Below are 144,179 nucleotides of genomic sequence, written 5' to 3'. Positions count from 1 at the left end.
ATTTCTCATAATATCTTCTTAAGGGTGTGAAAGTAATGAGAGAATTTTTATTTTTGAGCGAACTATCCCTTTAAAAGAGCTTAAAAGGCTTTTCTTTTTGTCACAATATCATGTTCTTCCTTTTAGTTTGGCCTAACAATTTATCCATCTAAATATTTGTGAAGTTTCCCAGCTTGCTGATAAAAAGAGCTGTTTGTTTTGATGATGCTCTGTCCGTCAGTAACCGTATCATCTCCACCGGCAGTGTTTACTGTCCATTATGTCTGAGCAAACACAGCCGCCGCTGATCTTGTGTGCTCTCCACACAACCTGTCTCCTCCGAGTCTGGATCATAAAAGTGCATTCAAAGCTTTGAAATGCCTCCGCTCTCCCGAGCCCCAGACACTTGCTGCATAACTCAGCTGTGTGGAAGCATTTCAGCCCCCCTCTGCCCCGGCCCTGCTCCCCACATTCAGGCGTCTCTCTTGACTTCTCCAGCCCTTTGTTTCCTCAGGGGATGGATGCAGCGGGCGGGGAGGGTGCGAGCTGTTCGATCAATAGCCGCTCCATCTGTCGGGCCTGTGGCTGGGGCTCAGGGCGGAGGCTGGAATTCGGCACCGTCTGTGGGGTGTATGCAGGGGGCTTGTCACCGGATTCTGCTTGAATGGGGGCTCAAGGGCGGTGTCCCCCCACCAGCCTCCGCTTTTGTGCCGTCTCCTTCCTTGGCACAGTGATAGCTGGCTGGCGTGTGTGTGTGTGTGTGTGAGAGAGATGAGAGGCGTCTATTGTGTCATTTCACAGGCTCCCAGGAGACAGGGTCACCTTGTCCCCCGCACAAACGGTGCCCTCTCTGGATATTTGGGCTGTGTTTTATATACGAGGGCCAGACACCCAGGCTCTGAGCACATCTATCTCTCATCTCAGCCCTTTTCAGATTCCCCCTATTGAGAGAGAAAGTCTGGAACAGGGCTTTCAAAGGGGATATCTGAGATAGTTGCACAGTTGACATCATTCTTCCTGCGAGACACTGGAGAAGCTCTGGATCTGTCTGTGCAGCTGAAATCTCCATAAACTGTCCTTTTAGGACACTCAAGTCTGTATTTGTGTTTGGATTGGAAAAAAACTGTGCTGGCCATTCAAGGCACAGTGGGTCTGTTAACAAATCAGAATTGGTTTCCCTGTTTAGTTTTCTTAATGTCTTTTATTTTGTATGATTTAAAATGCACATAATGCTATTAGAGTCTTTTATAAAAAATATAACTGTCTCCTTTTTTTAAACTGTTAGGTTATATCAGGCCATAAATAATATTATTTACACAATCAAGTCAAACCACATTGGATAAAAGTACAGTGCTTTTATTCCTGCTTTCTATTTAATTTAATTCAGCAAAAAAAAAAAAAAAAAAAATTTGTAATAACATTAATGCTTTTATTCAAAAAGGGTGCATTAAATGAAAACTGACAGTAAAGTCATTTAATGTTACAAAAAAATATATTTTTTTTAATGAATGCATCAGGGAAACAGTTTCCACAAATGTATTAAGCAGCACAACTGTTTTTAACATTGATAACAATGAGAAATGTTTCCAAATCAGCATATTAGAAGTATTTCTGATGGATCATGTGACGCTGAAGGCTGGAGTAATGATGCTAAAAATGCAGCTTTAATAAATAATAAATAAATAAAATAATAAATAAATAAACAAAAATAAAATAATATATTACAATTTAAAATAGCATTTGAATATATTTTAAAACATTTATTTTATTTATTATTAATAAAAATAATAAATAAAATAAATGAATGTTTTAAAATATATTCAAGTGCTATTTTAAATTGTAATATATTTTACAATATTAAAGTTTTTACTGTATTTTTGATTAAATAAATGCAGCCTTAGTATGAGAGAATTCTTTCAAAAACATTTGAATAAAAAATAAAATCTTAAATACCCCACAGTTTGTATGTAAGTTGGTGCTGGTATTCCCAAAGAGGTTTTTAAGACGTGTGTATATCTGTGCGATTATGTGTGCCAAAACTTTGGCTGTTATGACAGCTGCTTTGCCTTGATCAGTGTACTATGACGAGGACTGTGACCCCAGGGAGACTCCTCTCTGCTGTTTGGCTTCATATGAAGGATGTACAGCGGCCCCAACCTCTCTGGCTCCAGCTCTCTCATGGCCACTGATGCAGTTTTTTCTGTGCTAAAAGATCCATGAAAACAAAGTGCTCAGATCTAAGCCTGTTTTTTTCCATAAAGTTACTATCAAATTGACAGAAAATTCTAAATACTATGCCAAGCATTTGTCAGCAGGCTTATCTTTTGCTCTCCTATCTGCTTGGTCCTTTCTTTGATCCCGAATAGCTCACAGTTTAGGCTGACCGTTCTCCAAGGCTGTTAGCTGCTGCAGCAGCATCTTGTCACGTAAATCTCAATTAACTTCGGTTCAGCTGTCAGAGACCACACCGCTCCTAAACGAGCCCTTTATTGCCTCATATCTAATTGTGTGGCTCATTAAAGCCGCTAATCAAAGAGACTCGCATATCCAGCAGCAAGGTTATGCGGTGCTAAACTCAGAGACGCTGAAATCTTTCAAACGAATCGCATGACAGCAACTCTGCAGCGCTCCAAACTTTTTTGTCCTTGAACCTTGCTTTGCCTTTATTACCAACAAGGTTCACAATCTATATGGGAGAATCTCACAAAAAATATACCCAGATCACATTTCACCCTCCACTTTAGTCTTTCCTAAAAAGGCTTTTATGGGTTGAGTATTCATTTAAGCAGAAAAACATTTTAGCTGTGGTCAAAAGATAAAAGTATATATAATGTTATTGTAATATAGCACTACTAATACTACTACTTACAACAATCATTATTATAATGCAATAATAGTAATATTAATTTAGTGAGTTTATGTATGTATATGTAACTATTTAGTATTATTATTACAATAATAATCATCATTGTTTATGACTTTTGTGAATTGTTTTGCTGTTATTTATTAAATGCAAAATCTTTTGAAGTCTTTCAGCTAAGATGATTTTACTTCTACTATACAAACAAAGCACATATTTTCTCAATGAAAAATGATTGTTTTTAATAATAATATGATTGCTATTATTAATAATATGACTGTTTTTGTTGTTGATTGTTGTTTTTATGCTAGCAACATGAAAAATTTAAATGTATACAGTGGGGCAAAAAAGTATTTGATACACTGCCGATTTTCAAGTTTTCCCACTTATGAAGAATGGAGAGATCTCTAATTTTCATCGTAGGTACATCTCAACTGTGAGAGACAGAATATTAAAAAAAAAAATCCAGAAAGTCACATTGTATGATTTTTGAATAATTAATTTAATGGAAACTAATAATAATAGTAATATTTAATGATAATATATTATAAGTTGGTGGTATGGTATAAAATGGATTGGCTTTTAAGACTTTGAGTAGATTTTTTTTGTTTTTGTATATATTTTTACATCCATTTCATAACACTGAAGGACATTGCTCCATCAGATTAATTAAAATTTTATTAATTTTAATTAAATGTGTCTGGATTATGCCATTATTCTTATTGTTGATTCTCATTACGTTCTTATACTTGCACTATATTATAGTGAGAATCTCTGTGATTAGTGTTTTTGATTGTGTGTTGAATTTAAGGCAGGGTTTTACAGATGCACTAGGTTTAACCTGCAAAGTCCTCAGTATTAGGTAACTGCAGTTCTGCTTTGCCAGCACAGGCCAACCCTGCTTTCTTGCTGGTGCTCCCAGAAGAGCCCTGGGTACCTTTTGAGCCTCTGTGTGATTGGTGTAGAGAGGGTTGTGCTGGTCACAAAGGGCTTCGTTTGCCCTTAATGGAAGCACTCACTGGCTATCTCCTCAAGCCAGCCCAGAGCTAATTTGAGACAAGGCGGATGGGTGTTTACAGTCTCTATGTGCTCTTCCCACCTCGCATGCTTTTATCACACTGTTTTAGTAGCCGAGGTTTGGCAGGGAGGGAGAGAGCAAGCGGAAAGGGACATCTGCCTTGTGTGTCTCCTGGGTTCTTCTCCTTTACTCTCAATTAAGAAGATTTAAACAGACAGTGTTTGTCTTTGTCCACACTAAAGAGGGAGCCTCAGCAGGTGTGTGTGTGTCTGTGTGTCCAAATAGACACGGCTCAAAGCCTCTCTCCATCAGGCGAGGTTGGTTTGAGAGGATGGCGGCGTTCAGTGCGGGGGAGAAAACTGCAGTGACAGCACAATGAATAAATTGAAAAAGGCTTGTGTAGTAAATTGTCTATCGCTGGTGACAAACGATCTGATAGGAGCGTGCGGAGGCTGCAGACGCCGCCGTCCCAGCAGAGCTGTGAATAACTGGCCTATCTGCTCGCTGCTTAGCACACCGGCCTCGCGCACACACTTAATAATTTATACGCTGTGAAATATTTCCCCCCCGCGCAGATACGCCCGAGTGTTGGCAGGCGGTGGGGACGAGCTCTGGGAATGTCCCTTCTGTCTAATTTGGGGGACGGTGACATCCAGAGGTTTCTCTCTCTCTTTTGTTCCCTCTCTTTTTTTTGTTAGTAAATGCCCTTGATAAACACCTGCCCATGTAAGTTTCACTCAGGCCTATATTTAGGAGTTAGAATGACAGGAAGAGAAATGTACTGAATTTTGAAGAAATTCAATTGTCTGTCTGTCGATCTATCGCTCTATTATTCTATCTACCGCTCTGTCTCTTTTCTGTCTCTCTGTTCTATCTATTGCTCTGTTAATAGCTCTGTCTGTCTATCTATCTTTTACTAATATTACTATCTATTGTCTGCTCTACGGTCGTTCAACTTCTCACCTATAAACTTTGAGACTTTTTTTTCCAAAATTTGGAACTTCAAAACTTTAAATTAATTGAAATTCTACTCTCATTCAAATAGCAGTTCTGCATCCTATTTGCTACCTCAATCAAATTTTCTTCAAACCGAATAATTAAATTAGAATTTAAAAGGCATTCTCAATTCAATTCTGAATGTAGCCCCAACTAAGTCGTTTAAGTTGTTTATTTCTACAAGGTTCATTTGCCTGAGTGGAACTTTTTTCTCAACTTTGTCACATTGGCCACATTCGCTTTCTCTCAAGTTGCCGCAAAACACCAACTCTCACTAAAAACGAATGACTTTCGGTGGCTTTGTCACTGCAAATCGTTGTCAGTGTGAAATGAAAAGCCCCTTTTATGCTGTTATGGACATGATGAAACATCATGCTCGCAGGCTTTTAGAATTTCTTAGGCTAAATTTCTCACTTGTCATCTAAATCTCAGTTCAGACTGAAGGCTGTCAGAAATCTAGTCCATCCTCTATGGAGGTGTCCTCTCGCTGTGAGGGGTCCCTTGAGCCCTGGAAACCAATTAAAATCTCTTCCTGTTGGGTCAGGCCGATTTAATGCGGCTGAACTTTTTGTTTGCTAGTGTGCATGGACTTCTGAAGGTCTTCAAGTTGCTTCTGTGTGTCTTGGCCTGTTTTATTTTCTTAATAAACTGGTGGTTTTTGAGGTCCCGTTTGGGCCTTGCAACCAATTATGCAAACTATAAAAAATTTAAGAGGGACAGTCTTTTATAATTTAATCCTAAAGTAATAGATTCTGTTAAATATGCATGAGCTTGGCTTTATAGATGAAACTGGAATTAATGTCTATCAGAGACCCGACCAGGAAGGCATAGAAGAAGGGAAAGAAAAGGAGACAGGGGGATATCTTATCATTATTCTAATAGGGTATGATTGCCGTGGACAGAGAGGCAGACTGTCTACGGCTAGACGGGACGGCCAGTTTAATCGTTGCAAGTATTGAGCACATTTACCCAGGCAGGGCAAGCTGAGATGCTGAAAACCGATCCAGCCGTGCACTGCTTCGATTGTCTCTGCTTTGTTTTTTTAGGAGGAAGGTTGTGTGGTTGAATAGGAGGGAGATATGTTTTGAGCTCTGGTTTGTTTTTGGCAGGCTGTGTGACAGCTTAATGAGGAAGTTAAGGAGCGTGCATCGGAAGGTCAGGGACTGCCGATCAGAGAGGGAGTCGTATATCTCCACACAAAGTCTCCTCACCCGTATCCTGTACACTCAATCTGTCAGTCTCTCGTCAGCTCCGCTTACCCCACCGTTGGGACACACACTGTGCTTGCCATACAAACAGATCCTTTCTTTTGGTCTATTTATGGTAAATTCAAAGGAGCAATGCATCTCAAGGTCTTCACAAACGTTCTAGGCACATGTGAATCGCCCTTTTGCCCTGTTATTTCCTATGTAAACTGTAAACCGAGACGCTCTGTTGTGGCCTTCCACGGTACAGTGGATGTAGCTAATTGCTCGTTGAGATCTGGGCAGAAGAGAAGGTCAGTTGCCGGTCCTTAACTTCCAGCCTGACACCGCCATTAATCCCACAGCGAGTCAGGCTCTGCTCTGCACTGCTTGCAGGGCAAATGTTTCATCTCAAGGAAGTCTGCGAGGAGAAATAAAGGAGCTTATGAAATATTAGATTATTGTCCGGCTAAAGTTTTGCCTTGGAGGTGGAAGTGCTTTTTCTCGTCCCTGATGTATTTGGTAGCTTGTGGCATTAAGACAAAATGAGTGGATGGTGAGTGCGAAGATCTCTGTTATAGCTGAACTACAAGATTAACCAAAATACCTGTTTTAAGTATGAACGCAAATATTTATCAAATTCTTCCAACATTTAGGTCTTTCATCCATGTCAGGTGTGGTGTAATCTTTGCCCAACCAGACAGCTATATATTTTCATAAAGACCCATTTATACTGGGAAATATTTTTAATTTAATTAAATTTTTTATTGTACTTTTTCAGAACCCATTTTTTTTTATCACTATATTTTTCATTTATTCTGTTCAATCTTTTTTTTTTTTTTTTTTTATATAATTTTTTTAGTAAAAATTTTTGGAATGCCTTTTTATTTTTTCAAAATCTTAACCCATTTTAAATGGTTTTATTTTCATTAATGCTATACTGAAATATTACATTTTATTTTAATACATAGCTTATTAATGCACGTTTTTTTCTGAACCCATATTTTAATTGTATTTTTTAAATTAGTTTTTAAAATAATTTTCTACACTGTTTCTGTGTACTCACTAAGCAAGCATCCAATTGTGACTCATTATGAAAAGTGCTGATCTAGGTTATTTTCTCTATATTGATTTTTAAAGCGCTCTTCTATTGTATGTTAATAATTGTCTCATTTGTGTTTTAAGAGAAACTTCTGAGACAAAGGAATAGTTCACACAAAAATGAAAATCAAATACCCGTTTAAAGAATACAAAAGGAGACATTTTGAAGAATTTGTGGTCCAAAAAATGACATAAAAGTGCTCAAATCTCATTTGCAGTTCTGCATATTTAGACATGGTCTGTCTCAATACGCATGACTTTTGTTATCATTCACATCAAACTTGCAGCAACAGTCTTAATGCTCTTAAGTCTGAAATATGCGCATGCGCAAATGAGATTTGTGAGCTCCGCTGGAGGGCATGATTTTCATTTTTGGATGAACTATTTCTTTGAACAAAACAACTGAGAACTTGAAGTCTCCTGAGCTCTAAAAGAGCAACCTCTGAGTGCTATTATTTCCCCTCTGGGTATATGCGTGTTTGAAGCGTGAATCCGGCGAGCAGAGAAGCTCAAATGTGACACCCGGGATTAAAGGAGGGCAGTAGGGCCTACAGGCATGATTTTGGGATATCTAACCCCTTAAATACACCGTGCCATATCTCGAAACCACATTTAACCGCCAACCCAATCCCTTCCCTCATTTTCAGCAGAAATGCATATTAATAGTTCAGCGAGATGAAGAGTTTGTGGATTCACTCGGCAGTTAAAAACGGAGGTTGAGCTTTAGTCCCACGCTGGTCTATTTTATTTAATTTTTTAAGTCAATGGCCACATCCTCTTCACAGTGTAATTTAATCGGAGACTCTGTGGCTGTGGGCAGCATCTGCGCTCGGAGCAAAGATAGAGCTGCTGCTGCCTTTTTATTTTTTAACTAATCCTCATATTTCTCCGCTCACCGAGCTACAGATCACTCCGCTGGGTGAAGACAATTACCAGCCTGCTTTTTCATGCTAATGCAATCTCTAACTAGATCTCTTCCTAAAAATGTGGGGGAGAGAAAGCGAGAGATAGGAAGAAGGAAAGGGTTTTTTTTTAGATTAACATTTAATTATGAACAGTTCCCCGTCAGCGAAGCGGAGGGGTCAGGAGAGGAGGGCAGCACACAGAGGGAAAGGGCAGGCAGTAATTTAAGATGCTGAACTCTGCTTAGGGACGTGTGTGTGCGCGTGCATGCGTGTGTGTGTGTGTGTGTGTGTGTGTGCCATGCGGGGAGAGAGGGAAGGTCAGAGGGCACGTCTCATCATAAGCAGGGTTTTGCATGACTGCACCTATTCTGGAGTGCCTGCGTGAGAGATTTCAGGCCTGGTGTTTGTTTTGTGCTAGGATTTTATGATATCATCCTCAGGATAAACAGTGTTCTTGAATAAGCAGAGTTCCTCCGCCTCATCGGATCAGAAACTCTGTCTCGGATGAATCTCCCAAGCCTCACTTGACCTCATGATCGTCAAGCTGTCAGCGGCGATTTAGAACGCTTTTCAAGACTAGCAAAGGAGAATTCACGTTAGTTTGAGAGTCACATGGCTGAGTGTGTAAGGTAGAGTCGGTGTGTGTGTGTGTTTGGAAGCGACCTGCTTTGTATGTCATTTTGCAAAGCAGCTTTGTCTCAGCAGCACAGAATGGGATACCTTTCCTTGAAGGCTCCTATATGTATATCTGAGACTTATCAAAACATTGCCATTTCACACACATTTCCTTTCTTAGTGGCCACCTTCACGCGCACCGGAATTACACACATACCTCACCTTCAGTACCTCATGTCTCTCTGAAGGGGAATGATAACGCGGGTCTTTATCAGGACGGCTGTGCGATATGGAAGGTGCCGGATATTTCCTGCCACTGGGGAAGGACAGGGCCATTATTCGCTCTCTCTCACGTTCTCTCTGATTATTGGACAGGAAAATGATCATCTCAGAGGAAACGATGTCTGATAAAGCATAGATATTTGAGTGTGCACATCCCTGCACCTAGAAGGCTCAGTGAGAGTAAATGAAAAAGTGGTTGGGTCATAACTACATTGTGTCTTAGCAAAATAAATAATTTTTCTTATTAATTATCTCGATGGGAGATATACAGTGGTGGCCAAAATTATTAAAACAGATCTGAAAATATTGACCTTTTTTTGCCACCAAAACATGATTACATTTCAAAATGTTCATGAAACATGCAGATGGTTGTTCTGAGCTCAACAATATACCAAATAATTCATATTTGACACGTCATATTTGCAGCAGCACTTCTCTCTGGCATAGTGTCAATATATTTCCTTCAACACTAAAGTTATCTCATGCATTCTGCAACTCTAAACAAAGGCTTTCCTTTGAATATACAATAGATCTGTTCAGTTTATTTTCCATGTTGCCCCAAAATTGCTCGATGGGGTTGAGGTCTGGACTTTGAGGGGTCCAGCATCATTTTCAAAGTTCCAGCAGATTCCTTCCGTCGCAGGTAGTTCCGGCAATAGTTTGTTTTATTGTTTTATATCAACAAAAACAACGAATTTCTAGTACAATTGTATACTTTTTTTGTGCTTGCAAAATGTATTTTTCCCAGCAATTGATTGTTCTTCACTCAGTTGTAATGTAATTGGAATTGAGGTCAGCATGCCTGCAAGTGCATTCTGGGATGATGTCGAGTGTCCTCAGAGTACACTGATATGGTACATAGCTTTTTAGCTTCAGTTATTTTCTATGGATTTGAATTATTGATAGTGCGTTAGGTTTTTATTCATCATAACTAAACGTCAGTGCGTTTGATTTACGTATGTCTTTTCTCACTCCCTCGTCCGACAACGGCTCATCTTTCAGACTTCAGCCCCTCAGGCTGTGATCAAACAGCACAAACAATGAACAAAATACGGCAAGAGAAGACACTTGAATATTCACACTAACAAATGAATGCCTTCGGGGGGTGGGGGTGCTGTGCATATAATAGGCCATTGTTTTTATTTTGTGTTAATCCTAAACGGGGTCCTTGTGTTATGTGAATGAGTTCAGATGTGTGATGGCCAGCACTGTGCTTTTTTTAGTTTAGCTGCTCTTTTCTGTGGATTGTTACTGTTTAACGGACAATCAATTTCTCTTATGTGTCTTTATTTAGATGTGTGACCTCTCTACACTTGGGCTGTGCGATCTGTCTTTTGGTTGTATTTAAATGCTTTGTAAGAAGAAAATAAGGCCTGCACATTGCTGAAGCTTGCATATATATTTATTGATTTTTATTTATTTTATTTTTGGTTAATATCAGATTTAACTGTACATTATAATCTTGTGATGCCAAACTTCACTTGTAGCATTTAAAATGGTTGATTTAAAAAACATAATAATTTAGTTTTTATTCAGACAAAGAAGCAAAGATTTTTACTATCAGTCTTTTATCAGTTATGTGGCTATTATGAAAATAATTATTAATTTATTGGCTTCAGACAGGATTTTAATATTAGTGCATTCCTACTTGTACTGTGCACATTTATTTAAATCAAATTTGTTTGTAGTTTGATGCCAAACTAGGGCTGGGCGATATGGCTGAAAACTGTATCACGATATCAGTGTTTCATATCGGTCGATATCGATAATTATTGATATTTTTTTTAAGGTGGTAAATCAAGTTCGTGGTATTACCAGTCTTGGCGGGGACGATGGTCTTGCATAATTTGCAGACGACATTTGGTCTGACTACGGTCAGACTTATAATATCCAAAAACTGCCATACTGGGAGCTGACTTTCTCTTTTATTTACAATTTCCTCGCTCGCTGCGGCACTCATTTTCTGCTTATGAAGAGGAATCCAGCAGACCAGCCAATAGGGTCTGGCTGCAGACGTGCACTCTCAGCCGCGCGTGCGCACTTTTTTTTTTTTTTTTTGCGCGTGCGCACTGAGACACGAGACAACGATATGGCGCAACCAAACATGATACTGTTACATGATTGGCTGTTAGCCTGTCACTCCCTACGTTGCTAGGTTACCAGAGAGCGAGTGCCTTTGTTAATGCAACCAAACTTGCTTCGCAGCCTTTGTTTTCTTCCGACGAAGAATAAAAAATATCGAACGTTTTATCGAACACATTTTTTATTGATATCGTTCACGTGTCTATCGCGATACATATCGTTATCGTTTTATCGCCCAGCCCTATGCCAAACAAAACTTCAACCAAAAAAAGTAAAAAAAAGTCTGACATTGTTTCCTAAGTAACGTTTTTTGCCATATTGCATATTGTGAAAATGTCCAAATGCCATTTTGATAGTTATAAAATATCCCTGGGTGTATTCTGTGAATGCATCAGCACTAACTGCTCTTTCACTGCTTTAGACAGGAAGTTCTTCCACGCGATCTCACACGCACAGCTTATTCATTCAGCATTTGGTCTCAGCGGTCAATTAGCTGGTGCTTCAGCCATCGTCGTGACAGCGTTAATGTGGGCTACTGTAGCGTGATTGGAGATAACAGGCGTGCGGTTTGGCGTGGTGTGACAGAGATAGACTTCATCGTATTATCATCCGACTCCTGCTCACAGGCCGCGCTTTGGCTCGGAGAATCTACCGCTGCAATATGTTTATGTTCATTCTTCGTGCTGCAAAATAAACCATCTTCCATCTGCTTATGCTTGCAACAATGGCTGACCCGTGTCTGACCCGGGAATAGAGGCGGCCCTTTAGCAGATGTGGATATTGTGTGCGAATATATTGTTAGCTATTGAAACTGTATGTATAGTGGAAACGCGTGCGTATATTGTTTGTTTGTTGTCAGCAGGACTGTTTGCGCTCCATGGGCTTTACGTCCTCTCCTGCATTCATGTGTCGTTAGGAAGCGCCGGGTCTCTGGTGTGTGTGTGTCTTGTTAACAATCGTTGGATTTATGTCCCAGAGTGTGTGTCTGTCCTCTCTGAAGGATTGTTTGCTTGTCTGTGTGTTTTGCATCCTCGTTTGTCCTTGTCCTGTTGCATTATTTGTGTGTGTGTTATTCAGATTTTGTTTCTACTCAGCATGTTCGTGCGTGCATGAGTGTGTGTGGTTTTTATATAATAGTGTTGAGTGTCTAAGATTGTGTGTGTGCGCTGTGTAGTGAAGTTAAGGGGTCGGGGACTCTGTCTGTCCCTCTAATGGGCTCTTTCATTGCTTTCCATTCAGCGTTGCGGTGTGTGTGAGGGATTATGGGGAACTGTAGTGGCTGCTTGTTAAAGCCGAAGAAAAGGGTCTGGGTGTGTCGATTGGATTAACTTGTTTGGGCTTATTAAGAGGGGAGACGCACAGGCCTGTTAAAAGCACTGCATGGGGCTCTCGGGCTCTCTCACACACACTCACACGGAGCTGGCAGGTCACCATTCAATTAGGAAGAGAAGTCCCCCTCCTCTCCGTCCCCTTGTCTTTCGCAGATAAATGCAAACCATTTTTCCTTTCTCCCTCCTTTGCATCACTGTACTTACATTCCCTATAGGCCGAGTCTGTCATAATGGAGGATTTTATAGACAGGAAATCAAGTTTTAGCCATCATGCTTTTTGTCTTCGGTTCTTTTATCCTCACTAACACCTCTTTTCGTTCTCACCTTCCCCTCACTTTCCAGCCTATCGATCTGTTCGGCTCTCCCACAGAAGTGCACTTCAGAGAATTCAGGGGGCTCAGGCCAGCGCGAGGTTAATTCGCTCGCCAGAGATCTCGGCATGCATCAGACAAACTAAGTGCGTGTCTACCTGAAACCGTATATTGTTTCAGGTTCAAAAGCACTTTCATTACAGAAGCTGATTTATGCGCAGGGTACTTTGACTTAAGCTGCACGTCTCAGTCGGAGATTTCAGAGTGTCTTTGTCCTAAAAATTTGTATTGTAGTTTGTCAGTTCACACTGAAAGAAAAACTGCTGCATGGAGCCACCCATTCTCAGTCAGTCAGAACACTGCAGACTTGCAGTTGTGTAAAACAAGATGTCAGCCCAACATGAAAAACTGCCAGCGAGTGCAATGTGAATCTAGCAATGCCCACTATATCGGTACCATTTCAGTTATCAGTTACCATTATCATTCAGTTACCATTCAGTCATTTCAGTTATATTTTATAGGATATTTTTGCTCATTCACCTAATTTTTATATTACCTTTGGCTCCATCCAATGTACAGTTAAAGGTTAAGGTCTTAAAATTAATATCCATTTTACATACTATACAAGCCTAAATGAACTTTTAGTCGTTTTTAGGGTTTTAATTTAAAGTTTAGACACAGTGCTGAATTTTATTATAATATTCTGATAGGATATTTTAATTGCGTATGCTCATTTATCCAATTTTTTCATTTAGATTACCTTTACACTCACTTAAAAGTTAAGCTCAATGATTTAAACCTCATGTTTACAGATTTGTACAATAAAAATAATTTAACACTGTTAAAAGTAATGGTAACAGCTTTTATGTATGACGCATTATAAAAGTAGTTTTAATGCATTAATTATGCCTTGTAATGCACCTTATAATGCATTGTACAATCTCATAAATAATTGTAACCACAGTTGATACATTATAACACTTTGAATTTAAAATGCATAGTGTAACAATGAATTGAAGTTATAATTGTTTACGATAAGATATAATGTATTACAGCGCACAATAATCAATAATAATGCATTATACCCTTTAATTATTAATGCATCTGTATTTCATTCCTTATAATGCTTGGAATAATTTATGTATGTATGTAAAGGTGTTTGTGTTTGAGCTCACCAAGAAATTTCAAATAATTGTTGTTTGGCAATAAAAAATAATAAATAGTAGTCCTTTTATAATGCATTATACCTAAAGGCTTTAAGTAAAGTGTTACCAAAGTGATCTTAAAGATGATTAAAGTTTAGACTGAGTAGTGTTGAATTTGAATACAGGCCTTTTATGGGTTATTGCCCTAACGTGATCAATTAGAACTGAAATATATGTGTATTTCTACATGTGATTTTAGTGCTAAATAAAATCTTTTTAACAGCATTTGAAACAAATTTCACTGTGTTAATTGTAATGTTGTTCATAGAGATGTATTTAGTTTTTAAATCATGTTGCACTGAACCCGTCTGCTCTGTGTTAGTAGGTCTGAATTCTCTGAACACACATTTGGCAACCTACGCCCTTACCCTAACCAAGGGACTTAACTCCAGGATGTTCAGGAGGGATGTCTATGAAGTCGGTGTGGCTATAAGGCTTAACATGAAAATCATATGCTAAATAACATCAAACTAAATCCATGCTGTCATGGTTTTAGCCATGCAAGCACGCAAGTTTCTTGTAGTGGTGCAAGAGTTCAGTCGCACTGTTTGCATGAGGTCCATTCCCTATGAATGGCTTATAAAGCCAATTCAAGATTCAAGAATTTGCAAATATGTACAGTAATGTGGCTCATATCTCAGGAAGCACACACTAGTGCAATTGCGGAAATCTTCCTGCGTTTGCTGTTCATCGTGCTGAGCTTGTGCTGCTTTTGACTGAAGGCAGACAGCGATGAGGATTACATGTATAGTGGTGGAGATTTTATTGGTTTTTCAGTTGATTTATTCAAATGCATTGATAAGCACATGTTAGTTGATGTGGCTGCACAATTTCAAAGTGCATGCCTGTTTGCTATAAATAAATATTTACAGACAGACAGACCTGAGCCGCTTGTCAATCTCGCTCTCATTCTCTGCTTGCATTCACATGCAGATTTTTGGAAACAGAGTCTTAGGAAGGGCTAATCCATTTCCCCGCTGTGACAGAAAGCCATTGAGGAGAGCGAGACAGAGATGTTTACCGATGAGCTGCGATCTTTAAATAACACAGATTTCACATGTCAATAAAACGGAGCGATTCAGCAGACGTTTGGATTGCGTGTTTTCGGTTGTTGTTCGCAGTTTCAGGATTTGTTCCCTCTGAAAGTCTGACCGGATGGGTGGTAAAGGGTTGTCAGACGTTCTTGCTGAGCTTCAAGATGTTTCTGCTTCAGTTTAATCACGTCGCTACCTGAAGATTTACACAGATGCCCTCTGGCATGATTTGATTTAGCCGAGTAGTACATGTTCCTAGATCTTTTGTTGGTGCTGGATAACATGGCTGTAAAATATAGCCCTAGTTGAACCCAGAACCCTAACCAATCAGGGTAAGAATGCTGTTCAAGCCCTTAACCCCAGCTATAAGCCTAATCCTAAAACCTGATTGGTTGATACGAATGCTGTTCCAGAACAACAAGGATATTGATCCAGGAACATGTCCTACGCACTTAGGCAAACCATGTTAAGCATTTCACCAAGGTTATTATGGTTTGTTCTTAAATTTCTATTTCATTTCCATTGTATCGGTCTTTATTTTACTTCGTTTTCTCTCAGTCACTGATGGTTTTAGTGTAGTTTTTTCTTTAATAATTTTCTAGATTCAGTTTGTTTGGTTTTTATTTTGGTTTTAGAATTTTAGGGCTGCCTAAGTTAATGCACTAAATGGGTTTCAATTAAAATCTTTGCTATCTAACCTCCATAAAGTTTTCACGTTTTGTAATATAGCATGTTTTTGAAAAACTAAACCGAAAATTGTCACCTTTTTTTAGTTATTTTTGGAGTACTGAAACCATTTTTTTTATTTAGTTTCAGTTTCGCCATTGTTTTTTTTTTCTTTAGGTAATAATAGGCTTGTTTTCATTTAGTTTTTTGTGTATTTGTGATTATTTTATTTTGGTTTAGTTTCATTTCCTGGGCAACAGTAAGTGGCGTCATGTAGGAGAAAACACAACCTTAGCCGTAATATTCCATATATCATAAACAGAGGTGAAAATTAACCTTGATGTCTATATTAAGTTTAGGAAATCATTGTAAATGCTTAATGATTGACAATCAGATGTGCTGTAAAACAAAGTACGATATGTTTGCACATTTGATCTTATTCAATCTGGGCTTGTACCCAAAAGGTTGCAAGTTCGAAGCCTCCATTGTGCCCTTGAACAAGGCACTTCCCCTAAAGTTACTCCAGCAGGATTGTTCCTTTAACTTCCCATTAGACTGTCTTTGCTAGTCTGAGAGTCTGCTGGTGGGCGGCAGTGCTGCCTAAAACATAGTCAGATGGTCCTATAACGCATTCTCCAACAGAACTGCTGTTTCCTGCGTCGACTGTCTGGCAGCGCGCCCCGTTTTCTCCTCTTCCTCTGGAGCGAAAGAGCTGAAGATGGAGGGAGGCAGAGCAGGAATGCAGCCAGAGATTTATGGCCCAGGGGGAGATTGATTACACCCGTCACTGGCCCTGATGTGCGCCTGGCATTTGCCCCCCACCCGACTCATCAGCATGTTACACATACACCCACACACAATATGGACATTTACACTCCAAGCAGAAACTCCTGGAAAACACCATGACTGTCGCCATCTGAACTGCAGACAGGACTCTCTTTCTCTCTTTTGACATCCGCATCATCTCAGAAGTGTTTCAGCAGGTCAGCGCAGGGTTTTGTTCTTTCTGTGTGTGTTGTGAGCAGTGATGGGTGCTTTATTCCTCTTGTGACCGAGAGAAGTGATAGGCTGTTGATGGATGGGTGCTGTGGGATGGCCAGGAAGGACGGGGCTGCTGTATTCCCATGTGATGCAGCAGGTGTGTGTTTGTAATTCAGCCCACAGAGCCGAGAGGCAGCTGGAGCAGCATTAAACCTCCACCTCACATACTTCTCTGTGTGTGTGTCCTCCTTCTGTGCTTCACAGGTGTGAGTTGAAGAACTGAATAAAAAAATACATCTACACATTGGAGCCGTGGCCTAGTGGTTAGAGCTTGTCCTCTGACACATGCGAGTTTGAATCTGGCATTTCCTGATCCTTTTCGTATTTTAGTTTAGTTTTATTTTAGTTTACACTATTAATATATTTCTACACATACTTGTTTTATTAATACTTTGAATATTTAAAATATATATGTTTTTTTATTATTATAAAGTTATTGATAGTTCTAATATTTAAACTTTTATTTTTTATTTTATTTATGCTTTTAAACAGCTGTAATTTTATTAATACTTTTATTTACACTTTTTTTATTATTTACACGTTTTTACACTATTTTTTATTTGTAATTTAAAAATATGATTTATAATAATTTTATTAATTTATCTTTCAATTTTTATGCTGTTAAAATATAAATGTATAATTTTATTGATACTTTATTTATTTATTTATTTATTTATTAAGCAAACAAAGCAATACAGACAAAGAAACTTTTAAATACACTCTAAAAAAGGTTGGTTAAATGCAACCCAGCACTGGGTAAAATATGGACGAACTCAGTGATTGGTTTGTTTTGACCCAGTGGTCAAAGGTTTAACCCAACTGTTGGTTGAAAACATCCCAGCATGTGTTCTGTCCGATATTTACCCAGCACTGGCTTGTATTTAACCCAGCATTTTTTAGTGTACCTTTATCGTTTAAACTTTATTTTGTTATTTTTTTTTAAATAAATATTTATAGTTTTATTGATACTTTTATTTACACTTATTTTATTTATCATTTAAAAAACTAAACTAAAATAAAAAAATACAATTTATTAATGCTTTTAATATTTACATAGTTTAAGATTTTATTTTGGTTTTTATTTTTATTTCTACTTAAATTATTAATTACACACTGCTCCGGGTGTGTGTTCACGGTGTGTGTGTGTTCACTGCTGTGTGTGTGCACTTTGGATGGGTTAAATGCAGAGCACGAATTCCGAGTATGGGTCACCATACTTGGCCACATGTCATGTCACTTTCACTTTTTTCACTTATAATAAAACATTAAACATTTTATAAACATTCAGTTCCCAAATGACTTTTTATAATAATATTTTTCCATCTAAATCGGGATAATTCCTGCACGTCTTGCTTATTCTGACTACATCACTAAAAAAATTGCATTTTTCTTCATTTTGCAGGTCGGCCTCGGCAAACCAGTGTCTGTAGAATCATACCTGCGTCTGCGCAGTCATGCTGGCCTGTCTGCAGAGGAGGCAGAACCCTGCACCCCAGCACGCCACAGCCATCTGCAGCAGCAGCAAGAGTCTTGAGCCAACGCAACACATCAACCGCAAATGTGAGCAGAGTTGAGATTTCTTGTTTATTTCTGGTTTTAGATTAATTTAATCATAAATGACAAATACAAACGGTCGACAGCAAACTGGTTTGTCTTGCTGATTGCTGGCACAGCATATTAGATTTACTTCCTTCTGATGGGACCGAACACTCAGACTGAATAATTAAATCTGACTGTGTAGCTTTTTTATGTCAGCGTGATGAAGCACATTCATGACCCTTGAAATGTTCACATCACATTAATTTCATGTCCCAAGAAGCTTCACTCCACTCACAGTGGCATTGTTTAGACAAATAGTTAACATCTTGCTTTTCGCAGCCTTGATTGGAGTGCTGCTGGCTTTTGTCCTTATGCTTGAGTCTGTTCTCCTCTCCTATACTCCACTCTACTGTAGTGTACTCTGCTGCTGGGCTTTTTGATGCCAAGGATCCAGAAACACAATCGTCCCCTTGAATAATTGAAGAATTGACTTTTATATTCTCATTGTACTAAAGTAAATTGTTCAGATATTATCTGTAAAATATAACATTTTTAAATGCCGATTATTGTTTGTTTTTTACTCTCAAACTGTTGCTTTTACCCTTAATAGAATAAAATATTAACAATTATTTGACCTTTTTTTTAGAAAACTGAAATTGAATAGTAGTCTTGTCAAATTTGTTGAATGTAAATAAATGAATACCAATATCTTAACTGCACTTGTTAACTTTGACAGCGTTAATAACATATTTTACAAACAATAATAAATCAATAAAATATGAATTATCAAATGACCTTCCAGGGGAAGTCGTGGCCTAATGGTTAGAGAGTTGGACTCGTAATCCAAAGGTTGCGGGTTCGAGTCTCGGGCTGGCAGGGATTGTAGGTGGGGGGAGTGAATGTCCAGCGCTCTCTCCACCCTCAATACCACGACTGAGGTGCCCTTGAGCAAGACACCGAACCCCCAACTGCTCCCCGGGCGCCGCAGCATAAATGGCTGCCCACTGCTCCGGGTGTGTGTTCACGGTGTGTGTGTGTTCACTGCTGTGTGTGTGTGCATGTTGGATGGGTTAAATGCAGAGCACGAATTCTGAGTATGGGTCACCATACTTGGAAGTATGTCACTTCACATTCTATTTACTACCCACTTATATCTAGAAAAGCCCTTCTCTACTGTACTTTAACCTGCTCTGCCTATGTGCAACTCTGTGTGGAATAGCTATGGAAAGTCTTGTTGGCCATATATGGATCATTTGTAGTGTGTTTGTCTTCATTGTTCAATAATATTGAATCAGCAAGAATTAAAAACTTTACTGCTGAGGTTCCCTGCCACGGCTTCAAGGCTTCTTGCTCAAGGTTAGCTAAACATTTGCAGTGGTGTGTGTCCTTACTGACCTACCTGTATGCAAATAAACACATGCTGAAACAAATCTGCTCATTTTCCATAAGTCGGTTTCACACATATGCACGAGTAACCAGTGTAGAACAGGTCCTCTGGTCGCCACTTTGTATGTTTGTGTACATTTTCATGTGTACGTCCATGTTTGTTAAGGGTTTGTAGGAATTTTACAGACTGACAAATCTTGTTCTGGCAGGCTCTGAGATTAAAGAAAGTAAAGCACAGCCTACTGTCTGTTATTTGTTTTGTTGTTTTTTTTTTCCGACTGAAGATCCCAGGGCTCTGCTTTAAGCTTCAGATTAGACTTAAACTGAGGGAGCTCTTCCTGTAATGAGAAGGAGAGAAGAAAGGAAAGAAGAATAGAGAGGGGGGGGGGGGGTGTCTTTCTTTTAGAACATTCCATATGCTTTCGGTTCTGTTTTGTTGGCGTGGCAGTATTCCACACGCACAAGCTGATTATGGTGAGGACAGGTAGATGAGCTGAGGAACTTCTAACCACTATCCCTTAGGTTCAGCTCTAAGCTCAGAAGAGCTTAAAGGTAATAGGATGGCATTGTCCTCTTCTGCTCTCTGATCAGTGTGGCATTGTTCTGGTTTCTCCTTCTTGACAAAGAGGAAAAGGTTAAAGGGACAGCTTTTTTGGGAAAGGACATCCATGGGCACCTGCTGCCGTTGTCGGAGGTGTTTCTGTTGTGAGGTTTTAAGAATGCATGCGTGTATGTTTTGTAAAAGAGTGAACTTTGAGAACAGGAAGTGAAAGAACTTGACTGGCGCAATAGAAATGAGTGAGTGAGTGAATTTCTGCATACACGGACAGGTGGATGGACGGATTGAGAAGCAAAAGGTTGGATGAATGAATGTATGATTGAATAAGTGGATGGATGGATGGATGGATGATTGAATAAATGGAGCAGAATGGATGGATGGAAGGATGAAGAATGGATGGTGGATGAATAGATAAATAAGTGGATGGATGTATGGATGGATGGATGAGCATAATGATGAATGGACGAATGAATGCATGAAGGAGCTTAATTAATTAATTAATGAGAAGATGGATGGATGATTGAATTAATGAGAAGATGGATGGATGATTGAATTAATTAATTAATGAGAAGATGGATGGATGATTGAATTAATTAATTAATGAGAAGATGGATGGATGATTTAATTAATGAGAAGATGGATGGATGATTGAATAAGTGGATGGATGGATAAGCAGATGATGGGTTAATTTGATAAATGAGTGTATGGATGGATGGATGGATGGATAGATGAATTGAGTGGATAGATGGATGAAGAAGCATATTGATGAATGAATGCATGGAGCAGAATGAATGAATGAATTGCTGGGTGGATGAATGGATGGATGGAAGGAAGAATGGATGAAGAAGCGGCTGGTGGATGAATAGATTAATAAGCGGATGGATGGATGGATAAGCATATTGATGGATGGACAGATGAATGCGTGAAGCAGAAGAATGAATGAACGAATTAATGAGAAGATGGATGAATGATTGAATAAGTGGATAGATTAATTGAGTGGATAGATGGATGAAGAAGCATATTGATGGGTGGATGGATGAATGAATGAATGGATGGATGGATGGATGGATGATTGCAAGATTGAATGATTGGATGGATGGATAGATAAGGAGCAGACAATGGATGAATTGATAAATTAGTGGATGAATGAATGAATAAATGGATGAATAGATAGATGGATAAAAAAATGGATAATGCATACATGAAATGAGCAGATGGATGGATGGATGGATAAGCAGTCGGATGAAGGAGCGGATACATATGTGGAATGGATGAATGAATAGATGAAGGGCCAGAATGATGGATGGATTAAAAAAATGAATGAGCAGAGGGATGGATGTATGGCTGCAGCGATTCGTCGACGTAATCGATTACATCGATTATTAAAATACGTCGATTAGCATGGAGTGCGTTGAGTCGCCGCACCTTTAGCCATGCCCAATGCACGAGCCTGCAGGTTTCCCTACTTAAGACTGCTTTTCTGCCATGTTTAACACAAAACAAGACTTTAGAGCAGAAGGTAAAGGCTAGTATGGCAATATCACTTCATAGAGTTGCGTTCATTGAGCATTATTATTATTATACGACAGTCAGAACCTCATATAGCCGAACTGACGCCTTTACATTGTCAGGATTCACAACCGCATTTTAGACGCGCGCGCCAAACGCGCACTCTGCACTCGCTAACAAAGCATTTAAAGTCGTTGTTAGTTGTTTAACTGTGTGTTGGATTGGACGAGCCTCGACTGGGCTCCTTTATTAAAAATGGTCTGTCAACTGTGATAAAACTTCCCAGTGTTATGACGATTCTGTCGCTCTAGTGTCCTGAATGTGGTTGTGACTTCAGCTGTTCATCCATACAGATATGTATTCAAGCAGATGTTTTAATCTGCTGAATAAATAAAACATTTCAAGTCTCTCACCTGTAGGCAACTGCTCTCAGTCCCTAACAGCAGCAACTGTGAATGGAGCCATAATGTGCATTTCTATTGATTGTATCACTGCCCTGTTAATCTTGCTTTCTTGCTTTCTTTCTTTTTTCTTTTCTATAAATGTTTTATTAATATTATTTAATGCTATTATTATTTTTTTTATTTATTGTAATTTTCTTTTTCATTTAAATTTTTATTAATTATTTGTTATTTCTTTCTTTTTCTCTCTTTTGTTATTATTTTTCTTTGTTTTTTTTGTTTTTTTTGTTATTTATTTTGTAAAGTATTAATTGAGAAAACGTTTGAATAAAATATTAAGATTAATAGCAGATTAATCTTAATATTTTATAATAATAATAAAAAATAATAACAGTAGCAAGTTACTGTTATTATTTATTGATAGTTTAATTAAATAATTCATCAACTGATAAGAAAATAATAAATAGATTAATTGAAAAATATAATCGATAGATTAATCGACAATAAAAATAATCATTAGCTGCAGCTCTAGATGGATGGATGAAAAAGCGAAGGAATGGATGAATGAGTTGATGATTGAATAAAGCTGCAAATGAATGGATGAAGGAGTGGTTGGATGAATGGACAATCCAAGTGGAGGTATAAATGTGGTATGGATAAAGAAGTTTCAAAGATCAATGATTCTGCATGGAAAAGTAAAAAAAAAAAAGAAGAGAAGAGATGGAGACCGCTATGCTTGATTTAAATTGATTCCCTCCCTCCAATTTCAGCAGGATTTAGCCGCTTCCTTTCTAGACTTCTTATTGAGAAGCAGTCAGTAGGGGTCTGAGGCTGAAATCAATAGCAAAAGAACAGTTTCTTTCTCTTTCTGTCTCTCACACTCACTCACTCACTCACTCACTCTTCCTGGCGTCTGTTTGCTTTTGATTGAGAGATCGCCGCAGTAGAGCACAAGCTCATAGCAATAAGTAAAAGACCTTTGTGTGTGTCATTGATTAGAGTATCTGTGTCTGCGCTGAGGTTTCAGTATGTATGGACCGCACCGTCTGGTCTCGAGCTGCAGACAGGTGTCAGGCTTTGGACGGAGAGAGAGGCCAGTGTGTCTGGAGATGATGGAGGTGGACGGGTTCCTGCTTTTCTGTCCTCCTCAGATCCTGCATGAATAGAGAGAGAGGATTTGGGAGGGTATTCAAATAACTATAAAGTAAAAGCCCCCTTCTGCATGCAAATGCAGAGCGCCTGCACAGTTCATTGATGCGACTCCCATTAAAAATGCCTCGTACCCTCAATAAAAAAGGGACTTAACTGGCACCAGCATCAGCTGCGAGTGCTCAGATCGGTCCGCCAGACAATCAATTTCCCCAGAGTGCATGGAGCTTAGCGGGTGAGAGAGAGAGGCGGGAGATAGGAAAGGAGGTTGTTTTCATTATCACACCTCTTTCCCTGTCTGAGCAGAAAGAGAGCTCAAAAAACGAGAGAGAAAGTCAGGGTCGAGTTGCAAAGTGGTGGTAGCGAGAAACCGAGAGAGAGAGAGAAAGAGCGAGCGACTTGCTTTTTAAGAAGCCATTGACCGCCTGCCCTTAAAAATATCGTATTAGATTAGCTTCAGTGAGGAAACCTTTTGAGTTTTCCCCCTTCTAGCCAAGAAATGAAAAAGAAACGCCAGGCATTAGTTAAATTATAAATCACAGCCGCTCGCTTTCAGCATGCCTAAATTCTCAGAGTATGTGGCGGCACTCTCGAGCGTCAGGGCTTGTCGTTCCTAATTAAATCTCCCTGTTCGGGTGACATTTGTAGCTGTCGTCCAGCCCCTGCCAGTAGCTTAGATGGCAACATGAAAGTCTGAGCGGAGGGCAGATCCCCCTTCATCACTGAGCACCCTGGGGACAGGAGCACAGGGGCCGGACACATCACAGCCACTCCGACGCTGACCTCTGCAATGCATTCTGGGTGCTTTTCTGCCTGTCTCGCTTTCGTAGCTTGTTCTTTCCTTCACACTTTCTTTTGCTCTTTCACTCTCTTTTTTGCGTTCTTTTTTAATATTCCCTGCTCCTTCATTAGTTCCTGCTTTCTTTCTTTTTCTCTTCTTCTTTATTTCGCTTTTCACTTTTTTGTTTTTTCTTTTTTCACACTTTCAATTTATTTTGTATATTTCCTGCTGTTTAATTACTTTGCTCTTTTGTTCTTTCTTTCTTTCTTTCTTTCTTTCTTTCTTTCTTTCTTTCTTTCTTTCTTTCTTTCTTTCTTTCTTTCACTTTGTTCACTTTATCTCCCTTCCACTCTTTTTTTCCCTTATTCTTTCATTCACTCTCTCATCTTATGATTTTGTACTTCATTCTTCTGCTCAATTTATTTTTTCTCTTTCCCTTTTCATTCTTTCCTATTGTTCACTCTAGTTTTTTTTTGTTTACACATTAATTCACTGTCTTTTGTTCACTTTTGCTTTCTTTAATTCAGTCTTTGTTTTCTCATCTTTGTTTTGCTTCATCACTTCATTCATCTTTTGCTTTTTGTTTTGTTTTCTTTTTCTCTTACGCTCTTTCCCTTTTATTTTTTGTTCACTCTTTTTTTTTTTTTTTTTTTTTTTTTTTTTTTGCTCTATTTAATTTTTATCTCTTGGTTTTTCTTTACTCTTTCAAATCTTGCTAATTTTCACTCTTTTGCTCAGTTTATTTTTTTCCTCTTTTTGCTTTGCCGTTTTCTTGCATTTTAATTTTTCCTTCCTTCATGTAGATTGTTAATGTTACACACGATCCATTACACACTCACCTGTCTAAGGTGTCTGTGAGTGAGTGCTTCAGGTCCAATCACAGCACTCTTCTCCCTCTACCCTGAGCCACAGCAGGCATTGGCAGCCAATCAGATGCACATATGGCACTGTGACATCATTTGCAGGGTCACAACATCCAATCCAGTAGAGAGAGATTATCACCTCTGAAGGCCTGATGGGAAAGATTTGAACCATATGAGAAGCAGAAGTCAGTATCATACTGACAAGACGTCAGAATTGGACTGAGCCTTCCGCTAAGGGTAGTGGAAGGGTCATGAAATGTTGATGCCTGCCAGAATGTCTTTGTTTATGCAATGCAATGCTCCTCCAGTACAGCAGGGGTCACCACACAGAAAACAAATCACATTTGGCGCAAGATATTTAACCATGGTTACAAGGACAACTAACAATTCCTCCGTGTCATGATTCTGAGGTGTATTAGTTTATTTTAGTTGGTGCCCTTTAGGCATTGCCCATGATGCGCAATGAGCATTCATATTAATATCAATAAGTGACTAGGCAGTTACATTCAAAAGTTTTTTTTGTGTTATTTGTATACAATCCTGCAGTATTCTTTGCTACCCTGCCAGAAGCCTGCAGACACGCCCAGAGGCTCATTTCCGGGCACTGCTGGGAACCCACCCGCCTTTCCACTCATTCTGTGCCCATCCTGGGGCTTTGGGTGCCACTGGCATAGAGGGCAGAGCAGGGTGGGGAAGGGAAGGGGGCCTGGTATGCTAGCGGCTGTTGCCGTGGCTTTGGCAGACATAAGCGAGATGCCCTTTACGCTGGCGCGTGGGCCTCCCAGGTGTATGTACGGGTTGGAAGGAGGTAGAGAGGGAGGGAGGGCAGGAGAGGAGGAGGAAGAGGTGAGGATCCAGGGCTCCTAGAGCAGCTGAGGAAATGAGATCACACTCGGAGACTGACCTTCCGTTGGGGCCCGGAGACAGGTTAGAAGACGCAGAACATGAGCGCACACACTGTGATATCTGCATGTCTCCGTCTCATATTTATTCATCCGTCTCTCCGATCACTCTCTGTCTGCCTGACTGACCTTCTGTTTGTCTATTTTTCTGTCTTGATCTCTATCAATCTTTCTATCTGTCCGTCTGTCTGTATCGGTCTTATCTGTCTACATGTCTATGCCTGTCTATATTTCTATCTATATCTATTTATCTATCTATTAGGGGTGTAAATTGGATGATTCATCACGATACGATATTGATTGATTCTCATTTTAAACAACTATCTACATTTTTATTAACTCACAAATGCAACCAAAATATATAACATGAACATTTATCTGAAATTTTCACATCCTGTACTTCAATTGGAACATTAAAGGGATAGTTCACCCAAAAATTCAAATTTTATGTTAATCTGCTTACCCCCAGGGCATCCAAGATGTAGGTGATTTTGTTTCTTCAGTAGAACACCAACAAAGATTTTTGACTCAAACCGTTGCAGTTTGTAAGTCATATAATGGCAGTCAGTGGGACCCACGTCATACACAGACAAAACCAAATTAAACCCTGCGGCTCATGATGATACATTGAGGTCTTAAGACACAGAACAATCAGTCTGTGCAAGAAACTATGGCTGCTACTATGGGCTCAGTGCTAAAACCTTTCTACATATAACCAAATTACAAGCAATAGCAGAAAATAAAGATGAAATCTGTTCAATAAACAGTGCTTTTCAGGTTTTTCAGTCTAAAAGAAATTGTCAGGTATGCTACAGAAATGTAGTAATCAAATGTAAAATAACTGCCTAGTCTTCACTGTATAAATTAAATATAGATTAATCATTTTTGATGTTACAAAGGTTTAGTCAGGAACAGTGAGCGCTTATATTTTTCTTTGACAGCATTAGATTTATTATTAGTTTGCTTTCACTTTAAAGAACGAAAGCATGGATTTAATATACTAATACATGTTTTCTTTCTCAACTGTTTATGTTAATACATATATATATATATATATATATATGCCTAACCGACTGTTTACTAGGATATTCGCCAAAACACGCATTTTGATGTAATTTCGTCAGTATTTATTCATCCATGCACCAAAAAGCCGAAGAGAGCTTAATTTAGTATTCGTGCGGTGTAGACACCGCTGTCTGTGTGCGTGCGCTTCAGATGTGTGCGCAGAAAACTTCACACAGCGCTCTACTGTTCCGCCAACAATCCCGAGCGTCTTTTATGCTCACCTTGTGCTTTCGGGCAGTCCTTATATTGAGTCCTGATACGTGAGTTTCAACGAGAATGCACGCGTTGGCGGTAATGCATATACGGACATTATGTGAAAGTGTGGACAGTGCCAAAATAAAGGTGCCTATTTATAATGCAGATATCGATATTTTATGCATGGCATCGAAGCATTGTATCGTCAGACATCATATCGATGTATTGATCCATATCGATGAATCGTTACACCCCTTCTATCAATCTGTCTCCCTCTATATTTTCTATGTATATTTCTCTACATTTCTCTATATATATCTGTTCTCTATCTTTTCTATAAATATTTCTCACCATCTGTCTACCTCTCTTTATGTCTTTGTATATGTGACCCTGGACAACAAAACCAGTCTTAAGTGTCAATTTTTCGAAATTGAGATTTATACATCATCTGAAAGCTGTATAAATACGCTTACCTGTGATGTATGGTTTGTTAGGATAGGGCAACATTTGGCTGAGATGCAACTATTTGAAAATCTCTAATCTGACGGTGCAAAAAAATCTAAATATCGAGAAAATCACCTTTAAAGTTGTCCAAATGAAGTTCTTAGCAATGCATATTATTTATCAAAAATGAGGTTTTGAGATATTTATGGTAAGAAATGTACTAAATATTTTCATGGAACATGATCTTTACTTAATATCCTAATGATTTTTGGCATAAAAAAAAAATCTATAATTTTGACCCATACAATGTATTTTTGGCTATTGCTACAAATAAACCCCAGCTACTTAAGACTGGTTTTGTGCTCCAGGGTCTCACATATTTCTCATTGTCTGTCTAACTCCCTCATTTTGTCCATTTCTCTGTCTGTCTCTCCATCCATTTATCTGTCTCGCTTATTGAAAAGGAGCCATGTAATGTGTTATGAAAGAGGAGATTAGTGAAGAAAGACGGACAGATCATATTCACATGGTTTGTGTGTGTGTGTGTGAGAGAGAGAGAGAAAGACAGACAGTACATGATGTGCTAAACTAACATTGTTGCTCCTTTGGGACCTTTAACATCAATTAGAATAGCCTGCCTGACACACTCACTCTCCTCTGGGTAAAGAGAGTGTGTGCGCTAACAGCCTCGCTTGCAAATTAGTATCAGAAGCATTAGTATGAAAGACACTGCGTTCTTGATTGGTTTTCTTGTTTCCCGTCCTTACATGTCTCTGTGGTATAATATTCTCAGACACATTGTCAAAAAGCAAACAAAGACATGTTTAGATATAAATAAACAAGTGTTGGAAATGAAAATAGATCTTGTTTGTGCAAATGCAATCCCTTTAGTGTTTTGGCCATCTAGTGAAATTTTTACTAGCATGCTGATTTATGGCTCAGTGGTCAATGGCTTAATGTGGTTTTACCAGTGCTTGTGTGTGTAGGGTGTTTAATATTCATTTCGATGCAGTGGAGACCTTGTTTCCTAAATGAGAGAGCAGAAGGGTTGAGACTTGCTCCAGGCTAGCTGCAGGCTGCCCTCTTTTTCTATTTACCTGCAGACTCTCACTGTGAAATCTCCCTCGGCCTGTCAGAACACACACACACATATGTTGGTTTTTGTGGTTTATGGGGACTCTCCATAGGCGTAATGGTTTTTATACTGAACAAACTGTGTGTGCTATTGCCCTACTCCAACCCTACACCTAAACTTAGCCCTCACAGGAGACTTTGTGCATTTTTAGATTTTCAAAAAAACACCATTTAGTATGTTTTTTAAGCCTTTTGAATTACGGGGACATAGGCAGTGTCCTCATAAACCACCTTCATATTGTAATACCTCTGTCATACCCATGTCATTTATACAAATTTGTGTCCTCATAAACCACATAAACATGCACACACACACACACACACACACCCATATATATACTGTACACCCTTAGTTCTTTCTTTCTGTTATCTGTTCCTCTGAGATCTTGTTAGTCTTCCTAATCTCAGCTTAATTTTCTGATTCGTCTCTATCACACATTGTGCATATGTGAGCGTATCTTGTAGTATGTGTGCGTGAGAAAGCATGTGTGTGTGCATGAATGATTGTTTCTGAAAGTTTTCCTGATATGAATCTTGCAGTTGAAAAGAGGTCATCTTATCAGAGACGAGCGAAATTGAACCTTTTTTTTCTTTTTCTTCATTTCCTCGCTCACATTATGAGTTATTTCTTCATTATCTTTAGCTCTATCAAGCAGCTTGTGATGTTCTCCAAGATTTTATTTGACGGAGTGTTTGTTCCTCAGTTCTTTTTAATTGTCAACCAAAGAACATTTTTAACAGCACAAAAAGAACATTATAAAAAGGAATATTCTGGATTAAATACAAGTTGTACATCACTTGCTCCTTAGACTTCTTTTCTGAGTGTATTACTGTACATATTTGGTTTGTTTTTACAAAAATGAGGTACGTCAAAATTGTCAAAATACCACTGATGCTGTCGATAGGGCTTACGTTGTATGTAACATGGATATTCCTTTAAAAAAATCATGCCGCTGGATATTTTATTTGGCACTTATCGTTACAAATTGCTGTGACTCTCCTTTCGTTCTCCCAGGAAGATGTTTGGATAGAGCAGTGGCTTGTCCTCACTGTCGACCTTGTGACCCCAGAAATTCTAACGCACATGAGGGATTCATTCAAGTCAGACGAGTCTGTTATAAAAGTGAAATGGCCCGCTTCATGTTTTGTTTCTTCGTGGGTGGCTATCAGACCTCAGCATAGAGAAACAGAGCATAGAGCTCCTACAAAACAGCATTTGAAGAGCCTGAGAGGAGTGGGGCATGTTGTGGGTTTGGCAGGCAGGATAAGGACATGAGAACAGGAAGGACTATGGGAAAAAAGAACTTCATAAGATGTTTGATTTACAAGGAAATTGTCTTGAGCCAGGTGTCACCACATAGATAAAACATGTTAACACAAATACCTGCAAAACAAATGGAATCACGAATAGGTCTGCTATCACTATTATTTTTTAGTGGCACTGGTTACAATTTTTTTTTTCCCTCAGTCATTTTAATCTGAATGAATTGTAATATATAAATATTTTGTAGCAGAAATAGTATTTGAAAACTGAAATCATGGTAGTTTCAAACCTCTTTACAGCCTTGAATGAAGAAATGCATCCCATGATGCTTTGCAAATGACATCAGAAACTATATAGAGTACCAAAATTAACTATTGATTAAGTTATTGCTTATAAAATCCCATATTTGATCAAATGCATAAATTGATTTAGTAAAAGACTGGCTTAATTTGCAATGCTTAAGGAAACTTTATTGCAGAGGTCCCAGTTTGCATGATAACTAGGACTTCTCTGATTGTTTATACTTTTGTGGAAGATGATTCTTTGGACCTCTATAGATCTACAGATATACTTTTGAACTCTAAGGCCCCGTTTACACTGGCGTTTCCGCTGCGTTTCAGAAACGATCTCCGTTTACACTGACAAAAGTGACAAGTGACATCCAGTGGGAAGATAAATCAAAAACATCGAGTTCATATTGTGAGTTTATTTTGCGGTGAGAAAATTATAAAGTATAAACGTGTTTCGGATTGTCGAGTTTTTCTTTCTGAAGCTGTTTGAATTATAACTTCTTTGGTTTTGACAAACACTAGAACAATGCAAAAGTGCAGTACAAGCTTTTCCAGTGCAGTTTGCTCTGTTTCTGTCTGTGCTGTTTTCATTAGCCGGCGAGCCGTGTGGCATGAAGTGTGAGAGAAAACAAAGTCACCCAGTTCTCGTCCCACAATGTCCCTGACGTGTCTGCTGACGGTTAGCATTCCACACAGGCACGGAGAGGACAGCGCTCGCTGCCTGCTGTCGCCGCTGTTGCGGATGATGAAGAGGGGCTCTCGGAGGCGTTAGGAGGAGAGCGTGTGGATGGGGTCTGTGGGGTTCTCCTCTGGGAGTGGAGCGGTTGTTATCTTCCCCTCGCTGCTACAAGCTCAGAAAATTTCTTATTCATCTTTCTTTATAATCTCTCGTACCTCGTGCTCTCCGCCACGGTATGGAGGGCAGAGAAGAGCTGTTCTGTGCTGAATAACAAAAACAGGAAATATATATTTATACAGTGTGTATATATATATATATATATATATATATATATATAGCATCATGGGATGTATATATGCATGTATATATATGCACTTTACATTACATAGAACTAGAAAATATATACATTTTCTATATATGTATAAGCATATACAAGCATGTACTGTATAAGAAGGAAGAGGAATCAGTGTTGTCTGTTTTCCCACGTGTGTGTGTGTGTGTGGGTGTGTGTGTGTGTACAGGCAGCCTGGTCCTGCTGGCCCTATGCAGGCAGAGAGCAGACAAATGCAAAGTGACACTTGTGTGTGTAGAATGGTATTTGTAGTGACGCTCTGACCGCAGATAATAAAGTGTTCGCCCTGAGGTGATTCCAGTCGGCAAGCACCCCCAATGAAACTCGCTTACTCAAAGAGAGATGGAGAGATAGATGAGAGTGCAGGAGCAGAAGAGAGGAAGCACGATCGGAAAGGAAGTGAGAGCATGTAGCGGTGAGTGAGTAAAGAGATTTCCAGACATTTAAAATGACATGGATTGTGTGTGAGACTGAAAACAAACAGAGACCAAGCAGAGAGCATCTCCAATGTGTGTCGTTTCATTGAATTAAAATGTTGGAATTGGCTTTTAAATGGTGTCACGCTGCAGAGTAATGCAAATGAAAACTTCACTCGCTGTCTTCGGGTGGATATTGCCTAAAATGTTATTTCCTCTGAGAAGGTCTCAAGTATCACGTGTATTATTCATGTGCATTTTAATTTGACTCGGAGCCCCTGCGCTTATTAGCTCTGAGATTCACCTTCGATAGGGTACTCGCTGGTATCTGTGGGGAATTAGCTAAGTAACCAGAATATGTTTTGCCAGTTCACCCCGAGCGGAGCAGGAAATGAATCGATTAAGCTCAGAGCCAAGTGTGGCCTTAACTAAATATTAGATAAAATTTTGGACAGCTTTTCCATTTCAGTCTGCTCAACACTTACTTTTCTTGCTTTTAATTGTTTATATCCCTAACGTCAACAGAACACATTTTCATTCCATGTCATTCTATGACAGATGCGTGCCTGTTCATTGTGGACATCCTGAAATGTAATTAGTTTTTTTTTAATTGCCATCTATATTTCCATGAAGAACCTTTTAAAGGGATGGTTCACCCAAAAGTGAAAATTCTGTCATTAATTACTCACCCTCATGTCATTCCAAACCTGTAAGACCTTTGTTCAGCTTCAGCTTTTTTTTTTTTTTGCGCATAAAAAGTATTCTTGTAGCTTCATAACATTAGGGTTGAAGCACTGATGTCTGTTTTAACGATGTTCTTACTACCTTTCTGGGCCTCGAATGTGTCAGTTCTGTTGCGTCTATGGAGGGTCAGAAAGCTCTCGGATTTCAAAAGAAATATCTTAATTTGTGTTCCAAAGATGTTCTTACGGGTTTGGAACGACATGACGGTGAGTAATTAATGACAGAATTTTCATTTTTGGATGAACTATCCCTTTAACATCCTTGAAACCTTTCCATTGCAAAAAAGGTTTTTATAGTGGAAAATATAATTAAAATGTTAAATATGCTAAGAAAAATTATTATTTTAGGAAATGTTTTACAAAAGGGTTCTTTAGGGAACTAAAACTGGTTCTTCTGACATCACTCCGAAAACCCCCTTTTTGGGACATGTATTTTTATAAGTGTAGATGTATTAGTACCACTTTGTCATTGCATTAAGGACAGCTTGAGGTTTTTATAAAATACTTTTATTGATTGATTGATTGACAGACAGATCATATCAGTTATTATTGCCCATAATAAAATTATTGTCCAAATTTCTCTTCATCCCACCTTTGCCTTGTTTGTTTTTCCCACCTTACTTGTGCGATCTGTTTAGCAATTACTGTGAATCGTTAGCATACCTATTTTTATCAGTCTATGCATATTTGGATGTCTCTCTGTAGGACTCTTGGTCTGGACAGACAGGTCCACAGTCCTGCTCTATTATTGTCATTAGTGTGTGTTTGAGAGGGGCAGAGATCTGAAGCCGAGCCTGCGGTGCAGGAGGTCTGGGGGAGGACAGCCGCGTTCTTTCAGCTCTCCACTCAATTAGAGCCAGAGAGGCACACAGAGACATGCTGGGTTAATTGTAGAGCTTCAAACAGCTGCCATATTCAGGGTTCCATTGTGCCGGCAACGGTTGTTACGGCGACTTGGGGCCTGGGTTAGTAATCGCTGAGTAATCAGTGTGAGAGAAGAGCAGATGACACGTCCATTAGCAACAGGCAGGTATTGTTTAGAATACAACGACACCAGAAGCCCCTCATGCTCGCTCGCTCTGTCTCTCTCCCCGTCCCACTTTTATGAAATCATTCTGCTGCCAGAGTGACATAAAACCCTGCTTGTGTTGGGGAGTGCATGCATGAATTGTTTTGACTGTTTTGTGTATGTTTAACCAGGCCAAATCTGAATCCCGTTTGCATGCTATCTGTCCTACACGGTATGCAATATTTGGATTAGTGCATTCCAGCCCACCGAAAATCCATTAGTGCCTTTGATTGGCTGGTTTCGATGCATCTACACATTTTTTTATGGTAATGTGTCCCACAATCCTTTGCAATTCAGCAAAATTTTCCAGGGAAAGTAGATCCATTGCTTACTTAGAGGTCAGTTCCAAATAAACTAGCTTTATATTGATAAATACAGCCAATTTGCTTGTTAAAAGTTCAATAAACGTTTAAAATAAACGTTTCACCTTGTTGCACTCCCACAAAATTCTGTGGATTCTTATTGAGATGACAGCATTTTGCCTGCAGAATTCTGCCATACAAAAGTAAATGTGACCACTTTTAGAGATGCACCGATATTAAGATTGTTATGGCTGATATTAAATTCTATGCGTGTGTATATTTCAATTTCCTTTTTTTTTTAGTGTTTTTAAATTCATGTTTAAAATAAAAAAAAAATTGCATTTGAAACGGAATGCACTATTCAACAATAAATGCTTTAAAAAAAGTTTCATCACCTTCTAATACTGTTTGAAATACTCCCAATAATGCATTATGATATCATGAACCTATTGCATTATTATTGCATCCAGGAGTAGTATACAAATTCTGAGTTCTGATATATTATGAAAATGCAGTTTTATGAAACTACAGTCTGTCCTAGTATTGACATACCTTCTTACTGCGTACTCGAACACATACGGTCATATCTCTGTTGTAGTACATATTTTTCACACTCATAATATGCGAATTGGAATTCAGCCCATCTGTTGCTCAATTGTGCAGTTTATGTAAAATCACAATGAGAAGCCCAGGCACCTACAGTGGAAAAGAGACTGGACTTGGCCCAAAATTGCCAGGGTCGGATGTCTCTCTCACACAGGCACATAAAGATGATGGCTGTTCCTGTCTAAACGTTTGTGCTGACCGCTCATATGCTTTAACAGGTCAGGCTTTGAGAAGGGGAGGGGACACTGTGAACCTGCTGGATGTTGCATAGCTTCTGACAGTGCATGTGTGTTTTTCTCAGAATCAGTTCCTGTTTATCTGTGCCTTGCCACAACCCATATTTGTTGAGCCAAGGCTGTTGTGGTTTTGTGTTTGTTCATTGTTCTGTTGAAACCTAGCAGCTTTTAAACCCCTTCTCTCCCACTTCTGCAGTCGTGATCGATGTTGCTGGACATTTTAAAGTTTTTTCTTTTTTTTTTTTTTTTTTTTTTTTAATCCTGTCACCTCTCAACTGTCACAGACGATTCGCATATTTATAGGGCTGAAGTGTACAACGTTATCTGTGCTTCTGTCGAGAGCTACTCTTCATGGGAAGTTGATCTTTTGGGAGGATTAATTGTAAATGTGACACTGAAAATATTCAGTTATTTTGTTTCATAACTTCTCTTTCATCTCTGCATCATTTCCTGCAGACGCCTCCCTGAGGATTCTTACACGCATCTGGCCCCTCGTTTTCTCTCTTTCTCTCATTCTCTACCTCGATGCATTGCTTTAAAGAGCGAATAAACAGCCTACACAGACAATTCTCATTTTTTAGGACCTCCAATTACAATTTTCTTCCCACTCGCATTCACTCATATCCCTCTGATGCCCCCCCTAAAGCACACACGCACACTCTTGCTGCTAATTAGAGTAGTGTTAATTGAGTATTTAGGATTATGCCTCCTCCACACTGCCTGCTCACTCAAGGGCGGTCCAGGCAGCGTGAAGGACGCACGCTCTCCGTATGGATTCTGCTGCACTCTCAGCCCAGGCTGACCCAGGCCTTTCCTAGCCCCGCTCGCCCTGACCCACCTACTCCAGCCTGCAGGTGTCCGTTTGCCGTTCGAGACCACAGTGCTGGCAGGGAGATTGCAGAGATCAGGTCCTGTTGTCTTTTTGTGTTTGTGTGTGCGCAGAGCCTCTCTGGTTGGTGTGCGTCGGCGGTAATGAAAGATGGCATTTAGAGAACTGCCGCTCTGACACACGGGCACTCGGTGCCAGCCGCGAGTGATTAAGGACAGAGGTCATTTCGCTAATTATCCCCCTGCCATCCCGCTTCCCGCAATCTTCCCCTCCCGTCCTCCCCGAGCGCTTTGTGCCTGGCAGGACGGGATCATTTGTCCTTATGCCAGAAGAGGAAAAGGCACAATGTAAGACGCTCACTGAGGACAGTGCTGATATTAGATGCTGGTAAACGTGCAGCATCAAAACGTCCAGCGACTGCGATGGATCATTTCTGTAAAGCGAAGAGGAATAATCGGCAATAAATGGACAGGACAGGGCCGGTGTAATTTGGTTTTCCTGCTCTCACTGTGTTTGTGGGATTGAGCGCACACACACACACTTGGTAGCTCCTGTTCTGTGAGCAAGCGAGGAATGGATTGCTGCCTTCCTCAAGGGAAATAATTAATCCGTACAAGGCTGTCGCATGTCGAGATGAAGCAAGTGTGAAGCATTTTGCCCAGGAGGCATTGCAGACTGTCGCCCATGCAGACACCTGTTAGAACTCCTGCCCCACATTAGCATACACAACACACACATACATATTGCAAACAGGAGCAACCACAACACGCTTCACTCCACTGAGCCGGTGTGTGTGATAGTGTATGTGGTTTCACGTCTGCCTATTTACTGGAGTATGTTTTGTTTGCGTTTGTGGTGTGTTCGCGCTGCGAATATGTCTCTTGTGTGGATCTGTTATTGAGTTTATCATGTGAGTGTCTGTGTTTATCACAGGACGCCATCTGCGCTTTGCTCGCAAGCGTGATCAGAGACATTGAGCACCAATAAGTCACGCAGGTCTGAGCTGATGAAAGATCTCACACTCGCTCTCACTCGGGAGATGGCCTACGTGACAGATAATGTTAGTGTAATATCTGGGCAGGGGGAAGTATGAGGAAACAAGTCAAACTAGTCATGTTTGAAAGCTCAGCATCAACCCATCTGGGGGGGGGGGGGGTATATACATTATAAGGTTACAATTAGGCCTAACAACTTAACCCAAACTTAAATTTAATTACTATTTATTTTTAAATAGGTGATCAACACTCAACTTTAATAAAAAAAAAAAAAAAAAATTTTGTAAACATGTAAATTGCACATAATGCAGTTTTCAAATTAACTTATTACATTTCTAGGCTATTTGTTAAAATATATTGAATTACACACTGGATGTCATAGTATGATTCATAAAAGATTAATTTAAACACACATTAAATAATTAAGACTAACAGGTTAAATATGAGTATAGAGTGTAATTTTTCGTGAAATGGTCCTCTAGACTTCATGTCTCTAGTGAACTAACGAGCTGTGGACACTGATGACATGCTGAGGTAAATGAAATACTACGTGACATTTTATTTCCACGCTGTTTTGTTGGTCTTTCTGCGGTTGAAACACTGATTGAGCAATTACATGAGGCATGAGATGTTCAGTCATGTTTATTCGCGTTAAAACTAGTAGTACAGAGGAAGGAATGATCATGTTCACTCGCTCTCCGCTCTGCACAAGTCTGCGGCACGTCACGGCTCAGACACGGGAATCGGAGCTGATCGCGGCCGCTCGAGTCAATGCTTGTGTTGGGTTTATACCAGCAGGTTTCTGAACTTTCCCTGAAGCGGCTCTCCAAGGCGTTTATACAGCGATCTGTCATGCCACATCAAAGACTGTCAAAGCGCCATTTATTATTTGAATTTCTTGAAAAAATAAAAATTACTGTATTCATTCGGTACACATGTACCGAACCAAAAGACCCATACCGAAACGGTTCGTTATGAATACATGTACCGTTACACCCCTAATATATATATATATATATATATATATATATATATATATATATATATATATATATATATATATATATATATATATATATATATATATATATATATATATATCCTTATTTTCATTTTGATGTGTTGCCAGATGCAGAAAAAAATTGCAATGCTAGTTGCAACAGATGTTTTCTTTAGTAGATGTTTGTATGTCTTTTTTATTTGAATCACCCATGCCACTTTGTCAGTGAGGGCCACACTACCTTTTGCACATCAATTAAAATACAGTTTAAATTATATAATGTTGCAGTTGCAGCCTAGTGAGTCATTTTACTCGCATTTGATGCTTATAACCAGCACTGACTGAATCTACAGACTTTTTCTGTTTTTCTGCTTTCTGATTTTAAATAGAACTAAGGGTAATAGACACTTATTGGTAGCTACAAGTGTAATTAATAGGTAAAACTATTTATTAAACAAACACCTAAGTAGCATGTGCTGAACTTTTGTAAATGATGGATGTTTATAGTAAAGAATCATTAGAGAAAATCAGTGATGGCTGCCAACTCAAACTTGTTTGTCTGCCTCTTTCTCTCTCCACCGTTGTGCTCATAGCTGCTGTAATAGCCAGAGGCCTTTGTGGGTTGGAGCAGCTCTCTATGGGTCTGAAAGACCTCTAATCCCTGTGGCCTGTGAAGTGTGAAACCCTTTGATGGCAGGTCGGGTGCTGGAGACTTTTGCCTGTTGACAAACAAGAGCAGGCCACAGAGAGAAAGACCGCAACAGCGGCATTATCCTTTGTACGAAAGGATTCAACCGAGCAGTTTAGGAATGGAAAATATGGACCTGTCACCCAAAAACACATGGCAGCAATGGCATTAGCTGAGCTTTAATGATAATTAGCACATTTTGGTGAAGCGAGATGGAGTGAAGGGAGGAGAGATATAGAAGGCTAAGGGAGAGTGACATGGCAAAGCATGGCTCCTTAATTAAACCATGTGATGATCAAAGATAGTCACCCGATCCGACCGTAAAGGAGATCAGAAAATTGGCTCGTCTATTTGCATAAGGACCAGTGATGCCTCTTTGAAATCCGCTATTTTTTTTCCCCTCTATGGATCCAATGAATTGAGGAAACTGTCAGTTTAGTTGCATCACACACACACACACACACACACACACACACACTCTTGAGCACACGCACACACCCTCCCCACCCACCCTTCTGTGCTGGCTGTCGGGGAAACATCAAAGCGCCGTGGCGCTGCTGTCACCGAGGGGGTTGAAAGTGTCTGCCCCTGCGCTGGCCCTGCATGGGCTGGACAGATGCTCGACAGCCCCCATTTCATCTGACCCATTTAGAACATCTCCAATTAGACTGTGACAGCGCGGAGACGAGCATCCTTTCATCCACTGCCCAAGAAGATGCCAGCTAACATACGCTTTTTAAACGCTCTGCAGACCTCTGTAGCCTCAGGAATGCTTTAAAAAGACTTATTAGACATAAAAGAGCTAGTCTGAGATGGTGGATGTTTGGGGTTTGTTTAGATTTCTGCACGAATGTGGCCTAAAACATGACCTGACTTTTATTCTCAAATTAACGGCTGGAAAATAAATGGTGATGATACATGCAAAACAAATCTATCCATAAAAAGGTGGTCATAAATTAAATAAAACAAGTGCCAATCAGTTCAGACAGTGACACTCAAAAAAAAGCAACACAAATATTTTATGCTGTATTGTGAACTATAGAAGTCTTGTCTGATCTAAAACCCAAAATAAGTGGGGTCACACCACATGACAGTGATCCCAAATAGAGGTGTATATCAACAACAAGAGAAGCAGTAGCATGATCGGATACAATTTATTTATTTTTTTATTTTTGGTCTTCTCTGGAGCCCTGGTTCCAATTCCATGCTGTGGTCTGAGGCAGGCCACTCAAGCAAGACGTCCTATAAATATACATGAAATAAAAATGTCCTATCCACTGGAAAAGTTGTGCAGCAGCTAAATAAAGTGTTTATTTTACATTCTGTTTCCCATTTGTTTTGACATCCTTTTTCCTTGAGCTTAATTGTTCAAGATAAGGCACTATAACTTTATCTTAAAAAAATAGATTTAGCTGCTTGAGTGATTGATCTGTGTCAGCTTAATGGAAGCTAGAGAGGAGAGGATGTGTGACAATCAGAAATGTGACAACTTCCTCACAGCTGGATCCCGCAGTTCTGGAAAACCACTCTAACATTTGCTGACACTGTCATTTGTGGCGGTTTATTTTTAGTCCGAATGATAAACACAAGCAAAAAATATGCACACTTTCCTTAAAATATAATTTTTGAGAGCATTGGTAGTCATTTGTGGCAGTTGATTTATCACTTGTAAATTGAGTGCTTTGCCCGCTCCCCCTCTGCTTTTTGTAGCACTGAACTAAGTAGCCATGAAATTGCCTGAATAATGTCGTTTAAATCCAATCTCACCACGGCCCTTCACCTCCGCTCATCCTCTGTGCTGCCTCTCGCAGCTCTTTCTCCTTGTTTCCCCAACTCGTTTTTCTCAGAATCCCAAAAGGCCTGGGTTTCTCTGAAAAGGCCTGATTCGAAACCCCGATCAAGCCACAACAGTGTCCAACTACAAGGACACTTTGTCTTGCTGTCGGAGACATAAAGGCTTATTGGGTTTTTTAATAATTTCCTGCCCTGCCCAACATGTGGGTCTTTGCGTTTTAAAAGGAGTGAGTCAGTTTTGCAGCGCAGCTTTTAATGGATGTCTCAATCATGTTTTATGACAAAGCTCTTGCAGTACATTTTGTCTCACAGTTTCTCAGTACAGGCTGAAAAAACCCGGTTATGGATTCCCAGTGGGCGGAGTTTTCAGGGGTTCATGGGAGGGGTAATGTAGGTCTGTCTCTTCATTTGGAGATGGTCTGATTGAATAATTGAGAAATTGGCCTGACCAAGGCTAAGACCTACTGATGCTACTTATAAATCTCAAATGTGTCAGTGCAATTAAACAAGTCTTTTATCCTCCTTACTTCCTGCTCGCACTCCTTTCTGTCTCCAAGGGTAACCCAATTTTGAACAATAGAGAGGCCAAATTAATTTCACAAAGCACTGGTTTAATAATACCTTAGGTGCTTGATTTCGAGTTAAAAAAGAGCTATTTATCCAGGGATAAACCTCCACTGGAATATAGAGTAGAAGAGACAGAGGACTGGGTGAGGAATAAAATTGAGTTTCTATAATATTCATATAATTTGTGAAGTATGGATTTATGCTTTATACCATTAAATTTTTGTTCTTAGCAGACATTTTCTTACCATTGAAGATTGCAGTAAAGTGCATATGTGCATAAGGTCAATGCCAATTGTGTAGCTGAGAGAACACGATGCAAGTATTCAAAGTTGAGGAAGGGTCTTGTTTTATTTCTTGTGGATAAGGCAGAGCTGTTATAAACCTGAAGGCAACGGCTGTGTGAACTTCAACCAGGGATGGAAGTCTTTGTTAGAGGCTTAGCACACTTGTCTCTACTTAAATGGATTGGGATGTGCACACAAGTACGGTATACAGAATAGTGTCTATTTAGAAGGATGTGCAGGCTGCTGATGGATTAAATGGTGCCTGGTAGCTGTCAACCTCCAAATGGCAAATAGGTTGTGGACCATAAGTCTGTTTTCTCATGGTTTTCTTACATATTTGTTTTGTCTTGCAGGTGAGCTGAGTGTCCCCATGCCTTCCCCGCGCTACCCCAGCACAGCAGAGCTGGATGCCTATGCGCAGAAGACGGCCAACAGCCCTCTGTCCATCAAGATCTTCCCCACCAACATCAGGGTCCCCCAACACAAGCACCTTAACCGGACTGTGAACGGATACGATACCACCGGACAGCGCTACAGCCCCTACCCACACCTCCACACCGGGGGCTACAAGGGTCTGTTAGCGATCGTCAAGGTCTCATCGTCGTTGTCGTCATCCTCATCTTCCTCGTCATCTTTCGCACCCTCCACAAAGGGCGTCCTCAAAAACTCAGAGGGCAGGAGGACTAAGTTGTCTCCGGCGCAGATAGCAGTGGCTCCTTATCCGCCTCCCAACAACAGCACTTTAGGTCATTGCCATGGACAGATTGTGTACCACACAGGGCCTCCCAAACCGCCAGAGGCCACCGCTCTGGCAGTCCCCCCTAACGTCACTGTGGCTGGCTCCATGATCCCTGATGCGGGGGGCCGAGGATTGAACCTCCCTCCTCAGTCGAATCTTCCCTCCATACAAAGCATCATTTACCAGATCAACCAGCACTGCCAGGCCCAGGCTCTGCAGCAGGTGTGTCAGAATGGGGCGTCGACAGGACCTCCGAACCCCAGCCCGTCCAAACCGGGTACCGCTAACTCCTCAGGGGGGACTTACGTCACTAGTGTGGCTCCGCAGGGAAACATGGCCTATTCAGGGACGGTTCTGCCAGGGCAGAACGGGGAGGCGATGAAAGCCGGGGTGTATCCCGAAAGTATGGACTACCTCCTGTGGCAGAAACAACAACAGCAGCAGCAGGCGGTTTTGAGGATGTACAGTGGAGGGAGCGGAGGTGGAGGCGTCATCAGCAAGTCACCCGAAACCTGCGCCCCAGGAGGGTCCATCATGCTTGGAGGGGCGCAGATGTCCTCCTCCAGAGGTTATCTGATGACGGCCAGTACGAGCGGTGGGGGTGGGCTGGACAAGGTCAGCTCCTCCCCATTGAACTGTGTGGGGATGCATGGGAACTTTTCTGTCGGTCAGTACTTTGCGCCTCCATGGAACAGCGTTCTGGTGACGCCGGACAGCGACTGCTACAACCCACAGGAGCTGCCAGGAGCTACGACCACAGCTGGACCGGTGACGGGACACAGGGAGCTGGGATTCCCCCACCCTCACCAGCACCCCCATCACCACCACCACCATCACCATCATCACCACCCCCCCATAGACAGCACGGGTGGTCTGTGCTGCAGTTTGCCTAGTAAGAGTCTATGTAATACGTCAGTGTTGAGCAGCAGTCTGCAGTCACTGGAATACCTGATCAATGACATCCATCCTCCCTGCATCAAGGAGCAGATGTTGGGGAAGGGATACGAGACTGTGTCTGTGCCGAGATTATTGGACCACCAGCATGCACACATCCGCCTCCCTGTTTACAGATAAGAAGAGACTGGGCTGACCGATATAAAGAGCAACTGGAAAGTCTTTAATCGCAAACTGCAGTTGTTGCCATTGCCTAGATTTGCAGTGGAGTTTGGTGATCCTGCTCCAAGCAGACTGGGGGAGATCTGGATCAGAACACGGTTGGGTGAACGCTGGAAATCCAATCGGTGCCTCTCGGCTCAGAGCTGGGAGAGAATTGCTGGCTGGGAATAGGAATGTTCCTAAATGTGGATTCTGTGATTCTTTTCTCTCTTTTTGCCAAGAGGGATTTTTTTGTTGTTGTTTTCCAATTGTTTCTCTTTTTTTTTTTTCCTTTCGAATTATTTTATCAGACTAATATTTCTATTTTTGGTGAGAGTCAATGGTTTAAATGAAGTAAAAATGGCCTCCTCTCCTCCCCAAGTAACCGTTTTGATTAACGTGATGAAGATGATGGTCTTAAAGCACCACGCTTGTCTGTAAAAGATACAGTTGAACCTGTGCTCACAAAACACTGTAAGAGGTAACGGTATGCACGCATTACAACATTTCAAAGACCAAAAAGGCAACTAGATCAGTGCTTTTAGGTGACGCTAATGGATAAAATGGAAAAACCTTAGCGGTAGTTGTTTTTTCAGAGAAATTGCACTGCTTGGGGTGTAACAATGTGTGAAAGTCTTGGGAGGTCAGAAATTAGACGTTCGAATATAATGTATTTAAAGAACTTGGAAGACTTGAACCTATTTTTGTTGTTTTATATATATTTGTAGTATATAATATGCATCGGCTGCTAAGGGAGTAAGAGTGTAAAATGCTTAGGTTTTTTCAATGTTTCGTTAAGGGTCTATAATTTAGATTTTATTCTCCTTTGGCTACAGTTTAAGTTTCTGCTGTTCTCACGGTGTAACCGTCACCGAGAGCTAAACAACAGAATGCTCATTTATTCACCTACACTGGAATCAAATCTCCACATAAGCAGATATAAAAGGAACCAGTTGTTGGAAAGCTCTGAAATGAGACCGCCCTCAATAACAAGATTAGGCCGATCAGGTCTGTCATAGAAACGCATTCTGACATGCCGAAATGAATCTGATTTTGAATTCTGAAAATGAGCCGTCTGTTGTTGGAAATCTTGTTCTTGATTGGTTAGGGATCAAACGAGTTTGATAGCTTTGAAGTGCACGTGACTCCATTAAATGAGGACCTGAGGGGAGGTAAACTATCAGAGGTGTCGCTTGACCATTCCTCTTTTTGATACGATAAAAAACAATCATTGCCTCTCTCAAACAGAGGTGGAAGGAGAGGGGCCGAGCGTTTTTCTCAGCTCTGTGCTAGCGGTTTCGAGCCGGGTTGAGACCGCTCGTAAGCTTTGTCTCAACACTGAAATATTTATTCCGACTGTGACTTTCCTGTGAATGTAATGCACTTAGATTACTGAGAAGACTAATGCCTTGTGGGACAGAGAGGGGGGAAATAAAGAAAAATTGGATGGGCACAGCGGTCCCTGGCATTAAATTAGCATTTCTTTTGTCAGTCAAATTTCACCGGTAAATTGAATTTAGAAACTCGAGAGAGTCGATGGGGGGTTTCTGGCGGAGGCAAAAAGCTGGCTACAGTCTAGATTTATGAAGTGCAATTATTATGACTGTATTAACAATTTTGTTTTCTCTGAGCTTACACCAAAAAAAAATGTAAAAGTACAGCTGTGTCTACATTCCCAATGTACCACATACTCATTCCCTTCTTGTTTTGAGGTGCAAAATAAAATGATTTGAAGAATTTGAGAAACCCACGTCTTTGCTTTGACCTTGTCTGCATTACAAAAGTGAAACTACTGAGTTCTTCCACACTTTAAATGGTCAACCCAAAGTCATTTTTGACTTAATCCTAGTAAACAATTTATACTTTACCCTGGGTTAGTAATCAGTCTCGAGTAGTCAGGTTTTGAGACTTCACCCTGCAAACCCTTGCATTGCACGAGGTTAACAACATTGATTTGACAAGTACAGCATGCAACGTGTTTTAATAACTGCTTGTCGATCACTCCCAGTTTGCTGTCACGGTTCAGTTTTTTTCCCCCTTAAACACAAAGGAAACGCAGCATGTGAGAGTTTTGTTCATGAGTATTTAAGACTATCATTGGTTGTTTGTTGCTAAACCACTTGCTGTGACATTTTAGAACCACATTGTTTGTACATCTTTTGGCACAGCAATCTGGGCTTAGTGCCTTATGTAGAGCAAAATGTAGTAATAATAATAATGCAAAGCTAAACGTGGTCCTAACCACATACATGTGAAACATTGCAAAAAGAAAGTTTACCAAAAATGGAAACTTTCCTCATTTACTCGCCCTCATGTCACTTGTACGACTTTGTTATTTGGACCCCAATAATTTTCTAATTATCTAATTTTTGTTCCACTGAAGAAAGAAAGGACAGGAGGGTAAGTAAATGCATAAGTGTACAATCTGTTCTGTTCAATCTTATTTTGTATTATTTATTTATTTTAGTTTTTTGTTGTGCATTTATGATAATGCTGGAATAAAATACCAAATTTAAAATTTAATCCTACGATAATAGCATGTTAATTAGTTAATAATAGTTAGATTTACACTAGTTGGAGGTTTCATTTAAAAATACCGTTAAATGGACAGGATGTCATATTATAATTTAGTTAAATTCACATTCCCACAATTCTGTCACAGCTCACATTTGATGGTTTTTCACTGAAATAAGTTTTTTTTTCTTGTCTAATCTCATTAGGGTTTTATGTCCTGCATTTTGTGTTGTTAAAATAATGTTTATTGCATGGACGTGCATTTACCTTGTCTCAGCGGTTCATCTGACTGTAATCACGTTCCAAAACACAGTCCTCAAAAAGTTGACTGATACCTCAGAAACGTAGCTTCCCATGTTTATCAGTTTGAAACACTGAAGCGAAAACCTCATGAGCAGCTGAAACAGACCCATACTACAGCATTTCTCCTCAGAAGACAGCAAAAGCGCTACAATGCATGTCCACAGAGATCCATCGTGTCTCTGCAGAGAAGCCATGTAAGAAGTGATTGTGTTAGTCAGGCTGAGCATGCTTGGAGTGTGCCGTATTGATCTGCTGTAGATTAGCTCATAATACCGCACCGCTTGCTTTGAAGACAAACAAGGGGACCTGCAGGGAATACAGGCAGCACACCTGAAGTCAGCCTTGCCTATACAGTCTGCTTTCACAACGCCAGTCTTCAAGCAGATTTTTAACTTTTTTCGTCCATCAGTGACGTGTTTGTGCTAGATAAGGGGTGATATCCTAGATAAAATGCGCTCTGAAGTATGTGAGCTCATGTTGGTTTAGAGAAACCAGAGTTGTAACAGTCTATAAACATCACACTGTCTTTTTTCCATGTTTAGTTTTTGTCAGCTTGAAAGATGTGCTTCTGATCACATCCCTGGGGGCTTTCCTCTCTGCCTCCCTGCTGCTGTCATCCTTTATGTTCTATCTCTGCTGTGTTAATGGATTTGAGGAGTCTGCTGCAGCACAGGACTCTTTCAATCTTTCTTTTTCTCATCTTCTGCCCTCTACAATTCAGAATGCAGCACGTTTTATTTAGAAATAGAATGGACTCCATCGGTTGGATGCTGATGGTGCTATGCAACTACTAAGTCATTCTCTCGTTGTGTAATGGTGTACAGAAAGACTTAGATATTATGTATTGCCAAGAACCTTTGGTACCATCCAACAGACCTTTTGAACACTTTTAAAACCCCATGGCAGTTTTTCACAAAGATTTCATCGCACCACGTTTTTGGAATACTTGATTCTGATTGGTCGATTGCAGTATTCAGCGAGTAGATATGTTCGCTGTCATCGATGTATATCAGTCCACTCCTACATACAAACACAACACCGTCTCATTTATCAACTCTAGTGAAAATGGCAATAATAATATATTACTGTAATATTGTTGCTGTGTTTGTCTAGGGGCAATTTAGTTTTTTTCTTGAGGAAAAATCTAAAATAAAACTGTAAAAAAAAAAAAATTTGAATAGTAAAAGACTAAAATCCTAAAAACCTTTTAATTGGTTAATAAGTTCCCTTACCGTGAAAAACAATAAAATATTGATTGGGACTTTCCCAAGTTTACAGTAAAATTGCGTTAAATGTACAGGTTTAAGAAGTAAAAACAAATCATCTTATAATTTACAATGAAAAAACACAAATTGGCGTTCTCTGTGTGACCGCTCACATTTGATTAGGTTTTCTTAAGTAAATTAATTTTTTCTTATTATTTTTTTATATTAGGGTTTTCTATATATTAATATTTACCTTATTTTATGCCAAAACTACTTGTGATTAACTTCATCATGTGGTTATTATTATATACTATAAAAGCAATAAAAAAGTTTTTTGGGAAATTGGTATATTAACATTATTTCAGGAAATAAAATATACTTGTTTTTTTTTTTACTGTAAATTAAATTTTAAGCTGTAAAACTTAATGTTGCTACCATTTTTTTACAGTGAATTTATGGCAGCCTCAACTGCTGTTTGTTTGGTTTTTTTTTTTACTATAAAATCAACTAACATGTATTAAATGTATTTATTTAATTGATTTACTTTTATGTTTTGCTCAAAGTTCATGTAGTCTACATTCAATAGTTCAATAGTCGAAATGTCGCGAAACAGATTAATATAGTGTCACACATAATTAGCAGCACCAAATATAATAATAGCAAAAATAAACAGGTTTTCCGACCACTCCATTGTTTGGGCAAATACTTTGTCCCGCCTCAAACTCATGCCATATGTTGACCTGTCGGACCGCTCAAGCAGAACAATGTTTTGAAAGCTCCACACAGAGACACAGGAACTCAACCTACAAAGGCTTATAGTCGTTTTGGCATTTTTTTTATTAAAAACATTTTGAATATATATAAAATAAAATTAAAATATGCAGTATGAATTACTGATCCTTTAAGCATTATGTAATGCGAATGAATTCAAGTTTTGGTGAAGTGTAACCCAGTTCTACTTAGCATCTTGCTGAACTGGCCCAAGCGCTAATGCAAGCAGAGAGACAGATTGGTGTCAGGAACAATAGGCCTCTTAGCGTCCATACGAATAATAGCATTAGACCCCGTATAGAATCTCGGCGAGTCGAGTCCTCTCATCTTCTTTGGCTTTAAGAAGACATATGGACCATCAGCAGCTGCACCTGTCCTTTGAAGCACCATCTCTTTGAGTGATCGCTTGTTTTCCGAGGGATTAGACTGGCGCTCAGATGTGCTGTCGCAGAGTTACAGGGAGGCAGACTTTGGAGAAAGAAAGAGACCGAACAGGCGGGGGTTCAGAGCAGCCCTGGAGCGTGAAGTTGTCCTGGTTGGTAATCAGGATAATTGCAGCGTTGCTAGTGCTCTAGTCTCCAGTCTCTGAGTGTGGCCCTGTGTGCAGATTGGCCCCTCGGGCGCCGTGAACCGGGCCACTGCTATTCCCTTCTGCAAAGAGAGAGAGAGTGAGACAGCTCTACCTCCGGCCTGTTTTATTAGACATACTTATCAGATTCGTTTAATGAGGATCATAAAACTGATGAAAATACACCATTCTGACATTATGCAAGTTGACATGAAATCAAAATTAGACCCTATTTATGCTCTTAAAGGAATAGTTCACCCAAAAATGAAAATGTACTCGCCCTTAGGCCATCCAAGATGTAGGTGAGTTTGTATCTGAACAGATTTGAAGAAAATTAGCATCACATCACTTGCTCACCAATAGATCCTCTGCAGTGAATGGGTGCCGTCAGAATGAGAAAAATTAAAAATTTTTGGCAATAATCAACATAGTCATTTAAAGATTATGGGAGTATTGCAAATAATAACAATCTGAAAGGCAATATGCATAATGCAATGTTAAGTTCATGAGTTTGATTGTGTGATCTGATAAAGACACTGTCAGTCGCTTTGAATAAAAGTGTCTGCCAAATGCACGAATGTACTGTAAATGCAAATGAAGCGCTACCACTGAGATGCTCTGGAGAGTGAACTTGACCTTCACGTTTCATCTTCAAAAGTGGGCTCTGGTGTGGAACGCCCAAATTTCATGATCCCGATGAATAAAATAAAATCCTGGCCTACTTTTATAAATATTCAGAAATATGCTATGAAGTGCATGGCATTATAAAAGTAAAATGGGCTGTGAAGGCCGTTTTTTAAGCTCACATTGAGGTGGCTTTAGTGGAAAGGCAGATTTTGCATTCTGGCTTCATTTGGATTCACTGTAGAACTTTTTGTCTTTCAGCCTCACCGCTTGACTTTCCTGCTGCTTCTTATGCCCACATACCTTGACATGCTCAGCCACTTTGAGCGGATTTTGTTGTCACTTAACCGTTGAAATGGTGGAGCGGGTCAGAGCATCCCATTAACAGATCCATACGTGGGCTCTCTCTCTCTCTCTCGCTCTCTCTCTCTCTCTCGCTCTCTCTCTCTCTCTCTCTCTCTCTCTCTCTCTCTCTCTCTGTCTCTGTCTCTGTCTCTGTCTCTCTCTCTGTCTCTCTCACTCTCTCATTGTAATTTAAATAGCTAAAGCAGCACTCCTGTTCTTCTCTGCTGGTTCAGTGCTACAGTCATTAATTAGTTCATCTTTGGTTCTGTTCAGCTGTCAGACGGAAAAGCTCTAGGTTCAGCGCGCTGGCTTTAACATATGGATCTCTTCCTCTCTGCCATTATAAGCTAAACATGATTTCAGAGGACGTATGGTCTGTAAATACATCCTACGCATCCAATTAGTATACCACGGTAAACATTTGAACTCCGTTTGGGTTCCACCTGAGCCATGAATCATTTTTCATATTGATATTTAAAAAATCAAATTTTTCTTAATTCTTTATTTTTTTCCCCCTCACATCTCATTATAGAAACATTTTAGTTCCATATCAATATCTTTATTAATTCTTTTGTTGCCTCAAGGCTACTTTGTGCAATTAGGGTACCAAAACTCATAGGAAAGTATTATTAATTAGTGAATTTTAATAGAGTATAGCAACTGTACACAAGTACAGTAATTAAGAGAACTGTTTTGAATTTTTTTTTTTCTTTATTATCTCTGCCTTTTTAACAAGGCTGACATTCTTCTAATTCCACACTGTTCAAAATATTTAAAATAAATTCCTGGTAGCAGAAAAATGCTAGTATCCTTAATATTTCCTGCACATGATGATTAGCGTGCCATTGCATCCTGGTTCTGAACGGCATCATCTTTTTCCTCAGCCGTGCCTGTTATGCATGGTGTCCCTGTATGAGGACAATTTATTTAAGATCATTTTTGTTAAATGTAGAGATTAGTAAGCACATAAACCACCACAGACTCAGTGTTACAATGAGCCACAATCCTGAATGCATGTGCACAAATGATCCCTGACTGCAGAAATTGGTGACTTTTAATGAGAAGATGAATATGCATGTCGCAAAAGAAGTCTCTCCATGTTCACCAAGGCTGCATTTATTAAATAAAAAATACAGTAATATTGTGAAATATTGTTATAGTTTAAAGTAACTAATTTCTGTAGCAATATATTGAATTTGTAAATTATTCCTGTAATGGTAAAGCTGGATTTTCAGCATCATTACTCCAGTCTTCAGTGTCACATGATCCTTCAGAAATCATTCCAAAATGCTGATTTGGTGCACAAGAAACATTTCGTATTATTATCAATGTTGAAAACAGTTGTGCTGCTTAGTATTTTTGTGGAAACTGTAATGCATTTTCAGAGTTCCTGTTTATGAAACTTGAAAAGAACAGCATTTGTTCGAAATAGGAATCTTTTTAGACATTATAAATGCCTTACGGCCACATTTAGTCGATTAATTGCAAATTATAATTGGTTTACAATGCTTTTATTCATAGCCATACTCCATATTGGCTTCTGAAACAAAGTAAGTTACGATTGTTTGGAGCGTCCCTGCTGGGAAGGAGATGTAGAGATTGGACCTCCAGGAACTTTCATTGAATGCCTCTGCTATATATTATCAGTGAATGTGACTCGGTTGAAATCATATGTGCACGGCAAACAACTACGCATCAAAAGAATTCTCTTTCATCGGAATGAATTGAGTGGCATTTCTGCCCCGTCTGTCTATATCAGCGTTATCTAGATCTAGATTCACGTCTACGTCTAGGCAACACTGGTGGCGTTGTGCACAGCAGGCCATTGTTACACAGCCAAGTATTTGAAGGGCACAGGCCCTGTGGGAGAGAGACAGGAGCCAGTAACAGGGGGAGAGATATGGCAACACAGTGAGCTTGATAGAGAGCTAAAGCCCATAATCCCTCTGGTTCAAGCCACAAGTGAGAGTCTGTCCCCTGTGCGCTTGATGGCAGGGTCTAACCCTTCAGTGTGCGTGAAAAGCAAGGCATGCTGATAAAAGCCACCCCTCTCGCTTCCTCCTTATCCATCTCGCTCAGAAAACAGAAATAAAAATAAGGGCAGCTGCTCTCACCGCAGATCTCTGGCACTGCGTCTCGAGCATGGAACGCACACAAACACGTAAACACACAAACTGTAGGTCTTGCCCCCATTGTGGTTCAAACTCAGTGAGGTGCATGTAAACCAAAACATTGCTTTTAAAAGAGCGTTGCCTCTAGTGCAGAATGTATGTACTCTCATGGAGAGTTTCGCTTCTGATCTGGCTGCACTCCAGCACACATACTACGCATATAAAAGAGAGATACAGGCCTGACGTTCATCCAACCGATCAATGCCAGGGGCCTCGATGCATCCTGGGTAACTCGGCCCATCCGAACCTTACGCTCCTTTGATGGTATAACATTTTTAGATGTTTTAATGTTCTGTCAGGAGTTCACTGGGCTGCATCCCAATACGCCTACTTATAGTATGCTCTGGAAGTATGCACTTCACTGGTGAGAGGAAAGTACTGTATGAACTGCGAAAGAGTCTTGTTTACCTACCCTCATGTTGTTCCAAACCTGTATGTGCCTTCTGTGGAACACAAAATAACGAGATATTTTGAAGAACAAAATAACACTGCACCTTACTGAATTTCATCACTGAGACTTTCAAATGTCTTCTTTTGTGTTCCACAGAAAGAGTAAGTTAAACAGGTTTGGATCCACGTGAGGGTGAGTAAACGACTGATTTTTTATGATTGAAAGTTTATGATTCTTCTAAATTTTGTTCATCAAGATATTCTTCACAAATTAACACACCTTTAAATAATTTGAAGCCTAAACAGAATCAGCAGAAGTAAAAAGGTAAACGTAGACTTTAAACAAACTACACCAAAGTCATACGACTTCAGTGTCAGCACATTAAGCTTCTGACAGATCTCACAGTCTTTATCTAAAACCATTTTCCCTGAATGTTTGAGTTAGAACACAACGAGGCTGTGAAAGCAGACTAGTGAGTAGATCCCTGTTGAAAAAATCTGCATATGCTGATTAGGTATGTTTTGAAGCATGGCTGCTGGTCATGAATGGGTTTAAGATGGTCATGTGCTGGTCCTAAGCAACCCCTGCTCATGACCAGCTTTGGACCAGCTCATGACCAGCAGCCATGCTTCAAAACATACCTAATCAGCATATACTGTGTACCTGTTTGGTATGATGATGTTTAATGTTCCTGACAACCTCTGTGCTACCATTTAGCCACTTGTTAGCAAAAACTGCCTTCTAAAAATTTAACAACAACAACAAATTGTTGTTGAAATAAGACATTATTTCAGGCATTTAACCAAAAACCGATTCAAAACAACTTTTTGATTTCAGGAAGATGGAACCAGAAGTGCTAAAAACAGGCCATCCCTGAAGGACTCTATTTAAGATGCATTGCTTGCGTTATGTGGCGCACATTTTAATTATAATCATATCTGATGCTGTTTGTTCATTCTTCCCGCATAATGTTACACATTTTGTGAAATGTAGTATACTGAATGTCGTATGAAAAAACACCCAATCATTCTAAGGATCAAGAAAGATGTTAAATTGTTGAACACATGGGTCAAAGGACAATGTCAACATGGCAGATATAGTACGTGCAGGAATGTATTTACACCTAAAGTCGTGCTTCATAAACGGTCGTGAAGTTCAGCTCATCCTCTGAAAGTCTCTCTTTTTCCTTCTTGTACTGGTATCTTTTTAACCGAAGGCAACTGAAAGGCGCAATCTCTTTTTAGTCAGACAGTCAGCAAAACTAAAAGACAAAAAGAACAGTGGCATTGTTTGTTAAGTTGCAAGCCAGAAGATTTCAGCATGGACTTCACTGGCCTTTCCTCGGAGGAATTGCAGTGAAACTGAAGATAGCTGAGCCACAGAAAAGAGAGCGAGAGAGAGGGTGAAAGAGCTTTGTATTTGTCGCTAAATTGGATTAAAGATTTAGCTGGCATCATTTGTTGTAATGTATGCAGAGTTAAACGCTGCTCAGAAGCCTCTCTCTCTCAAAGAGCTTTAATACTGAAACTGAACAAAGTGCATTCAGCTGCGCTGAACACAATCTCCACGGGATGAGCAGTTTCCTTTTAATGTTACCATAACTACACTTCACCGCACTTTTGGCAAATTTCCCACCCTTTGAAAAAATTTCAGAATGCTGCTGTTTCACTCGCTGTCTAATGTACGAAGAGCACTAGACAGTCTGGAGATTAGTTCAGCAGTTTTATTTCCCATTAATTGCTGTATTGTTTTGTTGGGCTCACACTGAGAATACATCTGTGACTGAGCAGAAGCAGTTCCGCAATGTGAGAACCAATCACAAGCCTAGACAATGAATCTGGAAATTCAGTTTAATGCTTGACAAAGACCTTGTTTTTACTCTTTTGAAAGACAAACTGACATGAACGATATGCTTGCGCTGATCGCTTACTCTGCTCTGAAAGTGTCTGGCTAATGCCTGTAAATGTCTATATTTCAGGTTTTCATTTGAATGTCTCAATTCTGTTGGTGATTCGTTGTGAGCTTTTAGTTTAGAAAGCTGCTCAGGGCTTCAACATCAGATCTGATTCAACATCATATTCAGCATCATACTGAAGGATGTCGAGGATGGAGGGGGTGGAAGAGAAGAATATAGATGGAGATGACCTTTACATTGTGTGCACTTGTAAAAGGCACAATCCCATTTAAATCAGTTATGGAGTCACAGTAACATTATAAAGATCTTTCCAGCCCAGTTTTAGCTGTGATCAGCTGAAGGTCAAATCGTTTCGCCTTCTGAACTCTACTGCTTTTTCTTTGAAATAGATGAAGTAATGCAAGCAAGAAACAAACAAACAAAATTTTTATTGCTTGTGAATCTCTTAAAGAAATAAATCACCCAATAATGAAAATGAACTGAATATTTTCTTAACCTCAGGCCATCTAAAATGTAGATGACTTTGTTTCTTCATCAGAACAGATGTAGCTTTACATCACTTGCTCACCAATGGCAGTGAATGGGTGCCGTCAGAATGAGAGTCCAAACAGCTGAGAGTAATCCACACCAGCCCAATAAATGGTTTTGTGAAGTGAAAACAGCCATATTTGATTGGAACTGTTCTGGTGCATATTTGTCTCCTGATTCTGACGCGTATGTTCATAAGATATTGATTTATGGACTGAAGTCTTGTCAATGACTTCATCAGCAGCTGTTTGGACAGTTCTGCTTATTCTACAGTTCTAAAAATGGTGTATTGTTAAATAATGCTGTTCATCACAGTTTTTTCTAGGTTTATTGGTTGTGTTTAGCGTAAATATGCTTGCATGCTAAAAAATATTGATCCTAATATACAAATAAAGACTAGCTGCAGTTTCAAAGTAGCTTCCCTGGTGCTGGTGGGTGTACAAATAAATGGGTTTTATCAGTCTGTGTGTGAAAAGACTATTAAAAAAGAGAGAGAGCGAGAAAGCTTTTGGGGGATGGAGGAGGGTTTGTGTGTGTGGTTTGGAGAGAGAAATGCAAATAACCATGAACGTGGCAAAATAACAATGTGAAAATTCAACTGCGCAGAAATTTCTCACAAATCAAGCTGCAAGCACCCAAAATTGTGCCATCGGCACTCCACCCATAAGCCGAGCAGCGTCTGAGTTCATTAAGGCTCGTGAGCGAGTGTGTTTGATTAACTCTGCAATGATTTCTGACTTAATCAGTCAGAAGAACAAATTCAGTGGTGATTGAGGAGAGACCCCCCCCCCCCTTATATAGCGCTTTGGGTGTACAGCAATACACGATAAAGCGCTATATAAAAGCATCATTCATTCATTCAGTGAGCAGGAAGCCTTTTATCAGCCAGACTCACTCACCTGCACATCTTCCTGCCTTTTAGCCAGCAGCAAATTAGCAAACCGACGGCTGTCAAAAATGAATAATTGAACTACATTTCCTAGATGAACGCTAAACTGGTACACTAAGTATTTGACTAGATTTACTACTTGAAATAGACACTTCTTGGTCTCGTGGTGTATTAGTAGGCCTATCATGAGGAGTCACGTTTTTTTCTTAAAAACTTTTAGAAAACAAAGTTCTTCCTTTAGTATAAAAAAGAAAATGACATGCTAAATTTAGAAAAGCATACTTATATTCCTGCATACAAAGACATTGCATGAATAGTTTCTGAATTCAGCTGCATTCTGTGTCTGAAACTGCATACTGTCAGAGTTTGATAAAGCATTAACCATTAATAAAGCACATTCTGTAAGCATCAAATGTGTGTAATATGAGTGCAATCTCTCATATTAACCCACCAATATCTTATATTTGACATGTTATTGTTTCCTGCCATTTACAAATATTATGATGCCTCCTCCGTAGCTTCATGAGATGGTTAAGTGTCCATCAGATGGCAGTAGGTCATCCAGATATTTTTTGTTTAGTTTTAACCACATTGATAAATGACTTCAATATGATTGCCACAAGGCACCCAGTTGTCATCTTAGATGGTTATTTTGCATCAAATCCTATGTAGTGGCGGAAAAAATGCCTTAATATTAGCTGAAAATAACCTGTTTAATTCAGGTCAAGAAATGGTTAAAGAAAGGTTATAAAATAAAATTAAATTAAAGAAATCTGAATTAACTTACATTGAGGAATAAATCTATGATAATAATAATATGAAAAAGGATCGATATTGATGTGTGAACTTTGATGTAGATTTTGAACCAGTACATACTAAATGTATTTCGCATTAAGCAGATTAAGGCTTTGAAAGCATCAGTGTTTTCAATGAGATGATGTAAGAAAACAAAAATCTCTTCCCAAACAAGAAAACTCCCACTTCTCCCCCTCCTCTGTTGTCTCATATTGCAAATCTCATTCATTCAGAAATGTCTCACGTCGGTGACGAATCGCACCGCTGTGTCTGAAAGCAATGCCTTCCTCCTTCTTCAAAGTAAGGACACATTTACCTGGGAGAAGAGGAATGTCTGAACCAATAAAGAACAGAGAGGGGTTAAACAGTGTCAATACCATAACCTCATTTATCTGCCGCCTTTAGGTCAGCAGGGCCGGCTCCAGCCGATGTTAGCCATTAGCCCATATGTTGGAGCAAATGAGTGCTCGGATAAGTCATGGATCCGATAATACACCCATAGGCAGTTAGATTTGACTTTTAAATGGGACAGCTACTGTATGGTTCATTTTGATGGATAAAGAGCCCATGTGGGCAGTGTTTTATAATTCAACCCACACATTCATTGCAAAATATTCTCTTCTTAATCAGTATGCTACCAAATGCTATGCTGGTTTGAAGCTATAAAATATGATCAAATGCATTGAATTTTCAGCTGGGGCCAGTTGCATAAACATAGTCACCATGTCTTAAGAACTAGTTTGACTAACTAGCAGGTAACCAAGTGGTAGTCAGTCTTACTTTTCGGATTTAAGTTAGACCAATTTATGTTTTTATGGTACTGATTTAAAAAAGTTATGACCGGTCTTGCAGAAAAAAGATGACTCGCTTTTAAGACCAGTCTAAGCATTTATGCAACCAGCTACAGGATTTATGCCATTTTTTGTCTTCTTTTTATTGTAGCATTCTGTAATTTTTTCCCCCCAGAATGGATACTGAAAAAATTGTCATGCTTATAGCAAACCTTTAAGGCTCCTATAATCGGTCTGCTGGCACTTTTAGCACAGTTTAGTCCAAGGAAATTATTGAAAATAATTTGAAGGGAAAATAATAATTTGAAATTATGATTAATCCATTTTTTTCCACCTACAGTAGATTATTGGGGCCTGCGAGTACAGTAGTGGGAAACAATGTGAAATGAGAAATATGATGCTTTTGTGTTCACTTGTAAAAGTTTTGCATTCTTTCATAAAAGTATTACATTCCCCCAAGAAACTTTTTTTTTTCTTATTATTTCCATCACAAAAGTTTTACAAGTGAACACTGGAATTGCAGAAATTTTATCAATTTTATGTATGCAATCTAGCTAGCAAAAATATGATCTAATAACATTTTGTTAAAGATTATGAAATGTTATTTGAACTTTTTTTGTTGTTGTTTAAAAAACATTTTTCCTTGGTTATGCAAATGTTAAGGGAACTTTTCATGTTATCATTTTGCAAACATTATTGGAAGTAACATTTAGACCAACATCCAACTAAAAGCTTACAGAAAAGAAGATTTTTGTAATATTTTTGTGCTAATGTTTCCAGAACATAAAAAACAGATCACTTTAAATGAACATTGTTACTGTTCCTGGAAGAATGTTCAGTCTCATTTTCTAGAGTTTTGTATCTGAAACCTGAGTCAGCTCAACATTGATGGTTAAAACAAGATTAAAGTAAATTTACAATTTAATATGCAGAAAAACTCATTATATATGCATTACATGTATTCCAGAATTTTCTGAGAATTTGTCTCGAATATAAGTGTATTTTCTTTTTTCACTAGAAGATTTTGCCCTTTTTTCACTAGAAATAAAAAAATGGTATTAGCATAAACCTCAATAAATTTATGGACGTATATATATTTTTACTGGAATCCATGACTATTTTTTTTGCAGTTTTCATTATCCCACACAGATGAAACACTCACACTCATGTTCAGAGCATCAGTGCTCTGGCAAATAAGCCATCTGCTGGGGCCTGGAGGGCAGAGTTAAATCAATGTTAGTCCAGCGCTGGCAAACAACGCTGAGCTATTGCCTCACTTTTCTGAGGCCAAACATTCATCTTTCTTCTTCGTATCATCCATCACTTCTTATTCATTTCCTTCCTGCGTCATTCTATCGCATTTTCTCCTTCCTGCAGCTCTCACCTGTGGTCTGTCGTTCTCTCTGAGGAGTGTGCGGTCGGAGCTGAGCCGCTTAGGTTCTACTGCGGTTACAGAGGTGCTGACGGTGACACTTGTCGGCCCAGACCGTGCCCTACTTACAGAGAGTGAGAGAGAGAAGGGAGAGAAGGAGGGTGGGTAGGCTAAAGTGTCAGCAGTGCGAGGTGCTCAGTGCTTAGATAAACTCCTGTGGGATTAATGGCCTAGTTAAAGTTGGAGCTAAAGAGGATTAGCCTCCTCGGAGAGGTGGCAATAGATCCAGCATGTCCTTCAGCGGTGGAGGCAGAAGATGAAGGGGGAGCGAGGGGGAGCTCCTAGATTGCTACTGAGCATGCAAAAAACAATCAAATCTTGCAGGTTGTCAAAATGTCGCCTGTCACCAAGGTGGTGGAAAATGACGGCAAAGACGGGGGGCGGTGTAGCAGGTGTTCTTGCAAATCGTGACTCTAGCAGTGATTTGATTTTCAGTGGACGGTGCACTGGACCATCTTTAGCAGGTGTCATGGAGTCTTGGCTGTTCATGTATGGTCTCGGTTTGAGGGAATATTTGTGCATGGCGGTTGTATATTCTGTGTTGTTTGTATTGGGACTTCACTGGTCTGGTCTGAAGGAAGGTGTCATTTTTATTCCCCTAACGGTGTAAAAAAGTACTATGGTACTTCCATTTTTTGACAGCATGGTTGTTGTACTTTGGGATACATACTGTACATATTTACAAGCTTTTCTTTGCTGTTTTTTTCAAACATGACAAATTAATAGTCATAATACACATAAAAATAAAATCTAAAAATACAATATTGATTAGCTATCTGTGTGTAAATTATGTAAACTTCAGTTGAAGTGTGTTGGGACAGCCATACAGCACTTTATCGCCATCTAGTGGTCAACAGAAAAACAAACGCTACAAATCGCCTTGAAGCAGGCGGCTAGACTTGAGTTGAAGACTTTTGCAGAAGCTCCACATCGAACGGAACATTTGTTAACAGTATGAATTTAAATAGTATTTGTTTTTTCTAAAAATGTGTTTTTGAATGGTCTCATTCTATAAGTAGGTTATCCCAGTAATGATGTTGACTGTTAAATCAGATAATTTTCTTAAATCATTATTAAAAATGTGTTCATTATCTAATGATCGAGTCGCTCTTTGACTCTCTGAATCGGTTCGGACGGTTCTTTGATTCTCTGAATCGGTTCGAAAGGTTCTTTGACTATCTGAATTGGTTCGAACGGTTCTTTGACTCTCTGAATCGGTTCGAACGGTTCTTTGATTCTCTGAATCGGTTCGAACGGTTCTTTGACTATCTGAATCGGTTCGAACGGTTCTTTGATTCTCTGAATCGGTTCGAACGGTTATTTGACTATCTGAATCGGTTCGAACGGTTCTTTGACTCTCTGAACCAAAAACCGTTTTGTTTGGACTTGTTAGTGGGCCAAGAAGCACACAGTAAAAGCATTTAACCGAGGCAGAACAGCAGGAATGTTAATAAAGCATAAACTGGAAATGTTTATGACTTTATTATATGGGCAGTTTTATAAACGCATGCATACAAAAGTTAAAATTGCTATTTATTAGTGCACAAACTTTTTCAGACAAGAGTTACAACTTAATTTTAGCTCTATAAATGCAAAATATATTTAGGACTAGATTTTAAATCACTTTTTTATTAGCTGAAATGAGACGCATGAAATTACATTCATACTTATTAAAACAAAGCAATATATTTTATGAGTTTTATTGGAATGTTTTAGAGCTATTACGCCATGATGTGAAAGAATTGCTGAAACTATTTTTTTTTCTAATGGCACGTTAAATAGGACTGCTGAAGATTCCTTTAGAAAAGTAATCAATTTCAATTCTTTCCTTTTTGCATGCTTAAGGCAATCAGATCAGTGATTAAGAAACAAAGGAGATTAATTAAAAATACAATAAGTAGCACACAAATGAAAATAAGACTTTCAGATGGTTAAAAGTGGGCGATCCAGAATCTCTTTATTGTTGATGGAACAAATCTCTCTGATTGTTTGAATAGTCAGCACATAAAATAATGCTTATCGACAGCAGCATCAAACATCTAACATACTGGCAGGATAATATCTGCTACCATGAATATATTACCATCTATTTCTGAACACTCCTTTGATACCTAAACTATACTTAGTGTCTAATAAAATATCAAGGATTTTTTAAAATGACTAGAGTGTGGAAATCAGGCCTGTAAACAAAACACAGACAGATCCCTGTTCAAGTCCTCTAAATCACACTTCATGGACTTCAAAAATAACACCAAAAAAAAAAAAAAATTGTGTACTACAGCATACAGTATATGCCTTTTGTACTCAGAAAAAAATATATAAAATATTTAAAAAATGCATAAAATAGTTCCCCTACAATATGTGCCATTGTGTCTTTTGGCATGGGTTTATCAGTGAAATAAGAAACCTCTAAACTGAACGGGTCGCTTTAAATCATTACTACTATCACACCAATTAAGTTCAGTGTCACACTATTGCTGGCATACTGAGGTGAAAAACGCAAACTGCTGCTGTCTGGCGTCGTGCACACTCTTAGTGTGGGTGCCATCTGTTTTCTACATGAACTTAATTACAAAACAAAGCCAAAGGCCAAATCAGAGCAGCATTTTTTGTCTTTTCATAATAGGTTGGCAATATAACAAAAGAATAACCATATGATTTTTTAATAAAAAAAGGACTGTACTTTATCACATTTAACACTGAGGTAATCTGACATGATTATTGATTATATAACCTTTTCCACATAATCCACAAAAATGTCAGCAGAAATCAATAGAGCAGACAGACGCTGCTACTCAAATCCAAGTCCTTGTGGAGTGTTGTTTTTTGATCAAAATAATAGTAAAATAAAAAAAATCACTTTATAAAATCTATTGCACACTCCATGAAAAAACACTTCAATATTACATATCAGATGTGTCTCATGGGTCCAAATATACATGTAAAACACAATCAAGATACTTTTAAAAGTCATAATATATGGATGATATAGTGATGAAAAACTCTACAACTATTGTCAGCTTTTAGAAAATACATAAAAGAGGGTCAAGCCCTTGAAACTTTTATTACTGGGCAGACAGTTGGCGTTCAGATTTAGCTTTCAGACTTGTGTCTGTGTCTGCCTGTGAGAGGCTCCAGCTCCACAATATGGTCTCTGGAGCCCCTGTTCAGCTCAACCACTCTTGGGACGACAGTGGACCAACGATCTGTTGGAGTAGAGATGAGAAATTATATTTGTTAGTTGATTTTTCAAACATACATTTCTGTGTATTAGGGATGTGCATCTCAAATAAGTGGGGCTGCTGCTATAAGCATCTCAATGCATAGCCAACGCATCTCCTAGTCAGTGTTGGGGGTAACGTATTACAAGTAATGCGAGTTACGTAATAATATTACTTTTTAATTTACGAGAAAATATCTGCGTTACTTTTTTCCCATTCATTGACTGACAATGCGCTGTGTGAACATGTTACTGTAGTTCTAGACTAAATGCGCATTAATTCATCCCACTCGCAAAAAACAGATTTAGTATTCATCAAAATGAATTAAAACAGTGAAATGCAAACTCATCATGTCTGCTCATTTACTGACCTCTTCGAAGGCCTCGTCCGCCCTGTGTCTGCTCATAATGGTCTTTCTGACCTGGATCCTCATTTATGATCCCCAGATTTTGATTCCAGTGGGACCACTTGACCTCGTCCACTCTATAGAATGAAAGCCCAAAAGTGTTGTAAATGATTTGAAGGGTTACGCTGTAATTGAATAAATGAGTAGCAGATATCTTGTAGTTCTACCTGAAGCACCAGCGTTTGTCTGGCGTTCCATCCAAGCCCTTGCCCACAGTAACCATCTCTCCAGCACGGAAAGACTTCCGCAGACACACAGGGAAGGACCGCTCGATGTCCAGGATAGTAGTTGCCCACTGATGCAAACAAAAGGAAAATGACATGTTAGAGAGGAAAGCGGCGGTAAAAGCTTTAGACAGAATTTAACCAAAAACTGAAGTGTCAGATGTGCATCTAAATAAACCACTGAAACAAAAACGCAAAGGAATAGTTGACCCAACAACTATCATCGTTCACTTTCTCACACTCATGTCATTCTCTCTCTCTCTCTCTGTTTCAAGAAAACACAAAAGCAGATTCTTCCATAACTAATATCTATGAAAATAAGCGTTGGGAAGACTACTTTGGAAATGTAAAAGGTTACAGATTACAAGTTACCCTATTTAAATTACTTTATTAATGTAACTGATAACATTTGATTACTTTTCTAGATTTCTAACAAATGTTTACAACTGTTAGGGTTAGCCTTACAGATTACTATCAGACTTTCAAAATCCTTCATCACTTGAATTAAGATTATAAAAATTACATTTGAAAGCACAGCCACCACAAAATCAGACTTTAGCACCTCTTTTTACTTTGAGATTGTTCTGAGCTTAAATACAGATTTAAAATCATAAGATATAGTTTAATAGCTATGATACTGTTTTTGAACTCAAATCTTTGCATAGCTGGGACAGGAAACGCTGGAAACTAACAATGCTTTGGAAAAAACAGTTAATCTTTAATAATAAAGCATGTACATAAATCCAAATAGGAAATAAAACTCGAATAAGCAAGTCCTGTTCTGTGTCCCAAACTCCTGAAACATTTGTTTCTCAAACACGATCAGTTTTACCAGGGATGACCTGCAGAACATTCAGCAGAACACACCACAAAATCTTTTACCGGATTTTGATTATTCGGACATTTTGCTGGACATTGTAGTTGGCGGAGCTGTAGCTCTGGTCAAACGCTTCAGGAGTGCGGATTTCGAACAGCGTTGCCTAGCATCCATCTGGCGAATCTCCGCTCTCTACCCAACAAAACGGACAAACTCCTTCTGCTCTCCCGGACAAACAAGGATTTTTCTAACTCTGCTGCTCTGTGTTTCACGGAAACCTGGCTGAATGGCGACATACCGGACAGCGTGCTACATCTGGCTAACTTCCAGCTGATCAGAGCAGATTGCGATGCGGAATCAACAGGGAAATCGCGCTGGGGCGGGACATGCTTTTACATCAATGAGAGGTGGTGTACAGATGTAACTGTGTTAAAGAAGATGTGCTGTTCAAATCTAGAAACACTCTTCATTAACTGCAAGCCGTTCTATTCGCCGTGGGAGATTTGTTCGTTAATTCTCGTGAGTGTCTACATTCCACCGCAAGCAAATGCGAGCTCAGCTTTACAGAAACTCGCTGATCTGATCACAGACACAGAACAAAAACACCCGGACTCTGTTGTAATCATTCTCGGGGAAAGAAAATCTCTCCCGTTAACTGCCAAAATACAGACAGCACATCACATGTCCCACCAGAGACAGTAATATATTGGATCACTGTTACACAGCGATAAAGGACGCATAGCACTCTGTTCCACGAGCAGCTTTAGGACTCTCTTGGTTCACTGTTGGGTTCATCTCATACCGACCTACAGGCAGAAACTTAAATCTGCAAAACCTGTATTAAGAACTGTTAAAAGATGGACTAATGAAACAGAGCAGGATTTACAAGCCTGTTTCTCTCTCACTGATTGGACTGTTTTCGAAGCTACTGCAAATGATCTGGACGAGCTCACAGAGACGGTAACATCTTATATCAGTTTCTGTGAGGATATGCGCATTCCTACCAAGACTCATCTAACTTACAACAACGACAAACCATGGTTCACTGCAAAACTCAGACAGCTCCGTCAGGCCAAAGAAGATGCTTACAGAAAGGGGGATAAATCTTGTATAAACAGGCCAAATACACACTGGAAAAGAAGATCAGAGTGGCAAAGAGGAATTATTCTGACAAGCTAAGGAACAAATTCTCTTCCAGTGATTCTGCTTCAGTGTGGAAAGGTAAAGGTATGAAAGATATCACCAGTTACAAGACACCATCCCCCAGCACTCAGGAGAATCAACAACTGGCAGACGACCTGAATGAGTTCTACTGCGGGTTTGAAAAATCAGTCATTCAGATTCCTGGGCACCACAATTTCTCAGGACTTGAAGTGGGACAATCACATTGAGTCCATTGTGAAAAAGGCCCAGCATAGGTTGTACTTCCTTCGCCAGCATTGAATCCATCCTCTGCACTTCAATAACTGTCTGGTTCAGCTCAGCTACCAAATATGACCTCAGAAGACTACGGAGGGTTGTCCGGACTGCTGAGCGAATCATTGGTACAACCCTCCCCACTCTCCAAGAACTGTACTTATCCAGAGTGAGCAAAAGGGCTGGTAAAATCACTCTGGACCCCTCACATCCAGCACACAACCTCTTTGAACCGTTACCGTCTGGTCGACGCTACAGAGCTCTGAGCCCCAGAACGACCAGACACAGGAACAGTTTCTTCCCTCAGGCAATCCATCTCATGAACACTTGACAATAAACGTGGAACACACAACTCTATTATACATTATTTATTCATAACACATACTTATTTTTTCATTTCAAATTTGGACATATCAGACCTTTACACAAATAATTATCTATATTATATTGTGTTTTTGCTGTTTTGTATATTGCCTATTTGTATATTATTCTTTTATTATCTGTGTCCTGTCCTGTTGCTGTCTTTCTGTTGCACTGTGGAGCTTCTGTCACTATAACAAATTCCTTGTATGTGTAAATATACCTGGCCAATAAAGCTCATTCTGATTACTCCCCAACACTGATGATAATTCATGCAGCCAAAAAGGATACAAAATACAAAGGCGTATGGAGCTTTTATGATACTTTTATGTCGGTATGAATTGCCATTTAATGTTGCTACGTGGAAAATAAAATCTCTGACATTCTGCGTTACATCTCATGATTCACAGAAGCAATTAAAATATATGGGGTTGAAATCACATGAAGAAGAGTAAATGATGAGAAAAAATAAAAAATTTTGGTCAAATGACCTTAACCTTTATACTATTCTATATAACAGACTGCCACATTTGACCTTTTGTATAGCCCTCACTCACCTGCAGTTTCCAGATCTGCTTGCTCTCTTTGGACACCTGTCCCACTGTCTCCCCCATCAAAGCAATTAACATGTTGAGTAACAGGACGAAGGTGAGAATAATGTAGGTGACTAGGAGAATGAGGAAGACGACGGGATACTGTGCGCCTTTCAACATGTCGTCCAGCTCTCCAATGCCTATGGTCAGCTTAAACAGGTCCAACAGAAATTCACTGAAGGTGTTTGTATCTCGGCATTCTGGGTATTTAGGGCAGGTACCATTACATACACTCTTTTCAGGGCAGATTTTCAGCAGTGACACTAACGCTGGTGCAGAATACAAAACGAAATAGTCAGAGTCATTCATTCCGGCAAATGTTTCCATAAAATACCAATAATTTAACTATTATTACTAGAATACCTGATGCATAGCCGATCATGAAGAGCACGTAGACCAGCAGGAACCGGAACAAATCTTTGATGAGGATCTGAACAAAATATCCAAATTGAAGACACAATGGGTAAACGGAATGGTCTCTTAATTACATTGATAATATAAGAAGAATGCAGACCAGCAAGGATGCTAATTATTTTAAGGGTTTTATGTAGTTTCTAGCAGCAGTGTACACTGTTAGGATTGTAGTCATTACTGGAAACAGCAGCTTGTTATACACTTAACTATGAAGACATGCTGTTTAACAAGCAGCACGATCAAGAACATATCTTAAATAAAATATTGTTGGGGTGATGGGGGATAATATAGCATTAACTATATACAAACATATTCAAATGTTTCATCAATGTCTCTACCTTTCACTATATTTACATCAGAAAAAGAAAACCTCATGATCCCATTTTCAGTGGACCTTACTAAACATTAAAACACACTTATATATGAATATGCACAGATTATTTACAGTATATAGTGCATGTTTATGTATTTATCAGTTCTTTAGAGCTTTCTATTCATCAAAGAATCCTGAAAAAATGTATGACTGTTTTCATTAAAATATTAAGCAAGTTTTCAACATTGATAATAATAAGAAATGTTACTCAGCATATCAGAATGATGTGACACTGAAGACTGGAGTAATGATGTTGAAAATGGTAAATTAACCATTTAGCATGGTTAAATGAAATGTACTGCACATGGTCCTAAACCTGCTCTTTTCATACCTTTTGAATCATGATGCTGTAAGTTCCAGTGAGTTTAAGGCCTCTGGTAAAATACAGGGTGTTCATCCAACCTAATGCAAGAGCAAACACCATCACAGACACGTAGGCCTCGATCCCTGACAGATACAGCGCTGCACTCACCAGCACCAACACGGAGTAGATGAAGCTATGGAAACACAAGGGATTGGTCAACAGGTAATGTACTCTTCATCAACATACTTCAACTATTAAGGTTACCAATTGCTTTAGGTTACCGACGACTAATTGTCAGTTCAAAATTGATAACTTAACATGCTGTGGCCTCTGGCTATTTTCATATTTTGTACTTGTGAAGGTTACAGAACGTCTTTCGGTTCTTATTTGCTGAGTTTCAATATGTAAGATTTGCTTTTCAAATGCAAAATGCCTCACTGGTTTAGCAATGCCATATATTAATTATAATTAACATAAACATATCGGTGAACTGCAGTCATCTCTGCTTAGATCGTGCTGTTTTTATGCAAGGAGATTAACTATTAAAACATGCCAAGAATGGGTTCTGGAATTAATTAGACGGCTCAATTAAAAAGAGGGAGAAAATCGCCTCAGGGAAAGACATAAAGGAGAGTAAAGGAAGACACAAAGAATGGGACCGAGTGTCTTACTAGAGAAGTTGAAAGGATCCATCAATAAATAAAGAATTCACCCCCGGGCACTTCTTCAGGAAAAGGTCCTTAATCTAAATCAGGGGAGAAAACCAAGAAATGCTGATAGCTAAGGAGGAAAGATAGGGAGAGAAAGAGTGATTTTGCATACTAAAACATACAATCTTTCAGCAAGCTCAGATGGAAGTGTGATCTTACAAATTAAAAAAGTATTAAAAATGATTGGTTGTTGTGTATATAAAAGCTTACATTTGTTGCGAAGAAAAAGACTCCAGAAGCCACGGTTATGATCTCGCCTGCCAAACGCACCTTGTCTTCTGTAGAGTTGTAGGCGTAAGGGGGCTGTGTGGGTATAAGATTCAGGAATCAACTACAGACCTGTTCAGTCCCAGAAAGCATCTCATGAACTCTCTTTCATGCAGGAGGAACTATTACTCTGTATTTTTAAACAAAAAAACATGAACACCCACATGTACACTATCGTTCAAAGGTTTGGGGTCTGTAAGTGTCTTATGCTGCTCACCAAGGTTGCATTTATTCCATCAAAAATATAATAAGACAGTAACATTGTGAAATTTCAGCATCATTACTCCAGTCTTCAGTGTCACATGATCCTATAGAGATCATTCTAATATGCTGATTTGCTGCTCATTGATAATAAGAAGAAATATTTAAATCAATTGTGTTGCTTGTTCAAACATCATTTATTTGAAACAGAAATCTTTCGAAATATAATGTAGTATAAAACAATCTTACTGACCCAAAACTTTTGAACAGAACAAACTATTCATAGAAAAACTCAATATACTCGCTGGACAAATATGTAGCATGTTTTAGCCTGATTTGAGCTAAAGAAGCTGAATTTAATTCTAACACCATTGTTTTTGCAGGGGTTAAAGCAAAAGAAATCCTGAGCCTGAACTTTTTTCCGGCGGGTCGGGGGGTTATGGGGGCAGCACATGCAAAGCATGCAATGACTGTGACAACTCAAACATTTGAAAGGATACTATGGCAAAGTTATTGCTTTCCTTATTCAAACAGATTTTTGTGTTCATGAATATATGGTTGACCTGAAGAATGAATGCTATAACATACACTTGGAAAATTATGAGCTATATTTACCGCTTATTAACACACTTAACTAAAAGATGAGACAAAATACAGACACTTGGTTCACTAGAAAGACAATATTTTAATACTATTTCAATGACGAGTGTCTTTTAATTACAAAAAGTAAAACAGTGCAGTTGCATTTTGAAATATTTTAGCTAAACTAGGGCTGTAACTAATGATTATTTTGGTAATCAAGTAATCTGGTATTTTTATTAACAAACAGACCTAAGTGAAAACCAGGCTTTAGTATGACTATTTATATATAAACTAACGATAAGGCAGGCTCAAATAAAATATCAAAAGTAACTGCATGGTTTTATTGAACAACACTGTTAAAATACATACCTATACATAATATGAACATAACCAACTGTACATTATGTATTATAACAAATACCTACAGAGGGCGCCAACGGCCTGTTTCACTTTACAGCGTGATTAAACAATGTTTAAATCCATATAATTTTAATATTTGGCCACATGCAAACTCAGAAACTTTTATTTTGAAATCACGATGTACAATAAATGGCATATTTAAAAGTAGGTTGACGTATATTCCCCTGTGTTGGCAAAGGTTTAATGATTTACATTTCAAATCTAGTGAGATAATGCACACCGTTTTCCCAGATGAATGATTCTCACAGCATATGCAGAGGAAGAGTTACTTCTAAACTCGGTCCTGGACGGCCGGTGTCCTGCAGAGTTTAGCTCCAACCCTAATTAAACACACCTGAAGCAGCTAATCAAGGTCTTACTAGGCATACTAGAAGCTTCCATGCAGGTGTGTTGAGGCAAGCTGGAGCTAAACTCTGCAGGACACCGGCCCTCCAGGACCGAGTTTAGACAGCCCTGCTTTAGCCTCTTTCACACATAAAGTCTTTACTGGTAAATTACCGGTAAGTTACCATTAAGAGATCATGTGTGAACAGGACCCTTTCAAAAATCCCAGTAAATATGTTCTGGCAATCATATCGTTCTTATGGAGATGACATTACTCTGAGCTGTTTACAAAGCTCCGATGCTTTTTAATTTACATGTTTTTCGACGTAAATATGCACTAGATGGACATCTTTGACCATTGCGCCTCGCAGCTTTTTGTCGCACTTCTCCATTCATCAGGGCTGCGACTCTGATACTATTATGCACGTCGTGTTTATAGAAGCAAACAATTCTGATTGGCTAGTTATGTTAGTTTGGTTGAGAGTGAAAGCTAGGCAAACTCATGGACTCGAAAGTGATATAAGTTTTTTTTTTTAAATGTAGGATTATTTTTTTCTGCAGCCAAACGCTGCACGCCGGAGATCAGGCATGGTGCCGGAGAACTTTAAGCCCTGTTTTTGTCATTTGATTGGTGGAATATACTGCCAAATGTAATCTTCAACAAGCCAATTTGCTCAGCAGCCATCTTGGCTTTGCCCCATAGTTGCCCCATAAGACTAATACATCTTCCATCTGCTTGAATGGGGCAACTATGGGGCAAAGCCAAGATGGCTGCTGAGCAAACTGACTTGCCTTAAAATAATTTAGACTATACTCACTGTACCCGTGGATGGGCGATAGTAGGCCACAAGAGTGAAGATGATCATGGTGGCAAGGTAGGAAAACACACTGATGTAGAAGGTCACAGCGGCAAACTTTTGCCACTTGGCCCTCAGCAGCTCGTTTATGGGTTCCACCGCCAACATCTCATGGCGATTCTGAGGGCGCAAACATGTCAGAATCACTGAAACTGCCATAATCAAGAGAGTATTTGGCTGTATTTTTATACCATTTCCATAAATGCTTTTCTATACATTCACAACAACTTATTCATTCAATCATTCAGCTTGCGCTGTTCAGGTCTGCAAGGGCTCTAATCTCATTTGACAAAATATGGAGTGCCATACAGCACAGTCTATCTCCCTCACTTTATTTTGTCTACAAGTTCACCTCAATCCTGCTGTTGTAGACGAGAATCTCCAGAACAGAGACTTCCTCTCCGCAGGTATCCAGTGAAGACAGATCATACAGGTTGGAGTATACGGGTCCATAAGCCCAGTCCTTAAATTTCCGGGAAAGATGTCGAGCCTCCTCATCTTTTATCTCTCTCCGGATGATGTGCTGGAACACCTGTGGAAAAAAAAAACAACATTTCATTTTAGTTTGCTTCGCCATTTCCTATCACACTTTCCTAATGCATGTTCCTAAAGCTGGCATAAGGCAATCTCCTACCCCAATTTTACCCAGCTTGGCGGCCATCATAAGAGGGGACATGCTATCATTGTTGAGTACATTCTCCAAGTTGCAGTCTGGGTAGAGTTTGGCACATTTAATGAGCAGCAAGTCGTACATCTTAGTGACGAAACGCGTGTTGTCCCGAGTGTTGTCAGCGATATGGACCAGGGCGTGCAGGACTGTGTTTCCCCTCGAGTCCTGCCTCCGCAGATCTGCTGCCTTGTGGCTGTTCTCGGTCAGGTAGTGCACCATATCTGGTTGGTTGGTACAAGCTGCGAGTGAGAGAGGCAGCTCACCTGTGCAATGAGAAAGAGACTATCAATTTCAGTTGTCAATTTGTTTCAATTGTAAAAAAAAGAAAAATCATTCAAACATTTGGTTACACTTTATTTTAACGTGTCCTTGTTACAGTGTAATTATACATTTAAGTACTAAGTAATATAAATTAAATACATGTACTTACTACAAGGTTAGGGTTTCTTCTAAAAAGTCAGCATTGCCAACACAGGCAATATATTTTAAAAATGAAAATTCTGTCATTAATTACTCACCATCGTGTCGTTCCAAACCCGTAAGACTTCAGAACACAAATTCTGAGAGCTCTCTGACCCTCCCATAGACAGCAAGGGTCCTAACAAGATCAAGGTCCAGAAACGTAGCAAGGACATCGATAAAATCTTTATTTTTTGCGCGCAAAAAGTATTCTCGTAGCTTTGCAAAATTACGGATGAACCCCTGATGTCACATGGACTATTTTACCGATCTCCTCGCTACGTTTCTGGACCTTGATCGTGTAAGGACCCTTTCTGTCTATAGAGGGTCAGAAAGCTCTTGGAATTCATCAAAAACATCTTAATTTGTGTTCCGAAGATGAACGAAGGTCTTACGGGTTTGGAGCGACACGGAGTAATTAATAACAGAATTTTTATTTTTGGGTGAACTATCCCTTTAGGATAGAAAACAGCTATTTTAAATTGTAATAATGTGTCACGATATTACAGTTTTTACTGCATTTTTTTTTTTTAAATGCAGCCTTGGTGAACATGAGACTTCTTAATTTAAAAAAAAAAAAGTCTAGACAATCATTATGGTTTATGCTGGTTTGGAGCTGGTTCAGCTGTTGATTGACCATCATAGTCTGATAAATCAGGTTGCAAAAGGAAGTCTTGATGGTTAAGATAGTTAAAAAGCCTGATGAGGACCAGCATCCAAAACACAAAACTGCAACCACCTGCCATCTTCTGTAGGATTTCTGCCCAGCCATTAGACTCCAACCTCCAGATGCCCCTTTTATCTATCATTATCCTTTACTAAACACCACGATGAAGAAAAACAATTAGCCACTAAAAGTCAATCAGTCCTTTGCAGGGCTCTCATGACAAATGCGCTTTGATCTAAATGTCACTATTTGTTTCCAGCACTCAATTAGTGCTCGTTTCCATCTCAAACAGGAAAACCAAACAGAGAGCCTTGAGAGTGAGCTGTTGCCAGGGGTGACACTTCTTATAGAAACGCTTCGCTCTCATTGATTTGCACGCGCTCAGAGAGCAGTTAGTGTGACTGCTAAATCACATTAGCTGTCAGTGCTCACAGGTTCACGCTCACGTCACCGGGAAGCTCCGCGGCGAATGACTCCCTTCGTGCTCAGATCAGGAGGGATTAAACACTGACAGCCGTGTCTAATACAAATGAAAATTATTTACAGGTGAATAAAAGAGAGATGGAGACTCCTGGCAGAGCACCAGAAAAGATAATCCTATTCTGTCATCCTTGGATTATTTTAAAATAGTTTTGCATCTTTCAATCAGTTCCAAAGCAGACGTCTTGTTTTGGGGTTTAACATTTGTGAGATGTAAATGAGGCTCATGAATAGGGAACTCAAATTCTTAGCTTGATTTTAAAATCACGGCTTTGTAACCTCTAACATCCTGTGGGGATAAACTAATTAGAATATTTGACATGACAAAAGAAATGTAGGGGCAGGACTTACACACATTATCCAAAGATGACACTTCAGAGTAAAGCAAAGCTTACAGTTTGATGAAAAAAGACTTTTTCTTTGGAATAACTTACACTAACGAATCATGCACAATAGCGCGTAGAAGCATGCATCAAAGGGATAGTTCACCCAAAAAAGAAAACCGTGTCATTATTTACTCACCCAAACCCATTGACATCCATTGTATTTTTGCAAAACGGTTTAGTTTCCAACATCGTATTCTTCAGAATATCTGTTTTTGTGTTCCACAGAAGATAGAAATGCATGTGGGTTTGGAACAACATCAGCATTTAAGGTGGACTATCCCTTTAAGAAAGTCAATTTTCACACAGCTGTAGTAACACATCTCATTAACAGGGGGCAGAATGTGTTTAGGCAGATGAGAGGAAACTTTTCTAGTATACTTCAGACCATCATCAGGCCTCCAAATATAAGACCCTTGTACTGTATTTTCCGTTGCAAACACAGAGGCTCCATTCACTCTCTTCCACTTGTTTCATTTGTGACATAATGTCTTGTTGGTTTTCCTCTAAGCTACAGAAACCTTTTTACTCACAGCTAAACATTTAATGAATGTAAACTGTGTAATGCATCTCACATTTGCCAACTAAAGAGAGTTTCTTTGGAAAAAGGAAAGAAAATAACCTGATGTTACTATGGCAAACACTGGGCCAAAATGTATTGGTTATTCATTGGCAAAGTCATAAAGGCTAGACTTGCGGATGCTAACTCATCAAAAGCAACGTTATTATAAATTTTATTGTCACAATATTTTTACAATTTAAAATAATGTTTTCGTTTCAATATATTTTAAAATGTAATTCATTACTGTAATGGCAAAGCTGAATTTTCAGTGTCACATGATCCTTCAGAAATCATTATAATATGCTGATTTGATTCTCAAGAAATATTTTCCATTATCAATGCTGAAAACGGTTGTACGGTTTAATATTTTTGTGGAAACGGTAAAACTTTTTCTAAAAGAACTTTTGATATAGTAAAAAAAAAAATTTTTTTTAATTATGCATGTATTTACATGCATTAATTTAATGTTTACTAATAAATCAGGAAACAACTACTGATAAAACAGGAACAGGAGCTTCTCACACATAACTTTGGGAGTTAAAGGCTCCGGCATGTTGTAATGAGGTTAAAAGCATTCAATATATGAATGAAGATTTATGACTGCAACTGTAGCAGATTCATATCCTACACAACGCACTGACAATCCACTCATATTCTCAATACATTAAACATTAATAACTGGTTGGATTCCTTTTCACTCACAATAAAGATTATTTAAACCTTTACAAAACTAGCATCAACAAACTCACCGAAGTAGAAGTATCCACCCTCCTCTCTGGGCTGAAAGAATCGGCCCCTGGCCTCAGCATGAACATCAGCACCATTCTCCACCAGAAGCTCCACGTACTGCTTGCATCGTCGTTCTATGGCGATATGCAGTGCCATCTGACCTATGGATGCACCACATTTATATTATAGATGAAGATGCCAGTATCAGTAAGAAGCAGTTCATCACGTGATAATGAATTGACCTTAACATCCAAACCAAAGCGCTCTGTAACGTTACAGGAAAACTGATATCTATGATACATCTTATCAGACAGAGCAGAGGGAACCGGCATAATATTATTAGATACTATCAACTTATCTTACACAAGAGGAAGTATTGCAATATGAAAATTAGGCAATCCGGCTCATATTGTGTCTAGAGCCTGTAGTTTTATAACGAGTGTTTATGAGAGCTCTATAGGACATAAACACGTTTTGTTCTCTCTTTGCTACTTTTGTTCTTATTTTAGATGACCGAAAACACTCATTTATTACAAGAATATTCGGCTTGCCTGTTTTCTTGTTCAGCTTCTGATTTGCTTTAGCTATTAACATTCATGTTTAGCAGTGACCCATGTGTCATCAGTTTGAACAGATCGCCACCCTCTGTCCATATTTACAAAACAATTAGGTTTCATATCTTAATGTGTGCATGAACAACAACAAATGCATCACCAGTGCACGGTAGTAACATTTGTCCTCGTGACTGTGACTAAAACTCTTATATTACTGATGGAAACTTTATTTCTTTCTATTGTCCACAGATTTAACAGAGTAATAAAGAATGCCTAAACTTAAAGTCTAAGTTCAAGGAACGTTTTATTTTATACTCGGCTGAACTAAGAAGAAAGGAATTATCTTAAATTACTTGCTTTTAGTAGTTCGGTGTATTTGAATGCTTTTTGGCAGTGAAATCTGCTCACTGACAGAATTAGCCTATCTATATACTTTACTGCCTGGAGACCTGGAACCAGCACTAGTAAACAACCTGAACCAATGAGTGACTGATTGCTTCCTGAGGAAATGAGAGGCAGACTACACAATGTCTGTCGCAAGTACATTATTATGTATTTGGAGACCTATAACTTCCAATGCTGCTTCCAATGCTGCAATTTATAATGCTGCTATTAAGGGAAAGGGAAGTGGTGTGTGGCCAAGTATGGTGACCCATTACAAACCTGGCATGAACAACAAGTCAAAGATTACAACGGAATAAAAATTAGGTTTAAATAGGAGTCTACTGCCAGAACATATAAATAAAAATGAATTTACGGTATAATATTTATAATATGCTGCCATTCAAAAGCTTGGAGCCGGTAAGATAATCAAACATTTCTGAAAGAAGTCTTTTATGCTCACCAAGGCCACGTTTATTTGATCAAAACCACAGTAAAAACAGTAATATTGTGAAATATTATTATAATTTAAAAGAACTGTTTTCTATTTTAATATATTTAAAAATGTTATTTATTTCTGTGATGGCAAAGCTAAATTTTCAGCAGCCATTACTCCAGTCTTCAGTGGAAAATGATCCTTCAGAAATCATTTTGGTGCTCAAGAAACATTTTTTAAAATTAAGCAGCAACATTGATACTAATAAGCAAAAAAAATAAATAAAATTATATATACATATATATATATATATATATATATGTATATATAATTTTTTTTTTTTTTTGCTTATTAGTATCAATGTTGCTGCTTAATTTTAAAAACAATTTCTATATGTAAATAAACATATTATTATATATACATTTGATATATATATATATATATATATATAATGGTCAAAAAATATCGGCACCCTTGGTAAATATGATCAAAGAACGCTGTGAAAATTAATCTGCATTGTTAATCCTTTTGATCTTTTATTTAAAAAAAAAAAAAAAAATCGAACCTTTCATTGGATAATAAGAATTTAAAATGGGGGGAAATATCGTTATGAAATAAATGTTTTTCTCAAATACACGTTGGACACAACACATTGGAAATATCACTGAAGTATATTCCCATTCATATTCACAATTTTGAGCACTCCAGGGTGATTATGAACATGAAATTATCCAGCCATGGCTTCCTGTTTCACAGAAATATAAATAGGAGGGAAAACAAAGCCCAAATTCCCTTAATCATTCATCACAATGAGAAAAACCAAAGAATATATTTCTGAGGTGCAGCAAAAGATAATTGAGCTTCACAAATTAGTGAAGTGGCTTAAAGAAAGGAGATGAATTCCCATTTCTACCATCAGGGCAATAATTAAGAATTTCCAATCAACAGAAAATGTTACGAAACTGCCTGGAAGAGGATGTGTGTCTATATCGTCTTACTGCACGGTGAGAAGGAGAGTTTGAGTGGCTAAAGACTCTCCAAGGACCACAGCTGGAGAATTGCAGAAAATAGTTGAGTCTCGGGGTCAGAAAATCTTGTCAAACAGCACCTACATCACCACATGTTGTTTGGGAGGGTTTCAAGAAAAATTCTCCTAGCTCATCCAAAAACAAACTCCAGCATATTCAGTTATCAGACACGACTGGAATACACTGCTGTATTTTTAATGTTGTGGGCCTATATATCTGCTGGAGGTCCTGGACGTCAGAACAGATAAAAAATCTATAAGTGACTGACTCTGTTAGAAATCTTATAATGGGCCATGTTTGGATCTTCTAACCGTACAATAATCCAAACACAAACCTCAAAAACAACACAAAAATGGGTCACTGAGCACAAAACCAAGCTTCTGCTGGCCATTCCAGTCCTCTGACCTGAACCCTGTAGAAAATGAGTGAGGTGAACTGAAGAGAAGAAGCACCATCATGGAGCTGGGAATCTAAAGGATCTGGAGTGATTCTGGATGAAGGAATGGTCTCTGATCTCTTGTCAGGTGTTCTCTAACCTCATCAAGCATTATAGGAGAACATTTAGAGCTGTTAAACTGGCAAATGTGTATAAGAGAAAAACATTTATTTCATAATGATATTTCCCCTCATTTTAAATTCTTATTATCCAATGAAAGGTTAGATTTTTTTGAATTTTTAAATAAAAGATCAAAAGGATTAACAATGCAGATTAATTTTCATAGCCTTCTTTGATCATATTTACCAAGGGTGCCGATATTTTTGGCCATGATTGTGTATATATATATATATATATATATATATATATGTTTTTTATTTTTGTGGTTAGAAGGTTCAAAGAAACTAGCATTTTATTTGAAATAAAAATCTTTTGTAGCAATGTGAAAGACTTTACTATCATGTATATATATTACTGAATAAAAGCATCAATTTCTTTAAAACCACAAACTTTTGAACAGCAGTGTATATAAATATTTTAATATAGTTTATTATTTTTAATATTTTGTCTGTTTACCACTTTAATTGACATGGAAGAAAATAAAAAAAAGAAGAGATAACATGAGCCGGACTTGTCACCCTCTGGTGTGTTTTAGCTGCTAGGCTTCAGCACTGAATACTGTGATGTAAAACATTTATAATTTTTTTGTATCAGAGGGAAAGGAAAGTTATGAAGTGCATCGGGTGTGGCACTGGCAAATTCAAATACCCTAAACAGGCCACAGAGGAACAGCGTTAAATTCAGCAGTACTTGTGAGGACTCTTTGTACTGAACAGGGTGGGGACTGCAGGAAACCCAGCGCTAACTCTGGAGCAACTTCTCTAACATTGAGCTCAGTCAGGAGCACACATGAAACTCCACCTTCCTGCTCAGATTTCATGGAAGCTGCTCAGAGTAAATGTTAGCTCATGCCACAGATTTTGGAAACATTTTAGACAAATGATGCTTGAAAACTGGTTCTGACGTCTGAAATTTTTGTGTTTAATCTGGTCAGTCTTTAGTGGTTGGAGGACTCACCCCTATAATACACATCTCTGAAGGGCGTGTTGATGAACTCTCTCAGGTTTCCTGTCTGTTCGGCAATGTCTACCAACACAGGAATGGTGTCGTTGTGACCACTGTGCAGGTTCAGAAGTGCTTTTGGTAGGCAAGTCTTCCCTGTAGAAGGTTCTACAGAAAGTCCAGGAAAGAACATCTGTTATCAGCAACAGTTTTACATTTTATTAAGAACATTTGAGTCTGTCCCAAGTCTGTATGATATTCTGGCTCCTAGATATGACTTGTGTCCCTCTTTCAGTGTACTTCTATGGGATTTTGTTTGGCTTTTTTATCATCCAGCAAGTGCAAATTTTGGGTCTGATTACTTAGAAAAGCAATAGAGAGAAAATGTACACAAAGTTTAATAATTAATCTAAAGTATGAAATAGCAATGTTTGCTGCCTTTCTTTCATAAAGGTATCAAATATTCCTCTAAATCCTGATTCACTCATGGATCAAGTGAGATTGTTTTTTTCATTATTTATTTTTAGCCAGGGTTATCTGTTTGATCTCCTCAAATAGAATCCTTCATTCCATTTGTGACAGTTTGCTGTGATTTCTTACTGCTCTCTGTTAAAAGTTTGCTTGAGCCTTTGAGGCAGGAAGCAGAAATACAACCTCCAGGATCACATCAGCTGATATAATAGAATTTCCTTTGCTAAACGAAAAAGGCATAACAGGTTGCGATATTTACGGACACGACCCTGTTGATTTCTCATGTGTAATATAGGAGGGCTTTGTCTTTTTAATAAAAAAGTGGGATCATTAAGGAAAGCAAAATGTCCTAATAATAGTCTTTACTCTAGTAAAACGGTCAAGAACATCTTAGTTCAATCATTTTCTATTTACACTCAGTGCTGTTTGCTTAGAGACTAAACCATTCCCAGAATGCACCTTTGAACTCCTCATCAGTCAGCCTCTTTTCATTTGACTGAAGATACTGCAGGAGACCATCCAGAGCTTTTCTATCTGCTCGAGATACGGCTTCAAACAACAGCCAGCGGTTGAAGACTTTAAGAACAGGAGGATCCGGGGAGCCATCGTCACATGACATCTCAATCTCAGCCTTCCTGCAGGGGGAAACATACACTTTCAGAGGAAATTTAAAGATTACAACTCTATTTAAAAGTGCACCAAGTATCTTTATGTTTCACTGTCCCAAACTAACTCTTGACTGAATTGCAAGACACGGCTGGTTGTGATGCAAAACTGCTTCCTTAATGATGGGATTGGCTTAAGTTTTTTAAGCCACTTACAAAAGTTAATGATCACTTACACCCTAAAAAGCACTATTAAACTATTTTTGAAGAAACATTACTTGTTGCACCTTTGAACATTTACCAAATATAAAACTGTGCAGGGCATTCACGAAAACGTTGTGTAGCGGATGAGCTGTAATGGAACCACCCTACCTGGCTTGAATTTTACCATAGCCAAGTCCTAATGGACTATGAAAAAACTTCCACAAATAAGTCTACGTATTGAGGAAAAACTGACTGCCTCACAGACCTCAACATAAACATTAACCCAAAAGCATTCATGGAAACAACAACAGAAAACAGACATTCATTTGCCCCACTGTGCATGATCAAGAGTGCAAAATCATGAGTAGACTGTCCTCAGCATGGAACATAATACATGCAAAAGTGACACTTCATTGTCTGTATAGCATTCAGAGGAGATCTGACCAGTCTCACCACAATTAAAGCAATTATTTGCTATATTCTGACCTGTAAAGAACTTTAAGCTGCATTTTATGTACAGTATGAAAGGTGCTATACAATTAAATATTTATGACTATTAACAACCTCAAAACATCGCAATTGTGAAACGTTGCGAAGAGTGATTATTTCATAATAAGCAGTCCTCAAACCACAGTCTGCACTCTATCACCCAGTAAACAACGTGTCCCTCTCTGTTTTAAGATTCCAGAAGGTAACTGTATACACTTGAATGATTTTTATTTTGTTTTGTTTTGGCAGTGGCAGTCCTGGCTCACTTGTAATGAAACTCATGCCCAAAGAATAAACACTTTTAACAAATTTCTACTTCTTTAAGTGTAAAAGAAAGATGGAGAATGTTATATTAGAAATACATATTATAATATATTATATTATACATTCAGTACTATATATAGTCATTTGGTGTATTAAAAATAAATATAATAAATATACCAAAAATATTTATTTATTTAAACTATTTATTTATTTTTCAGTACATTAAACTGAACTTGAGCCAGTAATCAACATGATTTATTGTATGGAAAACAGCAACTTTTTAAAAGTTTAAAGAGTATAAATCATATAAATGACCAGCAGAAGGTGCAACTTATCTGAGAGGGCGAGAGGTTATTTACCACCTAAAACGCATCTTGGCTGTGGTTTAGCGGTTAGTGCAAGTGTTTGGGCAATGCACGTTTGATTCTGACATTTTCCTCATCTCATTCCCCACCTTTCATCATCTCCTGTACCCTTTCCACTACTGGATCAATAAAAGTGGTCCAAATATAAAACACAATCACATGAGAAGCTATGTCTCTCACCCTCGTGGAAGCTTCTTCCTACGTTTTTTCTGGTTGTTGATCTCCCTACATGTGCCGTAGTCAAACAGGGAGTCCATAGGTGCTTTCTTCGGCCCAGGTGCCACTGGATACTCAGACATGGTGGACTCAAGAAGGTCCATGGGGTTAGGAACTCCTTTTTTAAAGGCCCCAGGGAACCTTATTCGCGAGTTCTGCTTGATATCATTCTGTTGTCCAGGTCGAGCTGAATCCTGGGCTGGCTGTGACCCATCATCATTGTCCAGAAGTTCTGCCAGTGAAGACATGGGGAAGTTGGGATCCCCATCTGCTGAAATGTCCTTACCCTCTGACAGGTCCTCAGCAGCAGTCCCGGATGGTGAGGAGACAGAGTTTGACTCTGTCATGGCCAGACGATAGCGCTTTAGTAGAGTGGAAGCGGAGAAAACCTGCTGGAAAGTCAAACATGGATTGAGCAGACTTTAAATGCAAGAAAAACAATTACTCTGGAATGTGCTCTAGACTTCAAAAGTTAATCATTTAAATGCAAAGTAATTAAAATTGCAGCTAGGCAACTATCTCAACCAATACGTAAGACTTAATTTGATGCTTGCTTAATGGAACTTGTACAGGGCTTTGGAAACAATCTAAAAATATACAGTTACTTAAAGTGGTCAAAGTTCGTTTCCCCAACTGTAGGCTAATTAATTAGTATTCTTGAAACTTTATAATTTGCTCTTCTGTTCTGATTATATCAATTATATAGCAGGAGCAGGTATAATTGGAAATAGCATTGCTGCTTCCAGGAAGTGTTCTGTGTTTGTTCCTTTAAATGTTGCTTTTAACAAATGTTAAAAAAGGCCAAACTTAATGAGATGGGATACAGTACTGCCTTGCCACTGTTGCCTTCTGGCTTGCTCAGTTGGGATGTGAAAGATAATTAACTTTCAAAAATGTATTGATATGACCGCACTGACTGGCACTATCGTTGTCTTTAGAGCGGCTTTACAGCTGAAGAGCATCTTACGACGTCAACACTGACTCGAGTCAACACAGCGCTAACTCAAACTGAATAATGACATGCCCTTGGTAGAACTACTTATGCCTGAACTGAACTCGTTTGCTAGTTAACCACTATAGCCTGATGGAATCGTTTTAATAAAATGTTCTATTCATACATTTTGTGTATGACCACCTTTAAATTGCAGTCAAGGACAAGTTGGATGTAACAGCTTAAAGACATTTTCAAGACACTGACTGCATGTAGACCGATGGCTTTTTCTTCTTTCTTACGTTGTATGTACGTAAGAGTTGGCATTGTCAGTGAGGACTCTTCTTCTGCAACTTTAGGCTGTTAATCAAAAGCATTTCTGACCTTCTGAAAACCTTAAACATAGATACACAGGCTACTTACCTCAGTCATTTCTTTGTATGCTACGTGCACTTCCTCAATGCCAAATTACTCCTCCGGGGAGCTGGAAAGTGTCAGGAGGTCTGCAGGGACACAAACAGACCTGGAGGGGAAAAAAACAATACCAGCGTTTACAGAAGACAACTGTCAAACTGTAACTCAACAAGAAACATGCTGTACGATCCATGTCTGCTGATCCATGTTCCCACAATATTCCCGAGGCTTCTGAAACCATTCAGTCATTTACACCTGGTTCATATTTGCTGTTTGTGTAAACAAGTAAGCACATTGTGAAATGCTGTCAGCCCACATGCAGCTCTGAGAGTTCATTTGTGTACTGTGGATTTGTCTATCCTAGTTCATTGTTTTCTGCCCCACCCTCTTATATTCTTGGATTTCGGTTTTAATTTGTTACATGCATTCTGAACTGATTTTGACAGCCTGGTACAGTTGTTGTGAACCTGCATTGTACCTTGGATCGGGTTTGTTTTTAATTAAGTGTATGAATCCAGTATCTGAATAAACATACGTAAACATACGTACTGTAATTTGACACCATATGATAAGTCCCACTACAGACAGGTGAACAAATATTAAATGTGTGAATGCAAGGCCAGCAATTCAAAAAGAAAGAAATTAAGAATCATAAATCATATAAAAAGATTCAAATTTACTAAAACACAAATTTAACAAATTTTTCCCTTAACAGATACTTTGGTGCCCATGCATGTAATGTTTTCAAACATTGATCCCATATATCCCCTCCACACATCCCACTCCAGTCCCTTTGTCAACATGTCACAATCCATCGTGGGATTCATCTCAGTCCTAAACTGATTCTCTCATTTCCCAGAACAGGTATGACTCACACTCCCTCTTTCCTATTTTCTTCCCAGTTGGAGGGGAACTTCCTCCATTGCATCTAAGTACAGTTAAGTCTGAATTCCTGAGACAATGGATGATGACGACATCAAAGAACCACTATTGCTGATGTTGCATTTAATTACAGTGCTGCTTAAAACACTGCATTCAAAAGTAAAAACTCTATCATTTTGTTTCGAAACTGAGTTTCTTGCTTTTGTGGAATACGAAAGAAGACATTTTACAGAATGTTCACGCTGCTCTTTTCCATACAACCAAAGTATACAGTGACAAAGGGTAGACAACCACTCAAAATGAATAAAAGCACCAGGGTCAATCAAGAGGTCCAATGGAAGCTGCTCAACCTTCTTTTTGTGTCTAAATAACAAGAGTGTTCAAAAACGGGAAAAGTGGAAAATTAAAAATCAACCAACAGTATCATATTTATAGGTATGGACTATCTTTGTGATACTTTTTTTTTTTCAGTTTCAAATCCCTGGATGCTTTTTGCATGAACTGAGCAGCGTGAACATTCAGAAAAAATATTTACTTTTGTGTTCTGCATATGATAGAAAGTCATATGGTTTGGAATAACATGAGGTTTAGGGTTAGGCAATGATTGAAATTAATTCATTATTTGGCAATATAGGACAGTGTCATCTTCCAGGTTTTGGTTTTTTCCCGGATTCTCCATGAGCTCATCGCCACAATAACAATCACTGGTCCTGTTCAGACATGTCTGAGACACTCCACAACTCCTCTGAGAGAAAGTTTAGGAGTAATCCCAAAAATGTTTACTTATTTTAGAATTAATGCTGTTACATGAAAAATTCTCAAATTTTAGGCTGGAATATACTAGGGTTGCAAAAAGGAGGGCAATTTCTGGAAACTTACAAAACGTTTCTGCAATTTTTGGAAACTTTTGGACATTTTTCCTCCCCTTTTCAACCCTAGAATACACTACATGACTTTTGCCCAGATTTTGGCCCCGAATTACAGTCTGGACAAGATTACGTTAATTGTCACAAGTCAGAGCCAGCCTGCAGAATTTGATCAGTTTGGAGTTGGATTTCAGAAGATTTCAAAAGAAAACCGTGCAGTGTATAATGGGCACAGATTTAGATTTTTTATTCCATTCAATCGGAGGATATCATCATACATCTTTGATATTTTGAGCCACTTTTAGAACACATTGTTTTCATTTGTCATGCATCTCCTAGCAAGGTGCATGCTTCTCTGTGAGTTTCTTGTGTTCGGAATGACTTTTACTTACATAAATTTAAACCAACTTTAAAAATTTTGGACCACTTGAGATAGACTGACCCACCTTGAAATATAGCCTATTTAGATGTATGGGCAATCTTTGTGTTAGCAATTACTTTAAAGTCTGGGTGATCCTCAGTTGTTTAGTGTGTGAGTTTTTCTCTGTGACCACAAGTATATGATGCCTATATTGTAGGCATTTCAAAAGTCATGCATTGTATTCCAGCCTTACATTTAGTAATTTAGCAGACACTGACTTTTATCCAAAGGGATTTACAAATGAGGACAATGGAGGTAATCAAAATCAACAAAAGAGCAATGATATGCAAGTGTTATACAGACTACACCACTGATACTGAAGGTTTTTATCACTCTTTCCCCAAACGTTCAGTATGAAAGTTTTCATCTGCCCCTCATGTTTGCTTAAGCGGATGGTGGAAATCTAGCACAAGCCCCCACAGTTACTGCCCCTGGCCTGGCAAGCACTATCCAAATACTGGCTACAGCAGCACCTCTGCTTTGACCGGACTCCAATACAGCCCATTATCACCACAGAGAGTGAAAGCAGAACAGTGGAAGTTTTGATAAACTGTGGTAACATGGAAGTCATCTTATTGTGTTTTGGGAATTGGAGGGTGCAATGGTGGTGCATCAGACCACATAACAGATGTGAAAAAGGCCTATCTACATAGAATAACATTAGATAACAACTGGAAATGACAGACTCCATCTCCATGCTCCCAGAGGAAGATCTACGCTTCCTTTTCCATGTCATAAGGTCTCCAAAGAGCCAAACAGCTGGGATGAGGTTGTGGGACAAATGAACGTAAGTCAAAGAGCATTCAGTGTTGGTTCTTCTGACAGGTCACCCACAGTTCTGAGCTAATGAGATGACTGTAAAACATTTAACTTTGAGAAGCAAAAACAAAACAGATTTGTGCATGTCAACCAGGTTCTATGTTGATACAGACAACAATATGACTAGGAAATAATCAGTTATAGCGGCAAGAGGAAGTTGTTACTTTTTCAATTCTAAATGGTTCTAAACTGTTTCATTTTGATTTTAAATTCCCCAACATTCCAACAACACCAGCTATAAAACTGTATCACAAGTCATGGATTGGAAAAGTTGCTCACCTGTAAAAAACAAATGCACTGCTAGACGTTTCTTAGATGTAGAATCAGTAGTTATTCCGTTTATGAGGTCAAATTCGTCCATTTATTCCTCAGGTAGGATCCGTATAGCTCTTTAGGTAAACTTTGGAAACGGCTTCATCGTTCCTACTGGGTGTTTCATACCGACAATGGGACAGAAGGACTGCAGAAGCTATTTTGATTCCACTGAATGGAAACCTGTAGAAATGAGCGTTAACTTCGGGGTGGGGACCTCTTCATTCAGAGCCGTAGACGTAAGAGACAGGGATCATTTTACACAACCAAACACAATCTCCACAGTCTAACTTATGAACTTGAGCCATTTCACTTAGAAAGCCTTGTAGACAAACTAAGTATTCACCGTCAAACTACTCACTTTCTAAATGTAATATTAGCAGAAAGCAAGTTTTTTTCTTTCTTTTAAAAGCCTTGAGAACATATAACATATTATACCATTATATTATTATATGTAATATAATATTATATTACAAGTATTCACTGCTTCATACTGTGAAGAATTAGGTCTTTCATATATAATAGCAGGTATGACCGGTTTGGTTAATTTACATTGCTAAGCTTTTTGTTGTCGAGGGTTTACATGCAAAAAGTTGGGAATGGCGTCCTCTGGTGTTCTCCTGAAGGAGCAGCTTACTGGCCAACTCATATTTGTTTTCAATATTAGTGTCATTATATATCATTTATTAAACACTATTATCAAAATAAATGCTTTGCACGTTTTAAGTTACAGTATATATTTTTACTTTGAATTCAGTTCAGATTCATGTGTATAACAGGGCTGGACTGGGACAAAAATCGGCCCTGGCACCACCACCACCACCACTTCTGTATATATATATATATATATATATATACACTACCAGTCAAAAGTTTTTGAACAGTAAGATTTTTAATATTTTCTAAAGAATTATCTTCTGCTCACCAAGCCTGCATTTCTTTGATGCTAATTTTTTTTTTTACTTTCTGAGTATATTTTAAAATGTAATTTATTCCTGTGATTTCAAAGCTGATATTGGAGTAATGATAAGCATGATAAGTGACTGTAGTTATGGGCATCATTACTCCAGTCACAAGATCCTACAGAAATCATTCAAATATTCTGATTTGCTGCTCAAAAAAACATTTATTATTATTATGTTGAAAACAGCTGAGTATAATTTTTTTTTTCAGGTTTCTTGGATGAATAGAAAGTTCAGAAGAACAACATTTATCTGAAATAGAAATCTTTTGTAACATTATATACGTCTTTATCATCATTTTTGATCAATTTAAAGCATCCTTGCTAAATAAAAGTATTCATTTCTACTTCTTTCCCCCCAAAACAAAAATATATATAAGGTATAGTGTATAATGGTACAAAAGCTTTTTATTTCAGAATCATTACTAAGTAGTGTTAAATGTATTATTTTTGTATAAATATTTTAAACATCTTTAACAAATGTCGGTCAACACTTCAAATAACCTCAAAATGCATTTGTAATGTATTTCTCTTTTAAAATATCTAAATTTCCCACAGACCCCCTTGTGCCCCCCAAAGTAGCTCTTATTTGTTATGTACATGTATTCGTAATTTCCAATCTGGATATAATAGCTTAATATGCATTTACATAATAATATATGGGTATACTAGAGGAATGAAACAGAACTAAATATAAAGGCACAGCAAACAACTTACACAAGGTTGTGATTTTAATGATATTTTGAAGAGACTATACATAACTATGATCATTGAGATACAAAAATGACAGTGGAAGAGCAAAACAGCACCTAAAGGCATCAGTCACAGCGTCATCATGATTTACTGCTTCAGTTTTGTCCGTCCTCTACACCAAATAATTCGAATAAATGAGCTTTTATTGATGTGAGCTCCACTTAAAATAACCTCTTCAGAACGCACTGTATGTTGTCCTGTGAAATGCATCAGAGTTGTTGCATAGCGGTGTAACCTGGGACAGAACTGAGATGTGCTTCATCAGTGTTTGCCTACTGACCACAAATAAGTCTGTAATGTCATAAAACGAATCACAAGGCAGCGGGAATAAAGAACAAATCATTTCCATAAATTAACATTTATTTCTAAAAAGCAGTCTGATTGAAATTAACCTGTGGGAATGACAAATTAAAACCTACAAACCTACAATACTCATCCATTACATAAACAAAACATCAGACAATTACGTCTATGAAGATTCACAGTCATCCATATAATTAAGAAGTCTTGTAGAAATAAATTATTGAAAGAATTATTATAGACGTTTTACGATTTACTGTTTCACCACTCAATATAGTGGCTTCATTGTCACTTCTGAGGAAGTGGTTTCTTTATGTTTTATGTCACATTCAAGTATTTTTTTCTCATAAAATAGAATCCAAAGTAAAAACTAACAGCAGTCAATGTCAGATATTTGGTTAGACAGTCTCCAGACTTTTGTTTTGGTATAATTAAAAAAGTAAAATGAAAATTTGCAGTATATAGTTAAAGGAACACATACAGAACCATTCCATACACATACTTAAAAGTGCATGTATCAAGAATCAAACAGAAATGATTAGTAGTTAAAGTTATAAAACACTCACAAACTCTCTTTTGTAAGAAGACTACTTTTCTCAAGAAAATCCAAAGCATTCAACACGAGCAGAACAAACAATAACAGACATCCTCCCTTCCAAAACCACCAAAGTCTTCAGCAGCTTGGACCCTAATTGTCCCCCAAGAGAAAACACAAGAGCGTACTGCTGGAGATGCAGGATCCAGTAGGAGAGAAGAACGGTCCAATGAGGAGACTAAGGAGGAGTCTACGGGGAGGCAACAGTGATCCAGTGGGACAGCAGTAGATGAGATCTGACGTTTGCTACACAGTGTAGTCCAGCTCTGCATTCATCTTGGTGTACATTTCATAGATGGCGTCAATAGTAGCTGTGAAGTTTACTAGGAACTGGCGCGCTTTGTCCAAGCATTCTTCCTCCTTGACCTCTCGCCCTTTAGAAAGAGCTTTGAGAAAATCTGATCTGTATGGAGCGGCATATAGTGCTGCCTGAAAAAAAGACAGGGCAACCTCAATAGGTTTTTCCAAGCTTTTGCAGTCATCAGAAATCATTTCACTTTCAGATGACAAAAAAAATATTTTTAACCTACTTTAAAGAGCTTCTGGACAAACCAGCCATGATACTTCATCAATGCCATTTCATACGCTTTGGCGACGTTGACTCTGATGAGGTTAGGGTTGTTTTCATCTCTATCCCCATCCACTAGACTCTGGAGAAGAACCTGGATGAAGCGTAGCCCCCTAACAGAAAACACAAGGAAAACAGGTTTTAGTTAAAGGGTAAATAAAAATTCACATTTCACAAAAAGAGTGGTTTCACAGAATGTTCTGGGTGCTCGTTTTCGCAGAATGAAACTCAATGGGGACAGATGTTGTCAAGTTCCAAAAATATCATAAATCATACATTTTTGTTACTAAAGGGCAAGTAAATGACTGAATTTACTGTTCCTTGAAGGAATAGTTCAAGTCAATATTATTTGTATAGCGCTGTTAACAATGCAAATTGTGTTAAAGCAGCTTTACATCAGCTTGATATAGAGCTGGGTGGATTTATATCAGCTTTACAGTAGTTCACCCAAAAGTGAAAATTTTCTGAAAATGCACTCACCCTCAGGCCATCCAAGATGAGTTTGTCTCTTCATCAGAACAGATTTGGGGAAATTGAGCACTATAGTACATGACTTGCTCACCAGTGGATCCTCTGCAGTGAATGGGTGCCATCAGAATAAGAGTCCAAACAGCTGATAAAAATATTACAGTAATCCACAAGTAATCCTCAGGACTCCAGTCCATCATTTAACATCTTGTGAAGTGAAGCGCTGTGTGTTTGTAAGAAAAATCCATCATCGAGCAAGCAGTTGCTTCTGGCCAAAATAGTCACTTATTGGAGACCAAAATCCATAATAATGCTTCCTCCAGTGAAAAAAATCCATCCCCTGTTGTTCTCTCACATGAAATCCACTAGTATATTTGTTTAGAACTGTTTAAACAACTTTTTCACTGGAGAAAGCTACGTTATGGATAGAGGACTCATATTTTAGAGGGAAGAAACGGTTTGAAGTTATAATGATGGGTTTGTTTATTAGAAAAACACAGCTTTTCACTTCACAAGACATTAACTGATGGACTGGAGTCATGTGGCTTACTTGTGGATGTTTTTATCAGCTATTTGGACTCTCATTCTGACGGCACCCATTCACTGCAGAGGATCCGTTGGTGAGCACGTGATGTATTGCTACATTTCTCCAAACCTGCTCTCATGACGAAAAAAAACTCTTGGATGGCCTGACGGTGAGCACATTTCCAGCAAATTTTTATTTTTATTGGAATTATTTCTTTAACAAAAACAGTTACAGGAAGTCTCAAAGTCCATGTTTTCGTTATGCAACTTTAAAGCAACTGTTTTTTACTTTCACTTCTCTAAAATAAAAAAACGAAACAACAAACATTTCAGGCCCAGCCTTGCCTTTTCAGCCACATGAGGGCAAGTGTTGCTCCTACTTTTGGCCACTCGGTTCCATGCATCTCCTTCTCTGCTTCCAAAATGTGCTGCAGGGTTTTAAACCTGGTAGGGTTGCTGTCATACACAGCCTTGATTTTCTGTGAGAAAAAGCAGAGGTGGGTGGAGTTATGATTGTAAATATTATACTGTTCAGTGCTTATCAACTGTTTATGTCACGTTGTGAACTCACAGTGATGTTACCCGCGATATCAGCTTTGATGGGGGAAAAAATAGCAGAGCCGAGGCAATCTAAGAGGAGATAAAAGAACAGATGAGTAATATTTGAATACATGCAAATATTTTATTAACACTTATGCAATTTGCACGTATTTGAAATGTTGCCTGGCAACCTACTGTACACATGAAAACTAGATTATGTTATACACATGTGAGAATGCAACATTCTTTCACAGAGCTGCGAGGTAATCCTCTTTTGCATACTAGAATATTTACAGGAATGTAGCAGACACACGGTAAAAGTATTGCCACTTCTGATCCCTTAGAACTTGATCTGAGGCACTGCTTATGATTTATGGGGATTAAAAAATAGGAGCGGGTGGATTTTTATCATTATAGGATGGTTGTGTACACACAAGAGTTAACTCTGACATTACCGCCTTAAAAAAAGAGCTCTGAATAATTAACTGTGCTTCGAGAGCATGACAGATTTCTGAAAGCACCCATGCGGTTCATTAAAGTTTCAGTACCACCCATTATCAAGCTGAGACGCGCCGTCTGATAATGAAATAAACACCTGTGGAAATGGAAACACACTGAATCAATGATGTTTCCATCCCTGCAACCAATAAATACTATATATGCTTTGTCAATTTTTTGTATTAGAGTTGTTGATTTTTTTTTTTTTAAATGGTTTGATTATGATTTACTGTATGTTGTTTGCATGCACGCACTGCCTAACTCTATAAACATAACATGTCCTTCAAATTTACTTTGTGTGGGTTACACATACTGACAGACGTGTCATGCCTTTTCAAATTGAGCCAATTATATTTTGAGTGCAACTCTTAAAATTGGTATCTTTGATAATTAGTTTACATGTCTAATTAGATTACTACTTGTTTAAAACGACTGATGCGTCGATATTAACACTCTGCCTGATACAGGATAACCAGATGATTATATTCATGTCATGGGCATTAATGAACGGACAATAATATAATTCTTTACTATTTTGCCTAAACAAATTAAAAATAAAACACTGGCAACAAAACTCAGTTGTTTTAAATGCCTAAAGTGAATTTAGGCATCACAACATTTTAATGTACAATATGAAAAATGGATATTCATTTTGAGATATGCTAAAGATTATATTTAACAGTGTTATTATTACAGTCTCATTTCTAAAGATCAACTTTTAGTGAGTATAAAAGTGATGGTAAATGTAATATAAATGTAAAAATAGAGGAAATTAATATGCACAATATCTAATACCGTTCAATATATTGATAACTTAAGGTTGTGTTTACACTTGTAGTTCACTTCTCATTAGAGATGCACGATATTGGATTTTTGCCAATATCCGATATTTTTCCAAATCATTTTGGCCGATACCGATATATTTCCCTTTTTTGTGGAAACAACACCAAGTCTCTCCTGTGCAGAAATTATAAGCAAAATATTTAAAAAAAATTTAACAAGAACTTATTTGTTAGAATTAAATAAACTGTAATGAAGGTTTTTTTTATATAGCTTTGAAAATAACTATAAATAAACTACATATCAATCGTTGTATTTTTTTCCCCCAGAAAGATGCAGTGTTAACCCTAACGTTTTATTTTATTTATAAGATTTAACATTTGTAGATGGTCTAAAGCAAAAGAGTTGTAAAAATTCTGAAAATCTTTTAAAGTTTATGATTTGTTTAAAAAATAAAACATATTACACATTAATGAATAAATCAGTATATAGGCCAATAAAATTGTTTAATTTACAAGTGTCATGTTTGCGATTTTTTTTTTCTTCCTGCAAGCTATAGATTCTGACCTTTAAATCAAAACATACTCATTATTTTATGACATCAATTACTGCTTTATTTAATCAGAAACACAGTCTATATGTTACTTGTGTAGGCTATTTTACATTTAATTAGAAGTAAGCCAACAGCGCCCCCTACAGATTAAAACTCATAACCGAATGGGCTTTAGGACCCGGGGGAGTGCTATTGGCCTGTTTACCATATCACACACCTAACGCATCATTCTGTATGTGCTTTCACAGATTAAATGCAGCAATCCAAAACAGTCTATCTATTCATCATTCAGACAAAACTTTGCTTCAAGAATGATCTAATCACTAGCACACTCTGAGCATGTTAATGTATTACTCTTATCGGCATAATTTTTCATATCGGGTCGCCGATGCCGATATTTACATTTAAAGCAATTATCGGCCGATAATATCCTGCATCCCTACTTCTAATGTTTGTTTTGGTCCGGACCTGGTTCGCTTAGTGTTCACACTGTAATTTTTTATACCAAATCTAAAAATATAAGAAAAGGATGAAGTCACAACCTGATTGGACAGCTTTTATGACATATTTTGCAAACTGTATGCTGGGCTAAATGCACTTGCTGTATGGGAGTACATGGTGTTTTTACCAGCTGATGACTCACAAAGAGCTTATAAAATGTGTAAAGGAGTCAAAACAGCACCTGTACTGAACTGTAACGGGCAACAGGACAAGTTCATATTGCTTGTTTTTGTTACGTTCATATATCAGTCAAACCGCACCGAATTCACTTGGAAGCCTGAAAAGGTGGATCTCGGTCCACTTGTTTGGTTACTCAGATGAACCGTACAAACAGAGCAATTGCACCAAAGTTTGTTTTAATGAAATGGTACCAAGAAAGTCACGACTGCCACTGGTGCTCCTCATAAAAATAAATGCATGATATCCTTGTATATCAACATTTTATGCAGGCCGAGGATCTAAGCCCCATTCGATCAAAATGCTTAGAAAGTGATATACAGTATGTGTTCCTCAAGTGAGAGTAGCAGCTGAGTAGAATTTCCCAACATAAAAGTGATGTGTTCAACAGTGTAGAGTTCAAACCAGCACAGTCCATTGGAAAGATCTGGGTCATCAGCATTTTGTACTATTAGCAAAAGGAGCATCTGGTTACAGACGACTCTAAACACGCACATAATCTGCTTTCACTCCAGCTTTTTCGCTGTGAATGAATGCCTTATAATTGCAGAAAACACACACACATTCACTCACATGTCTTTCTGTGGGAGTTAGCGACATCCACAACAACCAGTGTCCCCAATCACCTTATGACATCACACGATCATAAATACGTCTCCAATCATAGCCTGCCATACAAAGTTCATCTACTGAGGTTAAGCAGCTGTATCATTCATTCATATCATTCATAGATTTATAGTTTAACTATGGGTTCCACCTGGAGATTCTTGTAGAACTTGAAGTACTTTTTTTTTTTCAAATGACTGTTATTTCTAATGAAAATGTTTATTACATTAGAGAACACTAAGATTTAATAAACATAATTTAATCATTTTAATAATTTATTTAACATTTTCATTAGAAATAATATTATCAGCATAATCATTTGGGTAAAAAAAAAAACATTTAAGTAAAAAAGCAAAAAAAAAAAAAAAAGAAAAGTTATATAATATATAATCGGTGGACAAAACCAAGTTTGTTTTTTGTTCAACGTGGTCAATTTAATTAGTGACCTAAAACAGAGCAGAATCAAAAATATTTCATATTTATCAACTATCAACAATAGTTATTTTTTTTATTTTAAATCTTGGGTTTTTAATGCGTCTCAGACTTGTCGACCACCACTATGAGGTTTATTTCGTTCTCCCTTCATCATATCCAGTTTGTTTTACAACCACGGCAAGAAAATAAGCCTTTTAGTGGCGGCTGGCGAAAAATTCAAGAGTACATCAAGAGCTAATGTGAACACCTCAGGCTTGGCGTTTCAAGTGGTAAATTCATTTTAAATGCATTTTTCATATTAATACCAAATGAGGCTTCGAACAAAGATGCTCTGATGTTCCGTTCCACCAATGAATAGAGCAGGGCAACTCAACACCATGCTAATCAATTTTCTCAACTTCCAAAATCGAGAGCAGCAGATTAAATTATGTATGCAATTGGTTTGTGGCCTTCTTTGTGAAAAGAAATTTGAGCCAAAAAAAGATTAGTCCTCAATAGCAAACAATGGCTTCTGCTTGACAGCTAGGCTTTGTCAGACTTCTGCAGAGCACTTAAGATCTTGATCAGGAGTGGAAAATCTCGCCCCTGATCAAGCAGCTGCAATATCCCAGAAAATCAGATGACATCAGATGTAACAACATTTTTATAATTATGTAACTGAATCAGTTTACAACTCTTCTTCTCTTAACATGCATGCACTGTTACTTATTTCACTTTGTTTACGAATTCATTCATTTTCAAACTAACAAACACTAGCTATTTTATCATTTGCATATTGAAATAGATAATAAAGTAACTTTTTGACGACTTGAACAAGTCATGCTGAACACTGAAAACTTGAAAACTTCAAAATAATGTCTTAAAGATCATTTGAAAGTTTCATGACAGCACAAATCTGAGCTCAAACTACGAGAGATGACGGAAGAACCTACCGAAGAAAGGAGGAAGGTGAGACACCGCCTCGAGAAACGGCCGGGTTTCCACTTGTTTGTCGGCTGGAAGTTGCCGGAACTGGTGCTCCATTAGAAGAGCCATGATTGCCTAAAGTGGGCGAAAGTGTCTTTTTTTGCCTACAACATAAGACGGGGACAACACAGCAGCACTGAAGACGGAACCCGGAACTACCGCCACACACACAGACAGCATAGAATCACTTCTCCTTCTAGCGCTGCGCTGCACAGCTGGACTGCCTGCTCCGCCCCTTTATGCAAATATATGCAGACAAATGAGGAGGAGCCAATCATATCGCGCGGGGCGGGGCCAAAGCTTGAACAAGTCTCTAATCTTTTCAGTGCCCACACTTTACGATGTACAGTTATGAAAAATGTTACTGCACAATAAATAGTCAAATGAAATAATTTTTTCTGTTACAGAAAAAAACCTAAATAAACTTAAATCTGCTATTTTTTCTTTATGTCGAAAGTATTTTTTTAATCAGATAGAATATTAAAGTTAAGTTATAAAATCAAGTAATTATATAAATTATAATTAAATAATTAAGGGAATCTAAAACTGAGATGAGGATATAGGCCTCTGCTTATTACTCTGTTATTACCATTGGTCAAAATGTAAAAATAAAAAAAATAATAAAATATTTAAGGGGAATGGTGGGGCGGGGTATTCTGTGATTTATAAATGATTACAAAATCTGTCTATTTTTTTTAACATTTTTATTTTACAAAAGAAATAGGCTTTTTTAAACGAACTATGGTTTATGAGCTGTTTTCCTTGTGTCAAAACAATAGCAGATTTAAGTTTATATTCCCCTGGTTTCACAGACAAGGCTTAAGCCTAGTCCCAGACTAAAGTGTAAGTCTGAGCTGTTTCAACTGAAAGAAACTTGCACTGACTGATCTAAATATATATCAGTGCCTTTGTTTTTGTCTCAAGATGAACACCAGTAATGTTTTTTCCAAGGCATGTTAATAAAAATGACTTAAATGTCCTAATTAAACTATGGCCTAATCCTGGTTTAGTCTAAACCCTGTCTGTGAAACCAGGCCATAAACCTATATTAACTTAAAATCAGATGAAGAAAAAAAAAAAAAGCAGATTTATGCTGAAATAATTTGTATTACTCCCACCATTAAAACAAATGAAATACAAGTTAAAAATAATTAAGGCAATCTAAAACTGTGTCCAGTACACTGATGATATTATCAGGTTATAGGCCTCTTCTTATGACTCTGTTATTACATGAAACACATCCACCGAGTTGGATTTTGCCAGGCTTATGGACCGTTTTTACATTTCTGTGTTCCTCAGAAGCAGAAGTCGTCAAAGTTGGATAAACTTCTAAAGCGATGAACAGGAGATTTTTTATTTATGTATTTTTGTGCTCCCATTTCCTCAAATAGCAAAAGAAAAACTCCACTAAGTGTTCTCGCGGTTTTCATAAAGAGGAAAAAATAGTGAGAGATTGATAATGGCCGTCAGAAGAGAGAACAATATGCAAATTTACCATCATGTCCTTAGCTTAACTACTGTTTTTTTTTTCATCTGATGCTATGCAATGCATTCTATTATTTTTTTAATTAAAAATAAAAAAACTTTTGTGGGATTTACAATGCAGATGACCATTGAAACGCGTCATCACAGTCTGTAAAAATGGTCCATTTATAATTCTGGACCGTACAAAATGCTGATTATTAGTAAAGTAAAATATTGAACAACAAGCTCTCAGTAAATGTTCCTTTACTTACTGAAGTTCAGCTTTAGGCAGATTAAAAGATCTGTTTGGCTGACTGTTTTAAACACCACTGATCCATCGTGAAATCTCTTCACAGAAAGTTAAGAATTAAAAGTAATGTCAACATGTTGCTTAATTTCACAACTTTGCTGAAAGTTAAGGGGCCTCATTTAGTTAATAATTCAAATGTCCTTTATCCTGTTACTGACTTTAGAGGTTTAAGCGGGGAGTCTTTCTGACGACGATTAGACACGATTATCTGGTCACCATTAAACATTCACATGCAATGTTTAATTCATCCAGCATAGGCTTAACCCACAATGACCCAGAAAGTGATGCCATTCTCTCTCTATTAATACTGCCATCAGATTCTCTTATTTAACTCACACCTCGGCTGACTGCACATTTTTAATCAATATTTAATCTTGTAAAGCAGAGTGTTAGACACTGCTGTCACCTTCTGCGTAGATCTTGATCACGTCTGGAATAGCCCTGAATATTACCGAAGGGCCAGCATGTCTGAATTAGAAGTATTTTAATAACTTTTGATACTTTTTGAAACTTCAACACTCTAAAATTTCCAGATGAGTTGTAAAATATGGATGCAAACATATAGTGTCATTCAATTTAGAGTAAATCAGTTAGCAGAGTTCAAATTGTTTATAGGATTGTAAATGTTGTGATTTGGGTTTTGACAGCTATTTATGCAACTTCACAACTTTCTAATTTTGTGAAGGAATCACTCAGACATTCTTATTCTTATTCTCTTCTGCTCACTAAATATCCTAAATATTTTTTTAAATAACTGCTTTCAATTTGAATATATATTTTAAAATGTAATTATTCTTTTGATCAAAGCTAAATTTTCAGCATCAGTGTCACATGATCCTTCAGAAATCATTCTAATATGCTGATTTGCTGCTCAAGAAACATTTTTATTATTATTATTGTCAATATTTAAAACAGTTAAATACATTTTTTCAGGATTCTTTGATAAATAGAAAGATCCAAATATCAGCATTTATCTGAAATAAAAAGCTTTTGTAACATTATACACTATACCATTCAAAAGCTTGGCATCAGTATAATATTTTTTCCAGGAGGGGCCTTATAGAAATTAATACTTTTATTTAGCAAGAATGCTTTAAATTGATCGAAAGTGACAAATATATTTATATATTTATGTTACAAAAGATTTATATTACAGATAAATGTTGTTCTTCTGAAATTTCTATTCATCAAAAAAAGCTGAGAAAATTCTACTCAGCTGTTTTCAACATAATAATAATAAAAAAAATTTGGGCAGCAAATCTGAACGATTTCTGAAGGATCTTGTGACTGGAATAATGATGCTAAAAATTCAGCTTTGAAATCACATGAATAAAATAGTAAAATATATTCAAATAGAAAACAGTTATTTTACAGTTATTTTACTGTTTTTGCTGTATTTTGGATCAAATAAATGCAGGCTTGGTGCGCAGAAGAGACTTCTTAAAAAAAAAAAAAAGATCTTACTGTTAAAAAACTTTTGACCGGTAGTGTGTACATACACACCTATAATTATACATAAGTATAGTGGATGATAGAACAATCTAAAAAGTGTCATATTTTACATTTGAAAGAGATGTTTGAGCCAATTCGCCTTTTGAGCCAAATACCTAAACCTTCAGTGGGGGAAAAAAATTATTTGATCCCCTGCTGATTTTGTACGTTTGCCCACTGACAAAGAAATGATCAGTCTATAATTTTAATGGTAGGTTTATTTGAACAGTGAGAGACAACACAAAAATCCAGAAAAACGCATATAAAAAAAGTTATAAATTAATTTGCATTTTAATGAGTCAAATATTAAGTATCAGCAAGATTTCTGGCTCCTAGGTGTGTTTTATACAGGTAAGGAGCTGAGATTAGGAGCACTCTCTTAAAGGGAGTGCTCGTAATCTCAGTGTGTTACCTGTATAAAAGACACCTGTCCACAAAAGCAATCAATCAGATTCCAAACTCTCCACCATGGCCAAGACCAAAGAGCTGTCCAAGGATGTCAGGGACAAGATTGTAGACATACACAAGGCTGGAATGGGCTACAAGACCATCGCCAAGCAGCTTGGTGAGAAGGTGACAACAGTTGGTGCGATTATTCGCAAATGGAAGAAACACAAAATAACTGTCAGTCTCCCTCGGACTGGGGCTCCATGCAAGATCTCACCTCGTGGAGTTTCAATGATCATGAGAACGGGGAGGAATCAGCCCAGAACTACACGGGAGGATCTTGTCAATGATCTCAAGGGAGCTAGGACCATAGTCACCAAGAAAACAATTGGTAACACACTATGCCGTGAAGGACTGAAATCCTGCAGCGCCCGCAAGCTCCCCCTGCTCAAGAAAGCATATGCACAGGCCCATCTGAAGTTTGCCAATGATTCAGAGGAGAACTGGGTGAAAGTGTTGTGGTCAGATGAGACCAAAATCCAGCTCTTTGCATCAACTCAACTCATCGTGTTTGGAGGAGGAGGAATGCTGCCTATGACCCCAAGAACCCCATCCCCACCGTCAAACATGGAGGTGGAAACATTATGCTTTGGGGGTGTTTTTCTGCTAAGGGGCAGGACAACTGCACCGCATCAAAGGGACGATGGACGGGGCCATGTACCGTCAGGGCCAGGGCATTGAAAATGGGTCATGGATGGGTATTCCAGCATGACAATGACCCAAAACACATGGCCAAGGCAACAAAGGAGTGGCTCAAGAAGAAGCACATTAAGGTCCTGGAGTAGCCTAGCCAGTCTCCAGACCTTAATCCCATAGAAAATCTGTGGAGGGAGCTGAAGGTTCAAGTTGCCAAACGTCAGCCTCAAAACCTTAATGACTTGGAGAGGATCTGCAAAGAGGAGATGTGTGCAAACCTGGTGGCCAACTACAAGAAACGTCTGGCCTCTGTGATTGCCAACAAGGGTTTTGCCACCAACACCGAGTCATGTTTTGCGAAGGGGCCAAATACTTATTTGACTCATTAAAATGTAAATCAATTTTTTTACTTAGAACCATGTGATATTTCAGATTTTCTTTTTTAATAAATCTGCAAAAATGTCAACAATTCTGTGTTTTTCTGTCAATATGGGGTGCTGTGTGTACATTAATGAGGAAAAAAATTAACTTAAATGATTTTAGCAAATGGCTGCAATATAACAAAGAGTGACAAATTTAAGGGGGTCTGAATACTTTCAGTACCCACTGTATATAGCCATAATGCAGCTTCACCAGCTTATTACTCTTCAACAGTGATACTATCGAGCTACTGCAAAAACTGAAGTTTAAAAGACAAAATTCTAAAGATGGCTATGTTTCTCAGACGCACAAGTTCTATATGAACTGGCTTTTGCATCCAAGATGCATCCACAAACTTTGTTTCTTGCCGTTTTAGTATGTCAGCATTTCAGCGGGAGCGAATGAAGGAGGAGAAGAAGCAGAAACTGCTGGAACACAGGGAGCGTTTGAGGATAATGCTCCAGGAAGAGAGAGACCGGTTGGAGGCCGAGCTCAGAAATGTTCGTCCAGACAGAGCCACACTGACCAGACAGCTGGTAAAAAAAAACAGATGCCCTCCGGTCTGCCAGAGAAGAGAGGAGGAAAAATGTACAGTATGAACACCTGTCTTAAAATGATGTTATGGTACACAGTTTCTGATTGATTGATTTTTATTATTTTTTTCAGCTTGCACAGGAGTTGCTGAGGGAACACTGGAAGCAGAACAACCCAGAACTGCAGAAGGTCAGTCATATATCAGTAAAAGGATCTCAAGCAGAAAACTTGACATGTTAGTAACGAGTATTATTAAATATGTACGTTTGGGGTCAACAATAATTCTTTTTTAGGAATTAAAACCCTCAAATTACATATTTGTCCTGTTTACCTCAACTGAAAGTGCCTTACTGTTACTCAAAGTTTTCGTTTTGAAAAAAGCTGAGAGATGAGTCAGAATTTCTGTGCTAATCGACTTAATGCCGTCAATAGTGCTGGAACATTCACCAAGATTTCTTTTTAATCGAGAACCAGACATGACTGTAAGTTAATAGGGCATGTGATGTGTTTCTTCCATGACTTATATATAACTCTGAGCTCGGGATTTGGTTCCGAACACACGCAAGCAATCCTGGAGCGTTGTTTAATCAGACATCTCCCAGTGTCTCAAATGTTTGTGCGTACAGGTGGAGACAGAGTTGCACAAAGATCACGTTGTGAGCCAGTGGCAGGTTCAACAGCAGGAGAGAAAACAGGTGAGATGTTCACAGGAGGTGTAAAATGCCATGTTGGCTCATGCATGAGCATCATTTAACATTAACATCTTGAGTTTTGTGTTAGAATAATAGTAGCTGAGTTCTTTCATGTTATCGCATTTAAATGTAACTCTGTTCTGTAACATTCAGGCTGATGAGAGAACTCAGGAGGAGAAACGGCGTTTTGAGATTGAGTATGAGAGGACAAGACGGGAGGCTCTGGAGAGAATGAAAGAAGAAGAGGAGAAGAGAAGACAAGAGGAAAAGAAGCGAGCTGAAGACCTCTGTAAACAGATGGAGGAGCTCAAGCTACGGGAACAGGAATTACTGTAAAATAGAATTATACTTGTAATGCACAAACAACAACCATGTGATAAAAAACAAATGCCATAAAGATCAAGTAAACTCAACTCTGTGTGTTTGTTAATGTGTATATTGTTTTTGTTTCTTTTTTCAAGAAAATTAACCTTTTTAAGGTCTATAGATGCAACAAATGTAAGGCTTACATTTCATTGCGTTCTTGTTCCAGGCTGAGCGTCTTAAACAGGAACAGGAAGCTCTAATGTCTCAACGCTTGAGAAGCTAGAGGATGAGAGGAAGAGGATGGAGGAAAGCAGGAGGAAAACTGAATTTGGGTAATATAATCAGGAAAGAAAATTAACTATTAAAAATATATGTTAAGTTAAATAAATCTGAAATAGGACATAAATAATAGATGAAAAACAACTAAATGAAAATTAGATGTCGCCTTGGCCCCAAGCTGAAATAAAAAGTGAAGTACAAAAATGATTAAAAAAAAAAGTATTAAAACTATTTAAAAAATAAAAATGACAAAAGCACATAAAATGACTAAAAATATAAAAGTTAATTTAAAATGTGAACACAAAATACAGGATATAAATAACACTAAATTGAAACTGTTCTGCAGTAGCCTAAAGCCAGTGTTCTCTGCTTCCGCAGGCATTTCCTGACTCGTCAATACCATGCTCAGCTGAAAAGGAGAGCACAGCAGGTGCAGGAGGAACTGGTAGGTTACCACGAAAACTGAAGCTTTGCCCTAAAGCCGAATAGAATTTGTCCTGACTGAGTGACTGCCATAGTTTCCCGTCCACCAGGAGCAGACCGCAAGATCCTGGCAGCGCTGCTGGAGGGAGAAGTGGAGGATCAGAGACTGGAGAAAGCCAGGAGAGAGGAGCAGCTCCAGCTGGAGAGGGAGAGGGAGGCAGAGTTTGATATTTTATATCGGTGAGTACAGGCAGGATGTTTGTTAAGAACTTGCATTTGGAACTGGAAGTCAATTTCATACTCTGGTTTTGTTTGCCGCCTGCAGGGAGGAAGCTCAGTGTGTTTGGGAGAAGGAGAGGAGAGCCAGAGAGAGACTCATGCGGGAGGTGAGGACGACGGCCAGCAGACCAGCAGGCACATGCTCCAACTCAAGCCCCCTTCAACAGTGCTCTTTACTTGCATACTTCACATGAATAATTTCATGTTTGCATTTTTTTAAAAGGGGTCATATAATGAGGAATTACATTTTCTTTCATCTTTTGAGATAAGTGGTATAGACATAGTAACTTTGAGAAATATTGTCCCCAGAATCATTCTGCTGAGTCAGACAGATGCATACATTAAAATATGACATTCAAACCCTCAGCTAGGAAATATGTGCTAAATACCATTTCATATGCATGAAGGTCACATCAGCGTAAAATAGCCTATTTGATTCGGAATTCTCAGAGAGTGTGGAAAATAATCGTGGAAAATCAAAAACGTATTGTGTTATAATAAAAAAAGTAATGTGTTATACAATTACATTTCAAAAGTCAGTATGAAGTCTATGTTCATTAAGGCTGTATTTATTTGATATAATAAAAAATACAGTAAAAACAGTAATATTGTGAAATATTATTACAATTTAAAATAATTATTTTTTATTATGCAATATATTCCTGTGATTACAAAGCAAAATTTTCATCGGCCTTTTCTCAGTGACACATGATAAAGACACATTTCTTATTATTATCAGTGTTAAAAAGAGTCGTGCTTTATATTTTTGTGGAAACCATGATACTTTTTTTTCAGAATTTTGATAGAAAGTTCAAAAGAACAGCATTTATTTGAAATATTAATCTTTTGACACTTATGTAATCATCATGTGATTAATACCGTGTACATTTTTAAGAAATGTAGTTAAATAGCTGACAGTTAAGAGTGCGTTTGGATGCTTTATTTTTAGTCAATGTTTGGCAGGTTCTGACAGGACGCCAGCAGCAGCTGGAGGAACAAATGAAGGAGAACAGGCTGGCAAGGGAGGAGGCTTTGCAGAGGAGAGAAGAGCTCATCCAGCAGCTGGAGCAAGAGAGAGCCACCCGACGGCAGGAGAGGGAGCAGCAGGAGGGAGCCCGCACCGCTCGCATGCAGGAGATCAATGCTCAGGTCTGTGTAGAGAAACACCTAGTACAGGGGTGTCAAACATACGGCCCTCATTTTTTCATCTCCGAGCAGCAGTGTGTATTATGTTACTGAATGAATCTGTCTTTTGATCAAATCATTTGAGTCAATGATTAGACAATCACTAGCTTCGTTTCTAAACTAATCAAACATGTTGAGTGAATGAGTCAATGGATCACTCATTAAGATGGAGACTTGCTGCCATCTACTGGTGGCTTTAGAGTCATATTTATTTATCCATGACAGCCTTAAACAAACCATCTCAAAAACACACTTGGCAAAATATGGTAATTATTAATATAAAAAATATTTAAAAAAATTACATTGTGTCAATATTGCACACCCCTAAAATAACATAGCATCATTTTTGAAATTTTTTGTTTTTGTAAATTATATTGTAGTATGTATGGTTAATATTATTTGTAATTGTCAGCAAACTATGGTTTAACAGAAGGTAATTCGGCCCGCACAAAGGGACATTTCCTCAACCTAAAATGAGTTTGACACCCCTGACCTAGTAGATTTACTCAGGTTATAAAGTGTGGCTTCAACTGATGTATTTGTCCAACAGGTGGAGCAGAGGCACAGGGAACAGTGGGAGGAGCAGCGACGACAAGAGCAAGAAGAACTACGAGAGGGAGGAGCTTAGACAGCAGGAGGAGGAGCTTCATCTTGAGACAGAGTGAATGATTCGACAGGGCTACAAGGATAGAGTGAGTGAAGATTAAAGTGTTAAAGGACATGGCATTTATATGAAATTAGATTTTAAGTGCTTTGTAATATAATAACGGATCTATTTTTCATTGTGGCAGATTCACAGCAGAATCCGGTCAGCATGGACATGAGAGCACTTCACAGGAAGAGTCTTTGTGCCACATCCTCTTTCAGATGCTAGGAGTATTTTCCAGCACAGTTTTTCATTCAGAATCTGTGATATCCATGTCCATGCTGATCTCGGCCAATTTGTACTTAAATGGTTCCCTCTCAGAGACGCTTTATATATATGTTAATGATTTACATTATGGCTTCCATAAATGATTGTATAGGTAAGTTCTCAATCTTAAATTTCCATTGCACTAGTGTTGAGGTTTCCATGTAGGTCTGGTTTTGCATGTTGACTGATTTGTATAGATGAATTTCAATGCTGACGCATTTTTCAATTAAATGTTATCCTTTGTCTACTGCATTTATTTATAATTCAGAATTTAAACTGGACAGCAATGTGTGCAAGCCGTAACGCCCAGTCACCAATACAAGAAAGAGATGCGTTGAGTAGATTTCTATTATAATTAACTCTGACTATAGTGAGATTTTTTTAATTATGTTTACATTTGTGTTCTTGACTGACACATTGATTTGGTTTAAAAACATTTTATAGTGTTTAACCGTTATAGTGCTAAATAGTGCGTATCAGCTTTAAGATTAAAAATGCCAGTAGGTATGCTAATTATATCATAGTTAAAGGAATAGTGCACCTAAAAATGAAAATTTGTACTCACCCTCAGGCTCCTCTGCAGTGAATGGGTGCCGTCAGAATGAGAGTCCAAAAATAAATAAATAAAAACATCACAATTATCAACAAATATTTTGGTTTGCACTACCAAATATGAATTTCTTCTCCCATGTAATATGCCAGCCATATTGACACACCAGTGAAACGCCTCTAGCAGAGGGTTGAACTGGCAAGAGATGGATGGATCAGAGCAGACCTGCTTTAATGTTTTGATAGTTCCTGGAAGGCTCAGTGTTTAAAATTTTGGGTAAGATAAACACATGAATGGCATACTTATAGTAGTCTGGGTGGGCAATATGACCAAAATCTTATATCATGATATAGTAATTTTATTTCACGGTAACAATATATAATCACATCATAGTTATTTTTGCTTTAGATAAGGTCTTAATGATGTCAAAATTTTTGATACCATAGAAGTATCATAAGTCTGGTCACCAGTGTCAATATCACAAAAAACTAATACTAGCCTAAATAATAAAAAAAAACAAGCTCACTGAAGAAAAGTAAATAGTAAATAAGAATAAGAAACTAATTACAAACAATAGGACAAAAAAAAACTACAGTAGAACAAATAAATGCTACATACATTGTATAATCAAATGAATACAAACGCTGCATATTCTTCACTGTGTAAATGAAATATTTCTTCTTATTAAAGTTACAGATGTTTTTTAGTCAAGAGCAGTGGGAGATTTTCTCTCTTTTGTTGTTTGCTTAACATGAATGACAAAGATCAGGAATATTAGACTGCTGTCACTTTAAGAGCTGCCCGGATCCAATATATTATTGCACAAGTGGTTTCTTTCTCACCTGTTTGCTTTCACTTAAGACCTAAATTACCGTATTTGCAAGGATACTTAAAAAGAAGGGCATTTTGACAAGTATGTGTGTGTATTTAACTGGTTAAGGCCTATAAAGCGGCAAAAAAATAACTCCTGCGCTGTATGACCACCTGCCTCTCAGAGTCTTCTTTCGCTGCTGATTGCGTTTCAATGGCTTAAAACCACTCTTTTTTTTACCGTAATGCTTAAAAACCCGTGCAAACAGGCCAAAATCTCTACCGGTTTATCGCCCACCCCTAGTTAAAAGAATGCATTTTGGCATACAAAATGTTTTAAAACATGAACATAAAAAGAACAAGCAGAAGTAGAAATAATTTGGGATGAAGTTTAGGTCTTTTATTTTTCACTTTATTCATATGGCTGTTTCTGATATTAACAAAAACACTGGAGCAATATTTGATGCTCAAAATTATAAATTAAGTTTATTTAAAAAATAAACATTTTCTTTTTAACCACAGGCATAGCAATAATATTAATGAGTGGACGGCCAGTTCATCTAAACGACTACAAACACTCAAACAAGGGGAATTTTAACACTGAGCTGCCAGTCCACTGCACAAACTGTTTGGGAAGACTAACCTGATCAGGCTAGACTAAAACACTTAGAGGAAATAAAAAGATCTGCCCAAAACACTGAACGTACAATGAGGAACTATCTAAAAAACAAAAATACATCACAAACACAGTATCGGTATCTGCTGGTGGAAATTGTTCATCTGCAGTATATATTAAAAAAAAGATGTAATTAAATACTGTACTTTGACCTCAACATAACTGATGAAATATGAGGTTAAGGTTAATTAACATTTCCTCACTTTATTTATTAATTTTGTTTTAATGCACACTAGGGGTCGACCGATGTGTGTTTTTCAGGGCCGATACCGATATCTATTATTACGGATCAAGTAGACAGATAACCAATATTTTGAGCCAATATATATGTCTGGTGTAAAAATGAAAATTAAGAATAATAAGGGCTCTGACAAAAACTCTTTAAATGCTTTTAAATTATTTTAATCGGCAAATCGGTTTTGAAAATGACCCATAGCGATAATCATAAAAATGCTTAATATCAGCGCCAATAATTGGTCGACCCCTAATGCACTGTAAATCTGAATTATAGCCACCTGATATATCCAAACCGAGAAAAAGGCATTTACCTTGGGCATGAAATGAAATATAATCTTTTTTTAATTCATACTTAATTTGACATCTTTATAATTACAAGTTTATTGTATCTGTACCTAAACTTGGCCTACCTGACCACATTAACTGAATGTTTTGTACAATCGTTTTTATTATACATTATATATTTAACTGAGATTATTGAAAAAAAGCTTGATTTTAACAATTCAAAAACGCAGACAACCACAAAAAAATTAACTAAATGTTTGAATATGAAGAGGTAAAAGCAGTCAAAGTTTTCAGAATAGTGCAAACAGTCAGGCATTTACTGAATATTTAGTACATGATTGGCTGCTCTATTGCAGATTCATTTCTGCTCAAATCCTTCTCAAACCACAACATCTCAACTGCCATCTAATCAAATACACTTTCACAGGTCCACACATATGCACATCCTTACACAACCCTTGAGAGCATTTCAGGGTTTATCTAATGGCTTCAAGCCAAACAACACTGACAACAGACACCTTAAATTAAAAATAAAAACATGCAAATACACCTTAGTGTAAAAATCATGTGACATACCTAATAATTACTGCTAAAATAACACCAGGGTTGCATTACAGGTGGAAATGGGTGGAAGCAGGATCAGTTGTTGTTCTCTTTGGTGGTTATGGTAACAAGTTGCTTCGCAGCCTTGGCGATATCATAAGCGCACTGGATGACCTGCTGGGTGACCAACTGCACATCGGCTGCAGGGCTGCTCTCCAGAGGAGACGCTTTCTTACACTCACTCTGCAGCCGGCTTGCGCTGGACGTTAACAATCGCAAAGAGCTCCTCACAGTCTCAGAGCGTGGTCTCTGGGAAAATACAGAAACAAATATATACAAAATACATTAAGACCGTTTTATAGTTTAGTAGAATTATACTTGGGTGACTACTGCAACTACTACATGAAGGTACTTTGACAAATGTATAAAAATTGAGTGAAAACTAAATTATTAAAATTTTAAATCGGCTGATTTAAATAATAATAATGTATAGGCCTAATATATAAATATATAAATAAATAAAACTTGGCTTACTAGTCCATATGGAGCCATAAAAGTATTTGGACACTTAAAGGGATAGTTCACCCAAAACTGAAAATTCTGTCATTAATTACTCACCCTCATGTCGTTCCAAACCCGTAAGACCTTTGTTCATCTTCAGAACACAAATAAAGATATTTTTGATTAAATCAGAGAGCTTTCTGACCCTGCATAGACAGAAGTGCAACTACCATGTTCAAGGCCCAGAAAGGTAGTAAGGACATGATTAAAATAGCCTTTAAAATTCACGAGAGTATCATGACGTGTGCGTTCCTCTTTAGGCAAACAAGCCGTAGTGCATCTGGGTTCTACGTCAGCAGCATCACATGCATGCATCGTGGGACTAGTGAATGTGCGTCAAAGTCTGACACGGTAGAGAAGAAATTGATGAATGCAGTCGTTATTTTTATTTTCTTGGCGCACCAAAAGTATTCTCGTAGCTTCATAAGATTACTGTTGAACCACTGATGTCACGTGGACTACTTTAACGATGTTCTTACTACATTTCTGGGCCTTGAGCGTGGTAGTTGCGTTGCGGTCTATGCAGGGTCAGAAAGCTCTCGGATTTCATCAAAATATCTTAATTTGTGTTCCGAAGATTAACAAAGGTCTTGCGGTTTTAGAACGAGGGTGAGTAATTAATGACAAAATTTCCATTTTTGGGTGAACTATTCCTTTAAGCCAGACTTAAACAAAAATATTTTAGTGAAACAAAGTTTGCATAAACCTTATTTAAAGAAATAATTAAAAAAATATTATTATTATTATTCAGAGTTTTTTTATTGCATTTATGAAGTGTGGAGAGAAAGTGCCCACCTTGGGGAACAGGGCAGCCATTTCATTCACAGCCACATATATTCTTTCTGCGCAGGGTATAAAGCTATTGAAGGAGAAAATGATACTGTATTAAAAACAATAATCAGAGTTTGAAGAGTGAAAAGTGAAGATAAACACAGCAATCATTCAGAGGGTAAAGCTTTAAAGGCCTGTTCACACCAATTGTTTTTCACACAATTCTTGAGCCGATGAATGACAAAACCACTGACAGCCAATCAGAAATGCTTTAAGAAGCTTGAGCATTTAAAGTAGCAGATTAAAAAAAACTACAGCACACACTAACATAGTTCTAATGTATATTCTAATATAGTTATTGTTCTTGGTGTGAATGGGCCTTAAAGATGGACATTTACACTATCATGGAAAACACAATTTGTCCATAATATTGTACTGTATACAGATAGTTTTGTGTCTTTAAAAAATACCTTTTGTCGAATAGTAGTGATTTTTATTCCACTCAGACATATCACAATTCGCAGAAAAATTACAGGTATATTAAGAAAATGTGTGGAATACATTTGCCTTGATTTATTTACAGGTGTTGCAGTAAATGCTGCAAGTGTTACAATTTCTGTGCAAAAATACACACACACAAAAACAAAAACATGCAGATCTGTTTGAAACGTTAGTTGTGCAGCAGACATGATGCATCCTCAGCGCTAATACATATTTAAGAGGGTAAAACATCTTGTAAAATAATTTCAACAAATTGAGAAATACCTTTAAAAATAACACAGCTTATTTTGCAATGAAATACAAACCAGTGCAAAACAGAAAGACCAAAAGTTAGATGATGTCAGTACAAAGCCTTTTCCTAAAAGAGAAACCAAGTGCACCAACGTGAGTTCCTGCAGATAAAGGTGAGGTTTAGAGGACAATGCAAACTGACACAAGCCTTCAGCAAAGTAGTAATCATGCGTATTCCATTCATGTTCAGATTAGTGGGTTATGAGGTTATGAAGAGAGAGGTAGAGGTAGAGACTGTGCCTGTGAGGCAGGGACAGAGGCCAGAGTACCAGGAGGCAGGGTTGTTGGGGTTGGCTGGGTGGGGAGCTCTTAGGCCGAGGGACTGCATGGGAGACGGGGGCTTGTCTGCCCAAGGCACCAGTGTGCTGAAACAACCCAGACTGTGTCTAAGTCTGCGGACACTCTCCCTCTGCTCACATGGTGCACTGGTGGGGAAACAGACAGATCGGGACCCAAACAGAGTGTGGTCCCCAACAGGACAGACCCCAAATGATGAACACAGACAATTGAGAGTAGACAGAAAATGGAGAAGCTATGAAGGGAGGAACTGAGTCAAAGAAGTGATTTGCATAAACAGGCACTTTCCATGACTAGGGTACAAAAAGCCTCACTTGCATCCGCAGATATATACCATTCAAAAGTTTGGGGTCAGCAAGACTTTTTTTTTTTTAAATGATTCAAACTTTATTTAGCAAGGACAGTGAATTTATAGTGAATACATGTTGAATTTTACATTTAGTCATTAGGCAGACGCTTTTGTCCAAAGCGACAAATGAGGACAAAAGACTGTGCTGTGACAAGTCCCAGTTAACGTAACAAGGTTTTTTTTTTATAATAATTTAAAAGAAAACAAGTAGATAGAAAACAAATAGAGGACGCTAGTGTTAGAGGGTAAATTTTTTAATAAATAAAAAAGTCAAAAGAATAGAAAGAATAGAGAATGCTAGTGTAAGAGAGCAATTTTTTTTTTTTATAATAACAAAAATAATCAAATAAAGTAGGCCAAATTTAAAAAGAATAGATATTGGTAGAGTTAGATTGTCATTTTTAATAAGTAGAAAAGTAGTTAGAATTAAAAAAAAAAAAAAATTATATATATATATATATATATATATATATATATATATATATATATATATATATATATATTGGTATTATGTTAAATTTCATATGAAATATCTAAGAATTCTCACACCTAAAAACGTTGATTTCTAAAAACATTGATTGGTCTCTAATGATTTAAAGGCATAGTCCACCAAAAAAAATTAATTCTGTCATCACCTTCATGTGATTCCAAACCCTGTATGACCATTTCTTTAACGGAACAGAAGATATTTTAAAGAATGTTGGTGACCAGACAGTTTCGGTTCATTCTAAATTTAGTTTGATCACCAACAATTTTCAAAATATCTTCTTTTATGTTCCGTAGAAGAAAGAAAGTCATACAGGTTGAGGGTGAGCAAAAGAAGAATTTGAATGTTTTGGTGGACTATCCCTTTATTTGTAACCTACTCATGAAATGTGCCAACAATTTACATGTGAATTTGTTAAATATGTGGCAGAAGTTAACAAAAGGAAGAAGGGAATTACATGAGATCAGATTTTTTTGCTGTCATATATGATGATGGAATAGAGGAGATGGGAGATGCTGACACTGACGTCCTCTCACCTCTCATACTTGTTCTCCTGCGCAGCCCTCAGCAGTTCCTGGATGTTCTTGGTGATCTGCTCAGTTTTACGGATGACGTCTTCGGTGCTGGGCAGACTGGGGTCAGGCTCAAACTCGTGATCATCCAGCTCAGGTATAGAGCCGCTCTCTCCCATCCAGCCACTGCTGCGCAGACGACATCTTCGGCCAAAGCTGTGAAGTGGGAGGATGTAATAATGAGGCGTCAGGGATGATGAGTCATGCTCGATGCCTTTACAGCATCATTAGTGCGTTTCCTCACTTTACTTGGCTAAAAGCAGAGGACTGGCAGATCTTATTTTCAGAGGGAAAAGAGGCTGGTTTTGTTTGCCAGCAGGATTTGAGACATGAGTTTTTTAGGTCATAAAAAGGAAACTGGACACATACCCAGAGTCGTCCAGATCAGATTCGTTAACCGTGTTATCATAGTCACCATCGGACACACTGCTCTGCTTGTCAAATTTGGAGGCCTAAAGAGAGGAAAGGATACAGTAAAAGAACAGGTGGCACATAATAAAATCGGCGATTATCAATATATCTGGTAGTTCATATGAAACTAAACTAATTATTAAATTCAACAATCTGCATTATTGGATTAAGCAAGCTTTTAGCATTAGATTCATTAGATATTTCAGGCAATAAAGCACAAGGTGTGAAAATCTGGTGCCAGCAAACAAATTAGTTTTAGTCAAGTCTGTAAATGTGCTTAAGTGAGTCGTCTTAGTTTTGTATATGCACTTCTAGCCTATATCTACCATATTTAACTGAGCACTAAAGATGCCAGCAACAATTTGAGCCTCATTCTTTACGCTTTATTTTCTCCATTCGCCTCTGTTTGAAAAGATCAATATGGCTGGACACTGTTATACATTGTGCTTTGGATGCTGGTATCTAACATGGAGCTTACAATGCCAAGGTCACGGTTTGACTACCAGTAAACACACTTAAGAAATTAATACGGCAAATACATATTAAATTGATCAAAAGCGACAAAGGCTTTTTAATGTCACAAAAACTATAGATTTCAAATAAATGCCGTTCATTTGAACTTTCTATTCATCAAAATCATAAAATTAAATGTATCAGTTTCCATAATAAGCAGCATACATATTTTCAACATTGATAACTAGAACTGGCATCAAATCAGCATATTAGAATGATTTCTGAAGGATTATGTGACACTGGAGCAATGATGCTGAAAATACCGTTTTGCATCACAGGAATAAATTACATTTGAAATATTGTTAAACAGAAATGGTCACAACTGCTACTAAAATCTAACCAACCCCAAACTTTTAAAACAGTGTGTACCATACCTTGAATGCACTTTTAAGACCAGTGATTAGGTCATCTTTGTTTTGAAGCTATGACCAGTGGATGCAAAAACTAAAGTAAATTAGCTGTTAAACAACTTGTGTGTCCTTAGGGGTTAAACTCAGGGTTACAACTAAATGTAGGTCGTGGCTCTGATCAGTGTTTTCCTTCACAGTGCAGTAAAGATATTTGACAGTCTCACTGAAGCATGATCCACTGTGCTCAAGGATAATGAGGTAATGGGGTCAGATGCCAGCAGCGCTCTGAGCTGGGATATTAACAGAGTATTGTATAAATTCGTTATCAGGGCAGCACCGGACATGATGCTTGGAGAACTGCCACATGATGTGGAATAATCAAATTAAGGCTCCACTGAACACACTCTTATGCATCTGCTCTACACACATCTCCTTGTAGGGATGTAAAAATGCACTAATGCTTTGTGATGTGTTGATCTAACAATTTAAAATCAGCACAGTTTAATAATCGAGTATTGAACTGTAGATTCCATTCTTATTCACATAATCAGCTAAAAATCCAGATTCTCAATCGTCTTCAAGTGAGGATATACACTACTGTTCACAAGTTTGGGGTCAATACGATTTTATCTGTTTAGCAGGGATGCCTTCATTTGATCAAACGGGACTGCAAAGATATTTCTGCAAAGAGCTTTCAAAATTCCTATTAATCAAAGAATCCTGAAGGAAAATGCATCACAGTGCCCACAAAAATATTGAGTACAAATATGCTCGGAACAACAAAAATAATAATGATAATTATTATTATGTTTCTTGAGCAGAAAATCAGCATATTAGAATTATTTCTTAAGGATCACGTGACGATAATGATGTTGAAAATTCAGCTTAGCATCACATAAAAAAAAAAACAGATTAAAATAGAAAATACTTATTTTATATTGTAATATTTCACATTATTTCTGCATTTTTAATTAAATAAATAGCCTTAGTGAGCATAAGAGACTTTTAAACTAACAAAAAAAAACTTTTGAATGGTATCGTGTATTCAAAAACAATTAAATTAATTGATTAATTGAATTAAACTGTCAGATCGATGCATTAAAAATATCATTGTCACACTAAATATTTACAGATAAAACATGGCTCATTTTGTGAAAAGTGCTAAACACCATAAACTGGACCCAAAATGCACAAACACACTCAGTGAACACAGAAACACCAATCTAAAAATCTGCACACACAGCTCATTTACATATTAATATTTCACAATTGCGTATTTCTTCTTTCTACTGTCAGCCCAGAGCATGTAGCTTTACAAGACATCCTGAACAGAGGTGTGAGCAGCAGCAGCAGCGGTGGACAAGCCCTGAGCAGTGCACCCTGGGAATGAAGATACAAGCCATGAAATGCATGTGCTATCTCTGAGGATGATGGTGATGATGAAGGCAGAAATACGTATCAGTTGAAAACAGCAGCCCCCGGAGGGTTGGTGGAGGGACCGCTCGTGCATGGTGATGCTTGGAGCACAACAGGTGTAAGAGGAAAAGGGATGGATGGGAGTTGAGGAGGCAGAGGAGGAGTTTGTGAAGGAGGTGAAGGGTTCCAGCTGCTTCCGTCCGGTCCCATGAGGAGCGTACTTAACCCTTTGTGTACTCTCATCCCGCAAACAGGACGGAGGGGATGAGGAGGGGAGGAAGGGGAGGGAAGAGGTGGCCACAAACACACCCTTTCCCATCTAAAAAAGGGTGCAAATAAAACTTAAGAATGAAAGACAAAAAATTAAATTAAATACGTGGCCATGATGGAGAGCCTGGGCTGGAGAACAAAGTGATGAGTAATTTTGACTTCTGTAAGATGGCATGATGTCGTCAACAGTGACAATCTAACAAAATAGTAATAATTTAACACTTTACAATAAGGTTCAATTCTTTACCATTAATGTAGAAACTTAAACTTACAATGATCCAAGTTCATATTAATTCATACACAAGCAAGTTTAAAAGTTTGGGGTAGGCAAGATTTTTAATGTTTTTGAAAGAGATGTCATATGTTCACCAAGGCTGCATTTATTTGACTAAAAATACAGTAAAATAGTAATATTGTGAAAAATTATTACAATTAAAAAAAAAACGTTTTCACCTAGAATACAATTTATAATGCATTTTATGACTGAATTTGCAGCAGCCACATGATCCTTCAGAAATTATTCTTATATTCTGATTTGCTGCTCAAGAAACATATTATTATTATTATCATCAATGTTGAAATCAGTTGTTATGCTTAATATTTTTGTGGAAACCACGATACATTTGTTTTCAATTTTCAATGATGAACAGAAAGTTAAAAAGAACAGCATTTATTTGAAAGGGAATTTTTTTGTAAGATTAAAAATAAATGTATTGTCCAATTTGATCAATTTAATGCACTATTTATAAAAGGCATCATATTATTAATAATTACAATTAAGTATTCATTTATTTTATAAAAAATCATATCACTGGCCCCAAACTTTTGACTGGTCGTGTATACCAATACATTATTAACATTATAAACTAATATTAGTTATGAATTATGAACAATCATGACGCAATAGTTTTATAGAACACAGCACAAATCCAGTGTTAAATAATAATGACTGATGAATAAAGTTTGAATAGCTGCAACATTTACATGCATTAGAAAATAATCAGCATCATTCAAATTCAGTAAAAGCGATGCAAACCATAGGGTTAAAACATTTTTAATGTCAACACTTAAAAGGTCAGTAAAAACAAAAAAAAATGAAGGAAATGAAATAGAAAGTTACATTATAAAAATACAACTGAAAATAAAATACTGGGCATTTTACATCAAGACAATACTGAATTTTGTGAGCTAGAGTCTAACTTTTTCTAGTGAAAATGTTGTATTCCTAAATAAATGTTTAATACTTAAAAATAGGTTTAAAATGATGCACACTGAATTGAAGCATATTACTCACTTTATCTCAGAAAACCCCAATTATTGGATCGTGGTACAACATTATCGGTCATACATAAAATTGCTTAGTGCACCTAAAAATTTTAATTCTACGTACAAACCATGTTACATAAAGCAATGAGAATGAGACTGTGTGACTTATGCATTGAGTTGGCCGTAAAGACATGTTTTGTAACTCCCAACTGACACATGAAATTAAAACAGGAAACAGAAAGTATGGTGAAATAGCTGCTATGTGAATTAACAGGATGCAAAGTGAAGCAATACGTTCAATAGTCCAAAACGTGAATTTTGGAAACTCTCATAAAGCGCCAAGAATTGGAAACGTACCATCCGCATGCTGCAACATTTGAAAAGCAAGGCGAGGAAGAAAAAGGAGGAGAGAAGGCAAGAGGCAGGTTTTTACTTACATAGGTTGGGAAGGGTTGCAGGGTGGGGAAGGTCTCCTCAGGATAAGGGGTCTCTCCCTTGGGGAGAAAGGGCTTCAGACCAGAGCCGGTTTCATACATAGACATGGGGCGGCTCGCCCGTGCAGACAGGTGGCGTTTCAGGGCAGAGGAGGAGGAAGAGGAGGAAGAGGAGGAGGGACTGGAGGGATTGGGGTGGTCAGGGCCACCGGGGGCCTGATAGGGCTGTTGAGTGGAGACCTGCCGCCTGAGAGAGCTGTTCTCGCTTTGCAGAGACTGCAGCTGAAGAGAAACACCAGTAAGCCAGAGAAACGCAGAGAAAAGCAGAAACTGTAGCAAAGCTGAGCTTACAGGAAAAACTGTCAGTGGAGAAATAAATGACCTTTAGTTCAAAAATCCTCACCTACAGTGTCGCCCACTACAGGCCTACAGAATTTTTATATTAGCCACGAAAAAAAAAATGAAATCAGTCTTCGCCTTTTCCATTTTATAAATAAAATAAGTATAAAAATAAATGGGTCTCATCCACTAACAATTTTGTGGATTACAGAATTTTTCATGAAATATTCTCTCGTAATTCATATCAGAGCTGTTCCAGAACCTCACAGCTCCATTGTATATGAAATATTTGTATATTAATTTTCATCTCAACGCAAATGTAAGGCCACCCAGAGTATGTGCATTTTTCTGTATGTGTGGTTTCAGTTGTTACATACATTTTCTCATAAATTTGGAATCAATTTTAGTACAAAACTTTTTTTCATGATTTGTCCATGAAAATATTTGTATTCAGATTTTATGCACAAATTTATGCGCGCACATTCTTAGTGAATGAGATCCAATATTACAAAATTGTAGTGGGAAAAAAAAAACTATTTAGTTTTGAATCTGGCCTATTAGAAATCAATATAATTTAAAATAATTAGCATAATATCCATCTTTTTAGAAAAGGATCTCTGCTCCATGAAACTGCAGGGGGCTTGTGAGATTGTAATAAAAATCCATTTACAAATGAAAATAAATGTTACATTTAAATAAAAAAATATATTTTAAAACCAAATGAAAGTGTTCTATGAAACAAGACATTTAGAAATGGAAATAATTAACTCTTGTAATTAAGAAAAATAATTATAATCTTAGGGGAACTTTGAGAAAGCCATTATATGGAGTTGCTCAATAAATCCAAACTTCTCAACAGCAAAAGTCCAGTTTAGCATGCAGGCACAGGCAGATGCAATGTCTAGACATGCTCAGGGAACGAGCGCAAGTTAGACGTGCCTAAGAATCTACAGCGAGAGAGACAGATTCACTCCGCAGCTTAGAGAGAAGCTAAACAGCTCGAGCAGACACGATCAAAAAGGAAATGCAGAGCCTAAAGACATCACTCATGATAATATGATTTTGGCCATCTCTATTTTTACCCAGTCAGATGTGCGTCCAATGCAAAGCCACACAGTTTTATCACACAAATGTCACAATCGCCTAACATTTCTAATAGTATCCAGGACACATATATAACCTTTTGTGTGGGAAATACATATAATGCAAAACCACTTTCAACTCGATACATTTTAAGCAAGAAGCCAAACAACAACTAAACTAGTTACATGTTCTTTTATGAAAGGACTGAACAGTCAAAATCATCCATAACCAAATCTTTGAAGTACACTAATCACCACTTTCAACTATAATTGAATGAGAAATGTAACAGGAAGGCTGAAACTGGAACTTCTTTAAATGCAGGGCCATTTAGGGACTGCCCTCATCAATAAAGTTGATTTATGCAGATCTAAACACTTCAGTGAGTGTGAGCAAGTTCTCTCCAACTAAATTATAATTTATCATCTCGAGTTTGTCAATGTGAAAGAATACTACATGATATTTTAAACTATTTTCACACCGAAATGACAGTAAAGGCTCCAAATTCATAATCATTTTATAGTCAATCCATAATTTTAGCTCTGATTTGTATTCTGGAAACCCTGGAAATATAGAACACAGCCAATTCAAATGAGTCATGCTGATGCAAGAGCCAACTTCTAAATAAGTTGTAGTTAGGGAGGTTAGCATGCCAAACAATCATCTCCATTCAAATGCTAAATCGTCAGTATGTTTTGGTTTCACGTCTCTAATACTGTACGTCTTTTCCAATGGTTTTAGAGGTCAAGGTCATGCTGGTTATCTGAACACTTGCAGTGGTTATTACAGTATTATTCTGACATCAGGCTTCCAGAGGATTTTTAGAATCATCATCCTTGTCAATTTTGCCTCTTCGCATGCGAGAAGAGGTGCAGGTGTAGGGGTTAGACGGTCTTGCTTTGTTTAGGAGCAGAAATGCTACTCTGACCAGGGCCTTCAGCGCTCACGGCTGAATCTCTGGTACCTTTTTCTGCATCAATCTCAGCTCCTCACTCAGATTACTGTTGGCCTTCATCAGTTCCTGAATTTTGGCCTCCGAAGATGAAAGCGCATTTTTCACCTCCAGGAACTCCTGCACAGAAATCGGTCCATCGGACAGATCAGAGTCCAGACTCTGAGGAAGAAAGAAGTAGTTGGGAAAGACATCTGACATGTGCGTATCGACGCCGTGATGGCAAGAATGGCACAAGCTAAAGTTCCTCGTGCTTTACAGGTCTACCTTAGCCCTGTCTGCTTTGCCCACTTGTAAATCAGTGTCCGTGTCCTCATCGGACGCCACGCTGTCATAGTCTGGCTGGTCAATTTCCTGGCTTTCACTTCCATGACGACTACCCATGCTTTTGAAGAATACGTCAACATTGTCTATGAAGCAGTAGACACAACAATCATGAAACATCAACAAAGAGTTTAAAAGAACTCAAAGACTGACGAGTGCAGGCTGTACCTTTAGGACTTGAGACTGAATTCCCCAGCTGGCGTCGCTTTGCATCACTTAGAATATCAATCACAAGTGTGGCAAATTCGTGAGCGTTAAACCTTGCCAGCTTTTGTCTTCCCTGTAAAAGAAATTCAGTGATGATTTTATTGCATATTCATTGTCTTTACATCACTTGGTAACCAGTGAATGGGTGCCGTCAGAATGAAAAATGTGCAAACAGCTGATGAAAACATTACATTAATCTTTCCTACCATTCTGAAATGTCCAGATCTGAACCTCTTTGTAAACTAAGACACATAATGACCCCTTTAATGATAGATTTATTTCTTACAAACACACAGCTTTTAACTACAAGTCGTTAATCGATGGACTGGAGTGGTGTGGATTATTGTGATGTATTTATCAGCTGTTTGGACTGTCATTCTGACGGCACCCATTCACTGCAGAGGATTCCACTGGTGAACAAGTAATGCAAAGCTAAATTTCTCCAAATCTCGGAAATTTTCAGCAATTTTTCATTTTTGGGAGAACCATTTCTTGAATATGCCTTAAAACAGAAGACTCCCATCTGCAAGTAGAAACTACTGAAGTAAATTTATAGTAATGTTCTTTAATTTTATTGGTGAAAGTGGACAGCTTATTACAAAAATCACAGCTTTCGTAGTTAGTGTCACACAACTTCTCAAAAAAATAAAATACAAAAAATATGCAAATCTATCATTTGTGGTTTGGTTCTGAGTTTCAGTGCATAACAGTTTTGATGCCATTTCCTTTTTTATTAATTTTGTGACATCTGTTTCCATGTTCGTCTGACACATTTCTGCTTGTTGCACTTCTAGCTGCAAACACTGCTTAAAGGTGTTATAAAATGTCACATGTCAAAGTGCAATATCTTTATTTCCTGTTAAAACGTCTTTAGCGAAAGCATAACGACTTCGTTGAGAACTTGCCTGGTTTCGTGTTGATGAGTACTCTGGGTTTACAGGAAGGAAAGGCACAACTGTTGTCTCCGTTGCCAAGGTGCTGTGGTTCTGAGTGGCCAGCCAAACTACACCAGATACAAAGAAAGCGCTCGTCAACGTTTGCACTCATATAATGTACATTTCCTGAGTCAGTTCTTTCCATTGTGTTTATCAAATGCTGATCATCTCACCTGCATCGGTCTCTCTTCGATCCACTTCATCGTACACATCCATCGCCAGTTCCTCAAACAAATGATCACTGAGCTGCAATGATATTAGCAGAGTTGCATCAGTCATCTGTGCTCTCAATGGCTGGAAAACTGTATTAAAGCATGCCTGGAGCAAATAAAGATGCTGTCTTTTATATTAAATCACTGGCAGATAACGGTCTTAAAGTAATAAAGCATGAGCTAGTTTATTTTGCTACAAAAAAAAAAAAAAAAAGTAAAAATTTGGAGGGACTTGTGTTAAAGCTACTGTACTGAAATATGTAGTTCAATTTAGCAGCATTGCTACTTTTAGTAAATTACTCCCCAGCATTGGTGCTTAGTCTTGTTCCGTTTGAAAGAAAAGCTGATATATTGGCAGTCAAGCCTGATGTATTGCGTAAAGTAAAATGAAATAAAAATAAAGAGGACTCACAGACTGTAGCTTTCTTTTTGCAGCTTTTGCAAACTCTGTTAACTCCAGACTGCTATAAAAGGGAATAAACAAGTGAATAATATTAGTTTCTTTGATAATTAAATAGCATTATTATAAAAGACCGTAGTGGCCAAAGACAAATTTCAATTGCCATGCTTCATGTAAAATACTTACACATTTCTTTTTCATCAAAGACAGCAAAAAAGGAAATGGCAAAATTAAATTATGTGAACCTTAAAAACCTGTTTGGATCACTATCTCAGCCTGGGAAGTATTCTGGGATGCGATAAGTATTATTTAATATAGTTTTTTGACAGCTGATGCCGATATCTTAGAGAGCTGGGTGAACGATGGCCAATAAAGCATCATCCATCACGATAAATGAAGTAAATTATAATGTTTTGCCTTTCTATGACTAATAATATAAAGCAATCATTAAAATACTTACCTCTTAATTCCTTGAATTTACCTGACTATTAACAGACTTTTTTCTGTAATAGACAGAACTACTAAACGGCGACAGCAAAGAATAAAGAGGGGCAAATGTTCTCAGCTGTGTCAAAATATCACTCGACCACTAATTCAATGAGCAAAACATGACTAAGCACATCCCAAAATACTCTAGAAGACACTATTATAAAAATCAGAATGCATTAGATTGTTACTACCTATCCGCCATCTGCGGTATAATGAAATGCTGTCCATTCTTGTGGTCTGAAAAACAGAATGTATTGACAGTATTTAACGTTTTCAATGGACAATCCACTGATAAAAATGCACACTAAAGCAATAAAGCCCATTAAGCTGACTCTGACACTGTGCTGTTTTATTGAGCCATCTGGCATTCTGAAGGCCATAACTCACTAAAGGAAGAGCATGCTATAAACTGGCTTCATCAGCGTCTGCAGCTGGATATCAAAACATCAGTTTTCATCATGATAGCACACCATCGCTCTGCGCTCTGACTCACCAGGCTTCCGCCCACAGAGATAGAAGGCCAGCCTGTCTGTGAGCTCATACTGTACTTCCACCAGTCTGTCTGCCAGGTCCTGATGGCCAGCTTGCCTGATTACAAACAACACAATGACGTTATGACACATGGGTTTTTATTTTTGAACTTTAGGGTCCTGTGCCAAATGCTGCCCTCAGCGCTCGTGGTCCTTCTCACAGCCTTAATGAAATGTGTACTAGTAATAGGGCGCACAGCAGGCCTTCTGAATCATAAAATGACAAACGGGACACCATACAGATCTGTGGACCAGTGTTGTTGCTGTTAACTATACCAAACTTTTAAAATGGTAATTAAAATAATGGTCTGAAAAAATGAAATTTTATATAGAATTATAAATATTTCCTTGGGAAATTTCAGTTGCAGTAGTAAAAATAAACAAAATTAGTGCATAAAATTAGTAAAACTAAATATAAAAAATAAAAGATCATTTCAAAATACTAATGCGTTTTATAAATAATACTAAAATAACACTGCCATGGACTTAAAGCGATAGTTCACCTGAAAATTTATATTCTGTCATCATTCACTTACCCTAGTGTCTTTCCAAACCTGTATGACTCTTACTTCCGAGAAAAAAAAAAAATTAAGAATGTTGATAACCAAAAAGTTTCTGTTCCTATTGCATTTTTTGGTCCATACAGTGGAAGTCAACTGTTTGGTTACCAACATTATTCAAAATATCTTCTTTGTGTTCCACAGAAGATGGAAAGCCATACAGGTATAGTGGGGAAGTCGTGGCCTAATGGTTAGAGAGTCGGACTCGTAATCGAAAGGTTGCGGGTTCGAGTCCCCGGCCGGCAGGGATTGTAGGTGGGGGGAGTGAATGTCCAGCGCTCTCTCCATCCTCAATACCACGACTGAGGTGCCCTTGAGCAAGGCACCGAACCCCCAACTGCTCCCCGGGCGCCGCAGCATGGCTGCCCACTGCTCCGGGTGTGTGTTCACGGTGTGTGTGTGTGTGCATTTGTTCACTACTCACTGCTGTGTGTGTGCACTTGGATGGGTTAAACGCAGAGCACCAATTTCGAGTATGGGTCACCATACTTGACAATACGTCACGACTTAGGTTTGGAATAACATGAAGGTGAGCAAGTAACGACAGAATTTTTATTTTTGGGTGGACTATCCCTTTAATCTGTATATTTGTCGGTGAAGGCCACATGACAAATCTATGACAAGTATTCTTTTTAATCACCACTTTGACAATATAGGAAGTAATCAATAAATGCAGATTTTGACTTTTGACCATTAACGCATTAGCTATTGATTACCTTGCATAGTGGATGGGTGTTTTGCCGTTGGAGTCTGGAGCACCAGGGTCTGCCCCATAAACACAGAGAAGCTCAGCCTGGCACACTTGTCCTGCTTTAGCTGCTATGTGCAGCGGGGTGTTCCCTTTCTCCTGTTCAAAGGCATGCAGAACCATTAAAAATCTGTATTATGTTTGGAGAGCATTTTTAATGTAACTGAATATGATAACATGAAGGTGAGATCAGAGGTTTTTACCGGGTGGAAGTAGTTGGCTTGAGCCCCAAGCGACAGTAACCGCAAGCAAGTATCAAGACTGCCGGTTCTAACGCTGGAGTGAAGTTGCTAAAGAATCAAATACAATGCATGTCAATAGAGACATTTCAACAGGTTGGATAGAAAACAGCTGCATCAGATGAGTATTAGATGTACTAGAGAAACAATAATGCATCTCAAGTCTAAAAAAAATGTACCATAATGAATGCATCAAATATTTGAAAGAACTGAATAATTGAAATAATCCCCCATAATAAAACAGGTAGCTCTTTCCTTACCTTGCTTAGATCAGCGGCTGCTGTACTGTCATCATCTCGACAGGGTAAACGATGGACGAAAGCCAGCATTTGATACTTTGATTTTATAAACTCGGTTTTGTTAGGGCTTTTTGGGTGAGAGAAATAATGGAGTTATTAGAGCCAGTTAACAGTTGGCGTATTTCAGACACTTTTTGTATACATTACCTTTCAAAAGTTTGGGGTTGTTCATTTTTAACGTTTTAAAAACACTCTTACGCTCACCATTAATTCAATTAAACCGTAACATTATGAAATATTAAATCACTTAAAATGTGTTTTTTTGTATTTTAAAATACAATTTATTCATGTGGGACAAATCAATGTTATATAAGATATATCAATGTTTAAAACATTTGTGCTGCTTAATATTTTTTTTCCGAGGTTTATTTTACGATTATTAAAGAACAGCATTTATTTGAAACAGAAATCGTTTGTAACATTAAAAATGACTTCACTGTCACTTTTGATCAATTTGATGCATCATTTCTAAATAAAAGTATTGATTTCTTTAAAAAATATGTACTTTACTGACCCAAAGTTTTGAATGGAAATGCACAAACACCTTTCGATTATGTGTTTTATTACTCACTGGACTTTATCCTGAGGATTGGGTTTGCGTTTCCCACTCGTGATGGATGACGGGTCCAGCAGAGTGTGCTCCCATATTGCATTAGCACCATTGTTGTATAATGTCTGAACCATCTGTGTATGAGAAAGAAATTGAGGGCATACATCACAAGACAAAAATTCATTATGACAACATGCTCCTTTAAATATGCTTTGTGAGTCAAGCTCTCTGTTGGAAGGCCCTCCGGTGAGGTCCCACACCAATAAACCATTTTCTTATAACCATTCAAAAGACTCCACTAATGGATTAAAAAAAAACTGTAAATAAGAATGTGGAAAAATGTACTACACAAGGAAACATTAGATGAGAAGAGACATTACTGGATTAAAGTTATCAATCATTTACATCAAGCTTAAGAGAGACAATGCTGCAGGCTATACAAGTACACTATACTGTGCATTAAAATAAGAGGCAGACAAAATAATGGCTATTAGATCGTTTTCTATGGATGTTTTTATGTTTTAAATGAATTAATCAAAAGAATTTCCATAGATAATAAAAAAAAGGTAAATTTCAAGAGAATGTAAAAGCTTAATAAAACTAAATTCTGTTCATCTTATAGCATTAAATGAATTGTTCACTCAAATTTTAATTATGTAATCATTTACTGCCTCATGTTGTTTCGAAGACTTTTATTAATCTTCGGAACACAACTGAAATATTTTTAATGACACCTGAGAGGTTTATTTCCATCTATTTAAAGGTGACGAAACCCGCTCAAAATCTTCTTGAGCCCAAAAACTCAAGAGTTTGCTTAAACTAAATGCAAAATTGCCGGTTTCGTGCTACAGGCCACTGGTAACCTAAACTTACAAAGTCATTGTAAACAGAAGCCTTGTGCAGAGATATGATAAACAGATTTACTTTACATCTAAACAATGATTGACACATATATATGCGAATAAAAACTTTAATTAAACCTGACCAAGTATTATGGGTTTGGACTTATATGACAGAATAGTTATTTCTGGTTATATGTATTTGCAGTTCTCTCCATTTCTGTCACATTGGCCTATTTTATTTTAATATCGAAAGTTTTAATTTGGGATAATTAAATTTAATTTTGGAACATACAGTACACTTTTCAATAGTGAAATGGATAACTTATTTTAATTAACATTTGTTTAAATCAAGACTGGCATGTAAAAACCTTCTGATCTTTTGAGTATTCAGCTAGTGTTACACTATGTATTGTTAAACAGTATATATAAGTGGGCCAAAGTTAGAGATTGAGTAAGGTTCAAAATCTACCAACAAAACCGTATATCAACTTCAGCCATAAAAAACCATATCAGTCAACCACTACTTTCAATTGTGCCTGAGACTGATGATTACTATTAGGGATGCACCGATACCACTTCTCCCAGAACTGGCCGATACCGATACTTTTATTTTTGGTCCTTGCCGATACAAGTACCTGTATTTTCATTGCATTTGGAACTTAAAAAAAAAAATATGTATAATGTTAGTTGGCTTATTTCATTTATCATAGATGTTATATTCTCGCTTAATTATGCCCATTAAAATGTTTTTTCAAGCTTTTGTTACACTGTTCATTTTTTTGCTCTATGGTATTTCATGTTTAATTTAATAGCACATTAGAGCTGCTCAATTGCAGCTGTTCAGCACTGTAATCACAAGCTGTTTTCCTGTAATAATGTAAGGAACCACTCCTATAACCTATAAACCTTTTAACAGGTATGAACATTTTCTGAAACTTAAGTCGCGTTTTTTTACATTGATCTATAACAGATATACATAGATCAGTGTTATTTATCATCTGAAATGTGCTGTGACTTAAATTCCAAAGTGACTCATATAATGCAATTAACATCAAGCAAAACATGCAACGCACGTTTACACCTGTATTGGCGCAGAATGAGAGATGCGTATAGCCTAGTGTATTTCACATAGACAGATAGTTAGACTAGTTGTGTATGCCTGACCTTTAAAATAAATGTTGTTTATAGTGAATGCCCCTATAATTTGTTTGTTTTATATTTACGATTTAGTTTCAATCCAAATGATGCATGTGCTAAGTGAGCGATCATGCAACTTACTGTCAAGTAGCATATCTTTAGTATCTGTTTTTGACATATTCAACCAAACTTTCCAGTGATGTCTGTGAGAAAGGGATATTCACTCGACGAGCTCGAGCATCTGTGCCACCGCTTTGTTATCAGCTCACGCACATCAACCGGCGTGAATATTGAATGTTTAACATTATATTAATTACATTCATGTACTTCATCCTTAATATCTAATAACTCCACTCTGCTCTCTGTTGTTCTGTTATCACTGTTTCTTAGTCTGGATACGGCACTGTTCACACACTGTGTGGTATCGGCATTTGGTATCGGGGCATTTTAACGAGTACAAGTACAATAGCACAGTATCGGCCTGATACTGATACCAGTATCGGTCTCGGTGCATCCCTAATTACTATAATATTGTAAAGTCTCGGATGAAGCAGGGTGTCTGCTTGTCTGAGAGTTAAGCTCACCTGTAGCTGGGTGGGTGGCCAGGATGTGTTTGACAAATGCCGCACTTGTGAGTTGTGGCGACCCAGACTGCGGTGAACGCCGCAGCACTCGTCACATATCAGAACTCCTCTGTTCACAGACGCCCAGCGAGGATCTAAGGGATCTCAAGAAAATCAACAGATTAACAGGAAGCAAACAACAGCGTGTCGATCACTGATCCATTCACAATAACACTAATGGAGCTTTTTGTCTGGTAAATGATCATTAAAACAGAAACACAAAACTTTTAAAAGGCTGCTGCAAGGAAGATGCATGTTATAAGAATGCACTGCAGAAAACTAACTAAAAGGCACTTGTCTAATGCAAAACCTAATTCAAACAGTGCACAATCAAATAAACATGAAATGGGACCAGCATTTCTACACATTATACTTCTGGAATTGCTTATATTTTGAACTTACATTTTTAATAAACTTGACATGCACGAATGAATCATCACAAATGTGAACTAAAGGCCCGTTCACACCAAGCACGATAGCGATAAATATAACTATATAGACGATACGATATCGTCTGTTTATTCTAGGGGCACATGCGTCTGCCGCTTTAAATTCTCGAGCACATTATAGCAGGATGGATTCTGATTGGCTGTCAGTGTTTTTATTGTTCATCAGCTGGAAAAAAACGTTTTGGAAGTGATTCCAACGATATCGTTTCTTTGTGCCTTTATCGTTATATTTGTGGTGTGGACGCTGCAATTCTTTAATACTGAGAACGATTTTTAGAACTTTATCGTTATCGTGGTTGGTGTGAACGGGCCTTAAGAAAGCATGTTTTGATCAAGGTTATTATAGTTAACTAAAACCATAAAAAAAAAAAAACAAAAAAAAAAAAAAACATTGTTCTCTGAAATAAAATAAACCATCACTGCAAACTAAATTTAAAAGCTGAAATAAAATATAAAAAACTTATTTTACTTCAGATAGTTGCCAAGGAAACACACCTTTGTTATGTTTTATTTACTTTCAAATGATGTACAATAAAATAAAAAAATAATTAACACCATCCAACTTTTTCTTTAACGTGGAAGTATGCCTATGGGTGAGACTTCCGGTTCATTAGCCGCTATAGGTGAATAACGAGAAGAATAGCAACGTGCAGTAAACGGTAAAACTGTTTGCACTACAAACCAGTGTGTTCATAATTAATATAATACATTAAAATAATATGATAAGACACACCAATTTTCAACATCAAGCAGCAAAACGAACGGTTACGTACAGCTAATAGCTGGATGCGGATGAGACCGGAAGCTAGACCCATAGAATTTAGAAATGGCCACGCCCATTTTTACGGCAAGAAAAATGTGGATATAGTCATAAAAAATCTAATTGTTAATGACAACAACCACACAACAAAATTAATAAAACTTTAAAATAAAAATAGAAAATAAAAAACAAGTTAAAATATGTATTATAAAAAAAAAAACGGTAACACTTTATTTTAAGGTGTCCATAATATAGAGCAATTACCTAGTTAAGTACTTCGTAGCAGCCGTTGTACTTACATGCAATAAAATGTACTTACCATGTAACCAAGTTATGGAACAGCCTGTACTTACAGTTTGTAATTATGTAGATGTAATAGGCAGCTACTGTTACACATATGTAACAGGCCGAGTCTGTTACACAGCAACTTGTGATTGTTACATGTGTTGCAGACGTTATACAACGTAATTACAAATGTAAGTACACAGGCATAAGCTATTTAAAATAAAGTGCATTAAGATTGTACTTAAGTGTACTAGTAGTGGTGTAACAGACTCGGTTTGTTACATGTGTAACAGTAGCTGCCTATTACATCTACATAATTACAAACTGTAATTACAGGCTGTTCCATAACTTAGTTACATGGTAAGTACATTTTGTTTCATGCAAGTACAACGGCTACTACTAAGTACTTAATTAGGTAATTACTCTATATTATGGACACCTTAAAATAAAGTGTTACCAAAAAACTATATTATAGTTTATATAATAAACTCAGAAAAAGAAAAAACTAAAATTATAATACCACAATCACACTAAAATAACTGTAAAATGCACTTATGTAAAGTATTCATTTATTTATTTTCCACAATAATAGTCTGATTAACCATTACTAGTAGCAGAGATGCACATGTAAATACAATGTATTTGTATACAAATGTAAATATGAGCATTTTATATTTTTTCTAGAAAAAAAAAATGTAGCATCAATATGCATGTGATGTAATATATGACGAAAACAAAATGCGGTGCTGAATTCTTCCTTATAAGGTCACAGTAGCAAGGGTTGAATGTCATCCTTTTATGTACGGCTGTGCACACGCTAACTTCCTCTTACATATACATGCCTCAAACCACAACAAATGCTAAGCAGCTGAGCTTTACTTCCAGGGTATGAGCGGGTGACTGGGAAACACTGCACAGCTTTACTTTCACTACCTTATTCTACTGCAGTGTAATTCTAAACTGGTTTAACTTCAGCTTTTACATCAAGTTACAACCCAATACAGTAACAAAAACAATAAAAAAATCTAATCTAATCAGTACTGAAAATGCACGAAATTACCATGAACTGCATATCTCCAACAAATTTTGCATGAAATCAAAAAGGATGAAAGTGATTTTTATAGCTTTTGTAAATGCATAAACAACAGAAGAAGAGTGATTTAGCAGCCTAACACATGCATAAACATGGGGCTAAATATTGCAGCGGTATTATCACTTGAATTATTTCATCACTTTCCAATACGAAGCAAATTATGCGTTTAGTTACGATCTGCAACCCATTTTTAGGTCACGACCCACCAGTTGGCCCAAACCCTTGTTTGCTCAGAGATCCCCCACTACTACACTAGACAAACTCAACGACCCAGAGACAGTATCACTGCTCATACATTAATACTTGTCACTGGCACTCGTCCTTCATGGGCGTCCCATACCAAGCCAGTTTTTAATAGAATATGTCATAGTCTCACTCCCTCACTGAGTCATGACGCCAAATCTGTGAAACTGGACCTATGACCAATGTGTCTGAGCAGCTCAAGACGTGTTCATATCTTCTGCATCGTACCCTTCACCCCCCCCCCAACTTTTCCTAAGGGCAGATTCTGGCCAACTTGTGATTTCACTTCCTTCAGAAACAACGATGTGAGTCAGCGCTCTAATGTGTCAGAATTCCCCAAGAACAGAGAGATTTGACGATTTTTTTTCTTGTCACACTGATTACAGGCAAATGCTTTTTCTAGTTAAATGTTAATTTAAGTTTTTATATTTTTATTGAGATTATTCAAATTTGAAGCAAAAATTTTTTTTTTTTAATGATTTAATTTACATTTTTATTTAATCGAAATGGTGCAAAACTTGGTGATTTTTGTTGCATTTGCTATACAAACCAAAAAATTTGGATATTTTTAGAAAAGTCTAAATGGTATTTAAAAAAAGTCACATCTGTGATCTTTACGAAAAAAAAAAAAACTGGCATAGGAAATTAATGCAAAAGACAAAAAAGCTAATTTTTTGGGGTACAATCTACAAATCAGAAGTAGTTATTGATCATGTCTGAACATCCAAATGCAAAACCCAATAAAAGTAAGTAATTATGTCTGAAAATACTCTTAGCAACTAGGCCAGGGAATACATAACGAAGGTAAAAATAAATACATATTTATTTCTCACACCAGATGACACCAATCTGCCTTCTATGAATTAGATTTTAAATCTAATGCTCTGTTTCGAACTTAATGTATTATTATTTTAAAAATTAATTATTTGTATTATTTTAGATTTAAATAAATGTTGAATAATTGGTCAACATACCATGAAATCCCCTCAAAATCCAAAAAATTTAATAAATGTTACTGAATCAAAATACATTCATTTGCTTTAAAAAAAAAGGTTACTTTAATTTCTTACATTTAGTCATTTAGCAGACGCTTTTATCCAAAGTGACTTACAAATGAGGACAATGGAAGCAATCAAAATCAACAAAAGAGCAATTATACGCAAGTGCTATGACAAGTCTCAGCTACTAAATGTAGCAAGGTTTTTATATATATATATATATATATATATATATATATATAATAAATAAAAAGAAAACAGATAGAATAGAAAAAGAATAGAAGCTAGTGTAATTTTTTTTTTTTTAAGAAAACAAGCAGTTAGTAAATAAATAGAGTGCAAGTCTAAAAGGAGCAAGTTTTTTTAAAGAATAGAATTCGAATAGAGAGTGATAGAGTTAGAGGGTCGAATAGGGATGGGAGAGATGTGTTTTTAGCCATTTCTTGAAGATGGCTAAGGACTCAGCGGCTCAGATCGAGTTGCGCAGGTCATTCTTCAGTCTATTTTGACCTCAGAGGATTACAAATATGATCCCTATTCCCAAACTTAAGTGAGGAAAGTTAGAGGGATAAATCTAGACTAAAATGCATCATTTTTCCGCATTAGGTGGGAAGGCTATTGAAGATGCCAATTCAATAAGTTAATGACCAATTTGGGTTTCACAGCCTGCCTGACAGACATATGATATCACAATTGCATCGGTCTGACAGAAACATGAGCTATCTAAAATAAAAACTGATCCTCTGATAAGCAGAGAGCAGCCTGGAAGCAAAAGTCACTTCCTTTCAAGCACAGGACGTATCAAACAACAGCTGCAAAGAGGCCAAGGGCCAGAATCAAGCACCTGGCACAATCATCATCATCTCTCTCCTTTTCTTTCTCTTCAAGCCAAGTGCTGCTCTCTTCTCCATCGAGTGCTGCAGCGGCTAAAATAAAACCAAGAGCTGAATGACTAAAAATATTCACCCGAACAACAACTGCCCAATGATACTGACACCAGCCCAGGCCAGCTGCAACTAATCAAGGGGAATCAATAAACAATAAACATAAACAAAACACAGGACAAAAAGTTAACAGTGCTTCATAGTTCAAGCACCAAAATAGGTATATCTTAAATACAGTACATTTCATAAATTAATAAAGATATAGGACTTATGAAACGGTTCTCTACGAATGTCTGGAATTCAATAAATGTGTGTTTCATCTCATTTATAGTCTTTGGAGGTCAAAACTCTGATATAGTTTTTCATCATGTAATGAGGACAACAATATCATGTGATGTTTTATTTATTTCTTCAGCCTCTCAGAAGTCAGGGCAATGCATATCACTTGTTAGTAATAAACAGCATTATATTGTCATGTTTTAACCAGGAATACAGCTTGAGGATCAATACTTGAGTACATTTACCTATTTCCCCAGAAAAAAAGAAGGACGACTGATCATAAACCTTCACAGTTGAGTCAATGCAGTGGCTCTTTCTCAAAACCTACTGAGCTGCCAGCGTGCAGCATATTTGGCCACGTGTTTCTGATGCCTATGTAGACAGCTTACTAGGTTTTGAGACGCAGCCAATGGCAATACATCATTACACTCCAAAACACATACATTTAGTATCCATTCATTTATCCAAAGCTGAATTGAGGTTAGCGTCAAAAATAGCTAAATGTTATCATTCGGTCACAGTAATATCAACTGATGCAAGTTAAAATTCTTTTGTACCCGGAATATACTCACCCGAATTGCTGCAGTCCGCACAAACTTCGCTATTTCGCACCCGTTTCGACATCCTTGTCTCCGGGAACGTTGGTATTACCATGTATTATCGACCCAGAATCGTCCACGGATAAATTTAAAGCATGCACCGCTTTGACATGATGATCGAATCCGTTTAAAAGTGTTTTATCACTGAAAGCGGATCTCATTCCCGAAGAGCGCGCGCGTTCGGAGTTAAATGCGTGCATGCATCTGCACTGCAGCCTGCTGTGTGTGAAATAATGTATGTCTGTAGCTTGAAATTAGCCTCTGTCATGATGCATTAAAAACTACACTACGGAAATGCTTGCCAGCAACCCATCAGATCGCAGAAGAGTGCCATCTGCCCTCCCAGACCACACATTTGAGTTTACAGGGACGATAAATCAGCTTTCTAGCGCTGCCTGACACACAGTGGACAGACGCGCCACTGCAACGCGTACGATATTTGATCAATTTATCAATCTATTCACGTGCCGTGAAGATTATATCACGATACATCATATCAAATGTGTAATCCTATTTATATTTGGAACATAATTATAAACCTAAAAATGAACCAGACGGTCGTAAATGAATCGAAGGCATAAAGGATCTTTATAGCATGCTGCATTCGTTTCTGCGCATGCGCAGAAGTCATTAATCACCAGCCGCTCCTGATGAGCTAAAGATCATTTAAAACACACAGGCGAGCCAATTATTTATTACGACATTTACTAATATTTCATTTGAAAATATTTTCGTTTCATGCCTAAAAAATAACTTCTCTTTACGAATACGCAAAATTCACTCTTTGACTTTACACAATTTCGCCATATTTTATAGGACGAACACCCCTCCTTTTTATTAAATGGTTTAGTCTGGCGTCGGGCTCGCCCATTTCAATAAGAAAAATAATTATTTTTCCTTTACCTATTTGTCATATACAGCTAATTAGGCTCTTATTGATTATTTTATATTGTGTACATTATTTATAAATACAACTAAATGCAATAGGGTTTGGAGGAGAGATTTGTCAAATGACTGGAAACACCCCCACCCGAATAGTTTCAACCTGCCACTTCCTTGTTTTTCAAAAGTTTATTTTGAAAAAAAGTTGGTTGCGTTTTCGGCGTCCCCTTTACTAAAATCCACCTGTTTAATAGGCAGAGCAACTGTATATATATGTGTATGAAGAGCTTTGATGGTTCATGACAGTAGCTAGCTCGCAGGCTGGCTCTTGGTTTTGGAGACACGGAGAGTTTGAATCGAGCCAGAATGCTTTCGGCCACCGCTGCCAGCGTCGAGGATTTCAGCCTCAGGTTTCCACTGCATGCCCTGGTGTGGGAGAATGACTACAGGAAGCTGGACAGAGAGATCCAGACGGTATGTGTGTGTGGGAAATCCGTAATGCTGCTGTATGTAGACTGGTGGTGCTGGTGCATCTGAATCATTGGACTGATGAGATTGCATGACATGCTTGACATGTATTTAATAGTCTAAAGAAATTGGAATTGGTATATTATTTGATCTTAGTGCAAAATGCTTCATCAGCTTGCCATCCACTTGTTAACCACAGCCCTGCTGTATGCCATTGCACTGGAGAGCTGCTGAGCATCAATAAAGCTTCATTTTACTGCACCAGGCTGTAGATCACAGCTTTGTTGGACAAATAAATAGATAAGAGTAAGCGCAATAAATAAATGTTAATTCAAATAAATAGATGCATTATACATCTAGCTAAAAACCATAGTTTCACACACATTTGTAACATTTATTTAACAATTACATAATTTTTCACAGTGAATTATGTCTTTATTCTTGTAAATATATAGCTACCTTTCAAGTTTTAGGATTGAGTCTTTCACCCTAGGGTGATCTTATTTGAATGTCCATGCCATCTGAATGATTGAATACCGCTGCTATATATGACAGGCATCATGATGATCGATTCACTGGAACACAGTTGCATTCCATATTTTCATTTTCGTTTTTTTTAAGAGCAGCGCCCTTGATTTCTGGCACTTCTCAGTTTCCTGACTAAGATATGAGCTGTTTACACTCCTTTCAGAGTAACATTGAAGAGGTGGATCCTAGGGGCCGGACGCCTCTGCACCTGGCCGTCTCACTAGGACACTTGGAGTCGGTGAAAGTGCTGCTCCGACACGGCGCAGATGTTTCCAAAGAGAACGAGAAAAATTGGACAGGTGAGAATAATAGAGTTTATGAATTGCACATTAGTCAACTTAGTAGGTCTTTGACGGTGGTAAGACATCACATAATTTTGCAGTATCGCCATGGCAGTCTTTGAAGTAAATTGCATTGGCCCCCGCAAGAATACCATTAGAACTATAAAGACCACTTGCACAGTTTTCCCAGCCCGTGAAAGCGTTCATACCTCTGGTCTGGCTTTTCCGGGATGTGATGTATACTCTAATGATCACCTCCTAAAAGACACTTACTGGTCATTTAGCAGATGTCTTTTTAGTCCTGTGTGATTTAGAGTGCACTATATAATAGAAGCTAGTATATTTACCTTTCCATTACAAGCCCATATTCTATATAAATACCTAAAGGTGCAGTTAAAGCAGATGTCTGTGTGTTGTTGCATGTACAGTGCTGCAGGAAGCAGTCAGCACAGGAGATCCAGAGATGGTGCAGCTGGTGCTCCAGCGACGAGATTATCTTAAAGCCTCCACTGCGCTGGGAGGTGTTCCAGAGTTACTGTGCAAGATCCGAGAGGTGCGTCTTTCATTTGATTTTGTTCATTATTTTGGTGAATTTTGAGCTGGTATTGTATAATATATAAAAGTTTGGAGATGGTAAGATTTTTTTTTTTTTTAAGGCTGCATTTATTTGATCAAAAGTATAATAAAGACTGTAATATTGTGAAATATTATTACGATTTAAAATAGCTGTTTTCTATTGCAATACGTTTTAAAATATCATTTGTTCATGTGAAAGCTGAATTTTCAGCAGTCTTCAGATTAATATGCTGATTTGCTGCTCAAGAAACATTTCTTATGATCAATCTTGTATACAGTTGTGCTGTATACAAGCACAACTGTATACTGTGCTGTATACAAGCACAACCTCTCCACCCTCAATACCACGACTGAGGTGCCCTTGAGCAAGGCACCGAACCCCCAATTGCTCCCCGGGCGCTGCAGCATGGCTGCCCACTGCTCCGGGTGTGTGTTCACGGTGTGTGTGTGTGTGTGTGCATTTGTTCACTACTCACTGCTGTGTGTGTGCACTTGGATGGGTTAAACGCAGAGCACCAATTTCGAGTATGGGTAACCATACTTGACAATACGTCACGACTGCTGCTTAATATTTTTGTGGAGACCGTGATACGTTTTTGTTCGGGATTCTTTAATGACTAGAAAGTCTAAAAGAACAGCATTTTTTTTTTTAAATGGATGTCTTTTGTAATATGTGACCCTGGACCACAAAACCAGTCATAAGGGTGAATTTTTCGAAATTGAAATTTATAGATAATCCGAAAGCTGAATAAATAAGCTTTCCACTGTTTGTTAGGATCGGATAATATTTGGCTGAGATACAACTATTTGAAAATCTGGAATCTGAGAAAATCTAAATACTGAGAAAAGTATTTAACCAAAACGTTTTGATACATTTACAATAGGAAATTTACAAAATATCTTCATATTTTCAATGATTTTTGGCATAAAAGAAAAATCCCATACAGTGTATTTTTGTCTATTGCTACAAATATACCCCAGCGACTTAACGCTGGTTTTGTGGTCCAGGATCACACTTTATAAACCTCTTTATTGACACTTTTGATCAGTTTAATGCATCTATGCTGAATGAAAGTATTAATTTCTCTAAAAAAAATTCATTTATTTAGCCATTAAAACACCCATCCTTTGTGTTAACATCAAAGGCATTTTGATATTCATAGGTGTGTTATTCCTTAAGCAATCAACGTGACTTTTTTCATTCGTCACGAGTGTTTTCTGTTCTAAGGACACATGTTAACTTTTGTTTTACTTTCACTATTCACTGTTTACAGCATATATGCTTTCTTACTACCTAACAATTTGCCCTTTGATGCTATTTGCAACACGTGGAAGCCAGAGTGGTGCCTGACACTTGTGTTGAGAGATGCGTTGAAGCCCTGATGTGAGTCATGTGAAAGCGCCTAAAGTGTAATGAACCTCTTTTTGTCCTAGTCTCCAGATTTCTACATGGAGATGAAGTGGGAGTTCACTAGCTGGAGTAAGTGCTCTTTTTTTTTTTTTTCACCTTTTCAAATCCTTATGGCTTTATTAGGCCGTAGAATGATCCTCATCTGCTGCTTTTGCTCTGGATCCAGTTCCTCTCGTATCGCGTGTGTGTCCCAGCGACGTGTGCAGAATCTGGAAGAGTGAGGCCTGTCTGAGGGTGGACACCACCCTGCTGGGCTTTGAAAACATGACCTGGATCAGAGGAAGAAGAAGCTATATCTTTAGAGGAGAAGGTTATTTTCTCTGCCTGTTTGCATGTTTACAATTGCTTTATTTATAAAAAAAAAAAGACTAGTCGCCCGTTCTGAGCATCTGTGGTGTACGAATTAATTTGGCAGTGGGGCTCTAGCAAACATGCTGTGAATTCTTCTGAAGCTTACAGGAATTTCACATTTGTATGTTTACTAATGCACTTTATTTGAGGATAAGTGAAATGCCTGATGTTTATTTGTGGTTGATCAGTATCATGTGGACTTTGCATGTGCGTTCTCCCAGACAACTGCACTGAGCTGATGGAAGTTAATCACGAGGATGAGGTGGTGGACACTGAGCGCTTCGATCTCTCCCGAGAGATGGAGGACGTCACGCTGGACTCCATGCATCCCGCCGAACAGGAAGTAGCCAAGAGGCTGACAACACCCATTGTCAACACATATCTGGACACAAAGAACATTGCATTTGAGAGGTATGGCGCCTTGTATACATCATAACATCTAATAAATGTACTACCATTCAAAAGTTTATGGCTTTAATGGTTTTGAAAGAAGTCTGTTATTGTCACCAAGTGTGTTAGTAGATGAAAAACACCGTAAAGTAGTAATATTGTGAAATATTATTACAATTCAAAATAGCGGTTTGCTATTTTAATATATTTTAAAATGTAATTTTAAGCTGATTTTTCACCAGCCATTACTCCATATCTTCATACTATACTCTCATTCCGGCGTAATAATCAAGGAACTTTGCTGCCGTACCATAACTATATCGTAACTACTTATGATATAGCTGGGGACTACTTTCAGGCGCTGCGTAATATCATTGCGCCTGCTGTATATAGTTCCTAGCCATATCGGCCTAGAAAATCGCAACTTTTCATTTTCTCTCAGTCTTAGTACACGATGTAACTACAGAAGAGTAAAGCTTTAAATAGGAAAAATATAGAAACTCTTTGGTCATTTTTGAGCGAGATGCTAATGGTCTAATCTGATTCAATGATCTATGCTAAGCTAAAAGTGCTATCGCCAGACCCGGAGATCGGCTGAATGGATTCAAAAACGGTAAAACTCAACTGTTTAACTCTTGGGGAGTTGTAAAAATGAGCCTATTTCCAAAAAAAGTGGAGTGTTCCTTTAAAAGAAGGCTTTCTGACCACTCGTTTTTTAATTGTAGCATTTATGAAAAATGTCACACATAAACATCCATGAACATTGTTGCACACTAATTTATTTTTTATTCACAGAAAACATACAGAAAAAACACAATTGCTGCTGAAAATAAATCAAACATGCTATTAAAAAATGTATTATGTGCTCAGGTCTAAATCCGGTATCTGGGGTTGGAGGTCAGACAGAACAGAAGTAGTAAATGGATTTGAAGCCAAGGTACGCAAATGACCAGCTGTTTGTGAACTACAGTACCAATAGGAATCACTGGAAGGACAAAAAACTGTTACAGAAAGTGTGACTCTCTTTTTATAGCAGTGAGTTTCAGAATAAAGCAGTCTTTGTCCTGTGGGTGATGATACTGCTTTTGGCAGGTTTTTTCCGTGAACAATGTGAACGTTGTGATTCGCACCAGGACGGAGCACCTCACAGACGAGGAGAAGGCCAGGATAAAAAGTAATTAACCCACTTTAAGATTTACACTATAAATATCATACCCCTTTTCTACCAAAATGGTGCTGGTGCTCGACCGGGAACTGCAAATCTCTCTCACAACATCCCTGTGTTCCCACTTGAGTTATGAACTGTGATCTAATTAACGTTATTACAGTACATAACTAGTATAGTAGTAACTCTAATAAGTTTTGTTTTGCATCAGCCTTGCAAATTTATCGGTTTCAGATTGTAGGGATCAGTTTGAAGTAGGGATGCACAATATTATCGGACTGATATCGAAATCGGCCGATAATGACTTTAAATGTAAATATCGGCATCGGCCTGACATGCAAAATTATGCCGATATGTCTTGCCGATAAGGGGAAAGGGTTAACTCGCATGTGCTCAGGGTGTGCTAGCGATTAGATCACGTCAGCAATGTGGCTCATTCTTGAAGCAAAGTTTTGTCTGAATGATGAATAGATTGACTGTTTTGGATCGCTGCATTTAATGTGTGAAGGCATGTACAGAATGACGCGTTCGGTGTGGGATAGAGTAAACAGTTATAGCACAAGCAGGGGCAGCAGTGACAGCCTCCCCCAGGTCCTAATGCCCGTTCGGTAAGTAGTTTTAATAGTAGGGGCGCTGTTGGCCTACTTCTAATTAAATTAAAAGTAAAATAACCTACACAAATAACATTTAGACTGTGTTTCTGATTAAATAAAGCAGTAATTGATGTAATAAAATAAGTATATTTTGATTTAATGGTCAGAAGCTATAGCTTACATGAAAAAAAAAAATCACAAACATGACACTTGTAAATTAAATAATTTTATATATACTGATTTATTCATTAATGTGTAACGTTTTATTTTTTAAACAAATCATGAGCTCTAAAAGATTTTCAGAATTTTTACAACTCTTGTTTTAGACCATCTACAAATGTTAAATCTTAAAATAAAATATTAGGGTTAACACTGCATCTTTCTGGGGGAAAAATGCAGCGATTGATATAGTTGATTTATATTTATTTTCAAAGCGTCAATGTACTGTTAAAAAACCTTTATTATTTTTTATTTAATTTTAATAAATAAGTTCTTGTTAAAAACTAACCAAAATTAATCATATTTTGCTTATAATTTCTGCACAGGAGAGACTTGGTGTTGTTTCCAAACAAAAGGAAATATATCGGCATCGATATCGGCCAAAATGAGTTGAAAAATATCGGCATATCGAATATCGGCAGAATTCCAATATCGTGCATCCCTAGTTTGAAGCCAATTTTCTTGGCCATAATGGCTTAACTGGCAATAAAACACATGAAATAGTTCCAGATTGGGCTCCAGCTCTGTCAGTGGTACAGGGTAAATAGTCTGTTGCCTGGAGTTCCCCGTTATGTTAACTGATTAATATCAATTACTGATGCTTTTGATCTCAACAGGTGAAAGGAATGTTCTGGAGTCTTTACTCGGGACGGTAGAACAACAGATCGGTGCTCAAGGGGTAAGCACGCAAAACAGACGCATTGAATTGTTTTCTTCTGAAGTATTTGGGCACTGCAGTCACACTTAAAAATGTATTCATGTCAATGAATTTGATACAAAATTTTAAACCAAGTGACATATGCAAACAAATGTATGATATTTTGTCATAAACAAAAAATTAAGCATATCAGAAACAAGACTTTTAACAAAAACAAGTGGGATGTATAGTCCGTTCTTCTCATTCGATGAGGATCATATCCCACCAATGTTTGAAAACCGCAAATTGTCCAAATACTTTATACATTTTCTATTGATTTAGAATTTGAAACCTAACAAATTTGCTTTTGTGGAATATTTTGCTTGAATAGTACTACTGTTCTTTTAAACGTGTATATATAATATTTTGATATTTAAAAAAAAAATGTGTATAATAGTTTGATATTTTATCTAGATCAAACACATTTATAATTTTTTTTAGGTGTACATTTATTTAAAAAAAAGCATCGAGACACTTGTGTTTTACAAAGCTGGAAGGATTCTGTACTGATTATTTCTATACATGATTACAGGACATGACTATGGAGTATGCCACTGCCACGAACCCCACAGCTATTACTCCAGAGGAGTATTTTAACCCCAACTTTGACCTGCAGGGCAGAGACATCGGTCGGCCCTTTGAGCTCACCATCAGAACACAGAAGTAAGGCTGACCCAACCTCACACTACAATTATTTTAAAATAAGAAAATAATTAAATATAAATAACCAATAAATTACACACACATATATAACTGAGGAAATGGTTGAGTTTTTGTGTTTCGACCCCCTCTCAGGTTCAAAGGCACCCTGTGGATGAGCGAAGAGCATCCTCTGTCTCTGGTGGAGCAGGTCACTCCCATCATTGACCTGATGGCTCGCACCAGCACTCACTTTGCCCGACTCGGGGACTTCATCAACCTCAGGTTCCCCCCTGGCTTCCCTGTGAAGATCGGTGAGTGAGAGGAACAAACAGCCCTACTACTCAGTTCTGAAATGAAACCCTGTCCAGCATAAAATTTGCATTTGTAATGTAATGCATCAGATTGAATATTAACTCATCTAACCTACAACAAAACCGCATGTACACTCTTAAAATTCAACTAAATGTTTGCAAATTGTGTATGGAAGAGAGTTTAGCATTAACTAATCTAGCTGTCCTGCTCACAAGTTTCTCAAGACTGCTTTTGTGTTTCAAGTCTGTGGTCTTTAAGGGAAACTTCATAAAACTTACATTTGGTAGAAGGGATATATTCCCTTAGTTTTTCACCTTGTCCAAAAACTCTAGTGAACCTAGTCAAGTATAGCCAGGCAGGGAAGACTGATACTGATTGTGTATATTTCTTGTGTGAATATGCAAGACCCATGCCTTTATGCACGTTCTGAATGACCTCCCTTTCCATTAAACATATGTGACCCTGGAGCACAAAACCAGTCTTAAGTCGCTGGGGTATATTTGTAGCTATAGCCAAAAATACACTGTATGGGACAAAATTATAGATTTTTCTTTTATGCCAAAAATCATTAGGACATTAAGTAGAGATCATGTTCCATGAAGATATTTTGTAAATTTCTTATCGTAAATATATCAAAACTTTATTTTTGATTAGTCCTATGTATTGCTAAGAACTTAATTTGGACAACTTTAAAGGTGATTTTCTCAATATTCAATATTTCTCAGATTCCAGATTTTGTAATAGTTGTATCTCGGCCAAATATTGTCATATCATAACAAATCATACAGCAATGGAAAGCTTGTTTATTCAGCTTTCAGATGATTTATAAATCTTTAGTTTTGTTATATTTTGTGTTTGTTTTTTGTTTATTCCAACTCCATGCAGATAGATTTAAATGCTGACATGGCAATAAAAATAAACAACTAACTAATCTTGTGAATGGCTTTAATGTAAGACAGAACTTGCCGCTAACTAGATCACAGGTTTGATTCTGTTTCTGTTTCTTCAGAAATCCCTCTGTTCCATGTGTTGAATGCCCGCATCACATTTGGAAACGTCAACAAGTGCAGTACGGATGAACCGTTGGACTCCGACCAATCAGCTTCTACACCCACACCTACAGAAGAGAAGTGTGACAGCCAGGCTTCAGGTTTGGAAATATATTGATTCCTCGTCTGTTGCAGGATAAATAAAAATGCACAGAAGACCCGTTAACGGTCACAAACTCTGACCTCAATTCATAGTTGAAATGAGTTATTGGTTTGTTGACCCAGCAGGGAAATGTTCTAACATGAATGTTAAATGCAGTATGTTTCACTTCCTGCTCCTGCAGGACCTGCTCCATTCAAGGTGTCCCCATCTGTGTTCGTGCCACCTGCGCACTATCACCACCGAGGGGGCTACCGCCACGCCAACACACGCCAATACAACCCAACCAGTCATGATGAAGAGCTGCTCCAGTATGCCATTCACCAGAGTCTGCTCGAGTCCAGTGCACTCAACTCACAGGTCAGAGAACTTCCTGTTAGTGCATTCTGTGCATTTCTCGATGATGTCTCTAATATGCAGTCTGGCTGGCTGTTTTGTTTTAGGACAATTGGAGTGATTCTGATGGACAGGCAACACAATCCATGATGAATCGGTTGAGCGATGGGTACTTTTCATGTTTCCATATATTAATTTGTCCAGGGGCACATACCGTTTTTTATAAAGAAAGTAATATTTTTGTAATACTTTTAAATAGAGTGCATTATATTGATGTATAAAGACATTTATAATGTTACAAAACCATTTCTATTTAAAAAAAGTTATTTTAAACTTTCTATTCATCAAATAATCCTGAAAACAAACTGTTTTACCAAATCAGAATATTAGACTAGTAGAAAATTTGATTTTGAAAGATCATGTGACACTAAATAATGGATGTTGAAAAATTAGCTTTGGCATCACAGGAATAAATGACCTTTTAAAATGTATTAAAACAGAAAACATTTTTTTTACATTTTACTTTTATTTGTATTTTTGATCAAATTAATGCATATGAAATTTCTTTCAAAAACATTTTACAAAGTCTCACTGACCCTAAACTTTTGAGCAGAAGAAAAGTATGGGTAGGGTGATCTTTCAGGATGCTCTCGGTCATTCCTTGTGTGCATGTTCTTAAACCGTCTCTTTCTGTCACAATACCACAGGTCTGGGTCTGAAGGAGTTTTAGTAGACCTTAGTGACACCACTCCCTCAAGCCCTGGCTCCACCTCCAGCCCCGACTCTGAGCTGCGATTGGCTATGGAGCTCTCGACCCGGGCACAGGAGGAGGTGGAAAGGACAAGGAAGGAGGAAGAAGAGGAATTACAGAGGATTTTACAACTCTCCTTAACAGAAAAGTGACCGAGTAAGATGAGGGAAGGAAAGAAAAAGGGAGTTCCTGTTATTGCCATAACCATTAAACATTTTTATTTATACCCTTCTTCAGATTCACGCAGTTCTCTGTAGCCACTGACATACGACTTCGCATATTTACATATTCGGTTTGCAGCCAACATCCGAAAGTTTCTGCTTCTTTGAACAATAAGCAAACATTTTGTTTTGTGATCACTCATGCATTTGACTGCATTTTCCCACTTTCTTTTCCTCCTTCAAAGAGGTGATCATGCATGTGTTTTTACAGGAAATCCAGTGCTGCTTTCGTAAGATTACATGGTCCTTGAGTTTGCACGTCCTGACAGTAACGACTAGATAAAGTTTTGATGGAAAGGAAGGTTGTTTTGCATTAACATTAGCTTTAGGTTTATATTAATACTATATCTCAGGGTTAAACTGATATTCACCAGTTGTCGGTTCCTTTAAAACCATTTTATACGCAGCCAAGGGAAGTGAAAGAAATGAATGTTTTACACAAAGCAGTAGGACCGTACCATTTTCAGCCCGTGTGCTGTTGTCGGTAGACAACTTCTGACTGAAGCATCTCTACCGTAAAGGCAATAAATCACACCGCTGTGCCTCACCGGAGTAAGAGGCACTCATACAGACCGGGATATTTCTGAAAGGGCCTGTCCGATGTAAGCCAATACGCCTCAAGCTTTTAGTCTGCCTAATTTGTAAAATGATACAATAAAACCGCTTAGAGTATGTTGTAATGCAAAGAATGAATGTGCCAGTACTGGGTCACTTTTCTGGCACCAACCAAACCTCATGCTACACAAAAGGACTAGGGGAATGTGTGACAGCTGTTTTTGAGTGTGGTTGGACAGCATAGTTTGCTAAATGAGGTTCTGATGTGGTAAATGAGGAAGAACCTGCCCTGCTCTGTTTGGGAATCTTTAGGGAATCTCACGCTGTTCCTTCCTGTTGTAGCTAACAGTGCTATTTATTTTGTCAATGTTTTTTTTTCTTGATGTCTTGAATGTTCTTTTGTCGACTTCTTTCTGTAAGTGTTTTTTAGAGCTTTGTGAGGCTCAAAAGATGTCTTGAGTATTGACTTACAGCTTGCAGTATCTCTCTCACTATTTTTTGTATGTAGCTTGAACCGATTTTTACCATATCTTCTGTCACCTCATTATATGTCATATATAATTGCTTTACTCTTCTTGTAGCGAACCAGGATCTGAGGATAGTGGCAGCCACAGTCTCACATTTATAATAGGGATGTTTTATATTAACAGGATATTGATTTTAGTTTCCTGTGTTTATTCTTATGCTGCATTTAAATAACAGAGTAGAATAAATCAGATGTTCTGGCTACGGTTATCCACATATCATGATTCCTGGACACAGAATTCCATTTCATTCTTTATTTAAAACCTCATTTAACTTTTGGTATTTGGGTATAAGTCTTAACTCCAACTAATTGCCAAAATGTCTCGGATCAGGGTTGGTGTTGATTCTCGGTGAATTGTCATGCTGCAAAATGCAAGAGAAAGCAACCTCTTTAAGCATGTTGAAGAAATCCTGAAGGCATTTGTAAACTGTGATGTATATTTGACACGCATACATACACATACAAAAAAAGTTTTTACTTTAATAAAAGCACTTTATTGACTTTTTGACACTTCATTAACTGTGTGACAGTTGCATAGCAATGGCAAGTCAAATAATTCAGGTACAAAAGCAGTCAAGGTGGTCAGATCAATTTCATCATAAAATCTAAGTTATAAACATGTATTTTTAGTTTAGATTTTAAAAGTGGTTATCAGAATATATGAAACTTCAAAATTGGGAATATATCTTGCCATTAAAACATGAAATTGCTTTGTTATATTTTTATTTATACTAAGTAGTATATACTTTATACTAAAGTAGGGGTCACCAAGTTCTGTCCCGGAGGGCCGGTGTCCTGCAGAGTTTAGCTCCATCCCTAATTAAACACACCTGAAGCATCTAATCAAGCACTTACTAGGTATACCTGAAACGTCCGGGCAGGTGTGTTGAGGCAAGCTGGAGTTAAACTCTGCAGGACACCAGCCCTCCGGGACAGAACTGGCTGACCCCTACTTTAGGTAATGTGACAATAACTAATAGAATGACCCCTGACCTAAGGGGTCTGATATTTATGTCTTGTGCCTCATGAATTTTATTAAATAAACCAACAGATGGCACTCTTCTAATGCATACCTATCTGTGTCTTTCTTCTTTTTTTAATTATTATGTCTTGAATGCTTTTTGTAATATCTTGTTTTCAAAAACTTTATTGGAAGTATTTTCCGGACTGTATTTAAAAGGAATTGCAAACTGTATTCATGGTTAACCGTGGGAAGGAAAAGAGACCCAGAAAGACCATTAACACATTTTCCTTGAAGATATTTGTGATGGATAATATGGAAGTATTATAACTAAAATTATAATTGCAAGTTGTATTTGCAAGTGTCTTTTCAATTTGTGGACGCAAAAATTGTGACAATCCAATGTCCAAAATGACACCAATTATAGTAATATTATTGTAAAAAGAGAGTATTAGAGGATGTGGCACAAAGGGGTCTGATAATTTATTAGCCTCATACACTCATACCGATGTGGTGGTTGTTGATTCATCCAAAGATACACTTTCCCATTGAGAAATCTTGCGTAATGTGACATTTCTTAATAGGCCCCTGT

At 37.8% G+C, this 144,179-nt stretch overlaps 5 protein-coding genes and 1 pseudogene across 8 annotated transcripts in view; 3 read left to right on the top strand and 3 right to left on the bottom strand.

The window, feature by feature from the left end:
* The window catches only part of LOC306869975 (protein FAM222A-like), a 62,206-nt gene extending 17,972 nt beyond the window's left edge, over positions 1-44,234 (top strand). The window contains exons 2-3 of the mRNA XM_079416966.1: positions 18,013-18,170; positions 41,005-44,234. Coding sequence (XP_079273092.1) covers positions 18,065-18,170; positions 41,005-42,464 — 1,566 coding nt within the window. The 5' untranslated portion in view covers positions 18,013-18,064 and the 3' untranslated portion in view covers positions 42,465-44,234. The remainder of the gene's footprint in view (positions 1-18,012; positions 18,171-41,004) is intronic.
* Positions 44,235-59,189: 14,955 nt separating this feature from the next.
* Positions 59,190-84,516, bottom strand: LOC306869972 (transient receptor potential cation channel subfamily V member 4-like). The gene is made up of 17 exons (XM_079416961.1): positions 84,290-84,516; positions 81,032-81,131; positions 79,642-80,069; positions 77,994-78,169; positions 77,079-77,231; positions 73,187-73,327; positions 69,851-70,149; positions 69,569-69,748; positions 69,178-69,336; positions 66,776-66,868; positions 66,527-66,600; positions 65,883-66,048; positions 65,128-65,194; positions 64,729-65,033; positions 61,522-61,649; positions 61,319-61,431; positions 59,190-60,933 (listed from the first exon to the last, which is right to left on the bottom strand). The coding sequence occupies exons 2-17, from the start codon at positions 81,038-81,040 to the stop codon at positions 60,821-60,823; spliced, it is 2,604 nt and encodes an 867-aa protein (XP_079273087.1). The 5' UTR covers positions 81,041-81,131; positions 84,290-84,516; the 3' UTR covers positions 59,190-60,820.
* A 1,463-nt stretch (positions 84,517-85,979) lies between these two features.
* Positions 85,980-93,770, bottom strand: LOC306869976 (glycolipid transfer protein-like). The gene is made up of 5 exons (XM_079416967.1): positions 93,515-93,770; positions 89,064-89,122; positions 88,838-88,971; positions 87,462-87,612; positions 85,980-87,360 (listed from the first exon to the last, which is right to left on the bottom strand). Exons 1-5 carry the CDS (start codon positions 93,615-93,617, stop codon positions 87,178-87,180), a joined length of 630 nt encoding a protein of 209 aa, XP_079273093.1. The 5' UTR covers positions 93,618-93,770; the 3' UTR covers positions 85,980-87,177.
* A 4,923-nt stretch (positions 93,771-98,693) lies between these two features.
* LOC306869531 (trichoplein keratin filament-binding protein-like) lies at positions 98,694-102,642 on the top strand (annotated as a pseudogene). Its single transcript has 9 exons — positions 98,694-98,904; positions 98,983-99,039; positions 99,477-99,545; positions 99,696-99,874; positions 100,506-100,576; positions 100,661-100,790; positions 100,876-100,936; positions 101,793-101,978; positions 102,565-102,642. The product of its transcript is annotated as a trichoplein keratin filament-binding protein-like (transcript).
* A 2,021-nt stretch (positions 102,643-104,663) lies between these two features.
* LOC306869973 (ARF GTPase-activating protein GIT2-like) lies at positions 104,664-130,684 on the bottom strand (the record flags this gene model as incomplete). 3 transcript variants are annotated; one of them, XM_079416964.1, is made up of 20 exons in its annotated part: positions 104,664-106,337; positions 107,385-107,448; positions 108,393-108,577; positions 109,822-110,013; positions 110,227-110,309; positions 114,521-114,799; positions 116,901-117,050; positions 117,156-117,298; positions 117,381-117,492; positions 118,325-118,422; positions 118,528-118,600; positions 118,979-119,030; positions 119,647-119,692; positions 119,949-120,043; positions 121,262-121,392; positions 121,497-121,583; positions 121,793-121,898; positions 122,403-122,515; positions 124,945-125,078; positions 130,547-130,628. In XM_079416964.1, 19 exons carry the CDS (start codon positions 130,626-130,628, stop codon positions 107,411-107,413), a joined length of 2,199 nt encoding a protein of 732 aa, XP_079273090.1. In that variant the 3' UTR covers positions 104,664-106,337; positions 107,385-107,410. The 3 variants fall into 3 exon arrangements, with proteins under 3 accessions (XP_079273090.1, XP_079273088.1, XP_079273089.1); XM_079416962.1 differs by having other exon boundaries at positions 104,669-106,337; positions 108,422-108,577; positions 130,547-130,684; XM_079416963.1 differs by lacking the exon at positions 108,393-108,577 and having other exon boundaries at positions 104,669-106,337; positions 130,547-130,684.
* A 157-nt stretch (positions 130,685-130,841) lies between these two features.
* LOC306869974 (ankyrin repeat domain-containing protein 13A-like) lies at positions 130,842-143,126 on the top strand. The gene is made up of 15 exons (XM_079416965.1): positions 130,842-131,929; positions 132,615-132,750; positions 133,161-133,285; positions 134,743-134,788; positions 134,886-135,029; positions 135,292-135,481; positions 136,331-136,397; positions 136,553-136,634; positions 138,055-138,116; positions 138,667-138,797; positions 138,930-139,087; positions 140,098-140,238; positions 140,422-140,597; positions 140,681-140,742; positions 141,281-143,126. Exons 1-15 carry the CDS (start codon positions 131,822-131,824, stop codon positions 141,474-141,476), a joined length of 1,824 nt encoding a protein of 607 aa, XP_079273091.1. The 5' UTR covers positions 130,842-131,821; the 3' UTR covers positions 141,477-143,126.
* The last annotated feature ends 1,053 nt before the right edge of the window (positions 143,127-144,179 follow it).

Source organism: Barbus barbus (assembly GCF_936440315.1).
Source record: "Barbus barbus genome assembly, chromosome: 5".
Lineage (NCBI taxonomy): Eukaryota > Metazoa > Chordata > Actinopteri > Cypriniformes > Cyprinidae > Barbus > Barbus barbus.
This window is presented reverse-complemented; position numbering and strand designations above follow the sequence as displayed.

Coding starts and splice junctions, on each gene's coding strand:
- LOC306869976 (XM_079416967.1), bottom strand. CDS start 93,617: ATGGCTCTTCTAATGGAGCACCAGTTCCGGCAACTTCCAGCCGACAAA. Junction 87,613..88,837: donor GCCCTCATGTGGCTGAAAAG/GCAAGGCTGGGC, acceptor GTTTTCTGTTAG/GGGGCTACGCTTCATCCAGG. Junction 87,361..87,461: donor TTGTCCAGAAGCTCTTTAAA/GTAGGTTAAAAA, acceptor TCTTTTTTTCAG/GCAGCACTATATGCCGCTCC.
- LOC306869972 (XM_079416961.1), bottom strand. Junction 66,869..69,177: donor ATCGCCCATCCACGGGTACA/GTGAGTATAGTC, acceptor ATACCCACACAG/CCCCCTTACGCCTACAACTC. Junction 61,432..61,521: donor GACAAACGCTGGTGCTTCAG/GTAGAACTACAA, acceptor TTCATTCTATAG/AGTGGACGAGGTCAAGTGGT.
- LOC306869974 (XM_079416965.1), top strand. CDS start 131,822: ATGCTTTCGGCCACCGCTGCCAGCGTCGAGGATTTCAGCCTCAGGTTT. Junction 135,030..135,291: donor CTATATCTTTAGAGGAGAAG/GTTATTTTCTCT, acceptor GCGTTCTCCCAG/ACAACTGCACTGAGCTGATG. Junction 136,398..136,552: donor TAAATGGATTTGAAGCCAAG/GTACGCAAATGA, acceptor TGCTTTTGGCAG/GTTTTTTCCGTGAACAATGT.